This window comes from Anser cygnoides, chromosome 1 (assembly GCF_040182565.1).
Source record: "Anser cygnoides isolate HZ-2024a breed goose chromosome 1, Taihu_goose_T2T_genome, whole genome shotgun sequence".
NCBI lineage: Eukaryota > Metazoa > Chordata > Aves > Anseriformes > Anatidae > Anser > Anser cygnoides.
Window position 1 is genome coordinate 75,222,264 of NC_089873.1, and position 128,244 is coordinate 75,350,507.

At 42.5% G+C, this 128,244-nt stretch overlaps 2 protein-coding genes across 5 annotated transcripts; both read right to left on the reverse strand.

Annotated features, from left to right (window-relative positions):
* Positions 1-13,973: 13,973 nt before the first annotated feature.
* Positions 13,974-40,833, reverse strand: PARVG (parvin gamma). 2 transcript variants are annotated; one of them, XM_013184606.3, is made up of 13 exons: positions 38,852-40,833; positions 34,098-34,198; positions 33,535-33,599; positions 30,655-30,757; positions 29,446-29,586; positions 28,922-29,037; positions 26,677-26,732; positions 25,759-25,781; positions 24,229-24,290; positions 24,043-24,111; positions 22,834-22,935; positions 18,874-18,946; positions 13,974-17,731 (listed from the first exon to the last, which is right to left on the reverse strand). In XM_013184606.3, the coding sequence occupies exons 2-13, from the start codon at positions 34,174-34,176 to the stop codon at positions 17,652-17,654; spliced, it is 969 nt and encodes a 322-aa protein (XP_013040060.1). In that variant the 5' UTR covers positions 34,177-34,198; positions 38,852-40,833; the 3' UTR covers positions 13,974-17,651. The 2 variants fall into 2 exon arrangements, with proteins under 2 accessions (XP_013040060.1, XP_013040062.1); XM_013184608.3 differs by lacking the exon at positions 29,446-29,586.
* Positions 40,834-40,975: 142 nt separating this feature from the next.
* Positions 40,976-117,338, reverse strand: PARVB (parvin beta). 3 transcript variants are annotated; one of them, XR_007160082.2, is made up of 14 exons: positions 116,980-117,338; positions 90,471-90,560; positions 87,770-87,840; positions 76,301-76,403; positions 71,482-71,622; positions 70,490-70,605; positions 64,408-64,466; positions 62,714-62,733; positions 57,610-57,671; positions 56,292-56,360; positions 53,867-53,968; positions 50,512-50,584; positions 48,112-48,238; positions 40,976-46,552 (listed from the first exon to the last, which is right to left on the reverse strand). XR_007160082.2 is itself a non-coding variant. In XM_048054573.2 (13 exons), the coding sequence occupies exons 1-13, from the start codon at positions 117,092-117,094 to the stop codon at positions 46,476-46,478; spliced, it is 1,098 nt and encodes a 365-aa protein (XP_047910530.1). In that variant the 5' UTR covers positions 117,095-117,337; the 3' UTR covers positions 40,976-46,475. The 3 variants fall into 3 exon arrangements, 2 of the variants coding, with proteins under 2 accessions (XP_047910530.1, XP_013040145.1); XM_048054573.2 differs by lacking the exon at positions 48,112-48,238 and having other exon boundaries at positions 116,980-117,337; XM_013184691.3 differs by lacking the exons at positions 48,112-48,238; positions 116,980-117,338 and adding an exon at positions 99,768-99,897.
* Positions 117,339-128,244: the final 10,906 nt, after the last annotated feature.

A 128,244-nucleotide genomic window follows, 5' to 3' on the forward strand; every position in this document is an offset into this window, starting at 1 on the left:
AGCTCGTTTACAAGTCTGAATTAAAAATAAGCAAAACAAAAAGGTAGAAAACAAGAAGCAATAACTCTAAGAGCAGTTTCAGGAGAGCAGGAGGAGGGAGCTGCAGGGGTTTCATTCCAGGTCTCCAAGGTGGTGCAGCTGTTCCTCTGGCGTAGGCAGGTGTTGCAGTGTGGTTGGCTGAGTGAGGCGCTTTTCCTGCAAGCAGACCCAACAACATTAATCACATGCCTTCGTGAGCAGACGCTCCAAGTTAGAAACAAGTCTGCTAGTGTGAGGAAGGTGGCAACAGGTCTGCCTCCCCCATCATGGGTTTCAAGGTTTTGGGCATCACAGAGCCAAAGGGACGTGCTCCCCACATGCCCAAAAGCACACCTTCTTCCATGCGCTCATCTGCTAGAGACGCATCAAACCAGCTCAGCAGAGAGAAAAATCCCTTTTAATGGGTTTTCCCCACCACCACCAGCCTGGCAAGGGGCCAGGTGAGCTGCATCCAGCCTAGAGGAGGCTGTCTGAGGGCTGCTCACCACCTTCATGCCTCGTGCTCACCACCTTCAGAGACCTCGCCACCACCCCTGGAGTTGGGCAGGGGGACCACCTCATCCGGAGACATCAGGTGTCTTCTCCAGTATGTCACTCACTACAAAACAATCCAGCTTGCAAAGCACCTTCCTTAAAAAAAATAAAATTCCTCATTAGAGGGCAGCAACCACTAAAAGCATCCATTAAAATCCATCCTCACAGACAGACAGGTATGAAATTAGACTAGCAGCAGTTGGCTTACTAGAGCTGTCAAATCACAGAAAGAAAACTTTTGGAGAGGAACATACCTCCAGCTATTAGTTAATTTTCCAGTACACTAAGAAAGGCTATTTGCTGCAGGATTTTGCCATGTATGATTACCAATCAGTTAAAAACCCACCCCGCTTCCTTTGGAAGTGCTGGTTGTCTACAGCCATTTCTCCAAAGATAATGCAAACAGGATTTCTATAAACTGTTTGCTTCAGCTGCCTGATAGACAATTAATTCTTAAACCACTAATACTGGATTTGCTTCTGCACTCAGATGAGAGGAAATCTGAGATATCAGAAAGTAAGGAAATACCCTTGTTCATGCCCAAATACCCTTTGTTACATGCAAATGTAGCTAAGTATGTGAATAGGCTGCAGCAGAAAAGTCAGCACAAATGTCTGCAGTTAATCAAAACTAGCTTATGAGTAAAATTGAAGTGAACATTTCATGCTGCTACTAGTATTGCAAATGAGTGTTTCTTGATTTGACTGGCTCCAAGCCAGCAACAAATGGATTTTCTAGAGCCGCAAATTTTATAACATATTTTGTTCCAGAGGAAAGTTGCAAGTAGGAGGTGGAATCACCTTCAGCACCCATGCTAGTAGCTCCCCCCATAGCAGGTAAGCACCCAGGTTCCCCCACTCATCCTACGTTTGCTTCCATTTGTGTCTAACAGATGGTGTCTGTCACTCTCACAAGCACTCAGTGACAGTCCTGTTTGGCCTGGGAGCTGCTCTGGAAGCCATCCAGACAACATCCCTATGAATGGCAGACTGTATATTTCGAAAAGGATTTTCCAAAGTCTTCTAAATTTGGCTCTACTCCCACTGAACTTACAATTAAGTCAATGGTGGGTGTCTTGGAAAAAAGCATCCACAGGACCCAGAAAGTACAAGTTTTGGACAACGTCAATTCTTCCCCAGGGTAGAAGGAGGAGAACAGAAGGCATAGCATGCGCCAGTGTATACTCCATCTCTTCTTGCACATGGTCTCATCTGAGAGACTTTTTTCTCTTCTGCCTTGAATATTGCAAGGTCACTTATTCCTGTGCAAATCCTGTGAATTACTGCTCTTATGTGCTGGCACCATTTCATACCCAGTTTCTATAGGAATAAACTCACATGGAGCAAGATTGTGAGAAGTCAGAGAATAGAGAATTTCCTAGCACACTAAATAAATTCATTTGCTGATGGATTTTGCCATATGTGATTATAAATCAGGTAAAAACTTTCTTTGGAAGTACTGGTTGTCCGCAATCATTTCCCTAAACGACTTGGTCTCAACCACATTATGTAAAGTCAGCTTATATAAGGTAGGACCATGGCAAAGATTCAGACCTGAGACACCTTTCTCAGGCTCTGGCCAGCAGAAGCAGTACAAGATGAGGCCCTTAGTAGGAGGTGTAAGTTGACATTAAAGCAGACTCTGTTTGGCCTGCCGTTACTGTGACCTGGTCTTTGGGAATGTTCAATATATTAGCTCAGCTCCAGGACAAGCACGTAACTTGACAGCAGCTACATATTGTCACCCATCTGACAAAGCTAAAAGAAGATTACAAGAGCCAGAACAACTGAGCGTGCTTGCTGGATATATCAGACCAGTCCAGGTGACAGCCAGCTCAACTAAGTACTTTTGTTTGGATTACATTATGGTGTTTTCAAGAAACTCTTTCAGAGAAGAGAAAAATATGCAATGACACACACAGAAGGACCCGAAGAAACTAGTTTGTCCTAAGATCCCTTAGAAATGTGATCATTCATGCTCAGTATGATGAAGCTGTACACAAAGATTTCTTTAATATTGGTTTAAGATCCATGTGTGCTTAGCTCTTAACATGGTTTACTGAATGTTTCTGATCATACCTGGTACTAAATCTAATATACCATCCTGCACGGACATGAGGAGTTTGTAGAAACTGTATTTTTTGCAATAAATTCTGAGGTGTTTAATGTTGCTCTCATTCCAAAATAGAAGGGAGGAATTATTTCAAAAAGTATAAAAAAAGGTAACGAAAATACAATTTTGTACCAACTGGAAAGAGACTGAGGCTTCGGAACATGAATCATTTTCATGGATTTTGGATTGTTTTTTCTACTCACACACTCAAGACTCCTTCCCCTACCTCCATTCAAGAGCACAACTTCTAACATTTTTATTATTTAAGAAACTTTGAGTATAGCAGATGACATAAACTGTGTTAGCTGCCTACTTTTGCAGAGATGCAAAATGAACTTCAGTAACATACTATGAGCTGAATTAAACTGTCTGCCAAAAGCAAGCAAACTTTTTTAGACAATCTGTTATTTGACACACTGCAACCTGTAGAGCCTATTGTACCATCTGCTCTGTATAAAGTGCATGGTACATGTTTTACAGGGTTTCTAAACTTAGCAATGAGCCAGAGACAACACTTCCACAGTGGGGATCCCCTGTAAGAAATTTTATCAACAATTCTTGCCCTTTTGGCTTCATGTCCAAGATCCTAGAAAATCCCTTTCCATGTAGACTTTGTTGCCCTTCCTTACAGACTCTATACCCTCAGGGGGACCAAAATACGTTTCAAAGCGTATCTCCGCTGGTGATCTCATGAGTAACTCTAAGGGTTAAGAAAGCACTAAGATTAAACTTGTGGCTCTTCAAACTCTGTAAGGACACAAGCTTTACACGTGGTTGGGTATAGAAATTACATGCTTAGCTTTCTCTTACCTAAGACACTCTAACTGGGAGGAGTCTTAGTGTGAGAGCTGTATTCCCCTTGTCTGTGCTGTAGTTGTCCCAGTAACAACCTGAAAGCTTTGCCTTGGAGATACCCATCCTGATATCACTGTTTGATAAAGTTCCTTGTCATTAAAAGATTTCTTGCACAGTAAATATGCAAAAAATCTGCAGAATGTACAGTAAACAAGAGATGTCAGCTCTTGAGGTACATTCTATGCATACCTAACTCTACTTGCACACTGCAAACCTGACACTTACAGAAGTTACACTACTACACGTAACAATACAGCAGAAGGTACATTCCCATCAGCGGCAGACTAGCTGACTTGCAGAAAACAGACTCCACAACCTGTAAAGTTGTAAATAGGTATGTTTATTTGGCACACGCGCTGGGCGCAAGGGGGATAGCTCCACCTAACTTGCGCACCAACGGGTACGGGCAGTGTGCTTATATTAGTGGGACAAATGCATATTCATTTAATTTCCCATAAGTCTTTTATATTCATCAGGTCTCCGAAGAATCACTAACATAGGTTCCGTCTCTATTTGTATGCATACTTGCGTCCTTGGGTGGTCGGTCGTCTGGCATACTCTGGTGGTCTTTTGTTGAAGGCCAGAAGTCTTCCTCGCTGCTTATCTTCTGGCCTTTCCTGTCTTTGACAGACTTAGCAGTCAAGCCAATTCTTGCTGGTTCCATTACCTACTCATACAGTCTTTTGTTCCCTTATCTTTGGGTCGTTAACATATAATTGTGCTAGCTAAGACCTAGGAATCACCATCCTTTATCTTGTTCCCTGTGTCACAGCATCCATATATCCTACACACAAAAAGTCCTGGTGTACAACTGCATAAGAGAAGTCCAATCTGCTGGGGTTCTCAAACATTCAGAATTTTTCAAAACCTCCTTATTCAACATCTTCCTGCCACAAAGAGAGCACATCCAGGGAAAGTACACACATGCTCGCTGCCTTGAATCAGAAGGTAAAATGGGGATGGAAAATTAGATCATTAGTGTGATCTGGATATGTGATCTGCATCCCTAACATACTGGTTCAGTCAAAATGCTATGACATCCTTTTTTTTTTTTTTTTTTTTTTTTTTTCGGATGTTGGAAGAAGGACAAAGGAATTATTCTTTCATACCACTGAGAAACATTTTAAATTCTCATACACAACAGGTAGCTGGTGTTCCCAGAAATTTTCCACAGCTTTTTTGCATTGCAAATGTGACTTCTCTACCTTCTCAGTGACACGTCGAAAGCAATGAACATGGAGAGGCGAAGGAGTAAGCACTGCAAAAAGGCAGCTGCTTGACCACCCAGGCAAGCAGCACAAGGGGGCCACAAGATGGAAGAAAATTTGGGGGGCAAGGAGTCAGAATGCCCAAGTATTGAAATATGAAGGAGAAAGAACACACAGAGAAGTCAGATGCTAGACGGAGGCTGTGATTTGAGGTTTATTCATTTTTTGCATGACTTTAGTTGGTGTGTCTGCAGAATAACCTGACAAAATATATAGACCTAGTTTCACTAAGACTTCTTGATATTCCTATAACTGCATCATAACTTAACGTGGTCCAAATTATCTAAACTCTTTTCTATGACATAACAGAGGTGAAATTGCACTAGAAATACATTTCTTTAGATTTCTTTAGATTACTTTAGATTTTATTTAAGGTCATATAATATATTTGCAACACTATTTCTAGTAAAAACATCCATGCTAAGAACTTGTGGTCTTTTGACTCTACACATTTTATTTTTCCTGGCTTTTCTCTCTAAAAGCCAGGCTAGTGCTGTGCATACACTGGCTTGATAGCTGGGCCCAAAGAGTCATGGTGAATGGAGTCAAATCCAGTTGGAAGCTGGTCACTAGTGGAGTCCCCCAGGGCTCAGTACTAGGGCCAGTCCTCTTCAATATCTTTATCGATGATCTGGATGAGGGGATCGAGTGCACCCTCAATAAGTTTGCAGACGACACCAAGTTAAGTGCATGTGTCGATCTGCTCAAGGGTAGGAAGGCTCTGCAGGAGGATCTGGATAGGCTGGACCGATGGGCTGAGGCCCACTGTATGAAGTTCAACAAGGCCAAGTGCCAGGTCCTGCACCTGGGGCGTAACAACCCAAGCAGAGCTACAGGCTGGGAGATGAGTGGTTAGAAAGCTGCCTGGCAGAGAAGGACCTGGGAGTATTGGTTGATAGTCAGCTGAATATGAGCCAGCAGTGTGTTCAGGTGGCCAAGAAGGCCAAGAGCATCCTGGCTTGTGTAATAAACAGCGTGGCCAGCAGAGCTAGGGAAGTGATTGTCCCCCTCTACTCGGCTACAAGAAGGACATGGAGGTGCTCGAGAGAGTCCAGAGAAGGGCAACAAAGCTGGTGAGGGGTCTGGAGAACAAGTCTTATGAGGAGCGGCTGAGGGAGCTGGGCTTGTTCAGCCTGGAGAAGAGGAGGCTCAGGGGCAACCTTATCGCTCTCTATAGGTACCTTAAAAGAGGCTGTAGCGAGGTGGGGATTGGTCTGTTCTCCCACGTGCCTGGTGACAGGACGAGGGGGAATGGGCTAAAGTTGTGCCAGGGGATGTTTAGGTTGGATATTAGGAAGAACTTCTTTACTGAAAGGGTTGTTAGGCATTGGAATAGGCTGCCCAGGGAAGTGGTTGAGTCACCATCCCTGGAGGTCTTTAAGAGATGTTTAGATGTTGAGCTTAATGATCTGGTTTAGTGGAGGACTTGTTAGTATTAGGTAAGAGGTTGGACTGGGTGATCTTGGAGGTCTCTTCCAACCTAGACGATTCTGTGATTCTGTGATTCTGATACAGATTCTAAAATATTTATCATGTTCTCTAGCCTGGAGCTAGCAATTGGCTATGCAACAAGTCTTTCAGAAAGGTAACCACGCTCAGGGACAACCTTGCACCCATCAACGCCCTGGACTGTCCTGGAAGGAAAGGGACGATTGAATGTGATGGTTGATATTCATCATTAAAATAAAATACTTCCCCTATGGGAAAAATGGTGCTTGCATGGTTTGAAAGCCTAATTGCTGAGGAGACTTTTGGAAGCAACTGTGGGGATGTCTTCCTGAAAGAAACAACACAGTAGAAATCATAGGAATAGAACAAGAGAAGGAAAAAAAGAAGAAGGAAAGGACAGACACAAAGAACAGGCATCCCCTCCGAGGAGTACAGGTGCTTCTCCTTCTTGCCAAAAGCATTTAGGATCTGCCAGAGCTTGCCCTCCAAAATTCAGCTGGTCAGATCCCAGCGAGGCACGCCAGAGAGGCCCCCATGGGAGAGCTCTAGCCAGCCCAGTGAATTAAGAAATGGCCATGTCACCCTGCAGGAGGCAGCTCCCAAGGAGGAGGACAGGTCCTGATCTCAGACCTGTGGGAGCATTGCCATCCCTAAACTTACCCTGGTGTTCATGTGGTTATTTCACCACAAATGGTGCCTGAACAGGGACTCCCTAAATGAACAGAGACCAAAAAAAAAAAATGAACGAACAGGGACAAAACCAAAAATGAACTAACGGGGACAGGCTAACGGAACAGGAACAGGGACACTGATCACCTCACGAAGATAGGTTCGGTCGAACCCAGCAAGCTGAAAGGAATCGTACCCAACTGAAAGGAAGCTCAAGCTGAAAGAAGCGACTTCTGGTTGCCGCTGAGAGAAGCGGACTCCACGCTGAAAAGAAGCGCACTCAAGCTGAAAGAAGCATTGTTGAAAGAAGCATGCTGAGAGAAGCATACCCACACGCACAACTGCCTCTCACAGGCTGAAGATAAGCAGTTGCACACCATGGGGAATATGGCCTTAGTAACAAAGAATGTCCTGGGAACTTTCCAGCTTATTCTCAAAAAAAAACAGGGAAAAACTGTGCCCTCTGCAGCCTTGCAGCAAATGCTTGTATGGGCTACCACGAATGACCCCTTTATTACGAATCACACAGTTTACAATCCTGAAACATGGGACCAAATTGAGGTCAAGGTGTGGGACTCTGCTACTAAAAACAACAAGGTTGTGGCTGGATTGCTCGGCACCTGGCAAATAATCTCTGAGGCCTTAAAGAGCCATGTGTGACCACAATCAGAAACGTGTGGTTTGCCAGATACTGAGGGAGCTGTGGGCTCGTCCACTGATCCACCTGCTACACCATCGCCCCCCCCCGCCGCTACTGGCATCGCAGGCCTTTGCTGTTATGCCCCCTGGTGACCTGGGCGTTCCTTTTGATCCAAGCCCTATAGGCCCTGAAAAGGAGCCAGATCTTTCCCTTTGATCCAGGGGGAATAGCATACATAGGGCCCGAAGGCCGAGTTGTTTAACAACTTAAAGCGAGACATATTGTATCCACAACTAGCCCCTGAAACTTGCCGGTGTTTGTAATCAAGAAAAGGAATGGAAAATGGAGACTGTTACATGATTTGAGAAAAATTAATGAAGTAATGGAAGATATGGGAGCACTTCAACCAGGATTGCCATCTCCAACTATGCTCCCCCAGTCATGGACATGAATAGTGATAAACTTAAAGGATTGTTTTTTCAACATTACACATTTGCCAGAATTTGGAAAACTTCGCTATGTTTATGTTTCAATTGATACCTTTTCTGCCTGCATTTTTGCACCTGTCCATGCAGAAGAAAGGGCAAAGGATGTGTGTAAACATCTTCTGTCAGCTTTTGCGGCATTAGGAATCCCAAAAACAATTAAAACAGATAATGGGCCAGGATATTTGGCCCACGAAACCCACTTTTTTTCAAGAGTGGGGCATTCAACATCTGACGGGTATACCCCATTCTCCCACGGGTCAAGCAAAAAAAAAAAAAAAATGGGTCCACAGTACCCTAAAAGCTATTGTCCTGGTTTCAGCTAGGATAGAGTTAATTTTCCTCCTAGTAGCTGGTAGGGTGCTATGTTTTGGATTTAGGATGAGAATAATGTTGATGTTGATAACACACTGATGTTTTAATTGTTGCAGAGCAGTGCTTACACTAAGCCAAGGACTTTTCAGCTTCTTGCTCTGTCCTGCCAGCGAGCAGGCTAGGGGTGCAGCAGGAGCTGGGAGGGGATAGACCCAGGACAGCTGACCCAAACTGGCCAAAGGGGTATTCCATACCATCTGACGTCATGCTGAACGATATATAGGGGTGGCTAGCCGGGGTGGGGGGACCGGCTCAGGGATAGGCTGGGCATCGGTCAATGGGTGGTGAGCAATTGCATTGTGCATCACTTGTTTGTACACATTATTAGTAGTAGTACTATTATCATTATTATTTTTCCTTTCTTATCTGTCCTAATAAACTGTCTCTATCTCAGCCCACAGGCTTCATTTTCCTGATTCTCTCCCCCATCCCAGAGAGGGAGGGGGAGCGAATGACTGTGTGGTGCTTAGCTGCCGGCCAGGTTAAACCACAACAGCTATGCTTCAAAAACGAAAAAAGGGGTAGTATGGGTATGATCCCCCAGGAAAGGATAGCTAAAGCATTCTATGTTCTTAATTTTTTTAATCGATGGACAGAGGAAGGTCCTCCGATTCACAGACATTTTAATCATAATACCTTAAACTCAGTTAAAGAAAGGGCACAAGTCATGGTAAAAAATTTAAGCACCAGTCAATGGGAAGGGCCCTACTCTCTAATAACTTGGGGCCAAGGTTATGCTTCTGTTTCAACAGGAGCCAGTCCAAGATGGGTGTCGTCAGTCTCACCTGCCTTAACATGATCACAGCACTCTCCTCAGCGATTTGGACTCCAGCTCAGCCAAAAAACAACATATGGGAAGGTCCCGCTGGCACATGCAGGACTCGCAAACAGGGGCTCCAGGAGCTGAAGGGGCAGCCAGAGCCCCTCAGCTGGGCAGCACTCAGTGCCTGCCTCTCCCAGGGGTGTGGTTACAAAGCTTGTTAAAGATAGGATTAGTATGCCTGATAGTTTTTCTCTGTGTCTTAATTTGTGTTAATCGTGCTTTCTTTGTTAATAATGAAGGGGGAGATGTGGGAGTGTTGCCATGGGGGTTGACAAGCTCTGTGGTTGGTGATAACATCGGACTGGTGACAATGAGGCCAGGAGGAATGTAAATAAGTTAGAAGGAACAAAGAAGGGTGTTTCAGGAGACACCTTGCTATCTCAAACTCCATGTTCTCCGGCCGTTAAATCATAGAATATCTTGAGTTGGAAGGGACCCACAAGGATCACTGAATCCAAAACCTGGTTCCACACAGGACCACCCTAAAATAAAACCATGTCTGAGTGCATTGTCCAAACACTTCTTGAACTCCACCAGGCTTGGTGCTGTGACCACTTCCCTGGGGAGCCTGTTCCAGTGCCTGACAACCAATTGGTGAAGAACCTTCTCCTAATATCCACCCTGAACCTAATCTGTCACAGATTCATGCCATTTGCTTGGTCCCGGAATGGAGCCCTGTGGAACCCCACTAGTGGCCATCCACCAGCCTGATGTAACCCCATTTACTCTAACTCTTTGAGACTGACCCGTCAGCCAGTTGTTCACCACTCATACTATGTATTTACCTAGCTGTATGCTAGACATTTTGCCCGGAAGGATACTGTGAGAAGCTTTACTGAAATCCAAAAACATCAACTGCCTTCCATTGGTCAACTAGGTGGGTGACCTTGTCATAAAAGGAAATTAAGTTCATTAAGCAGAACCTTCCCCTCATGAACCCATGTTTTCTGTGACCAACAACTGTATTGTCTTTCAGGTGTTTTTCAGCAACTCCCAGAAAAATCTTTGCTATAATTTTACCAGGCACTGAAATGAGACTGTTATAAATGAAGATACAATTCAATCTGAATTTAGTAATATTTATAAAAGGCAAGTAAACAGCGCTGGGTGTGCAGGGAGTCTACGCTCTACCAACACGCACACACAACCGTTGAACTTTCTAAATATATAGAACATTACTTTTACATATTCATAAGAAACCCGAGTACACTTATACATATGTACAATCAGAAAAGGTATCAATTGAAACATTAACATGGCAAAGTTTTCTGAATTCTGGCAAGTGTTTAACAATCAATCCTTTAAGTCTATTACTATTGATGTCCATGACTAGGGAGCATAGTTGGAGTTGGTAATCCTGGTTGAAGTGCTCCCATATCTTCCATGACTTCATTAATTTTTCTCAGATCATATAACAGTCTCCATTTTCCATTCCTTTTCTTGATTGCAAACACCGGAGAATTCCAGGGCTAGTCATGGGTACAATATGTCTCGCTTTAAGTTGTTAAGCAACTCAGCCTTCGGGCCTTATGTATCCTATTCCTCCCGGATCTAAGGGAAACAGATCTGGCTCCTTTTCAGGGCCTATAGGGCTTGGATCAAAAGGAACGCCCAGGTCACCAGGGGGCATAACAGCAAAGGCCTGCGATGCCAGTAGCGGCGGGGGGGGGCGATGGTGTAGCAGGTGGATCAGTGGACGAGCCCACAGCTCCCTCACTATCTGGCAAACCACACGTTTCTGATTGTGGTCGCACATGGCTCTTTAAGGCCTCAGAGATTGCTCGCCAGGGGCCAAGAAATCCCACCGCAACCCCGTCGTCTCTAGTAGCAGAGTCCCACACCTTGACCTCAATTTGGTCCCATGTTTCAGGATCATAAACTGTCTGATTGTTAATAAAGGGAATAAGCTGTAAGGTTACCAGGACAGTCTTTGTTTCTAAGGACGTATGATTCCCCATAATGCGCAACTGCTTACCTTCAGCCAGCGAGGGGCAGTTGTGTGCACGGGTCCGCTTCTCTCAGCTGGAGCTTCCTTCCAGCTCCAGTACGCCTATTTCTAGCAACTTTCTATACGAGCTTCTTTGAGCGGTTTGCTGAGTTTGGCCGAACCTATCTTCATTAGGCGATCAATGTCCCTGTTCCTGTCCTGGTCCCTGTTCCTGTCTTGGTCCCTGTTCTGTTAGCCTGTCCCTGTTGCTGTTGTTCATGTCCCTGTTTGTTTTTTTCATGTCCCTGTTTGTTTTCTTCATGTCCCTGTTCAGGTGCCATTTGTGGCATAATGACCACGTGGACACCAGGGTTCTTTTAGGATCAGTACCTTTGTTGTGGTTTAACCCGGCTGGCAGCTAAACACCACACAGCCGTTCGCTCACCCTCCCCCCTCCCTCTCTGGGATGGGGGAGAGAAACGGGAAAGTGAAGCCTGTGAGTTGAGATAAAGACAGTTTATTAAGACAGGAAAATAATAATAACAATAATAATAATAATAGTGATAATGATAATAGTATTAACAATAATAATGTGTAAGAAAACAAGTGATGCACAATGCAATTGCTCACCACCCGCTGACCGATGCCCAGCCTATCCCCGAGCAGCCGGCCCCCCACCCCGGCCAGCCACCCCTATATATTGTTTAGCATGACGTCAGATGGTATGGAATACCCCTTTGGCCAGTTTGGGTCAGCTGTCCTGGGTCTGTCCCCTCCCAGCTCCTGCTGCACCCCCAGCCTGCTCGCTGGCAGGACAGAGCGAGAAGCCGAAAAGTCCTTGGCCTGGTGTAAACACTGCTCTGCAACAATTAAAACATCAGCATGTTATCAGCGCTCTTCTCATCCTAATCCAAACATAGCACCCTACCAGCTACTATAAGGAAAATTAACTCTGTCCTAACTGGAACCAGGACAACCTTCTACTACTTTATTGATGACAGAACTTCATCATATCGTGTTGCATCCCATATTGAGGACAGGCTCCCTTCTTATACTATTCGCCCCACAGCAGTCCTTTTCCACTAACTCTTCATTGGTCGAACAACTTTGCCCGGCAACCAGCAAACCCCCAGCAACTTCCATGCCTTAACGGCTGGAGAACAAGCAACCCGAGACGGCATGGCGTCTCCTGAATCACCCTTCTTTGTTCCCTCTAAACTCTTTACATTTCTGATGGCCTCATCGTTAAGAGTCCGATGTTATGACCAACCATGGGGCTTGTGGACCCCCCATGGCCACAATCCCACATCTCCCCTTTCTTTATTAACATCAACCATCTTCTTGACACAAATTATTACTCCATATATCACAAGACTGACAGGTCTGTAGTTACCAGGGTCTTCTTTCTATTCCAATTTTCAAAAAAGGCAAATGTCAGCTTCCAGTCAAGTGGGACCTCTCCAGTTTGCTTTGCCAAACAAGACCTGTAATTATTACATCAGTCATTTATGGATAACTTTACTATTCTCTTCTTAGGAAAAGACCCTTCCTAAGAATACAGCTGTGGGGGTTTTGTTTGTTTGTTTTTGTGTTCCTGCAATTTATTGCAGTGTTCCTGAACATTTGAAGTCAAAACCCTAAAAATAATAGGCCTTAAATATCTACTTAAAGACTACGTACATTTATTTAGGTTCATGTATTCTAGTATTCTTACCTTAACCAATGGAGACTAATAAAGAAAACAGATTGTCTAATCAACTGGGGCTGAGAGGAATGAACTTGCACTAATGTTAGGCTGTTTCTGTGAGGCACCCACATAAACACACAAAACAAGATTCTTAGCAGAAAGAAGTTGTGCTACTACAACTTTACAGAAAAGCAGTGTTGTTTCCTGTGGCTTCAGTTCTGTCAAAATTTAAAGTCTAATGTCTATGCAAGAAAATTTATTGGCATAAGGTCATAAAAAAAAAAAAGGTTCTAGAATTGGTATACAAACCTCAATCTTAGATTTCTTCTTTCTGCTGACTTTAATATTTCACAGCAGGTTGACCCAAGAGATTAGTGGATCCCTTCTCACTCTATTGCCTCTTTTCACCCTGCTCAACTAAAAATAAACACCTTCTCTCTTCTACATTAGCTGCCTGCATCCTCACATTTAACTTCAAGTGTTTTTTGCTATTCAAACGCCACAGACGTAATCCCCTTCCACAATCTCATCCCCAAACTTAACAGACACATTGTTCCTATTACGCTTACGTTGTTCCTATTATGCTTACGCTTGAGCCGTTCCTTGCCGGTGGCCGCCTTCGCATTGGCACGGCCACGGCACCGCAGCGCTCAGCAAAGCCACCGTGGGGAGGCGGCCCACGGAATGGCTGCGAGGCCACCCCTGCTGTGGCCCCTCCGGTTTCGCTCCCGGTGGCGCTGCCTCGGCATGGCCACGCCCCGCCAACCCCAATCCCTCACCCGCCGCTAGCCAAGCCCCGGCCCCCGGCGCTCTCCATCGCCAGCCCCGCCGTTGCCATGGGCCCCGCCAGACATGGAAGTTGCTAAGTGTTTGCTGTTGCTGGGCAAAGTTGTTAACCAATGAATAGTTAGTGGGAAAGTACCGCTTGTAGAGCTAATGGTATAAGAAGGGAGCCCGTCCTCAATAAAGTTGTAGTTGAAGTTATTGATCCTTAAACTTACTCTGGTGTACATGTGGTTATTATGCCACACAAGCCCAGTTTGCAGTCTCCAGTTTGCTTTCCCAGGTCTGCCACCAGTACCTGACTGTTATAAATGACTGAGTCCCAAATAGGATTACAATCAAAGTTCACAATTTATTAAATGAATAGAGGCAAGCAAACAGCGCTGGGTGCGCCGGGAGTCTCTGCTCCACCAGGATGCACACCTGTTACGTAAGGCGGCTGGTTTTTATGCTACTAGGCTAATACATATTCATTACTACTTCTATAAGAGGCAGGGTTATTATAATTGGTTTCCCGAATCTGAAACCCTCCCAGGGACGCCTGCGTATCGGTCTCTGGTGGTCTCTTGGGGTTGCTCGGGCTGAAGGCTGGTGGTTTTCCTCCCTCGCTTTTGTCCTTCAGTTGTCCTTCAGCTCCCCCTTCCTCTTATTTGGTAGCCTTTGGGCCGGATTTCAGAAACTCTCGCAACATCCCATGCAGTAGTCTGCAGTTTTCTCTAAAACCCCCTTTGTTTTCTTATTACCTAGACTCAGGCCTCAATGTTAACCCTTCAAATCCCTTAGTAACACAAATTGCTAGACCATTCCTTACACTGACCCTGTAATTAAAGCTGTTGTGCATCTTCCACCTCCCTTAAAGTCATCATGGTAACTCTGCCCCCTGCACCTGCTCTTCTTTCTACAGACCTTTGCCACCTCACCTCTGCAAAGACACCTTCATATTTAAAAGGCAGAGTGTTTTGGAAATACAGGACAACAGAAAAATGAAATTAAGCAGGAGTCAGAAACACTTCAGATCTCTTCCAAGTCATGGCCTTGCTACCCGGCCACAAGTCACTTCCATTTGAGAAAAGGACAACAGAAGCTGCTGTGGGGCTTTTCTCTGGCTCCAAAATTCCTGGACAACATACTGGCCATTTAAGAGAGAAACAGACTGTATTTTCTTTCTCAGAAAAACTTTGATACAGTAAGTCAATGACCCCACTGGAAAAATGAACAGCCAGTGCAGGTAAACTTGCTTACCTAGCTACAGACACAATAAATGAAAACCTCAACACCTTAATAGTCCACCATGCTTTTCCATCAGAAATGATTTACTGTCTGGCATTTAAACATGAATATTGCAAACTTAATTATATGTTAATGAAAAACTTGCTCAAAGCTTAGTTTATTCAAAATATAGTTAATTTGCAAGCTTAAACAGTAAGCAGCTTTGCTTTTCATTAACTTACACTTCAAACAGGAAAGGGAAACACGGTATCTTGATGTAAGGCAAAAGTAACATCTGAGAACAATAATATGTATTTCCATTTTCCCCAGTTTCATACTGTTGGAATATTCTTCTTAGCTCTGTTAGTTTATATTTACTATTCAAACCATGCCAAATCTGTGACTGTATCTCAAATGTAATGTGCTTGTATATTCTTCACTGGTTTATGGAGTGGGTGCCTATACGATGGATTAGTAAAATTCTGTAGCATGATTTAGGAATCAAACACAGGCTCTTTATCAAAGTGTTCAGAGACATCAAGCATGTTATAAATTGGCTCACAGAATAGAAAAACAGATTAAAACATTCTTATTTGGTCTTGCTGTACTTTTTATTCAAGCACATTAGCTGTTTTCTAAAGAATGACTTGTTTATAACAGGGTTAGACAAAATGATGTTGGGAAGGGAATACAACCCTTTCTTTTATTAAATATCAAGAACCAGATTTGGTTCCCCTGACAAGAATCTGCAGAAGTGCAAACACCAGATTTACTTACACCAGAGGAGTGGGCCACAAAACTCAGAGCACACAGAGAAAAATCAACGTTTCCTTGATGTGATAACCTCCCAACCAGGCAGCACCAGCTAATCCTCCCCCCATGCCACCTTTACCCAAGGCATAGTCCAGAGGCTATAAAAAAAGCCACACACTGGAAATGACTTCTGGTCACAAGCAACAGGGATGAAATTCAGGTTAACAGACTTGGTGGAAAAGGCTGCACTGCTACCATATCTCTGCCAATTGCTCTCCTGCTCCCTCACCCCTACCCTCCACCAGAGACAGCCCAATTTTACCTGCTCAATAATGACATATTGCACAACCTGCTTACGATATTAGAGCAATGGCAGCGGGGATCTGTGAAGCCAGAACAAACTTTAAAAGTCTCCCAGTAAACTGTTTGAGCCCATTAAGGAATAAAGCAAGATACGTATGGAGACTTGCACATGAAAGAACAAGTATTTCTGATTTAAGTCTTTCAAAATGTCACATACAACTAACTTGTGTTAGGGAAGCAATTTGATCTTGCAGTTCATTTGCATCACACATTTGGATTTTCTCTGCAAAAATATAACAAGGTAGTTATCGGTGCAAAAGGGATTATGCTCACAGCAGTCTGCAGAATGCTTTCCTTTAGCAGCTGTGCATTATTACCATTTTCAAAGGCAGGACTTGAGGACTTATCATCATTGCTATCTAAGGATCTTTCTTTGGCTGGGTGATCAAGAACTAGACAACAAATTCTCATCTGTTAATGTCATCACTTGCACTCAGCGTGCCTTGGTGTCCTGTTAATACACAGATAGAGGATCGGATCAGAGATCAAGTGTCAGAGCCACTGACTGCAGGAAATTAAATCAGTTTAGATGGAAGCCAAAATAATATCAAAACTTTTTGTTTTTTAATCACATCCCAAGCTTTATGTAACACAAACATGACATAATTTTAAGGTCAAGGGAGCAGATGAAGGTTTTGAAGGAGCTCAGATTTAAAACCTCAGAGAAAGAGCAAGGGTGACAATTGACATGAATTGTGTTTAGCTAGCTGCATCCAGGGGGGCCTGCTGGGTTGCGTCAGGATGTTTGCTGGACAAATGCAGCTAAGAAAGTCCCACAAGAGTTTGAGAGCCCCCGCATCACGACTATGCTGTCAGAAGTGGCAGAAACTGAGCTTTGTTACTTCCATCAATGCTTCCCTCTTCTACCAGCCGCAGAGTAAGCCAAGCCAGGGTCTGTCCACCTCTGTCTGGAGGGAAATGCAGTCATGTCAGTCTCTCCTGTAACATGCTTGACATCCACATTTTCGCTATCTGCATGTTACACTAGGGCTGCAGCAGCCTGAAGCTGGCCAGTTTGGCCTTAGCTTAGCAAGAAAATCAGGGCATCTTTCCATAGCTGTGCAGGTGACCCTTCTGTTACTACAGTCTCACATCGGCATGTGATCCTAGGTCCCTTTTCCAGATTCGAGTGAGCAAGTGATGGAACTTTTATCAAAGACTTCAATTATGTCATTAAAGGTAAGTTCCGATTTCATTTTGGCTACCTATTCATCTGGTGTCCAATCCGCAGTCTCCTGTCTGAGAACAGCTGGCCACCTGTGTAAATAAGTTTTTGAACCTGAACTTTCATAGTATCTGTAATCTTCCTGGAGATGCCATGGTTGGTTTTCCCCTTCTTGTGTTTCCAGAGCAAACCAGAAGCAGAAACACAAGGGGGGGGGGGTGTAATAACATCTTCCATATTCATTTCCAGAAGCAAAGAATCCAGAATCTTTTATAAGCATGTGTTACACTTTGCGGCATTATGGAGTCTTGAACGAACAAGAGAGAGAGATAAAGAGCTACAGACACAGAACTACACAATTCACTGGCCCTGAACATGCACTAACTTCCAGTTATTCAGGGTGTGTGAAACCTTGCAGAAACACATATTTGAATATACAATATTAATACAGCAAGTGTCAAACACAAGTGCATGCACAGCGGCAAACAGAGCATCCAAGTTCTTGGTCTTGCTCTTCATGTTTCTTTAGTCTTGTATTTGGAATACAAGCAATACAGAATCCTCATTGTAGACTTCATATCTCCTTTCACAATATCTGTGGATGCACAAGAAACAAACAAACAAACAAAAAAAAAAAACAGATGGGAAGTGTTAGCAATCCCTGGAAGAGGAGGAGGCTGCAACTGCCCAAGAATCTTCCACATTTGCCTAGTTATAACACGAACGTAGACGGTCTAATTGCAACATAAAGCAAAACAGGAACCACAGAGTTAGCAATTTATTTATGTATTACATGAACATAAGGAAAAGGGACCTTTTGCTGCACTATCTTGCTGGAAGACAGGATAAATAATGCATAGTGAGAAATAATTCTTACCTAGCTCAGAACAAGAGGACAGAGTAGATAATTTAATAGGACTTTACATCTTTTTTTTTTATGATTCTTCTGTGGCATGACTCATGTTGGGAATTACCTTACACTATTTTTTGCTTGTAATGTTTCTATCATGTTTTGCTGCTGTAGGTTTTTTTTTTTTTTTAGTTTTCAGCTTCCATGTTCTTGCTAGGCAACCTGCTCTTGTGTTTAATAATTACAAAGGAAGACGATAACTGCTTTAGAGAGCTTACTGTTCTTCTTACATTGTTGTAAATCACCAGAAGAAACACTAGCAATGAAACACCAGCAGATGAGATCCTTTAACAGTAAATAATGTAGCTGTAATAAGTACCTCTAAATCATATTAAATTCAGTCACTAGCTGAGGATTTTCCCCATGACCTACCAGCTATTCTAGCTTTAGGTAGAGCAGTCATTCTTTCTGATTCTCAGGACATCTTCTGAAATGTGTCTTCCCATATGAAACAAGTTTGTTTTTAAATCACTAAAACTTTTTTTGAGATAGGAAAATGGCTTTCCCTCCAGCTCAGCTGCTGCACTTTCACTAAGAACTGTCACTGTTCTAAATCTGTAAAAAATACTGACTTATTAAATGGTTTAAGTTTAGTGTAAAGTTACTAAAGTTATAACAATGCAACATTTTTAGCGTAGGAATAAAAATTGTTCAAAAACAATTTTCAGCTTTATTATTATTCATTCTGAATGAGGAGCTATTGGGCAGTCATATAATAAAATGCATGAGTGCCACACTGCAGAACCTACTTTCTTCAATTACTCTAACTTTTGCAAGCCAGGATGTTAGCAACTCTATTCCAGACAAGTCTGTGTGTCATGACTCACCTTCAGAGTTCACAGAAAAATTTAGAAGACCTCCATCTGTCAGCAAATCCAATGCAAGGTTAACGTTGTGAAGCTGTGGATGAGAAAGGGAGAGATCAATATAACAGAAAGTACTTTCCATCTAGCAACACAGTGCCCAGGATGTTTTCAAAAGCATTTCTCTAATAGCTGGAGTAAGATACTGATTCATAAATGCGTACTCACTTCTTTAGTTTTGATGGAGGTGCTCTTCAGGGTTTCTATCAATTATCACACAAAATCAGATGTAAAATCCATCTCCAACAAAATGTATCCCATGAGGTGGGAAGAACAATCCATTTATTTAAAAATAGACCTTGCATGTGAAAGCCTTGTGCTAACTGATGTTTCCATGGGGAAAAGAGGCTAGGTTCATAACTGGATCTAATAGATGCATGGAATTTATTTCTACTTATTTTTAAAAATTAAAATAATACAAAAAAATGTCCATATGCTTACTGCATTTGGAACTATATATATATTTATATATAAATGAAGTAAAAAGATGTCTATATTTCATTAAGAATTACAAAGATTAGAAATCTTCTGATCAGCTACATTTATGAGGTAGAAGTTTCTGCTTTAATGTATGAAGATGTATATGCATGATAACAGTAGTGATGATATCCTTAATATTACTCAAGAGAAATCAAGCATACCTCTATGAATAAAGGTTGGGGTTCTTTTCCTGATTATTTTTTTCTCTCTTGTTTTTCTTTCACGTCCCCACATAAGAGTAGCACCAAAGGCGTATACAGTAATTATGAATGATATTTTAAAATGATATAATATCCCATTTATATAATATCCCATTTACTAGCTTCTTACTAGCTTAAGGGCAGCTGTTTATTTGGATGATAATTAGCAGGCTCCCTTGCTCTAATGAAGTACGCGTAAGAACTTCAAATTGTTTCTTCATACATTCCTTAAGCTACCAAGCAATTTATCCTTCAGGAGGTACATCATAAAATGCTGCCATGCTGTTCCCTATTACCTTCTGACAACAAGCACTGGGGTCCCACGTGCATAAGCCAAGAAAAACTGTGTGCTTTGAAGTGAAGTAATAGATTTCTGTTTTACCAGGTTCTGTGATATACAAGTAACTGAGACTGACAGTTTGAACTCAAGCTTGTTTTCTTCCTTTCATAGTCAGCACACAGGAGAGCTTAGGCTCATACACATCTAAACAATTTTCTGATCAGAATGAATAAATAAAATGTTTTCTTATTTAATCGGCACAGGTGAAAGGGTCACATTTTTCCCCTTGTAAGCATATGAGATTTACAAGGAAAGATAACATGCAGATTTCAAAATAAACCTTCAGACAGAAATACTGATAACTACCTAAGAAAGGCAACCTAGAAAAATAAGCTGTTCCATCCAGCTGCATTTCCAGACTCAAAAGAGCTGGCAAATTCTCTAGGATTTACAATCTGACAGAGATTGGGACGTTCAGGGTACTTCAACTCCAGGACTCTTTAGACAAAATAAACCAAGTCCGCAGTTTTAATAAACACAGGGGCCCTCCCAGGTTTCATCTCCTTACCAATGTTCACCCCTGGTTCCAGCCTGACATATTTCATGATTATTTCCTTTGTCTCAGGACATATGCTTTTCTATCAACAAGAGAATACAGGTCTAGACATTATTTGCAATTTCTTATAATTCTCATTGTTTGTAACAAACACCCAGAAAACTTGCACCAAATCTACCCACTCACAACATGGACTTCTTGCACCTGCAGGCCAGTCACCTCCAGGATTTTGGCTCCTTCTTTCCTCAGCTCTCCAGTCCCTCTAATGTCCTCTTTGCCCTTTCCATTTTTTGTTTTTGTTTTCCTCTTCAGTACCATTGCTTTAATCCCAGTTCCCTCTCCTTGTGATTCACGAGGTGTACGTATCAGCTTCGAGCTTCAAGCTTCCAGCTTGAGTGAAAGTTGATGCACCACACTGATCTCAATGGCGTGCGTGGTTGTCACCATTTTTATAACACAAATAACATATTTTAAATCTTAGCAAAGGTTATATTTTCACATTTTACTGTACCAATTAACATCAAAAATGATAGGGAGGAAGATGCCACATGGGAATTGAAAGACATTTTATGTACAAATGACAGTTGAACCATGGTAGTACAATATTTTTAGCTATATTGTCATCCTGCCTTTTTTTTGTTTTGAACAAACGGGAGAAATAAATGGTAAATATCACTTCGGCAAAATGTTCAACTGCAAGTCCAATACTTTAAAGTAACATTGCTAGAATGTGTAGTATTGTATTGAACCAGTACACAATTCCATTGTATCCCCTTCTCTGGGGCCAGTGAACAGCACATGCAACAATGTAAGAACTAGAAGGTCTGAGCTCTGGTTTGTACCTAACATTTCAGGACATCTCATTTCTTGAAAGAGATCTGTACGGCCTGAATAGGGCTAATCCAAAAAGAAAAAGATTACCTACAAAATATTAAATGAAAAAACAATAATCAACTTCCTCTGAATGAAGTTACTAGAAACGTTAAAAGTTTACTTCTAATTCAATGAACCAGAGCACACAATTTTGAAAACAGGGCAGAGAAAGAGAAAGGGAAGGAAAACAAATGCAGGCAAGTGCTTTGATTTTATTTGACTCAATCCTTTGAAATATGTTTTCCTGTTCCGAATCATCTTAGATATAAAATCTAAATTTTCCTAATACCTTTAACAGTCATCAGCTTACAACAATGACTTTTTGACAAAATCTGAACCTAGGTCTCAGACAGTTGTGCTTTTAAATGTTTTAATAAAAAGCTCCACAGAAGTATTTATTATTTAGTAAGGGACCCCTGAGAATTTTCATCACAGATAAATAGTGCCCAGGGTGATTAATTGTGGTTAGACTGGGAATCAAGAGAAAGATTCATTTGTGTGGGAAACCCCAAATGCAAATCACATCAGAGGAGAGATTCCCATCTCAGCCAGCTCTCAAACAGAAAGGATTTGACACATTTCGCCTTCAGAGATCTAAATTCACACAATCCAGAAAAGCCAGCCAGGGTCTGATATTTTTCTGAGCTATCCAGTGACTCATGGGAAAAAAGTTCCGCAGTTTTCACTGATTTTATGGTGTGCAGGCATACAAAACCATCAACTAATGGTCATCATTGGTCAGCTTCCTAGAAGTGCCAGTGATCCAACATGGTCAGCAACTGAGTTTTTGTCTCCTCTGTGATCCTAGCCACACAACAGACAACTTGAAAAGATCTCAAATATCCCAAAATATTTCAATATCATGGATCTGTGGATGAGGCTTTCACAGCAGCATCCCAGCATCCACTACCTTCTGGTTGATCCCCTTTTTTCTTTGGAAGCACTGATAAAATATGCCTGTTGGAGGCTGAGAATGGAGCCAGGCAAAGCTGGCTGGGTAGATTATAGCTCCCAGCCTTGGGGGAGGAAAAGATTCTCAAGAGCTTCTGAAGCACAGAGGGGACTTTCAAAATGTCATGTCTCAATTAAGGTATATTTTTAGGATGGCGTAAGGAAAGCTATATGGATCCAGTTCTGTTTTGCACAATACGTCATCTGGTTAAAGATGTCAATTGTAGGACAGACTTGTAGGAGGATAGCACATCAGTTCCCTGCCACAGAGAGACTCTGGTTTTCACTGGAAGGCTTCAGAAGCATGTATCTACCTAAATAAATGCAAGTAACAATAGTTTGCCTCACATGAGACAATAATTAGTTTTTGAAGGAGAAAACAACCTGTCCCAAAGTACTTCAACAGCACCTAGTGCCTGCTTTTGGATTGTCCCAAAGAACTACCAGCAAATACCATGCACGCATATGACTTTATATGCAGCAGGAGTAACAGTAAGACATAGGGCCCTTCACTGGCATATGGAAGCAATAAATACACAAGATGTTTGAAGCTTCAAGCTCTAAGTGATTAAATAACAACTTACCATCTCTGTGGTGCTGGCTGGAGTCAGGAAGAAATCCCTTAAATTCAGAAAGTAACCCTCCAGTTGTCCAATTAACAGAAGTAAGATAACTCCATCTGCAAACTAGAAGAGGAACAATCTGAATATTATTTATTATGTGGGCTTTTAGTAAATTCCTCAGATAAATGCCATTCTAGTGATAAAGGAATTGCAATGGTACTCTGGCAACCAGACAGTCCAATGACTCAGCTTCCTTGACCTCTTAGACGGTGAGCTTCATATGTACTTACGTAATGCTGCTAAGCTCATATTAGTAAAAATACGACCTTGCAAAAGGACAGCTATTAAAACAAATTGTTCCAGATGTGAAAAGACTTCAGACGACCACAAGCAGCAAACACATGACTACACTTATGCCTAGGGGCTGAGATTTATGACAAAACCCTCTCAGAACTTCCTTCCTCACAGCTGCCCACCAGAAAAACCCAGAAGAGCAATGGAGCATGGCTCCACTCCTCATCTATGCAGTGTAAATCACAGGGACTGACACTGCATCCAGGGGCTGAGTGACTGGAGCAAAGCAGGACATGATGGCTGATTTCTTCTGCCATTACAGTGCATGTGTCTGCAGAAGCAGAGAAAGAAAATGCCACCGGGGATGTCCCCGAGTTCACGTTTGCTCGCTCCCCAATGACAGCATAGGTATGTTTATGGGACTTGGGAAGGTGATCCTCAGGTGCCCAACGAGCACTTCTGCAACTTCATGGACTCTAAAGAAGCTTTAAAGAAGCTTGATGTTCAGAAGATGGGGTTTTGAAATTTAATGAAAATCAGGCCTTCCTACCCTAAAGCAAATCCAGCATTAAGGATCACTAAACACCAGCAACCAACCTGGCTTTCAGTGTAATTGTCAGAACAAGCCTCATTTCCATCCTGACAGAAAGAGTATTCAGGAGTTCTCTGAAAAATGTACTCTGAAAAGCAGGACTCTGAAAATTACTCCCTGTAGCATTACAAGGACCATGCAGTATTCAATACAACATTATATTTTACCACTACTTATTAGCTTCAGAAACTTCAGAGACTGAAGCCTGACATGCTAACCCAAAGCTAGATATAATTGTGATGTCGCCAAGTTTAAAATTGCTACAACGAAAAGGAGGAAACATAATGGTAACAGGAAACACTCGAATGACAAAACATGTTGACATAAAGCTCAGAGCAGGCTACCTGAGATTCCATGTCTTTCACATTTAATCCTAATTTTCCAACATGCTGGTTGACGAATTGCAAAAATACCTAAAGAAAAAAATAAGGGGAGGAGAGAGGGGAAAGAAGGAGAATTTTATTCAGTGAAGTTATGAATTATGTTTTACCCTACAGATTTTAATGTCTATTAAAGAATAAATAAATTACCTTTTTTACATCATCCAGTCTATCTGGAGCACGGCTAAATATTTCATCAAAGGCATCATCCGCTGTATCAAAACAACATTAATTGGTATTATTTGGAACAACTGTCAGACCAGAGGTTTAAGAAGGCTTGACGAAAAAGGTGATCATGCCTTATAAGCCAGGGAAGAAAAAAAAATTGTAGGGAGAAGGGGAAAAATCCTGCTTTTGGATTTAACACAGGACAGTAGTAGAGGCTTCATTTTAGCCTGATTACATCAGTAAAAAACAATTTGCTTCATTCAGCTCTCCCATTTTCACCTGCAGAGATTCTCAAGATCTGTGCTGCACCAGTTCTAGCGGCAAAACTAATTGGGGAATGGGTTTCTACAGTGCAGGAAAGCAAGCACAGCTTTGCTTAAGGAAGATTCCTCCTAAAAGCCAGAAACAGAGAAACCCCTGCTGTGAAGGAGCTTCACTGGGTTTGCCCTCCCTCCCTGTTAGGGTGTTGCTGCAGGAGCGCTGTTAAGAAGCAGGTGGATCCATTGCAGCTCTGAGCCACAGTCTGCAGCTTGCAACAGTCTCGCCAACTAGAGAGCCCTCTTCTGGAGCCATGCTCTGGGACTTTGCTCTTTGTTAAGCAAGCTGCTTTAAAAATAGAGACAGCATTCTGAAGAGTGAATTTCAGATTTCTCTTTCCAGCAGAATCAGCCTACTGGAAGAAATACCTAATTATGCTTTTTTTCACTATTTCAGCCCACACTAGAGGCCACTTAGCAGAATAAGTGATAAATACATACTAAATGATACATTTTGCACCTCTGCAAAGGATTAAAATGTTAACATAAAGGGCACAGCAGAGAATTAAATGGTTGCACTGATTCATTGGGGATGAAATGTGCTCCTTTCCAGAAAGGAGGAGCAGCTCATGGAATACAAACCAAAAGCCTCACACCGAAGCTTAAGCAGTGCCCATACCTCCTACATGCTGTGGACATTTTTCACCTCAGGTGTTTCACGCCCCTCAAAAGCCCTAAGGGTAAAATCTCTGTGGAGGCTGCTTGTTCTACTGAGCTGCCTCCCACCAGCAAATTCCAGAATCTCATCTGCAAGCTGGAGAAAGGAAATGACATTGGAACTATTTACAGGCAATGAGAAGCACAATCCTCATGGCACTCTGCTCATAAGTAGTTCCAACAGAGACAATGTGATCAGTGCACACTGATTATTTCTTTTAATTCAAGGCATAATTTGTCCCTTACTCGGGGCTTCTCTGCTGGATCATCAACCCACTGTATCATTCCCTGTCTCACAACCCATGCATATTTTGCCTGCAACCCATGGGCAAAGCAACCACCCCATTTCCAAACTGTTGTGCTGATCTCAACAGACCTTAACAGGAGACAATTGGAAAAAAGTGCTAGGAGAAATCCATGAATCTTCACTAAATGTAGTGGGAAGACACTGATTTTTTCATGAGGTAAAAATGGATCAGAATCTCAGACATAATAAGCATAATAGAGCAACACTGAATTTGGCAATGCCAATACTTACTTGACTGCTCTTCTAAATTCTCTCTAGACGTGCAATAAAAAAAGAATTAGAAAAAGCATTCAGCAGAATTAATCTTATTCATAAAGAAAGCTTATCTGGACTATCAGGCGTCTTGTAAAACAGGAGATACAGTACAAAGTGCCATTAACTTTATGTTAGAGTAGCTTTCCAACAGACATTTTCAAACACACTATATATCTGTGTAGGCACCTGGAAGTGTATGAGTTTTTAACTGGCCTAATAAACATTTATTTTATAAGCACAATCTGTAATAACCTCTTTCAATAAGCTGCTCATGATGTTAGAATTTGAAGATGTTCTAACATATAAAAGATGATAGTAGAAAAATCTGTTTCTAGTTCTTGGAATGATCTCCATATTTTCTCAGTGTATAAACGGTATCCTACTACTCAACTCCTTTAATAATCACAGCACCTCACAAACTCAGCAAGTTCAAACCTTATTTCTTCAACAGTAAAATAAGGAAAAAACTGACTCATTTATCTTGAATTATGGACACAATAGCAATGAATTAATAGTAGATTTAAACTACTGTGGCTTTATAAAATTTCCTGTTTATTTGGGGACATAAAAATTTACAGTACTAGATGTGTATTACTATATGTTACTATAGTCCATGGCAATAACAACCTCAGAAATACTTATATACATTCTCTTACAGAAGTTTAAATAAAGAGTAGAAGAGGAGGGTATTATAACCTAATACCCAATCTGAAGAGAAAAAAAAAAAAAAAGAAAAAAAAAGAAAGAAACCAGAAAGTTCACATACATATATGCATGTCTGGTTTCATGATTTTTGTCATCATCGTGATCCCAGCTATTTTTTCTAAGGGGGAAAATACCCACAGTATTTCCTTTCCGATTGACAGTGTACAAACCAGATATATTCCTTCTTACTTGCTTCCTGTGATATATTCCACTGCACTTGTCATCTTTAATCCTTTGGAGGTGTTCTGTTAAACAAAAAATAAGTGTTTTTGGTTTAGTTACACAAAAAAAACTGAAAGCATTAAACACACTTCCACAAACTGTTTGCTGTCTTAAATGATTACCAGAGAGCATTTATTTAAAAAGTCCAGTACAATTAGTATAGGCACTTTCAGAGGTTGCTGCTCCCTTCTGCTCTCTTCACTCTTCAACCAGAAATGACCTGTTTCCCCAGCAGAGGAAGCCAAAGGAAAAGCATGAGGCCCCTCAGCTGGTGAAGTTGAGACTGACGCGTTCACTTGGAGCCTTGACGAATGTAATAAGCTGTTCAGGGCAGGCACTGATTTATTTTGCGAGCCTCCCTGCATTAAGTGTTCAGTTTTACAGCACCAGAGATGCTCACCTCTGTCTTGTGACGACCTTGCTCCATATCCTGCCACCCATCAACAAATCCTCTTGCAGAGGACTTAGGTTAGGTGGGTTGCTTAGATTTAAGATGGTGATTCTCACTATTTCTGGAGGTACTTTGGGCCTTTGTTTACAGAATCACAGAATCATAGTAGCATTCAGGTTGGAAAAGACCTCCAAGATCGTCTAGTGCAACCCTTAACCTAGTACTAAAGTCCACCACTAAACTATGCTACTAAGTTCTACATCTAAGCATTTCTTGTAGACCTCCAGGGATGGTGACTCAACCACTTCCCTATTCCAGTGCCACACAACCCTTTCAGTAAAGAAATTTCTCCTAATATCCAACTTAAACCACCCATGGTGCAACTTGAGACCATTTCCCCTCATCTTATCACTTGGTGCTTGAAAGAAGAGCCCGATCTCCCCCTTGCTACAACCTCCTTTAAGGTAATTGTAAAGTAGAATAAGGTCTCCCCGAGCCTTCTTTTCTCCAAACTAAACAACCCCAGCTCCCTCAGCCACTCCTCATAAGACTTGTTTTCTAGATCCTTCACCAGCTTCATTGCCTTTCTTTGGGCACAATGTGTTTATGACCTCGTACCTTTTTCCCTCTGTATATATCACCTTCAACAATTTTCCCTTCCTGCCCTAAGACATTCTCAATCCCCTCTTCCAAACCTATGCTTCATGAGCTTTCCTCACTTTTCACCTAACAATTACTGTTCCATTGGGTGCATTAATTTCTCCTATGAAGAACCAGCTCATAACCATAACCCCATCATTTCCGTAGCTACTCTTCTCTCTCTCTCTCTATCTCTCAGGTCTAATATCCATTGCCGACGCCGTGGTTTCATAGATAATCCCTCCTGATTTCTGCACAGCTGGGGCACTTGCAGCCACACAAGGCACTAGAGGGAGGGCTCCTTTACAAAGAGTCTGACTTTTCACTGATGGGATGGATCCACATGACAGGAGCATCTGACTGTGGCACAGCAGCAAGCAATTAGACTCCAATTAGAAATTAGAGGGTCTATTTGTGCCTAAGTGGTAGGCTGGGATGGGGTCCCAGAAGAGGCTGTCCTTGCTGGACACTTTGAAACCTCCTGAAGTGAAATACACAGCTTAAGTGCATACATGGTCCCAGTTCCAATTATGATCCTCTGAAGAGGCAAAGTGTTAGGTAATGCCATACAGTGTGCAGGGCTTCCAACATGACTGAATTGCAACTGTACTGTTAAAACTGTGACACAGCTGTGCTAATTTTTGCAATTGTATCCCAAATTGTGGTCTATCTGATGTTCTCTTGAAGTCCCAGAGCTGCCTTTAAGAAACACAATAGAGGAAGAAAGCATGTAGATCTCAGCTTGTAGAGAAAAACATCAAAATGCGACCCTAATGGACAGTAAAGACTCCCTTCCACTACAGAAATAAATCCTCGGCATTAAACCAATGTCATGATCAAAGAGTGCAGGCTTCTATTTTAAAACACTTAGAGATAAAACCAGCAAAATTTCCTCCTCTTTTTTTATTTTTTCTTTACAGAGATCAACAGCTGTTTTCAGTTTGAACTGTCCATTTTTGGATCAAGGAGAAAAAATGGCATAGTGTTTCCATCCTTTTAAAGTTACAGCATCTGAACTGAGCACAAAATGATGGTCTTGTCATTAAATTAAAAGGCATAGTTCACAGAAAATAAAAGTCTCTCTTTTACAGCTGCACACACATATCTCCCTAATTCTAAGCAAACTAAGTCTTGTGAATGGTCTCTAGGATCTTCAGTGACAAGTATTAAAACCATAATTACCTCAATGATGATTGTTTCCACTTGAACATTTGGAGGAATAGCCAGACTGGGTTGGAAGTGCTTTGCTATTGTGACCAGAAGATGCAGGGTGCTCAGTAAGTCCTTTGTTAAGATAGCTATTCCATGTAAAGAAAGGAAACAACAGTTAGTGTGCAAAACAATTAAACCTCATCATAATACCCTAAGTAATATCCCTGTGCAGAGCATCCCAGAGTCATCAAGGGCTATAGCACAGGCAGGACATCAAGTTGGGGTTTATATCATATGATGATTCAGCAATAACACAAATTAAAAGTCCTTTCTGTGAGACATACACAAGTATGTTGAGGGCTGTTAAGCCACAATCTCAGAGGATGGAGTTGCACCCAGTCAGCATCAGATATTCCTGTCTCACTTGTGATTCAAATAGTAATTGCAAACAGATCATTTAATTACCGCTCTGGCACCCCTTTGCCTCATAGCAGTTGTATAGCCAGGGAAGCCCTGGGATGAATAATTTTGTCCCATTTCACTTCGGAACCTACATTCCACACTCCATTTCAGCTGACTTTCATCCAGTTGCAAACACTTATCCATAGCTTCCAGAATCACAGAGAGTTTCTGCCGCTGTTTTTTTTCTGTTAATGCGATCTTGTCAACATCCAGCTTGAGAGATCCTAGTTTTTCTTTGACAGAGAGCCCATATGAATAAGGAAGCATTTAACACCACCACAGAGAAAAAAAAAAACCACAAATATATATATATATAAAGTCATAATAAAGCACACAAAGTCTTTTTTTAAATCCCAATACCATTTAATAGCTTCCATGTCACAGACCCATGACCCACAGGCATATGCCTTGTTAAACTCCTGAACTCTCTGAAAGCCTCAGTAAAATCAGTGAAGCTCTACTCATGGGGAAGCACTCAGCCCATTCCTTACAGCAGCATCCCCCATCCACACATCACACTCCACATTGCTCCTTTTCCTAGTGGAAGCTACAGGAATCTGACAAGTGAATCTTTCCTTGGGATACTGCACAAAGGCCATACCAACTCACATATATTGAAGAAATCCCAGCTCAGGCAAGAAAACTATGAAAATAAGCCAATCCAATTCACACTGCTCTCTTCAGCCTTGGGAAAAAGGAGATATGACTTGAAAGGCATCCCCAAAGAGAGTGAAAGTAGAAAGAAAAATAAAGCAGAAACAGGAGAGATGGAGAAACAGAAATGGTTCAAAAGGCCGTTCCAAGAGGGCACATATAAAAAGCACATATGAAAGCACATTGTAGTATACAGACAGAGCCTCTTAGATTTTCACCAGTTCCAGCTCAGTGTATTAAACCTGGAACCTTTTCCTTCCTTCCTTCTTTTTTTTTTTCTTTTCTTTTTTTTTTTCCAAGCTGGAAAACATATAAATTGTAGTGCTGATCCCATGATCCCATCCAATGTTTCTGGTAGCATCACAAGTCACCTTTGTACTCTCGGCTTATGAACTCCTCCCTCTCTTCAGAAGGACTGTAATTTCACACTTCCAAGTTAACTTTTTTATTATGTTAACTAGCAGCCAAAAAGACTTTCTGAGAAGAAAAATAATTGTATAAAACAATAGTGGATCATCAGGCATTTGTTCAGAATTACCATTATCACAACTTGTTCATAGCTTTTTCCATTCAAGAGGATGTTTATTCTTTCTTCAAAAAGTTCCTCCAAGATTGATTTGGAAGCTCAAGTCAAAGAGGCAGCTTACCCAAGAGATGATGAAGTACCAGCCCATCGTACAGATCTTCTTCCAGACTTTTAACTACTATGTGCTCCTGTTTCAGAGTTGTGTTAATCCAGTCAATCAATAACTGTGGAGGAAAACAAAGCAGCTGAGAATTAGGCTCTTGTTGTTTGGACAAGTCCTCAGTGCTATGCTGTGTTTCACCTCTTTCTTTCATCCCTTATCTCACATCTCATTTTGCCTTCAACCTCTACTTCCTTTGTGCTTCTTGGTTCTTTTATAAAGAAAAGGAAAGTTAAGTGGCAGTTAGTTCTCCCTAATAACACCAGGCTCGTTGGCCAATTTGAGGCAAATTTTTAAGCGCGGTATACACCTCAAGTTATATTCCTACGAATTTTGTAGAAATAGATACACAGATAGAGAAGCAGACCCTATTACCAATTCTATTAGGGAAAAGGCTTCAGAGTAGACTTTCCACCCTCTGCCTATATTAGACATGAGAGAATTCACATACAGAAAATGTTTGTAGGAAAAGAGGCTTCACTCATTCTGTGAGTTGTTTCCTGCAAGCAGGAGACCAAAAGAGCTTCTCAGTATTTCTCCAAGTACCTTCTTTACCCACACATGCTAATATAAAGGGAAGAGGATTTGCGGAAGCAGAACTGAAAAGCAGCAGCACCAGGCGGCTGTTAATAAGAACCTCTTTCAAAGGGACGGATATTGCTCCTATTGATATTGTTATCACTGCAAATGAATATTTGGAGTTTGTTGTACTGACAACACCCTCCTTACTTGCTGTAAGCAGAAGACAATTCATAGCAAATCCCTGTAAGTTAGCCAACAGTAACAAAAATATAAGAAATGGTTTGTAAAAATAAAATATAAATCTCTGAGATGCTTGAAACTGCTTGAGAAAAAAAAAAAAAAAAAGGCCTAGCTCAAGCACTTCCCTGAACCGAGGAGCTGACAAAGTATGTGAGCATGTGTAGCATACTTCCTCAACTAAGAAGTATACACCGTCTTCTAAAGCAGAAAGCTGTGCTCCTCAGCTTGCAGGTTAAGATCTGGTGATGCTGTAGATGTGCAAGGGATAAACCTGTACCCCAAGTGTCACAGTACAGGCAGGTGGAAGTCAGAAAAGCAGAAAGTACTGCTAGACATGGATGTCTGAGATTCCTTGTTGGCTATCTCAGCTCTTCACAGCCATGGCCACAGCCTACAGCTCAGACAATTCTTTCAAGCCCAGTTATTGGGGCTCTACTCAGCTGTAGAGCAGAGTTGTGTCTAAAAATGAGTAAATCAGAAAAGGAATATTTAAAGACATTTTCTACTGGCTTCTAAATGTAACCATATTCTCTTTTACATGCTGGTCAATATTTATAGTCACCACAGCGAGCCATTTCACATTTCCTAGTTCCCAAAAGCCCTTCAAAATAAAAATGCAATGCAAAATAGTTATTTTCCCAAGTGAGTTCCTTTGCTTCCCTTTTTCTTCCCTTGAAGGTAACTCCATGTCCCCCCCACTCCAACCTCTTCTCTGAAGGAGCCACAAACTCTTCAGATCAAGAAGGCTAGCAGTGGCACTGGTGGGCACCCAGAGGATTCCCTCCTTTGGGTCCCAATTTCTACCTCCCCATCTTTCACAGAGAGGAAGTTAGACAAGGAAAAACACTCTTTCAGGAGTCTCTGAGAGGAAATGGATTAAGCACTGAAGCTCACAGAAATCTTCATATAGTGAGGAAATATCTTCATTTTTGGCAATCTGAAAAGAACAAATTCAGTGTCTCTGTAGACAACATAATTGCATTTTGCAGCACTACCTTTCAGATTTTCTCTTTCATATAAAAACATTGTGAAAGCCTGACACAAAAATTAAATCTTTTTGATCAAATATGCATGAAGGTTTAAGAAAACATAATATAGAAGCATACATATTTATGGATTTATGAATGCCATATAACACACACATCAGCACAAAGCTTAAGCTTGTTTTTGCAATATTCATAACATTTTCAGTATCTCCATAAAGCAAGAAGTGTCGGTCTGAAAAGAGACGTGCCACTTTTCTTCCAGGAAATTTCAGTATGCTAGCCTTCCCCTGGGCTATAGCATTAGAAAAACACAGTGATTGAATGCACAGGGGGAATTTTCAAAATTGCTTGGAAATAAAGCACTTTCCTGTGAAACAGGATTCATCCTTCACAGCTACCTCAAGCAGACAATGAACTGCACAACTGCTTGAAGGCTTTACTCCTGAATTCCAGTGGTGATTTGCATACCCTCATCCCTTCTTTCTCTGCTCTGTCTTATCCCCTTCAGGCTGCACCACAGCTTGCCCCAAGCTGGCAGTCACTGGCAGCCAGCAGACAGGAGGCAGAGGACAAGAGAAAAGACTGCTGCCAAGCAGCACAGCAATCCCACAGCCTGTTATCATGGGATCAGGAGAGCCAACCTGCATGTATTCAAACATCTCCCATTAGTCACAGCAAGTGTTGACGTAGATTTGCTTTCAATCACAGCCAGCTGTCCCAGTTGGATTCCTGTTGCTATTACGCTACTGATACAGCGAAGTCGCAACCAGGTACTTCTGGTGCAACGCATCCATATGTCCCAGGTTACAAGAGAGATTATGCAAGGAACTCAGATTTTAAACCTACCCTCCATTTCACACACAGCAGTGACCACTCTGGTGCGATATCAGCACTCAAAATCTTGGCGTTGCACTTGGCAAAAGCCCTGGCTCCCTCGTGCACAGATCAAGTGCCAGCACCAGGACATGTCCACGTCCTCAGAGAGGGTGGGACCAGGGCCAAGGAGCCAGGTAATTTACATGGCTGACCAGCCATGCAGCAGATGATAGCAACCCAAACTGAGGGTTAAATGCTATAGCAAAAGAAACGGTACCAGTTTTAACTCCTCCAATTTGGGATTGTTGCTTGCAGTGGGTTTTATAAGTTTCTTCTTCTCTCCTATGAAAGGAAGCAAACAAGATCCATTACAATTATCAGACATGACTCAAGTTTTCTAGAAAATCTGCCATTGGTTTTACATTATCCAGTATCACTAACTGACATATGTAGAAACTGTCATTTTTTATTTTAACTGATTCTCTGTGAGGAAGAAAATGGCTTACCGGACTATTACGACTGCTGTCAGAAATTAAGTTTCAATATAATTCAAATCAATAAAATCTATAGGGACAATTCTGGAAACAAAGAAAAAAAACACTTGTGCATGTATAAAATTTAAATCTCAGTTAAAGGATCAGCTAGAAGTTGTGTCACTTCTTGATCTGCCTTGAGAGAGTCAGATGCTAAATTAACCACACACACGGAGTTTACTTGTTGCTGATAAAGCCATGGGAATGCTGCTGAAAAATAAACAATTCATTTGTACTGCAAGTTTTCTGCTTAGCAATTCAGGTCATTCCTTGGACCTTTTTCTGTCCTGGCTCACAAAATATGTACCTGGAGTGATGACATTCTCAACAAGGAACTGATTAAGGGCAGCAGGCTGTGTAAACACATTTAAGATGTCTGGATCCATTGTATTTTTCACTCCTGGTAAACTGTTAAAAGATAAAGGGGAAAGGAAACACGAGTAAAGAATACATGAAAAGATCAAAGTGAGTGCTAGGAAGAAAACAAACTGAAGGGTTGTTTTTTTTAATTACTATTTTTATGACCTATGGATTACTTCTAAAAACAATCTGAAAATACCTTCATTTTTTCTGCTAATAATCAGACTACAGGGGGAAAAAAGCCCTTTAGTACTAAAACTTGCCTTAATTCCAACAGTTTCATTTGAATTAGATTAGTAAAATCCTATTTAAACCGAAAAGAAAAAGCTATCAGTTTTCTTGGTGTCAATACACATATGCTATAAAAATGAACAATACTTAAGAATTATTAAATCAAGAATGTGGTAGTTAAATTAGAGACAAGCTTATAAATATAAACAGTTTCCCCTACTAGACCATCTGGCATATTTGTGGAAAAAGAATGGCATACTTCTGGGTATACAACCCCAACTTCATGTTAGAAGCACAAGCTGTTGCATAGTGTCTCCAGGATTTGTACTTCATACATAGCCAACAAACCCCAAACTGTGGGTGAGGTTTTCCAAGATGGCTAGGAGTCGTTCAGAAGGACAGCAGAAGCCAGAGAACGGAGCTGTGGGAGCAGGGCAGAGGCCATATAACCCTCCAAAGAAGTCCCATCAAACAGAAGTTCACAAATAAGAGGTTGGCAAGATTATCTCCTACTTTTCTCAAAGCCTCAAATCCAACCACAGTGCAAGCAATGACAAGTCTGAATTTTTAACCACATGTATAAATTTTCATGCATAAGGCTGTGCCATGCTGCCTACACAGCACAAAAGTTAAAGCCAGGCTCTACAGGCATCTTACAGTGTAAGAAATGTTCACTTTTAAGTGCTTGCTTTTGTAGTCTTCATGTTCATGTAAAGGTTATTTGTTCAAGCCTACAGGACTAAGAAAACTAGGATGCTTCAGCTTGGCAAAGTGTAAAAGTTAGGGACAGTAGTACCTGAGTGGTCTCTTTTAAAAACAGATGCAAAAACATAGGATGACTCCTCATTAAACCAAAGGTAAGTTAACTTCAGTGCAGAAGAAAGCAGAGTTATATACTGCAACTGTATGTATAAACGATGGCCTGCAGAGGTGAGAGGACTACAGACGGATTGTGTCTCTGAATCCTGGACTATCACGGCAGCATCTGCACTAGCACGGGCCAGAGGTCTCATCCCTCCTGATAGTCCTAATCTCCATGAAAACCAGAGCAGAGCAGACAGCAATATGAGCACCAGGAAAGCTTTTTACACTCCTCTGAACAATGCGTTCCCAGCTGCTGGTGGAAGTGGGGCTCCAAGGAAGATAGACTAACCAATAGTGCCACTAATCAATAGTGCCACCTCCTTGTGGAAGGGAAACACTCTCTGCTTGCTGAGGTTCAGTGCTGCAGGGCCACTGAAGGAGAGAGGAGGCAGGTTTAGTTCCTTTTTAAAAGAAAGCAAGGTGCCTCACGTGGCAGGGTCACACAGGAGAGGACTCCTACTGTCTACCTGAGACACCTAAATTAGGAGTTATGTCTCTCAAGGCTCCCTATGTAGTCAGTAGCTATGGACAGGCACCTTTAAAGAGCAATCCAGAGCATTTAAATGAGGGTCTAGCCCCAGCTTGCATTTTTCAGCTACTCCTTCATGCTGTTACCAAAAAGACAGTCTGAGCTGCTAAGGCAGGTGCTTGCAGTTAGATACAAGGACTACCCAGCCCTATAAGCACAGTGGAGCAAGAGAGTTTCTGCAATTGCTATTCACACTGCCCAGAGATGATCCCCAAAGTGGCATTTCTCTGATAGCTTTATACTCCAAAAAGCACAGTGCCACTCTGCAGGCTCAGTATTCATTAAAAGCTCCAGCCAAAGTGCATTATGAACATATTTTATCACAGATTTTGCCAAGTCGAAACTATTGGTAGAAAATGGCAATTAAATGCTTTTGCATATCAGTCTTGGAAAACAAACCGATATAAAACAAATACCCAGCAAACCATTAGGGAAGAAGGGTCACAAGAATCTTTCACTATAGTGGCTGCAAAACTGAATGCTGTGTCCAGAAACATGGTTGGTAATGTAAGATACTTAGGAGAAATTGAGTCATTTAGTGCCTGAGGAGCAACTGAACAATCTGAGACAAGACTGTCCAGATGGAATAAACTGGGAGGGAAAAAGTAATTAATACAGAGAAACTTAAGTCCAACTTACTTTTAAATTAGGTTTCTGACATCTGTTATGCCTTGGGAAGTCACACTGATAAGCCTTATGTAATAGTCCATGTAAACCACAGCTTATACCAACTCAGCTTTGCTGCAATACTTAGCTTGTGTCTCTCTTACACTTTCTTCGAATATTTACACATCAAAATAATGCATACTGCCTGCCACATCCTTGGTCTCTTTTGGCCAAGGAACCCAAACATCAGAAAGCTACTCTTTTAACACTTGGAAGCCTGTAAGAAAGGGTCTGAAATTGAGAATTTGCAACAACAAAAGCTAACGTACTCCACGGCCTCAGTCCTGTGTACCCTACTTGGTCAGAATGTTAAAATGGCCATACTGAGTGAGACAAAATATCTTACACCCAGACCCTTACAGCATCCAAAGTCAGATGCTTAGGTGAAAAACAAAAACAAAACACAAACAAAAAACAGAGCATACACAAGATACTTCCCTAAAACACTCTCATGAGCTTCAACAGCCTGCAGCTCGGCCTTCCTAAAGCAGCAGTGGGGTCCTAGTAGATGCTGCCAATAAAATTACTTCCCACGAACTTCCCAGCCAGCCCTTGAAGGTGTTTATCTCTCACCATTCAGCTGCAAGGAGTTGAAGAGTGTGGCTTCACCTGGCATGGGGAACCACCCGCTTCTGCTCGCTCTGAACCTGGGCTAGCTCCCCCTGAAGCTCCCCACTACACATGGTGAAAAGGAGACCCATTGATTCACCTTCTTCGCATCACTGTTACTGTACTACTACCCTACGCCCTCAACAGTCATCTCTTTCTAAAGCTGAGGAAGAAACACAGCCTAAGTCTTAGTCATCCTTTGCAGGGAAACCAGTCTGACCCATCGGTCATCCCAGGTGCCCTTTTTTGAACCCTCTCCAGTGCTACCACATGCTTTTTTTACTGCTGGGAAGGAGAACCATGCAGATTTAGGAAGGTGCCCTGTAATGTTCACTGTGCTATTCTGCACTCCTTTCCTCCTAATTCCTTATGTCATTTGCTGTTTTGATCACTGCTGAGCTGACACTTTAATGGAAGGCTCCATTATATCCCCAAGATCTTATTCCTAAATAGCAACACTCCGCTCTGAGCCCATCGTTTACCCGTGTAGAGCTTGTATTGTTACTTTCCCCCTCCTCACATTTATCCACACTGATTTCCAACAGCCATTTCAGGGCCTGAGAACTGCAGCTCCTTAGCATTTAATAGACTCATTACTTATTACTAATAATTAGTGTTCTCAAGCAGCCCCTCATGTGGCAAGGCTCATTGCTGTGAGGCTTGATCCAAGGCAGTAGCCTTTCAAAAGAAAACCTTCTCCAGAAAGAGCATGAAATGGAACATGACAGGGTTTGGACTCCTCCCTGAATTTAGCTGATTAATGAGAAATAGGAAGGGATGGGAGATTTGATTCTTAACCACAAGCCTCCATGTTTGCTGCAACTAACCTTTGCAGATCATCACTTAAATTTGCTGTCCATGCCTGTTACTGATGTGCTATTTTCTCCAGCCTCCTGCATGAATTATTTACCACTACTTGGAGAAGTGATCATTGTAGGAGACAACTGCTTGAATATAGATTGTAGTGGCATTTCACAATGGAATTTTAAAATAAAATTCAGCTTTAATTATTCAAATGAAAGTATTATTTAATTATTTAATTATTTAATTGTTCAAATGAAATGGCTTAATTTGGTCCTTCATTGTCTTTTACTGAGACATCACAGGTACATATACTTGTCCATTTTAAAGTCAACGGGTGTTGTCTTTCTCCTGTGCCACTTGCTGAGGTACAAACACGTGAATTTTAGTTCAGCCAAGAACTAGGCTATCGCATAATGTTGCAATGCAACAATGACAGATAAAACAATTAATTCTCTAGGTGGGCCAGATCAATTCACTTCTCCTTGAGCCTTCACACAGTCCGGTTCCCAGATATCCCTTACATATGATATAAAGCATTAACAAGTGAACAGCAGTCTCTGACATCCAAACTGACCATAGAATATATGCAAGGCACTTACTGACGTTACCAAGTTGTTTCAACTGTTGAATTCCCTGTTTGAAAAACACAAAAGCCCTACTCCGCATTAGCACAAACACATTTCCTAGGAACAGTTTTCTAAGTAGATCAGACAAAGCAGGGAATAAAAAACAATTCTGAATGCCAATGATAATATTTCTGCCTTCAGAAAACCTGAATTAAAAAATAAGAGAAAAAAAGGAGAACATGCGTTGTCCACCCAGTTTAAAACTTACTTTTACTTCCTCATTCAGTACCAGACTTTTCAAGAGCCATTTTTGCTCACTAGCATCAGAAGAGACACTGTCTCAGCAAAAACAATCCGCATGAATGCAGGAAGTCTTACAGATGAAAAAAATAATCAAAACTGCACCCATAAGAGTCCCTTTCCCAAACTTACTATTCTCTCCTTCAGTAATTTTCCGGCAGCTCTTGGCAGATCTCACGGCAAGTGGGATGCAATTTACCAGGAGCTGAGGCTGCCCCCAAGGCTCGGCTCTGTGCTGAAGCTGCAGCTCCCGTGCAGGGCAGCACGAAGCACACACACTGTGCGCGAGGGAAGTTGCACCACGCAGTACTGACTGCGCTCAAAAATGAAACCAGAGATGCATCCGGAACTTCATTGTCTGTGTGCTTGGTCCCTGCTGGAGACTGGAATAAACAGAAATACAAATGCAGGAAACATGCACCCCTGCAACTTCTGAGATGCCAAAAAATAATAGCAAGATACTGTCATTCTTCCACAGTACTGCACTGTTTACTAGTCCGCTTCTTGGGGGTGACTCACAGAGCAAGTTTTCTTCGCATTTAATAATAGAACAACCAACAGCAGATAAAATCATCATGCTACATTACAACTTTAACTCATGGTCCTTGGAGCACTTTCTAAGGCAGATCGTCATTTTTCTTTCTACCTGGCAGAGGGAACCAAGGCAGAAGGAAATGAACTCATTTGTCCTTGGACAGCTAGTTAGCCAGACCAGGGTCCAAAATGCTCATCTGTTACAAGAGTTACCTCCGCTAGGCAGTGCTGATGCTCTGCGCTCCCTGTTTTATCACAGATTAAAGAGGGAAAGCTCCCCACAGCTATCACTTTCCCTGGACATCTCCTTCAGGTATCACTTACAGTTGTTAACTCTTTCGGAAAGAAAACAGTGATTCTGCAGTCCTCCATGAAATCCCAGAATGAGACAGTAGACAGCCAAACTAATTAAGCTAGTCTGGTTTAATGCTATTAAGGGACTGACTGGTTTAATGCTATTAAGGGACTGATTCCTGTGTTTAGCTCCACACCATAGACGAGAACTGATAGTTCTGCATGAGCTAAATGGGATAAAGGAAAGTGGGCTGAAAACAGATTTCCAGCTGCCATGAATTCCTAGTGACTGAGAATTTAATCCCAAATCTTTCATCTAAAGGTCAAAGTGAAAACTTAACTGTATTTTCTAAGCAGATAAGCACAACATTACAGCAAATCAGAAAAGACCTAGAGTACCTTCTTATTTATGCAGGACTGCCTGCCACAGCCTAGAAATGTAGAGAGCAAAACCAAAAAGAAGGTACAGTTGGAGATGCTGTTGCAACCTTTAGACAAATCCAGTTTCATACCAGCAGGCAGAGGAAATACGAAGAATTAAAAATTGGGAAATTGATCTCTAATTACTAGGTCTCTCAGTGCTTCAATTAGCAATTCATCTTGTTTCTTTCCTCATTCACAATACAGTGTGACAACACTAAAAGAACAGCAGTCCCAAGCACACATGGTAGACAGGCACTTTTTTCCTCCGAAATGTTGTCAGAAGTCCATGAAGTAGCCAGTCTTCTGTAGTACAACACTAGTAAATTCTGTACCAGAGCTGCATTTGGTTTCATGCCCATCTCCCCCCACAAAACTCTGTACGTTCCCAAAGCACACCTCGTATGCACACACCCCCATACACCTGGCCCTCATATAGAAATAACAACTGAAGAACAATTCAAGGAATCAGCAGTACTCCCACTAATAACAAGTTCTGATAATGCATTTTCCTGTTCTCCCACATGGCCTTGCTTTATAAGGGAGCCACTGTTCCCATCGTACCAGAGCAAGAATACAGGCATTTCCTATGTCATGCCACTCTTGGTTGTGCTTCTGGTTTCGCAAGTGCTCTGCAGACACATACAGGACTTCAGCCTCTTTCCTGCGTGGCTGCAGAACTTGGCCCTGAGCCTTCTAAAGGTATTAGAGGGTGTAATTCATTTTTCTCCTGTGGAAGGGAGAAGGTGAACAACTTGATCATGTCCAGTGGCAGGGAAATACCAAAAAAAAACAGTTGATGAAACCTACATATGAGTCGGACACATTTGGTTTGCCTGCGCATCACCTGTACCAAAGCCAGAAACCTGAGAGCGCTGCTTTGCTAGGTCTACATGGATCACCATGTATCTAGGCCCCCCCTTGATGAAGAAGACAGCTGCAGCCCATCTTTCAAAAGTTCTTCCCGCTGACTTGTCCATTCAGACAAAAAAAAAAAGATGTAGAAAATCAAGTGATCATCATTTATTTATTTGAATAAATAGTACAATTGTCATAAACCATGCACAACACTCCTACTGTGATCTCTAGCAAACATAGCATTGCATTGTAACTTGCTTACAGTACACAACTCTTGTCACAAAGCTGGATGTGTCCAACATACGACAAGTCCAGAATTTTATCTGAAAGGCTAGTTTTTAGTATGAAATCCAGAGTAAACACTGTTAAAAACAGTAAAAAAGATTCTTAAAAAATACTTTAATACTGAAAGCACAAGGGTTGGGGGAAGAGGTTTTAAACCTCTTTAAGGTTTAAACTGATCAAAGAAAATCTGCCATTGCTGCTTTTTCAGCCTGAGAAACAGGATGCAGCTGAATAATATCTGGGCTTCTTCTGTGGTAATACAGCTTACTGGAACTGAGTATGTCAAGCAGATACACCTAACAGGCAAAGCTTATGGGTTTGAAAAGACAAACATTCATTAAGTACTCAGAAACATGGAAGCTTTAACACTGCAAAGCATTCAGCATTCCTGATGAACTCAACCAGATTCAGATCTACCCACTGGTACCTCGCGGAACATATCTAAAATTTCAGTAATGCAGAGTTCATGAATAACATTCTTACCATTCAGTTACCTTTTGAGAGTAAGTATCACGGCTATGTAACAAAGTCGTGCCAAAAACAGGTGTTCAGAGATGGCTTTACCTTTATTGCTTTTCCTGTAAACTGGACTGCCTGGGATGAAGCTCCAGTTCAGTTAAATCCATTCCCCTCCCAGCCCAGTTAGCAATAAAGACAGCATCTAAGAGTGACCTGGTTTGACAGCAAGGAGCTAGGGAATGAACAATGCATTTTCCACGTGCAACATTTACCAATAGACTTAAAAACATAACACAACCCACAAGATGACACCTGCCCCCAGCCTGTCCAATGCATCAAGCCTGCAGTCTCAACTGACTGGAATATTAATGTAAGGAATGCTAGCAGGGACCCATGCCTCAGGTTGCAGAGGAGGGATTTGGGTTTCTGCATAATGACCAGAAACACCTAATTGAACAAAATACAGACTCTTAAAATGCGTTATGTTCACATCTGCTCACAGGCAATTAAATATCAGCTATAAATTTCCATCTCAGAAATAGCCATTCCTTCTCCCAAACCCAAACTGCTCTAATCAATCTCCTCTTGTTACTTTCTGTTTGCTTTTGATATTAATACTGCCAGTAATTTTAAAAGTAGACTCTCTGGAGGTCTTTGCCAACGTCTCAGAGAATATAAATAGCACTGGCACTTCCACATCAGCTGAAGGGAGGTAGGTGGAATAAGAGCTCTTTAACAGACTTGTTTCCCACAAGTACTTTGCATTAAACAAAAAAGTTTGAGAGACCCTTTGGTTCAATCATTTCCCAGCCTCATGATACACCTATTTCACAGCACAAAAGTTAGACCAATCTCATTAACTAGCCAGCAGAGCTGACCCACCTGGCCTTAGTCCCTCTGCAAGTCTCCTCTGTAATAAATGCAAGCACCGTGGTAGAGTCTAAGGGCCTCATCTGAAATTCAAGTCCTGTTGTACTAGGCACTGTATAAACAGCAAGAGGTCAGCTTCCTCCTAAAGTACAAACAAGCAATGATTCCCACAGAGCCTCAGAGGAGCGATGGGCCTGAATTTTTTCAGGGAAAAAAAAAAAGGGAAACTTCCTTTCACCTTTGGGTTGGTTCCTTTCACCTTTGCTTTGGCCTTCAGGCTGCTCAGGGAACTAGTCAGCAAGGTCCCCTGAGAAACTGCTTTTGAAGGCACTGGAGTCCACCAGTGCTGGTCGATCTTTAAGCACTGCCTCCTAAAAGCACAAGATCAGGCAATCCCAAAACATCGGAAGTCAGGCAGGCGGGGCAGAAGGCCGGCCTGGCTGACCAGTGACCTTCTACTGGAGCTTAGGCGAAAAAAGAAAGTGTACGGCTGCTGGAAGGAGGGTCAGGCGACGAGGAGGGAATACAAGGATGCTGTTGGTGTTTATAGGGAGAAAATTCATGTGGCCAAAGCCCAACTAGAGTTGAAGCTGGCCATGTCTCCATGTCTGTGGGAGACAATAAAAAAAGTTTTTTTAGATATGTGAACAGAAAAAGGAGAACCAAAGAAAACATAGGTCCGCTACTAGATGGGGAAGGTCTCCTCACAGACAAAGACATAGGCAAAGCAGAGACATTTAACGCCTTCTTCGCCTCTGTCTTCAACCCTGATGATGGGCTTTGGGACCCAGGGTGCCCTGAGCTGGAGGACCATGACGGTGGGAATGACAAACGCCCAACCGACCCTGAACATGTGCAGGATTTGCTGCTCCACCTGGATCCATACAAGTCCATGGGTCCAGATGGGGTTCATTCCAGGGTGCTTAAAGAGCTGGCTGGCGTCATCACGGGACCTCTCTCAATTATTTTTCAATGATCTTGGGAAACTGGAGAGGTCCCAGTAGACTGGAAGCTGGCAAATGTTGTGCCAATTTTCAAGAAGGGTAAGAAAGAAGACCCTAGCAATTACAGGCCTGTCAGTCTCACGTCAGTGCCTGGTAAAATTATGGAGAAGATTATCCTTGAAGTTATTGAAGTGCACCTGGGGGAAAATGCAGTCATTGGTCCCAGCCAACATGGGTTCATGAGGGGTAGGTCCTGCCTAACAAATTTGATTTCCTTTTATGATAAGATCACCCATCTAATCAATCAAGGGAAACCAGCTGATGTGATCTTTTTGGACTTCAGCAAAGCTTTTGACACGGTTTCCCATACGATCCTACTGGACAAAATGTCCAGCATACAGCTAAACAAAAACATCATCCTATGGGTGAGCAATTGGCTGGCGGGCAGGGCTCAAAGGGTTGTGGTAAATGGGGCCACATCTGGCTGGCGGATGGTCACTAGTGGGGTCCCTCAAGGCTCCATTTTAGGGCCAGTCCTCTTCAATGTTTTTATAAATGATTTGGATGTAGGGCTAGAAGGAGTTTTGAGCAAATTTGCCAACAACACCAAAATTGTGCTGAGGAGTTGTGGACTCGGATGAGGGTGGAAAGGCCTTGCAGAGAGATCTGGACAGACTGGAGAGCTGGGCGATCACCAACCGCATGAAGTTTAACAAGAGCAAGTGCCAGGTCCTGCACCTGGGACAGGGCAACCCTGGCTATATGTACAGTCTGGGCGACCAGATGCTGGAGAGCAGCCCCGCAGAGAGGGATCTGGGGGTTGTGGTTGACAGCAAGTTGAGTATGAGCCAGCAGTGTGCCCTGGCAGCCAGGAGGGCCAACCGCATCCTGGGGTGCATCAAGCACGGCATTGCTAGTCGGTCGAGGGAAGGGATTGTCCTGCTCTACTCTGCCCTGGTGCGGCCTCACCTCGAGTACTGTGTGCAGTTCTGGGCACCACAGTACAAAAAGTACATAAAAAAAGGAAGAGTGTCCAGAGGAGGGCAACAAAGATGGTGAAGGGCCTAGAGGGGAAGACATATGAGGAGCAGCTGAGATCACTGGGCCTGTTCAGCCTGGAGAAGAGGAGGCTGAGGGGGGACCTCATCGCAGTCTACAACTTTCTTGCGAGGGGGAGTGGTGACCTATTCTCCGTTATCACCAGTGATAGGACTTGCGGGAACGGTGTTAAGCTGAGGCAGGGGAAGTTTAGGCTGGACATCAGGAAGAGGTTCTTCACCGAGAGGGTGGTCGCACACTGGAACAGGCTCCCCAGGGAAGTAGTCACTGCACCAAGCCTGTCTGAATTTAAGAAGCGTTTGGACTGTGCACTTAGTCACATGGTCTAAACTTTTGGGTAGACCTGTGTGGTGCCAGGAGTTGGACTTGATGATCCTTATGGGTCCCTTCCAACTGGGGATATTCTATGATTCTATGATTCTATGATCTGCTTCCTCTTTGGGGCACTCTGCCTCATGTTTCACACAAAATCATGGCTGCCCATAAAAGAAAAGTTGCTGCTGTGATTCTAATCATAGAATCTATGATTCTATGATGCATAAAGGCAGGAGTCAAATCCTTCCCCTAGACACTCAAAGGAAAGGAATGCTATTATATACATATTCCACAAATAATTTACTCTGGAAATTACAATTCCATTTCCTTGGCACAGCTCTTCTCCAAAATCTACTCAGACAGCTCATGTGCCAGCACAGCCTCCTTGCACACACAGCTGTAACGAGTACACCACCAGCCAGGAACAGCTCTGCAGATGAAACCTGTTAAGTACTATGAGGTAACTTGAGTCTACCAGATAAAACTAGCAATCCTTTTGTTTTTAAAAGGCATTCCCACTAAATCTGTAACAGCTTAGAGACTAGAGTGCTAGGCCAGAGTGTAGCAGTGTTTCTTGGGATGACACAGGGCAACTTAATGAAATTAGTTTAAAGCACAACTGAACATCACCAAAGAGCTTCAAATTTGAAGCACTAACCAGTGGCTTGCACTGTGTATACCTCATCTAGCATAACCCAGTGCAATCCTCAAGTAAAGGCAATCTCTTATTTATACAGGAATTGGTTTTCACTCTTTAGGAAAGAAAATACATAAAAACTGTTTATAAATTCCTGATCACAAAAATTGTACAGCTGCCAGTAACTTCAAGAGGAATCTGACCCGTCATCTTAGCTATACAAAATGAAGAGCCAGTCTTTAAACTGCCAAGCTCATTATTCTCCATGTACATTTCAGAAAGGGCTAGGGGCAAAATGCATTAATCCAACCTGGGCATATCTGACAAGCTCCTGACTGACTGACCTGACAGAAGCTGCATGCTTAAAGGATGGCAGTGGTTCTATCAACCAAATTTCTCCTAGAATGGAGAAGAAATAAAAATAGACATGAAAAGATTAGATGGTTATCCCATTGCAAGACTTATTCTGTGTAAACACTGAATGGAAATAACACTGGTTATTATGAGGTGAACACAAAAACTGAAGCTTTTGCCATGTAGCTTCAGATAGTGCCTGTAATTCCCCTTGACCCCACCCACCCAACAGAACATACAAAACCTTATTTAAAAGAAAAGGCTCAGCTTCTAAATAAATTTCAATGCTGACTTTCTATCGCTAATGCTTAAGCCTGGAAAATCTCCAAATGGTAATGGTAACCAAGAAGTTTGCTAAAGAAAGGTTATTATAAAATCAGAGTCTACAGACAGACATCAGTAAGTTCTCATGTTGTCCCTGCTTATTTAAGTAGTTAGTGGTATATTTCTTTTATCAAAAAAACATTTGTTGATCATAACAAATCAGACCCAACAGTATCTTCTGGTAAAAGTGTGAAATATCTACACATTTTCAAGTGACCTAGAGAGTACATGTGCATTATTTTTAGTGGGATTGCCATACAAACAGCTATAGAGAGACCACATCAACTGTAGAAAGAATGCATGAAGTATAGCATAAGGCACAAAGGGAGGGTGCAGAGGGTACTTTTATTGTATTTTTTGCCTAAGGAGGCTGGTATGATGAAGACCTCAGCAGATTCCAGGATCATTCCACATTCTTGTATTTTGTGAACAGATTGTATAGAACTCTGAGGGTAGACTTCAGATCCAAATTGACAACATCTGTGGAAGAAAAGGAGAAATTCTTAATTTGCTTTTTGTTCTCCACCATTTACCCTCAAAGGAACAAAAGTCCTCACATCTCTGAGCCTGTAGGAACAGCTACAAAAATGTTTTGATCTCCCTAAGCCAAGCTTTTTACATGTTATGCATGATGCACTTCAAAACACCCTCATGATATTACAGTCACAGCTAACTTCTCTGGGAAATGAAAAAGAAAGATAATTCCCTTCCTCATCTAATACTGGTTACAGAGAAGGCCTGCTTCTGCCTGAAACCTGGGATAAAGCCTCTGGGAAATGCTACCTTCTGGCAACATCATTGGTAGAGTATCTTCTGAGTTTTCGCCAATGACTTTGCTGGCCAGAGAAGAAGCAAAGTAGCCACACACATCATAGTAGATCCTGAATCTCATACACCCACAACTCTGCAGGGATACACTACACAAACAAAGCTTAAATTCTCTCTACAGACCAGAAGCTTTCTGTTATCTAATGTCTTTTCTTACTATGCTAGGCCAGAGAACAATTCTGGAACAGTTCTCAAGTAAAGTTTTTCTGCTAGCACCACCTATCCTATTACTCTAAAAAATGCCAGGAAATGCCACAAACATGTAATCCAGGGACATCGGGGTAGGGGTGGGCATAGCACAAAGAAGGCTGAAGAGGTGAAAAGAAAGTTGGGTGAAATACATAAAAAAAGGAAGCAGAAGAAGAAGAGAAGATACACAGGAAAAAATATCTATGGAACAGTCACACATGGAACGAGGAAGACAGCAAACAGTAAAGTTTAAACTGTTGGAGAGTGTCCAGAGGAGGGCAACAAAGATGGTGAAGGGCCTAGAGGGGAAGACATATGAGGAGCAGCTGAGATCACTGGGTCTGTTCAGCCTGGAGAAGAGGAGGCTGAGGAGGGACCTCATCGCAGTCTACAACTTCCTCGCAAGGGGGAGTGGAGAGGCAGGTGACCTATTCTCCGTTATCACCAGTGATAGGACTCGCGGGAACGGTGTTAAGCTGAGGCAGGGGAAGTTTAGGCAGGACATCAGGAAGAGGTTCTTCACCGAGAGACTGGTTGCACACTGGAACAGGCTCCCCAGGGAAGTAGTCACTGCACCAAGCCTGTCTGAATTTAAGAAGCGATTGGACTGTGCACTTAGTCACATGGTCTAAACTTTTGGGTAGACCTGTGCAGTGCCAGGAGTTGGACTTGATGATCCTTATGGGTCCCTTCCAACTCGGGATATTCTATGATTCTATGATTCTAACGACTAAGTGCAATTAATGCGAGGCCCAGGGGAAACACCTACTGCCTGTTTTGAAGAATCAATGCCGGGACCTCCCCACCCTTCCCCCCCACTCCATACTGGATAACAGTCTATAACCTCCACACTTCCATCTGGTATTTTCAGTAACCTCTCAAACTTTTTCCACGTATTGTTTCACCTAACTTATTTATGATTTTGTATTTTGCATTTGCAAAAGAATCTTCTGCTGTCCTAAAGAAATGTAAGATCCTAACTGCTGTGAAGTAATACATCCTGAAAAAAAGAGAGATCTTACCTGGATATATGAAATATGTTTCTAAGTTTTCCAGGTGTCACAGAAAGCTGCTTACTACCATAGCATTCCCAGTGAGACATGAGCCAGAATCAATCATTGCTTCCTCTGCATCAAAACCCAGTTCCCTCTGAATGGATTTAAAATGTATACATAAATTTAACCATTCCCAAATGAGAAACAACATCTTGCAACAGCCATGCACTTATAAAGCTGGCAAATCAAGGCAAGTATCTGCAGTCACTGCCCCGGGATTGTTTAAGGAAAGGCTGGATGTGGTACTTAGGAACATGGTTTATTGGGTGATAGTGGTGGTAGGGGAACAGCTCAGCCAGATGATCTTGGATGCCTTTTCCAACCTTAATGGTTCTATGATTCTAAGGGACATCTATCAGCAGATTTGACCAGGGATGCTGGCAGCCTCTTTTGTTTGCAAAACAATTAAATGAAACATTCCTGGCACTACAAAAAATGCAAAAAAAAAAAAAACAAAAACACCAAAAACAAATAAGGCCCCAATAGTCAGGCTTAAGTGAGAATGTAGTGGTCAGAGATTTTTAGGGAATCTGCCCCCCTCCTTCTAATTGTTTTTCTTCTCCCCATGCCACACATCTTCAGTCTTCCACTGAAAGGGTGGGTCTTTTCCCTCAGCCACTGTTAACCCCCATCTCAGCTGCCATGGCATGAAGAGGTGTGATCAAGCCTGGTGGGGTTCAGTTCTTGCCTCTGGCTGACATCCAGCTTCAGAGGCAGGAACTGCCTATGATATAAACCAAGATTAAGGTGCTAATGGTGAGAAATAGAAATCTAGAGGGTAGAACAGAAACATAGCTAGAAGCACAGAAACCAGGGCACATGCTAAAATGTGCTGGGATTAAGTGGCAGCAAAGAGCTGCTGCAAAAGCTAAGGGTTCGGCTGGGGCACAAGCAGGAGCTGGAAGGGGGCCCAGACCAGTGACACTGTGCTGGGCAGACACTGTCCGTCCACCCTCACAATGCTGCAGGAGGCATATACAGCTGACTCCTACTAATCTCCAGCAGTCATGTACTACATGACTGTACTATCAAGAACCTGATCCTACAGAGGATTTGATAAAAGTACAGTGACAAGCAGAGCCCAATACGTTATTGTCTCGCCCAGTGGAGGAGCTCTTCAAGAACAGTCAGTTTTACAGGAAATTCCGGCCACACACACAAGCATACTCACTAACAGCTGTGAACCACTGCTAATCAGAAGGGGTACACAGACAGATGAGAAAGGAATACACACAAATCCTGCAGCAGCAAAAAAGGAATGTTCATTGACCTAATTTGGCTCTGACTTCTATTAGTAATTAAATTTTCAGTCAGAAAAACACTTAAACATATTCTGCTGCCTACTGAATCTACACACCTTGTCTGGAGCAAACAAGAAGTCTGCTATGGTACAATACCAGTCATGATAGGGTAAGGATATAAGACAGACTTACAAGAAGGTAATTTCCTCTGTAGAACAACTGCTGAAAATATAATCCAAAAAAAAAGGGGGGGGGGGGGGGGGGGGCTAGCTTTCAATTAGACAAGTTATCTTCTAGGTTTTTAACAAAATCTTTCTCCGGAGACAGGCTTATCTAGCTTAGCTGGTTTCATTTTGTCATCTTTTTAACCCTTCCACTCAAAAACCTTACTTTCCCAATCCTGCATTCATATTTTTCCACTTTCCCTGTCTTTCTCACACAGCTATTGACTCAACTCCAAGTTAGTGTCTTGCTTCACTGAATTCTTTTTCAGGAGCACTTTTCATCCCCAAATTTAAAAGAACAGCACTCTGACAGGATACGTATTCACTTAATATTGTTTCTTGTCTTTTTTTAACCACTATGACCAGCTCCACTATTTGTTCATCTATTTGCTATCACCAATTTGTCTTATTTTAAGTCAGACTGAACATTTCTTGGGGTCTCCTCATTTTTCACTTTGTTCTATAGAAGCCTCTAATTCATATAATAGTTTGTAACTCTAGGAATAAAAATTATCAGTCAGAAAGTTTTAGTTCCTCTTTTTATCCCTAGCATAAGCAACAGTTTGAGAATCAGAGCAACAATTATGACAATTAGACCATGAAAAACTCCCTGCTTGGACTGTGATCGAGAATACCAGGTAAATGTATAATATAGCACTGAACAGTTTCTGAATCATTCACTAAAACTAGATGTGCACACCTCAGTAAACCTATTCCAGACAAGAAACAGAGGTAAATATATACCCCAGACGCAGACAATGAATCCTTTGGAAAACTGTCAAGGTGCACATTTACAGCTCCACCTTTTAATACTGCCCTGTTATCTTGAATGAAGTTGCACTTGAAATGCACCTGCTATTATGTATTTATATATGGTTTAAAGCCACGTGTCACAACCATACCTTCAGGACGAGCTTTTGGTTTTTTGAGTCCTCCATCTTGCATCAGCTCAAAAGCAAAGGAAACATTGTGGACCTGAAAAAGGAAAACTGTTTAGAACCCTGATGTTATACAGGCATTATAAAACCTTTTATGAAATTTAAAAAAATGCTTTGTTCTCTCTACACTGGAATATGAAATGACAATTCCATTTAAATCAATAAAAGACATCTACATGTTTGTGCATGACTGAAAGTACTTTTGAGGGACTAAGAAATTAAAGCTTGTATCATTATAGGGCAAATATTGATTTTTTGATACACAGGAAGTAATTTCAAATTTCCAAGTGTAAAAAAATACCAAAAAAAAAAGCCCAGTAAGCCTTGATCTCAGTCTCTACAGCACAGGCCTGAGAGCTCCCAGTAACAACTGGAACAGAGCTGCATTTTGCAGAGATCTTTCTGCTTATACCCAAAGCTCAGCATTTCCAACTACAAAGCAATAGATCTGTTGCAGTCCTGGCAACAAGCAATGTTAACAGAAGTGACACAACTGAACAGAGGTGACAAAATACACATGGGTGTGTCAGAAATAAGGACATTAAACTAAGTATTTTCAATTAATATTACTCTTTTCTGCATTATCAGCTGTATACTAAGCAACGTAAACATCACATCATCAGGGAGCGAGGCATCTTAGTACTTTAGCTTCCTCTGCTTGAAAAGAGATAAAATTCAAATCAGATTTCTCAAATGAAGGTAAGTGAAATGGTTCGTGGTAACAGTTGCTAGGCAGACTGTGCAGTGAACTTGCAAAGCAATCTAGGCACAACTGTGCAGAAAAGGAGACAGCTCCCTGAGCAAGCCTCCAAGGACCACACATGAACATAAAGTCAAAGAAAAGAAAACAGACAAAAAGGAAAAATGAAAAAAAGAGGTGAGACTAAAAGAAAATATTAATGAGGAGGAAACTGTATAGCTTAGAGAGATCTGCACAGAAGCCTTCTGAGTCATGCTTAATGAAATTTAAGCAAGGTAATTTGGATTATGAATTCTGTGCAGTTTTGTCTCTGCAAATGACAGTTCTGGAAATACACAGCAAGAGGAAGAGATTTAATTAAAGCTACTCATCTTGGAAATCAGGGACTTTAGCATACAAAGCTCCCTGCAACAAGGAAGGAAGGCCCCCTTCACTGGCACTTATTGCTCAGGACTTTATTAATCTCTTTTTACCTGCTTCAGTTTCCCCTCATTCACTGGGACAAAAACAATCATTCTCCAGATGAAGATATTTTTTCCCTTCCCAAAACACAGTGCCTAAACTCTTACTTTGATTTACAAATTCCCTTTCCTCAAGGCAAAGTCTCCACACAAAACCACATTACTTCAGGAATACTGGATAATTATTACGAATCTAAACTATTAACAACAAAATCTTGACTGAACCAGTACTGGCTATGACTCAGCATCCTGCATTTCTAAAAGGCAGAAAACTCAAGCTATTGGGATAAAAAAGCAAGAGAAAGCTATAAAGGCGAGCTTGTTTAGAAGATAATAGACAAACATGTTCCCACTGCTCTGTCAAGTTCATGTACAGTATACAACATTCTAAATGAACTAATCCCCATCCTGTCCACAATCTTAACACCTAATGAAGCTCTCTTGCCAGAGTCTGCCTTCAGGGAACCTCTTTAAGCTCCCAAATAGCAACTAGTCACCTACCGAGGAAGTCAACAAATGCTATATAACCCATAGAATCAGCAGGCTCAACGCATTAGGCTAGGTTTGTAACAGCTCTCATTTGGCACACCTCAATTTCCTCCTGCAACGCTGAGATGATCCACATAGGCAAAGCTGGGTTATTGTACCAATAGTAAATCCTGTCCCTCAGGGAGCATTACTGGCACTGAGGGGCACACTGAAGTTGTACAAAATACCCACCATTGTAAGCAGCCCTTACCATACAAAGCCTTTTCAATCTTCTCACTTTTTGCAATGCTTCCATTCCTGACCTAACCACCTCCTGGCTCCAGTTCAGCCAACACTAGACTTATATCATCCTCACTACAGAACCTAGCCGAATAAAAAGCAGGGGGCCAAAGCGTTGCTCCAGCACAACCAGGCTCAGACTATTCCAATATCAGGTACTGAATATACCCAGATATGTGTGCATGTCCAGGAACAACTGCAGAAAGAGGCAAACTTTTGCATATGATAATAAAGCACACATGCTGTGTTAAGACTCTCATCACTAATGCTAGGAATGACACAGGACAGTGCAATGAGTGCATGGCTAAAAGCAAGACACTTATTTTGTCCCCTTCCATTTCTAATACCCTGATTAAGACTAAGACCATCTAAGACTTCAAATAACCCATTCTTTTTCCACAAAGCTCATTATGTCTAAGGTACTGTTAGACAGAAAGTCATTCACTCCTGACCAAAGAGAAGTAAACAACAACAACAACAACAAAAAGACAAGCTAGTACATTCTGTCAAAAATTTAAGTCAGCAATGTTGGCAATGACCCTGCCAGGAACTGGACACAAAAACATGTCTGTGTTCACAGACTGACTTCAGACAGGCAACGTTTTGCATGCTCCCTCCCTGGCAGGATTAGGGCCTCCTTCTTGGCTTTACATCAGCTACAAAACACATGGGCACTTGACATACAATTTCTAATCCCAGTTCAACCAAAGATCATGGCCCATGTACCACTTCTTCTACTACCACATATCAAGCCTATCAAGTACATATCAACCAATGATATTCAGTTTCTAGGAACATTAAATAAACTATAGAAAAAGAACCATTGAGTGTTAGGCAACTGATACTAATGAGATCAGGGGTTAGTTTTTAGGGCTGGCACTTTGTGACCTTAGGAAGAAGCTCTATCTTTACATCAATCCCAGTGTACAAAATGCAGATGAAGTGGAGCTTCACAACTCTCATCTTTTGTCTTTCTTCCCTATTTATGTGGTAAACACTAGGCAATGCCAGGCATCATCTCTGCTGTCTAGCACAATAAAGCATCCCTGAGCACAGAAAGACTTCAGACAGTACTGCAATTTAATAAATCACTTTGATTATGAAAAGTACTATACAGTAAAAAGCACTTATTACTGATTTATTCCTTTTGGATGTTCATGAGTCTTGTGTGGCATATGATGTTTTCTTGCTTAACTATGGGGAATTTACCCATTTATTTCACAAGCAACTTTTTGTAGTATTAACTATCAAGTGTCACAGCCAGTGCACCTTTGCTACAGCTCCTGAAGAGAAGAGTGTATCTACTGGGCACAAAGAGAAAGCACACAATGATTGGAAAATATCATGTGGTAATAAAGCAAAAGGAATACAACCTGGAATTTCTACCCACCTTTTGATCAAAACTTTCAGGCGTTAAGTAGAAGTTGTGAAGTGGAACAAAATAGTCTTCAAGAAGACCCATGAGCAAAACCAAATAAACGCCATCTGCAAACTAAATAGAAATACTAGTGACATTTCTAGGTGGAAGCATCTGTTTTCAAATAAGCATTCATAAACATGCAGAACAATGAATACTTGGACCAAATTATGCACATTGATTTCTAGCACTGTTGTTTGCTAGCACAGAGGCGTAAGACAGTTCAGAAGTCACTGACTGCTCCTTTCAGGCATAGCAAGAAACTGACAGCAAGTGTAACAAGCATTTAGGGCTTTGTTTTGTCTGCTTCCTGGATTCACCAATACCCTTGCAATCATCAGTGCAGCTGAGGAAGCTGAATCAGACTTGTTTTAGGAGCCTGTTGCTATAGCTGCTTTCTTATCAGTTCTTAAACAACAATAACAAAACAGGATACAAGGCTTTCTCCCTACATATGGTAGCATTATTTCCTCTACCCTCAGTTCCTGAATAAAACAAGCCCACTAGCTATAACACTAACCCATTCAAGAGCATGTGCCAACAAATATTTTAATTACTTATACATAGCAAATAACTCCAGGCAGTAGAAATTAGAAGCAATTCACCTGGGAGTTATTTACAATTTGCACTTCGTAGGGGTGTTGAGTATTCAATCTGAAGAGGCATAGACCAAAACAAAAATGTTCTGTATCTCCAGCCAGTTCTCCATTTATTAGGTTACTGAATACTCTGGGGTGAGGTAAAAGTACATATACCTGTTCTTGCTTTTGCTCACTTTTTTAAAAAGTTCATTTTAAAAATGAGCTTTTGCTCATTTTATTTTTTTGAGGAATCTTGCCAACTTCACTGCAGTATTTAACAAAGTTTTTTTCAATAAAAAAAAAAGACTTCCGGGGAAACCCTGTCCCATATTATATATTTCCAGTCCTACTACTACAGTACATGACAGTTTCAATCACAATCTCTCTTCTCAAATTGTGAGTGTTGAGGATTCTGTACACTGCCCTTAATCTGAACTTGAAATTAAATCTCCCGTCACAGGTAAAAAGCTTAACTTCACAAAATAAATTGTTTCAAGTCAAAATAGAATGTTCACAGTTTCTGTAAATACTAAATACCATACTAAATACTCTCAGCAATACTGTTCAGTATCCCTACCAGACAGGAAGACTATTTACTGGCTGGAGGAGGGGACTGATGCTATGTATTCAAACAGAATTCTCACTTGTGATCCTGATATGGTGTATGTGACATTCTCTAACCTTTTCAAAAGTAAATTGCTGGGTACTTCCAAGGCATTAAGCAATAATTTCTTGTGACAAATCAGATCCAGTCACCCATTTATTTCAGCAAAGCTATAAAATAGCAGTGGATGACTGGTACTAAACCAAGTCAGACTCAAAATCAATTACCAATACTCCAGGAATAATTCTCTAGATGCTACTTTTTTTTTTTCTTTTTTTTTTCCAGGACAATAAGGTAACCTTCTCTCCACAGCTCACTGAACTCTGGAAGGAATATTTGTTTCTGTTTGTAAAACTCAGCCAAAGAATCAGTCTGAAAATTGCATAATTTGACCTGCAAAGTGAGAACTAAGCCCACTGACACTTCACTGAAGAACTAAACCCGCTTCACACTTGCTTAAGGTTTCTAAGCATATTCCATGCCTGGTTATGTGCTAGAGGGAGGGAACTCCTACAGAGCTGACTGTGGTGGTACACATTTACCTCAGCTAGCTTTAAATAAACTAACTTGGATACCAATGGCAGTCAAGCCACGGCAGTACATGAGCTCAGTTGCTAATCCACAGTGCTGAGAAGCAAGCAGAGTTCACATGCTCACAAGACAGCAGGATAAAGAGGAGGACACGAAGGCCTTTGCTGCAACATCAAAATTGCTTCCAGTCCCTCTTTGATGCGATCAAGGCTAGCACTGGTATTTCTATGATGAACTGCACAATCCAGTGCTGACTCCTCCTGAGAGCCCCAGGCAGCCAGCTATTTAAGAGCTCACACTGGTTCATTATGAACCCCCACTGCTAGAAAGACAAACCCACCATCCACCCATAACTACAGCAACTGCTTTACAGCACACCACTTTGATCCAGGAGACAAGCTGCCCAGAGACCCAGCCATATTCTACGGTCATTAATACAGACATAATGAATATCCAAGAATTTTACCTTACAATGCAAATTAACAACAGTATGAAGCATATGTAAACATGAGTAAGGGAAGCAAACATCAGTCAATGTCATTACTACTTAAAAGACAGAGCCCTGATCCTATAAATTAACATGCCTAAAGATAAATAATTCTATAACACAGTTTTATGGGGAGAGGACCTACATTTGTAATTTACACAGTTATATCACAAACAAAAAGACCAAGCCTCCTACCTGGGTTTCTAACTCAGTTACTTCCAAATTCAGTTTATTCAAGTGTTTGTTCACAAAGGTGATCAGAGACTACAAAAAGAGAACACCAGAAACAGCGATGTTAGAAATTACAGACGATGCTTATGTGAAAGGGTTAACATACTCTTATAAGGCATTTTTAAGCTTAATAAGTATGACTGTGTGCTATTTGCTTTGGCATAAATAAGTACTTAAAACTGAAAACAGCATAGTAGTAATTTTTCTTGCAACATAAGCCAGAAGCCACCAGGTGGTGCTACTACATACTTATAACTTTTTATTTTTATAGCACAGAAAGCATACTTCTGTCTTGTGGGGAAAAAAACTTGATGACATTGGTTCTTTTGCAAGTTCTTTGTGAAGATGCAGCCAGCAGTAGGTGCAGTTACTGTCCACACTGCTCTGTTCAGGTTGTTGTTGAAGATCCACTGCCTGGAAGCAAGGCATCAGCAGCACTGAGCTAAGACTCCCAACAGCGCACAGTTCTGCACTCACCTCTCTTCTTGGAGTGATGTGCGCTTATAAATTTCCAAATGGCAGTCGCAATATAACCCAAATCTGTACTACATATTTCTATTCCTGCAGGAAACAGACATGCAAGATCCTGCTTAGCCAGACAGGTGATAACATATCAAAGCAAAGATCTGGCAGCCTGCTTAAAACACTTCCAAGGGGACAGACACACAGTTGAAAGTTAACATTTCTATCACACGGATACAGTTAACTTAATTCTCTAACAGCTTTGGCAACACTATTCTAGAAGACTTTCTGACACCACCAGATATTTGTCACCCTGCAGCCCAGCTCCTCCTTGCTGGAGGACAGCACCTGGGATATAAAAGTCTGTAAAACTGTCCAGCCAGAATGATCTGGATAACTGTAAATACTGTGCAGAGTAGCTTTTCTAACCTGTACCATTTTGACTGAATCTGATAAAGGAGCAGTTGCTGAGGCAGTTATACAGTTACATGAAGCACTGATCTCTGGCAGGAGGGGGATAAAAGGACAAGCAGCTGGCTGGGGACAATAACGTTTTCATCCTGCTTAGGGGCAGCCAAAATAAGGTGTGGCTGCAACCTAAGAGTCAATGTATCTATCAGCACTGCACAGAAGAGCCTGTACCAATAAACAAGAGCAATCAAACAAGAGCCTGACTGAAGCCAATGAATCCAGGTATCACCCGGCTCTGAAACAGTGACCCTTTTTATTACTTTACAATCATTTTCTGCCATTTCCAGATCTTTCTGGATATCCTACTAAAAGAAAAAAAAATGTAGAAATCTTACTTTATTTTTCTTACCTTTTTGACTACGCTGAGTTTGTCTGGTGCATGATCAAAGAGTGTATCAAAGGCATCACGCTCTGGTTTTACAAAATTAAAAAAAAAAAAAAGAAAAAAAATCAATACACCTCTAATAGCCAAGTATGAGAAGCAGGTTACATGTCACAAGCTTAAGGGCCAGTTTCAGAAAGCCAGAGACTCAAGCTAAAAGTTGTCACCCCATTTTGGTGTCTAACCAAACACCAAAGCAAACTGCACTGGGAATTTTAGGAGTAATTGCAAATAAACATATAGTTCATTGACTGCCCTTTCCTGTTATTCATAATAGTTACACAAAATAATGTAGATGGAAGAAAACTTAAAATGAAACAAATTTTGACTCAATCATAACCTAATCACTGAGCCACTGAAACATCATCTGGTTTTGTTGCACTACAGAAACAATCATGGCTACATTTGTGCCCACTGGTCAGCATCAAAATCAGATGCTGCTATGATTAATTTTAAGCCTACCTTTAGTACCACTGACTTCATCAAAGCTTAAAACTTACCACATAAGTAAAACCTGATTCAGCACTCTCTGAAGAGCAAAGCTTACATACAGTATAAAGATTTAAATTACTGTAGAACAGTTAAGCCTTACCATTGCACAACATCTAATCCAATCATAAATCTACTAAAGTGAAAAGATTTCTGCAACGTGTCACATAGTGGCAATTCAAGGCTGACTGAAATTTTCCAAATACTGAGTTGTTTGGATGATATTTAAAATTGAACTGTTATCATCAGGTGAAACAAGAAAAAAGCTAAAAATATAACCAATTATAGCCAATTACATTTATGTTTAAAAAATGTATCAAAAACACTGTTGAAGTGTGCTGGTTTTAAGCTCTTATATTTTTCAACATAGCTTTAACAGTTTTTCTGCACTTAAATTATTTTTATTTACAGAACAGAACACATTTTACAGAATCATCTAGGTTGGAAGAGACCTCCAAGATCACCTAGTCCAACCTCTGACCTAACACTAACAAGTCCTCCACTAAACCAGATCACTAAGCTCTACCTCTAAATGTCTTTTAAAGACCTCCAGGGATGGTGACTCAACCACTTCCCTGGGCAGCCCATTCCAATGCCAAACAACCCTTTCAGTAAAGAAGTTCTTCCTATTACCCAACCTAAACATCCCCTGGCACAACTTTAGCCCATTCCCCCTCGTCCTGTCACAAGGCACGTGGGAGAATAGACCAACCCCCACCTCGCTACAGCCTCCTTTAAGGTATCTACAGAGTGCGATAAGGTCGCCCCTGAGCCTCCTCCAGACTGAACAATCCCAGCTCCCTCAGCCGCTCCTCATAAGACTTGTTCTCCAGACCCCTCACCAGCTTCGTTGCCCTTCTCTGGACTCGCTCGAGCACCTCGATGTCCTTCCTGTAGTGAAGGGCCCAAAACTGAACACGGTACTCGAGGTGCGGCCTCACCAGAGCCGAGTAGAGGGGGACAATCACTTCCCTAGCCCTGCTGGCCACACTGTTTCTTATACAAGCCAGGATGCTGTTGGCCTTCTTGGCCACCTGAGCACACTGCTGGCTCATATTCAGCTGACTATCAACCAGTACTCCCAAGTCCTTCTCTGCCAGGCAGCTTTCTAACCACTCATCTCCCAGCCTGTAGCACTGCTTTGGGTTGTTGTGCCCCAGGTGCAGGACCTGGCACTTGGCCTTACTGAACTTCATACAGTTGGCCTCAGCCCATCGGTCCAGCCTATCCAGATCCTCCTGCAGAGCCTTCCTACCCTCGAGCAGATCAACGCACGCACCTAACTTGGTGTCGTCTGCAAACTTATTGAGGGTGCACTCGATCCCCTCATCCAGATCATCGATAAAGATATTAAAGAGAACTGGCCCTAGTACTGAGCCCTGAGGGACTCCACTAATGACCGGCCTCCAACTGGATTTAACTCCATTCACCACGACTCTTTGGGCCTGGCTATCCAGCCAGTTTTTAACCCAACAAAGCATACACCAGTCCAAGCAGCCAGTTTCTTGAGGAGAATGTTGTGGGAAACGTTGTCCAAAGCCTTACTGAAGTCAAGGTAGACCACATCCACAGCCTTTCCCTCATCCACTAAGCGCGTCACTTTGTCATAGAAGGAGATCAGGTTCATCAAGCAGGACCTGCCTTTCATAAACCCATGCTGACTGGGCCTGATCGCCTGCTTGCCCTGCAAGTGCCGCGTGATGACGCTCAAGATAATCTGCTCCATGAGCTTCCCTGGCACTGAGGTCAAACTAACAGGCCTATAGTTTCCTGGGTCTACCTTCCGGCCCTTCTTGTAGATGGGTGTCACGTTTGCTAGCTGCCAGTCGACTGGGACCTCCCCTGATAGCCACGACTGCTGATAAATGATGGAAAGTGGCTTGGCCAGCTCTACCGGCAGTTCTCTCAGTACCCTCGGGTGGATCCCATCCGGCCCCATCAACTTGTGTACATCTATGTGTTGTAGCAGGTCACCAACCATTTCCTCGTGGATTGTGAGGGCCACATTCTGCTCCCCATCCCCTTCCACCAGCTCAGGGTACTGGGTATCTAGAGAACAACTGGTCTTGCCACTAAAGACTGAGGCAAAGAAGGCATTAAGCACCTCAGCCTTTTCCTCATCTCTCGTCACAAAGTTTCCCCCCGCATCCAGGAAAGGATGGAGATTCTCCTTAGTCCTCCTTTTTGTGTTGATGTATTTATAAAAACATTTTCTGTTGTCTTTAACAGCAGTAGCCAGATTGAGCTCCAGATGAGCTTTGGCCTTTCTAATTTTGTCCCTGCATATCCTTACAACATCCTTATAATTCTTCTGAGTGGCCTGCCCTCTTTTCCAAAGATCATAAACCCTCTTTTTTTTCCTAAGCTCTAGCCACAACTCTCTGTTCAGCCAGGCCGGTCTTCTTCCACGCCAGCTCATCTTTGGGCACATGGGGACAGACCGCTCCTGAGCCATTAAGATTTCCTTCTTGAGGAGTACCCAGCCTTCCTGGACTCCTCTGCCCTTCAGGACTGCCTCCCAAGGGGCTCTGCCAACCAGTGTCCTGAACAGCTCAAAGTCTACCCTCCGGAAGTCCAAGACAGCAGTTTTACTGGTCCCCCTCCTGACTTCACCAAGAATAGAGAACTCTACCATTTTGTGGTCACTCTGCCGACCACCACATCTCCCACCAGTCCCTCTCTGTTTGTGAACAGAAGGTCTACTGGGGCAGCTCCCCTGGTAGGCTCACTAACCAGCTGCATCAGGAAACTATCTTCCATGCTCTCCAGAAACCTCCTAGACTGCTTCCTCTGAGCTGTACTGCATTTCCAGGATATGTCTGGGAAGTTGAAGTCCCCCTTCATGGGGGAGCTTGTGAATGCACTTCAGCTGGGCCATTGCCAGCTCCTCAGACCCTGACATTGTTCCCCCTGGCACACCTCTAATGAGCCTTATTCCATCCCCATCCCAGTCCCCCTTCCTACCTAGTTTAAAGCCCTCTCAATGAGCCCTGCCAGCTCCTGGGCTAGGATCCGTTTTCCCCTTAGAGACAGGTGAGACCCATCTGCAGTTAGCAGGCTGAGTGCCGAGTAAACCACCCTGTGGTCAAAAAGAACAAAATTTCTGTGTTGGCACCAGCTTCTGAGCCACCTGTTTATCAGGTGGGCTTTCCATGTCCTCTCCATACCCCTCCCTGCCACTGTAGGGATGGAGGAAAGCGTGACCTGTACTCCCGCTCCATCTACTAATCATCCCAGTCCAGAAACCTCCTAGACTGCTTCCTCTGAGCTGTATTGCATTTCCAGGGAAGTTGAAGTCCCCCCCCGAGGACAAGAGGTGATGATTTCACAACTGTTGCCAGCTGTCTGTAGAATTCCTCGTCCGTCTCCTCATCCTAGTTTGGCAGTCTATAACAGACCCCCACCAGGATGCTTGCTTTGTTGGCCTTCCTGCCGATCCTAACCCATAGGGACTCAACCTTATCATTCCCAGACTCAGTCTCGAGTTCCACAACATCAAGACACTCTCTAATATAGAGAGCCACACCACCACCCCTTCTGTGCTGCCTGTCCTTTCTGAAGAGCCTATAGCCAGTCATTGCAGCACTCCAGTCATGAGAGTGGTCCCACCACGTTTCAGTGATGGTAACCAAGTCATAGCTAGCCTGCTGCACGATGGCTTCCACCTCCTCCTGTTTGTTGCCCATGCTGCGTGCATTAGTGTAGATTTTAATAGTTCTCTGCTGCTAAATAAACATATTTATTATCCAAGTTCCTTTGGTATCTAAAAATATGTTTTTTAGCCCCCTCACATTGCTTATTTTCCAGGTACCTAATTACATATTAATGTAGATATTCTACAAGGCAGGAAAATGGTAGTGTTCACAGATTTTGTCTGGGAAACTGAGAAAATAAAGACCTGTTCATCACCACATGCAGTCCCTCAGAGAAGTCCAGATTTCTCCAGTGAATAGTAAGTGATTTACTGCTGCTAAAAAAAAACTAAATGGAAAAAGAAAGAGAAGTCTCTCAGAAGCACTGCTAAACACTTAATTTTTGTTTAGAAGACCAGATCTATGGCGGGTAAAGTCTCTAAAATCTGGTGAACATGGAGGAGAGAAGACAGTACTCCTTGCAAAGCGATTAGGACTGGTCGCTGAAAGTAGACAGACAGATAAAAAGTGCTTTCTTAGACCTCATAGCATTTACCTTTGCTTAAGTAATTTTCACATGTTCACTTATATATAAATTAAATGGTCACATTCTGAAGCAGGTGTAACTTACTGCTGGGGATTGCAAAGATTTTTGCTTGAAAGCCAATAACAATGGTACTAGGAAATATTGCCCTGTGTAGCATTTTTGCTATTTGTTACATATGAATGAAAACAGACCAACAGAGATGAGTCTAAAGAGCAAAAGCAGCACACTGGATGATCTGGTTCTGCCCATTATGCTCCACGTTTGTGCCCCCCTGCCCCCACAATACATTCCAACCCTGTGCAATTGCTTAATCCATTGTCTTGATCTGCTGAAGGAAAGCAGACAAGATTTCTGTGCCCGACATAAATTTAAAAAAAAAAAAACAGTCAACTTTGTTACTTACCAAATCTTCCCATCATCATCCTGCAAGTCAGAGCATTCAAAGACATTGGGTTATTTCATGAATAATCACTTTCAAAAGACAAGACCATGGGCTTAATGGGCCTTTTCCTGCAAGATGCCAAGGGCTAACCACTCCTCCCATGTCAGGAGGCTGAGCATGTTGCAGACCAGACCCAACAGTGCTGCAGGAATGTCCTCAGCAGACCACCAGCGACGTCAGGGAGATGCATTTGAAATGAATGGAAATGCATACTTATGTTTATACAGAATTGTGATTTTTTTATGTTTAACTATTTTTATGATGAAGAGTGAATGAATACATATGTTTCTGTGGACAGTTTCCACATATAGGGTCAGCAGAAACCACACAGCTCAGAAAGAGCAAGGCTACCTATCTCATTTTAATCTGTTTTATCTGAAGAAATAAAACGTCTATCATATATGAATATAATGTAAACAACACCGCCACATATGAATTATATACACAGTCCAGTGACATCACCAGGCATATGCAGATGTTTACCAGCTAGGAATCAGGCCCCAATTTGCACAGAGGAATTTTAAAAGTATTCAATGAATGTTGCTTTCTGATTACTGAATTTTCTGTACCTATGCGGGTATGCAACACATTAAACAGTAACCTACGTTTCTATAATATTAAGTAACACATTCATAATAAAACACATGCATAAACACACAGGAGTATCTGTAAACATCTTTCTTCCTAAGAAATGTCCAAGCCCCACTCCACAGATCACATCTCACAAACCACATCAGAAAGAGAGGATGAGCTAACTATACTGTTCAAGAGCACAGGAGAGAAGGGAAGAATTTTGGTCCACAATACAGAGGCAGAATGTAGATCCTACAAAAAACACTATGGAACTTTAATGTCCACACACAGATATTATGATCTCATTTTTTAATGTTTCCATCTGAAAGATCTTCCCCACTGAGCAAGCCACATGGTACTTTATTAATCTTCAGAGAAAGCTGAGCCAACTCCACAGGGAGCCAATACACTGATACACTGAAGGAGGGCTCATGTAAGCCCCTGTGAGCTAAGTTGCCTTCAGGCCACGTGAAGGAGAACCTCAGCTTTTATTTGCAGCCGAAGTGTATGTCTTGCCTCTTCCTTATAAAAAGAATTGTAAACATATAAAGCAAAGTAAACCCATTGCAAAATCTGGAGAGTGAAGAGTTTTGTTTATTTATTTTTGTTGAACTCTAGTCCTCAGGTACTACATGAAAATAGCAATCTTGTCTCTCCTTATAACTTTATTAGAGTATCATTTCAGTTTTGAGAGTTACTGCCTTCTGTCAAACTAATCTGTCCTCAAATTATCTACAACAGCCCTTTATTTAAGAGAGGCAACAGCACCAGGCGGAAATGAGTTAAAAATGGTGACCTGCAGAAGGCAGGAAAAAAGGCCCACAAGGATCACTGTCAATGAAACATCCAGTTAAAAGCTTTTGTGACACAAGAACGTCAAGAAGATACTTCTGTCCTTTGGAACGTATTTCCAGAGACAAAGTTATTTTTATATAGTTAAAAAGCAACACATTAAGGGATTTTGTTAATTTAGTAGGAGCAGGGGGAGGTGATGCAGATTATGCCTCCATTTTGTTCTTGTGAGGAAATTCACAACATGCACCACAGAAACACGCTTTGAAACTAAAGCATTTTGTACTTACTCTGTCGTAGTCGTCAGCTCCTCTGTAACATGAGTTGTCTGAAGAAGGCCTTCGCGTTTCTGGAAATGATGATGGAGTTAGAAACAGAGACTGCATTAGTACAGGAGAAGATGAACAGGGGCTCTGCAGCATTCATCATCTTTCAGAATCCTGGGGGAGAAAACTGAGTAAAATATGTTTGCTAAGATGAAGTTTTGTATGGACAGAGGTGAAACAGCTGACATGGGAGGGTTCACTCCTACAACAGCGGCATTTATCAGGCTGACTGCCAAATGAATATTTGGAAAATGTGTATATATTTGCAGCCAATAAACTCATTAGCAATTTTCCTCCTGAGACCAGAGGCAACATCATGCCTGGAACACAAATTAGAGAGAGTATGTCAGCCCCATCTTAAAGTCCCCAAGGATACTTGTTTGTGTCAATGTCAACCAACAATTTGACACAACCAGCAGCCTGGCTCTCAGGAGAGGTCTGGGGCTGAAGTAACACAGTCTGCTGCCCCCGTGCCAGGGCCTTGATGTGCTGGCAAAGCTCTCAATGCACAAAGGGGGCTCTCCTAGAGCAGGCATGCTACTGAGGCCACTAGTCACACTCCTGTCAGGAGCCATCATGGAAACACAAGGAACATAAAAAGACTGACCTGACCAGTGATTTCACGATAGATAGCATCCCCCTGTTACTGGATTTTGTTTCCTTGGGATAGATTTCTGCATGAGCAAGAACTCTACAACCCAACAGAGTTAGCATGTGCTGAGACCCCGTTTCAAAGAAGCTTCCTCCATGGTAAGACACAGCCCCCTGATATGAGGGGACTCAAATGGTTTTGAGTCCCCCAGAGTTTTGGACACATGGCACACACCTCTTGGAGGCTGGAAGTGTTTTTACCTAACTCAAAAAACCTTCTCAGCACCTCTTTCCACTGAGTCTGTAGGACCCTTTTAAAATTATGGGACACAGCCTTATGCCTGAAAGGGGGAATTTCTTCCCTGCCTTCTTTACGATGAAAAAGCCGACAACAAGAGCTCAAATCTCAGCAGGCATCTAAGAACTGGGTCCTGTCAGAATAACTGACAAAACAGTTAATAAAGAAAGCTGCTAGCTCTGGTAAGCAGGGAAACGACCACCCTCAGGCACAAGCTCTTTACACATATGCCATCTCAATCATTTTCACCAGCTGAACCCCAAACAAGAACTTATTACAGAGAACAGCTTTGAAGAGAAGCACATCCTTCCCCACAAGCAATCTAAGAAATACAAATTGAAATCAAAAAAACAGTAACAAGAATTCCTTCCCTTCCACTCCCTATTCAACAGAAGAAGGCAGCACTGCTTTCTCAAGCCACCCAGGGAGCCTGGCTGAAAGCAGGGTGGGAGGCACTGTCTCCCACTGCTGTGCTGTGGCAGCTTCCCACTTGAGCCAGGCCCTGTGCTGAATCCAGCCCGCGGCTGTGTCTTCTCAATGCCTTATTTCCATATCACAAATACATCTAACTCTGCTCCCCTGAGGGAGCCAGGGGAACAGCACCAGAAAGTTTGGTAAAACAAGACAGGATGACAGCATGGATGGGAAAATGAGGAAGTGTCTGACAAGGCAATGTTTTCTTGCAAATGGAACAATGTTGTCTTTATTGCATCCCACCGAGTCTCTGCTGTACTTGCACCAGTTTCTGGACCTTCCAGTCACCCTGTACCTCAGGGAGAAGATGCTATGCCCTGTGAATAAAATCTCAGTGAGTGGTGACCAGTGAGTAAATGTCTCCAAGCAGCTGACAAGAAAGAGAAACGGATGCCCACTCTGATTCCCCAGTGGGTGGAAATGGCAGTACTTCTATGCACCTCTCTCAGAGGCAGCTGAGCTTGCTGCTCACATGAGCCTAGGTCCCCTGGCCTTGCAATCCAAAAACAAATGTCATCCTTCGATAAAAGTTGGATTCTTTGCATAAGCGCCACCAGACACATTTATTCTTCATGCTGCCTTGCCTCTGACCTTTCAGTCTGTAACTCAGACTACAAGGGAATTACTGCAAAAATACCTCAGATCTCCCAGCAGCACCAAGGTGGGAAATGCTGCAATTTTTAAAATGGGGAAGAGGAAAGCTAAGTGCGCAAGAAAGCAATTACTGAGCCTTGCAAAAATAACCAACAAGCAGAGAGCCTTACAAACAATTTTTACACTTATTCCTGAGAACATTTTTGCTTTCCTGAATTACAGTATTCCTTCATCATACAAGTTCATGTTTCAGTTAGCAGAAGGTAAAGTCAGCTGGAAGAAAAATCACAGGATTTTCAGTTCTCACCGGAGCCACACACAGAAATCACAAAGTTTCAACCCTTCCTGCCCTCACTGCGGAGAGCTAGAACAGGAAAATGCTCACTGATACTAGTATTAAAACATGTACCATCTTAGATTCATAACTAAGCACTTGAAGTAGCTGTCAACAGGATCTTAAGTAAAAGACCCACCTAAACCCTTGCTCTGCTAGGACACTTCAGATATAACTCGGACTTCTATTGCCATTCTCACATTTTCTATTTCACTCAAAAAACAACAACAGCCAACACCAAACAAAATAAAAATAAATAAAAATAAAAAATAAAAATAAAACACAAATCTGGGGGTTGATTTCAAAACAGGTTTGAAAGTAACTCGGTTTCAGGAGCTTCACTCTTGAGAGGGGCTACCTCATGGTGCCCATTATAAAACAATGTAGTATTTTTCTGCTGGGTTAGTCTTGTTACTGTTCTGGGTAATACAGTAGGTAGACAGATACATAGATAAAGGTTCTTCCTGCCAGGGAAAGTAAAACGGAAAGTCCTCTCCAAAACAATTGTGGATTTTCTAAGCAAACTACACAGCGCAGGACCAAAAGAAGACAGTGTATTATTTGACGGATAAAGATCCATCTACGTATCTTTCTCAGAACAGCAACTGAGGAAAGTCTCTGTCACCTCAAGACTCGAAAGGGTAGAATTCAAGGGAAGGCAGAATCACTACCAGTCTGTGGAGATCTTGATAAATACTTCTCATGTAGCACGGTGCTGTCATAATACTATTTCATTTTGTGGACCGGGTCACTAAAAATTAGAGAAGAGAAAGCCCACACTTCCACAAGCTAAAAAGGTGTTTGGCATTGCTCTTGGATGGGCTATGAAAATGTACACAGCTTCATTAAGCAGTAACTTGCTAAGCCAGTATGACAGTTATTTTCACAGTGTAAACACAGCCTTTCTGGGCAAGAAGCACTTCACAGATCTGTACAGTGTGCGAACAGCTCGACTAAACTGATAATGTTAATTCTAAGTGCCAAGGACACCCATGAAAGTGAGACTTATCTAGTTTTGAAAACTTCAGTATAAGTGCATTCTTGCACAATACTCCCATATCTTTCAAGGTTTTCTTGCTCCAGGGCCAATTCTGCAAAGAAAACAAAAAAGTCTCTCTACAAGCTATTGATTGATCCCCTTAAATGCATATGCAGGCAAGAAGAGGCATTTACCCAAAACCTCTCTGAACAGCTATCTTATATTAATTGTGATCTAGTTTGACAGAATCCTAATAATGATTGGGATCTGTAATAAGAGATCATTTAACAATTAAATTGATAATTACAATAATAACCTCCTTAATAATAGTTTTCTTACTTGGATTGGGAATACTGCTAACCTCATTATCATTTTTCTATTTGTCATTGTAAAAAAGGCTAAATAAAATCCATTTAAAGAGATTTGTGTTACTAAACCAGCATGCATTTTTAGACTAGATTATGGATGCTGAACTACAAAAATTCAATTTACCAAACTCTATGGCCAAAATAATTGCCTTCTGCAGGAACACTGCAGAAGAAACATGTTTCAGTTTATGCTGTGTTTTGCTTTCCACTTAAACAAATAAACTGAAGCCTAGCAATGAAACAAGTCTCCTCTTACACAGGCCCAGCTAAGGTAAGCTCAGAACCAGAAGTTCCCATAACTGTCTCCAGGACTCAAGGCTCTAGGTCCAAGGGCGAGAGTTTACAGCTCTCAAGCTTAAATTGACCCTCCTTGTAAATAACATGAGAGTTTCCTTCCTGCCTGCCTTCCTGCCTGCCTTCCTCCCTCTCTTTCCCTAGCTCCTGTCAGCATTCATTTCATTCCATCTTCATCTCAGCCCTGTCTAATCTTGAGACTCAGAGGCCCCGGAGAACAAGATCATCTCTGTAGGTGTCCTCTCTATATACCATATATATACATAACATATATACATAACATATACATATATAACATATATATACATATACAACATATATACATATATCCCATATATATACATAACATTATATATAAAAGGAAAGGATGTGAAAATACGTTCTCCACAGACTTGCCTACACTACAGAGATGGAGGGTCCTGAAGCTGTGAAATAAGGATGAGGAAAACGAAGCTTTCCCTCTTTACCTAAGTGGTTTTTTTCCTCACACATCACAGCTACAGAAGACACTTTACTGTACTGGGAAGAAGGAAATTTCAGGCATCAGGGTGACAGAAGACTGTAGACCACCTTACATTTGTATATCCTTACCTTTCTAAGGTAGTCAAGAGAAAAATAAAAATAAATTAGTCTTCTATTTACATTCATGTTACTTTATACCTAATTTACCTTTCCTAAAATGAGAGAACTACAGGAGCTTGAAAGCAGCTCAAAATCCTCTCTTAAAGAGAATGCATAACATTTACTGTGAGCTAGGGAATATCTGTCAATTACCCACTTACATCATACCCTGTACCTCTAGAGCATTCAGGCATGCAGCCTGGAAAACGCCATTATTTAAACTTAAAGCAAAATGGGGCTTGCCTAACCAACCACAATGCAATTGCATCTTGTAAGGGGATCTACATTTGCAAAATTGAGTCCAATATCACTTCATCTTCTTGATTTTTTAAAGGAATCCTACTACAGCTTGACAGCTCTAACAGCAACTGGCACGTACAGAAGGCATTTCCACAGCCTTCTGCCAGAAGCAGAGCCTGCCTCGCGACAACAGTGCTGAGCACCACAGCAAACAGTCATGGCATGATCAGGAAGAGTAGCCAGCTGCAACAGATCTGTCTGGTATTCCAACAGCTGTTCAGAAAAGCTGGGTTCACATGCTGCAGATGGTACCACCCAGCTTCAGCTGGGATAGAAGGCAAGATAAAAAGCAATAGTAAGTATACTCTGAAAGCAGAGTCTTTGTACACTGAAAGGAAATGGTCAACACCATGCAGGGAAAGGAAGAACTATAGCAATATCTAGAGCAGGAGGGAAGAAGTCAAGGTTCCTTAGGTCAGATCTATTCTCCATATTTAAGGAAAGCTAACAAAAACACAAGGCTGTGCAAAAAATGATGAAACTCCGTTAGTACGCCAAAGAAAACAACATGTCTAAGTCTGAATAATAAGTCACTGGGGAAAAACAACACCAGTAACAGGCTTCCCAGACTGAGGAGATTCTACGTGCTAAAAATCCTGTGTTATTTGAGTCAATGGTTTCTCTAAAAAACAAAAAAAAAAAAAAAACAAACATGGCAAAAACCATTTTCAAGTGCCAAAAGTTACAGACACAACTATTTTATACAAAGTCCCATCACATGATTTTGGCTTCATATTGCATTAGAAAATCACATAATCATTTAGGTTGGAAAAGACCTTCAAAATCAAGTCCAACCATCACCTAACACTACCAAGTCCATCTCTAAACCATTTCGCTAAGCACCACAATCACGTCTTTTAAATACCTCCAGGGATGGGGACTCCACCACTTCCCTGGGCAGCCTGTTCCAATGCCCTTTCCATGAAGAAATTCTTCCTGATATCCAGTCTAAACCTGCCCTGGCATAACCTGAGGCCATTTCTTCACGTCCTAAAAAGGCGGTCCTAAGCATAAGAGAGATATGATGTTCTTGGAATCTCACTTAAGTACACAAAATGCATCCTCAGGACTGGGACTCACAGAACAACTAGGACAATCATTTCCTAAATAAGTCAGGAGCAGATAGGAGCAGCCTGGTAGCGTAAAATTAGAGTGATTGTTTTGATCAAATTTTCATATGACTTTATACTCACCCGTACAACCACCACTTGTACAGACACATGTTCAGGCAGTCGAGTGGGAGCCCGGAAATGCATTGCCAAAGCTACCAGAAGGTGAAGAATGGAAATCAGATTCTTGCCATGGATTGCTGCAGGGAACAAGGAAAAGGAAGCAAATAAAAGAATACTGATGCCTTATTTTAAATGAACACCTCTGGGAAAAAGGTAAACTAAAAAAACTAAAGAACTAAAAAAATGTTTTTGGTGAAGACAATCTTCTTTTTTCTTTCTTCCTTTTCCTAAATTAGTGAAGTTTACAAAATAATCTTACAGGTAGCGGAGCCTAGATTTAATTCCCTTCAAACTACATAACAAATTTAGGATTTCAGACACTTCAGCTCCCTCCCTAGTCAGTGAAATAAAAACAAGTGGACTCAATCACTTTCCTTCCATTGTACTGGAGAATACTGGAGAATTCTGTTTTTAGAAGATGTTCAAAGTGTTAACAAAAGATTACCTGGCTGTAAGAGACAAACACCACCCACAACCTAGGTGAATCAACTTCCCAAACTTCATTCTCACTTTTGGATCATAACAGGCCAAGCTGTAACACAGGGCACTTTCTGCTTAGCCTGTCAGAAACAATATCCTTACACAGGATGCAGCATCTTTTTGACTCTCACTGTGGTGGCCTGAAGGCTTAAATCACCCTCTTGTAATTGAATGACTAAAAAAATTCTCATGTCTGTAGGATTCAAATTCAGGAAGCAAACAAAAAAATTTCTAATGAAAGCATATGCCTGAAGGAACAGCACTTCAATTATCCCACAGCCATGTATGTCTGTCCTTAAACAAAGATCACAGAAGAAGGTACCAGTTATAATCCACACATGGATTTGGTAACACCCTTTATGCAAATAAATAAAAAAAAACATAGTAAATCACAAAGAGTGTGATCAAGTTATTGATTATCACACCCTCCTCTGCCTGTGAAGCTGAGACAGAAAGCGTAGCTATGTCCTTACAGTCAACGTTCCACTTGATTGTCCAGCCGTGGGGTCGAAGTAAATCATGGACAGCTTCCAGAACAGTCTGCAACTTTTGTTTCTGACCAATTTCAGATTGCGTCACTTCTGCTACATTCAGTTTACGGTCAGCCAATTTTTCTGTATTTGAAGAAAGGAACAAAAAAAGAAACAGGCAATATCAGATTAAACAAGGAGCTGGGTGGGAATAACAACCACAGAGCGGTGGGGATCAGAGCTGTGCTCTGATAGAATTTTTTCAGCAGAGTAATTTTCCACTGAAAGCAAAACTTTCATCAAAGTGTGTCAATTCCAATAAACCCCGTGATAGAAAACTGGTAAGGTCTGGCAGAACATGCTCACCAATCAGGTGTCAAAATATATAAAAACTTTCAGATTGGCAACAAGTTCGTAATAATACTTACTGTGCCTCCTCTTTTTTTTTCCGTGCTGAAAAACATGTGGCACTACATAGCCTTCTCTACGCAAGGAATTTCCACTAGTTCAATGGACTTTTCTAATAATTGAAGTTAATTTAAGACAAAAAAAAAAAAAGAAAGGAAATGTTTGGGTGGACATTTACTTCAGCTTAGTGAGATCTAATTCAGGTTAGCTGAAGGTCTAAAGGAATCTAAAGGAAAGCGTGCCTCCTCAACCCATCAAGTCACAGATTTATAGTGACTTACTGGAACCAATTTAGAGAAATAAGTTGGTACAATATGGTCATGTTGTCATGACATTGTCACATCATAGTTGATTAACTGCACAAGTGAACTAAAGAAGCAAATTTTGTAAAACACCATTACTAAAATTTGAACTTTGTTTCTGTAATGTAATTATTTGTTGCCAAAATCATAGACAAGCCAATTCTTCTCTTCCTCTCCACTGTGGCCCTCATGCCAAAGACATAGGAGCTGAATGTCCCTCCCACAAAAAAGAAAGCTGAGGAAGGTGCGGAGAGTTCTTCAGCTGCCAGAGCAATGGAAACCACTCGTCTCTTTTCTCCTTCCACTCTAGAGAGTCAAACTCACTGTGCTGATGGGACTAGGAAATCAGGACTGGATCAATAAATTCCAACTATGTATTCCAGTATTTAAAACAAAAAAGAAAATAACATACTTAATCAAAGCAGTTTTCACAAAATGGGATGGGCTTCAGAAACATTCCTAAGTTGTCAAAACGTATTATTCCAATAACGAAAATATTTCTGGTCTCAAGTTCAAGAGTGTGTGTCTTCTGAACATTTTTCATAGCTGTGTATATTTTAAAATGACAGAAAAACAGAAGCATTTTAATAACCCAAACAGAAGAGATTTGTAAGTTATCAATTCATGAGTACTTTCAACATTTTGACTGTTTCTATCAATCTACATTAAGAAATTTTTATCATTATCTAAATAATCTTAATGGGAAAAAAAGTTCTTTAGCCAAGGTATCTCTGAGCCTTCCTTTTTTTTTTTTTTTTTTAAATAATCCATCCTAGAAGATTCATTTGTGGTCATGTGTTGTTGTTCCTATCTATTCTCAGCCCAGGTGAACTTCCAGTCAGCAGGGAGAAATTTATTTCTCTCTACCCTGACACCATGTACACCAAGCCACTCCAGCCTCTCTCAGTAGCACAACTTGCACCTTGACAAAATTAACTAAGCAAGGAGCCCCACCTGAATCGATCGAACAGCCACTTGCAAATCTCTTACTCCAAATAGCTTCAGAGTAAGCCCACTAACAAGCTGTTGTCTTTCATCTGCCCATCAAGACAGATCTTCTTGAAACATCTCTCACATACAAGAAGTAGTAAATATTACTTGAGGTTTAATGATCTTAGCTTGTCAGCCCTTCCTGTAGGTAAAAGGACTTGTTACAAAACAGTGGGGTGACTTAGTTGTGAGGCCTCAAGCACCAGCAGCACCATGCTTTGACTTGCTTTGCTGCCTCTTGCATCACTGAGAGAACACGAAGGTAGATAAATTCAGGAGGTCTTGCTGAAGATATCAAGGTACCACTGAAAAAATCATGTTGAGACAACACAAGACTGGGGCTGAGTTGTGATGGCTTCAGGCTGGGGGAGAATTATTTGGTCTCCTGTCAGATGCCCAACAGTAAGAAAGTAAGGAAAAGTCAGTCCAATCAAAAGTCTCAAGCCTGCAAGATGTACGTGATCACCTCTCCTCCTGTAAGATAAGCTAAGCCCAACTGTATGGCCATGTATGTATGGACAACTAAGCTCTTTCTACACATATGCAAGCCAGAGGGTGGAAACCAAGGCCTCCACAGACATGTTCCCAACAGCAAATGACTATTATGAAATAAATTACCACCTGCCCAAACACCGGCATGTAAGCATAGGAAGTACAATTCTGCCATCTTCTTATCCTCTAATGTTAGACTGATGTCACACGCCAGTGACTATCTTCAGCCCTGAGACCAATTTGCAAATCCATTTGCAATACTTCCCCCTGCATCCCAGAAAGGACTCAGAGCAATGCCAGCTCACCTCAAGTATTTCAAAGAGCTTACAGAGAAGCAGCAGTAAGAAGGCGCACACCTGTGGTGATTTTACTCCTGTGGGCGGCCGAGCTTCACCACAGCTGTTCTCTCACTTCCCCTCCTCAAAGGGAAAGGGGGAGAAAATACGGTGCAAAGGGCTCAAGGGTTGAGATAAGGACAGGGAAATCACTCAACAATTATCGTCATGGGCAAAACAGACTCAGCATAGGGAGATTAATAAAATTTATTGCCTATTACTAACAATCTAGAGAAGTGAGAAACAAAGAAAACAAACTAGAACACCTTCCCCCCATTCACCCTCTTCTACCTCTGCCCCCCAAAGTGGCGCAGGGGAATGGGGGCTGCAGTCAGTCCCCAATGCTTCATCTCTGCCGCTCCTTCACGGTCACTCTCTGCCCCTGCTCCATGTGGGGTCCCTCCCACAGGATGCTGTCCTTCCCGAACTGGTCCTGCGTGGGCTGCCCACAAGCAGCAGCTCTTCAAGAACTGCTCCCACATAGGTCTGTACCACTGGGTCTATCCATCAGGAGCATACTGCTCCAACCTGGGTCCCCCACGGGCGGCAGCTCCCCCCAGACACCCTGCTCCTTCGTGGGTTCCTCTACATGGGCTGCAGCTCCGGCGCGGGGCCTGCTCCTGCGGGGGCTCTCCATGGGCCACAGCCTCCTTCACTGCAGGTCCACCTTCTCCACGGGGGGCTCCTCCACGGGCTGCAGCATGGAGATCTGCTCCACCATGGGACCCATGGGCTGCAGGGGGACAGCCTGCTCCACCAGGGGCCTCTCCACAGGTGGCAGGGGAACAGCTGCTGCGTGCCTGGAGCACCTCCTGCACTCACCTTGGGGGCTGCAGGGCTGGTTCTCACTCCCTGCTCTCCCAGTTGCTGTTGTGTAGCAGTTTTGTGTTTTTCTTTTTTCCCTTCTTTCTTAAATCTGCTCTCACAGAGGCACAAACAACATCACGTATTGGCTTGGCTCTGGGCAGCAGTGGGTCCTTTTGGAGCTGGTTGAAACTGGCACTTATCTAACATGGGGCAGCTGCTGGATTCTCTTCACCGAAGCCATCCCTGCAGTCCCCCCACTACCAAAACCTTGTCACGTAAACCCACAACACCTTGGTGTTAAGACTGGCAAGGTAATTCACTGAGAGATTTAAGTAACAGTGTAAGACTTCAGCTCCTTTTTCTGAATGCCTTTATGTAAGAGTACCAGAGCAATGTTCAACTGGAAATTCTCTGTAAGAGACACAAACCACCAGATGCTATCCCAGACCTGGAATTAATTTGCATTCACACAAATACTCCTCAGCTAAACTAACAATACCCCATCTCACCACACTATGGCTGGAAGGTCCCAGTTACAGTCTAACCAAAAAGTATTAGAAGTACTGTCATTTTATTCCTCAAGCTACTTTTAATTGCATACAAATTGTTGTTAACCAATTGTAAAAGCTTATGTTCACCAAAACACCGCAAAACTTATTTAAGGAGCATATGCAGAAAATTCAGTAAGAAGTATCAGTTAGTGCCAATGGAATTAGCAACACTAAGTCCTCTTGCCCCACTCTGACACATATATCCATAACCCAGCCCACTCTTGAAAACATGCCATAGGCAGACAGCTCTCAGCTTACTTAGCTGTTTCCAAGAAATTGTGTGGATCTACATTGGCACTTCAAGCTTCAAGTCTCTTTGTTTGCTAAAAATACCCCTATAAATCAATGCAACTTCATTAAAGTTCTTCTCCATTGTGCTTCTTGCATAAGCACGCATACCGACTGCAGAGATGTAAGAGGGTTGCAAAATCACAGTTGCTTAACTGAGTATACCCCCTCATGTATTATTTGCATAGAAGAGCACATTGTAAGTATGTGTCTAGTGTCATGCGTTCTCTTTTATCCTTTTTTGTTGTTGTAGTTTTTTCTCCCTTAAAAGTAATTCAGTTATGGCCTCAAGAATAGCTTTCAGTCCAAAAAGCCTTCAGGATCAAACTGTGCAGAAAAAATTTTGGACCACATGTCTCCTGCTTGGTCTCCCACTGTAAACACAAATTTCTTCACCTTTTTTTCTGCCACATTTCAGCTCTCTAGATTATTTTTACTCCACAAATTTGCTACCTGAGGATCATCCCGATTTCCACCCCTTTCAGCAGACTGCCTGAGAAGAACAGATGGAGAAGCTGACACTGTAGCTATCACTGAAACAAACTGTATCCCTGGTGAGATGCTAAGTTACTGCTGTCTGCAGCTTTGGAAGGGATCAGTTTTGGACTCCTTCCAGTCTTTGGGGCCACCTTCTCTTGTGTGAACTCACCTAACAGCTTCTGCAGCACCTGCCCATCATAAAGGTCCTCTTCAAGCTGTTTGACAATGATTCTCTCCTCCACCAGCACATCATTAATCCAGTCAATTAGAACCTGGAAGTATAGAAAGAGGAGGCAAATGTGTAAAAAAATACTGAAATACGTTCCTTTGAGCAGTGGTCAGGAATAGAAATATATTCCATGCAATAATCAGGAATAGTAAACAGAAAGAGTAACCGTATATATGTATTTCCGAATTACAGAGAAAAATCAAAGAGATATTTTTGCTTTTTCTGTTTTTAATTCAGGTCTGGCAACATGGTAACTGTAGTGCCCTCTATTTTTCCTCTTTAAAACCTCTCCTCATTCCACCAATGCTAAAGCAAATAGCAACTAGCAGCTCTACAGCAATCACCTTTGCTAGTATCTAACAAACCTGCTTTCCAGGTCCAAAAACTCCTGTTATCTGTTTTACACAATCAGCACACCTGCCAGTAGAGAACAAGAGTCCCATGAACCTGAAGGCTCCCAGCACTCCCACTGTCATCTCTATCCTGAACAGACATGAGTAGTAGACCAGGAAGAAGAGCTTCAGAGAGGAAAGAGTGAATGCTCCCACTAATAGGAGCTAAACAGATCCACTAGATAGATCCTTGCCATTAGGCAAAAGGACTAAGCATTTTATCTTCAGCTATTACAGAAGACTGTAATTAAAACTTTGGTCAACTGGGTCTGATAACCGTTCAACAATATATGTAAGTAATAGTCCCTTATGCTGACCACCATAACTATAAAAGTCATTGTCACCTGCAAAACAGGAATGAATGTAAAGAACCTTTAAAAAGAAAAGGAACTGAGTTCAGTTTTCCAGGTGCCAAAGATAATAATTTCCAAACAGTTACAGGAAAAACCACATTGACTGTTTTAAGTTGGCAGGAGTGTTTTCCTCCAATTTATTATTTGGAAAATTAAATGACTTGCAAAATAATATAGTTCTGTGGGAAGAGATGTAAAGTTACTGCTAAATCCTTGATTCATAAGAGGAGAAGAGTATTGCCAACCACAAATGTGCAAAATACATTAAGGGGAGCTACCTAAAATAATGAACATCAATTAAAAAGTCTACAGTTTTTAATTTGCTTCACATACAACTTGTGGATGCTTTAAACTCACTTTCTGATTAGGCCCCATAATTCTGCCTCCTTTTGGCAGTCATGATAGCTAAGAACTTTTTGTTTTGTTTTGTTTAATATTCAAGACATTATGAAAAAAAGGTAAATAAAACATAGATAGGATTGCACTGAAACACATGCGTTGGCAATCCTACAAAACACAAATATTTGAGTATATTGGTCACATGGATATTTAAGTAATTCAGCTTACTTACTGAGGTTCATTGAGTCTGCCAACTTTAGGGAAGCTTTGTTAGGCTTAATGTTCAAAAGTAAGTTTACAATCCAAATACGAAATGCTTATGCTTCATCTCTAACCTGTATCTTCAGTACTTACAAAGTATGCTGAAAATGTGCAGGGTTGAAACTCATCTCTAAATAGCATAAGCAGCAAATTTTACCTGGGTAATACGGCAACGAGTCAATTCACAGAAAGCAAGGATCATCACCAATGCACACAGACGTAAATCAAATCCTTTTTGCCCCCTAAACTGCACAGGAGGAGGAAAACTTTCAATAATAAAAATAAAGTATCAAAAGTGGTTCTCTCTAGTGCAGGTAAAGGAAAGACAAAGCGACATCAAAAAATAGATGTGGATATAAAAGGATAAGCTTCACACCAGTTTAATTGCTCTACTGCTGCCCTGCAATGTTACAGGAGCCTTATCTATTACTTGGGTCATTCCCTCCATCAGATGGCATCCTCTGTGTGGTTATAACTACCAAAATTGTTTTGACGCATGCATCCAAGACCCATGCTCCCACACCCACATAATGCTATTTGTTGGGCAGGGGGATCATCCAATTTATACAGAATCACAGAATCATCTAGGTTGGAAGAGACCTCCAAGATCACCTAGTCCAACCTCTGACCTAACACTAACAAGTCCTCCACTAAACCAGATCACTAAGCTCTACATCTAAATGTCTTTTAAAGACCTCCAGGGATGGTGACTCAACCACTTCCCTGGGCAGCCCATTCCAATGCCAAACAACCCTTTCAGTAAAGAAGTTCTTCCTATTACCCAACCTAAACATCCCCTGGCACAACTTTAGCCCATTCCCCCTCGTCCTGTCACAAGGCACGTGGGAGAATAGACCAACCCCCACCTCGCTACAGCCTCCTTTAATGTATCTACAGAGTGCGATAAGGTCGCCCCTGAGCCTCCTCCAGACTGAACAATCCCAGCTCCCTCAGCCGCTCCTCATAAGACTTGTTCTCCAGACCCCTCACCAGCTTCGTTGCCCTTCTCTGGACTCGCTCGAGCACCTCGATGTCCTTCCTGTAGTGAAGGGCCCAAAACTGAACACGGTACTCGAGGTGCGGCCTCACCAGAGCCGAGTAGAGGGGGACAATCACTTCCCTAGCCCTGCTGGCCACACTGTTTCTTATACAAGCCAGGATGCTGTTGGCCTTCTTGGCCACCTGGGCACACTGCTGGCTCATATTCAGCCGACTATCAACCAATACTCCCAGGTCCTTCTCTGCCAGGCAGCTTTCCAACCACTCGTCTCCCATCCTGTAGCTCTGCTTGGGGTTGTTGTGCCCCAGGTGCAGGACCTGGCACTTGGCCTTACTGAACTTCATACAGTTGGCCTCAGCCCATCGGTCCAGCCTATCCAGATCCTCCTGCAGAGCCTTCCTACCCTCGAGCAGATCAACGCACGCACCTAACTTGGTGTCGTCTGCAAACTTATTGAGGGTGCACTCGATCCCCTCATCCAGATCATCGATAAAGATATTAAAGAGAACTGGCCCTAGTACTGAGCCCTGAGGGACTCCACTAATGACCGGCCTCCAACTGGATTTAACTCCATTCACCACGACTCTTTGGGCCTGGCTATCCAGCCAGTTTTTAACCCAACAAAGCATACACCAGTCCAAGCAGCCAGTTTCTTGAGGAGAATGTTGTGGGAAACGTTGTCCAAAGCCTTACTGAAGTCAAGGTAGACCACATCCACAGCCTTTCCCTCATCCACTAAGCGCGTCACTTTGTCATAGAAGGAGATCAGGTTCATCAAGCAGGACCTGCCTTTCATAAACCCATGCTGACTGGGCCTGATCGCCTGCTTGCCCTGCAAGTGCCGCGTGATGACGCTCAAGATAATCTGCTCCATGAGCTTCCCTGGCACTGAGGTCAAACTAACAGGCCTATAGTTCCCCGGGTCTACCCTCCGGCCCTTCTTGTAGATGGGTGTCACGTTTGCTAGCTGCCAGTCGACTGGGACCTCCCCTGATAGCCACGACTGCTGATAAATGATGGAAAGTGGCTTGGCCAGCTCTACCGGCAGTTCTCTCAGTACCCTCGGGTGGATCCCATCCGGCCCCATCAACTTGCGTACATCCAAGTGCTGTAGCAGGTCACCAACCATTTCCTCGTTGATTGTGAGGGCCACATTCTGCTCCCCATCCCCTTCCACCAGCTCAGAGTATTGGGTATCTTTTCTCTCTCTCCTTCTCCTGCCTCATGCTTCCCTGCTGCAGTACCTTTGTGGCTTCAGTGAATTGACAATGCACTTCTGCTTGAGCAGCCTGTGTCAGACACAGCCTGCTGGCACACCTGCTCCCCCGGCACCTGGAGTCCTGGGTTGAGCAGGGAACTGCAGCACTGTGCCATGGTAGCTACAGCCAAGCTCCCACTTTGACTACGGTCACAGGGGAAAGGCTGAGAAGCCCATCTCCCCAGCAGATGCTCCAACGTGTCCTGGAAACCATCTTGTTCTAGTGTCACATAGCCTGATATACACACACACACACATATATATTGCATACAGACAGAGAGAAAAATGTCAAGACAATTGCTCTTCCGGCATTTCATTCTCTACCATTCTCAGGATGCCTCTTCAGCAGTCTCTGGCTCAGGTAAACTCTCCCTGCTCAGTCCTTCTCTTCTAGGTTCAAAGGTAGGATTTTTGAAGAATCATGACATGTCATCTGCCACCAGGAACAGGGCATGAAACCTTTGTATTTCCTTTGAAAACCCCAAACAAAATTAGTTCATTGGAGATTATAGCCAGCAAAAGTTAAATGCAAGAAGATGCAGTCTAAATAAAGCAGCAGAGCTCTGCTCTGCAGGTGGGAAAACACGACTACATTTGGAGAGAAAACTCCAATTAGCTATTCTTGTCTCTTTCAATCTTTTTCAGAAGACAGCAGGACATTTATGGTAAATGGTTGGAGAGGGACATGAGACAAGTTAGTAAAGGACTGCCTTATCTGAAAGACAATGAGAAGAGGAATAGCCTTGAAAACTATTCACCAGTGATACAGAAAAGCAACTCCTAAGTAATGAGGTATTTTCTTGTCACAGATCATCTCAGAAGAGATTTTTGAAGTCTTTCAATAGTGACCACCCAATTCCAAAATGATGAAAGTTTGACATACATAGACACCAAAAGAAAACCACCTGAAGTCATAGAAGATTTGGGTCAATCCATGGGACTACAGAGATTTACAGAGCAGGCTTTCAAAAAATCACCTGAAATTAAGCTGAAACTATCATATGACAATCAAATCCCCTTACAGTCCTAATATGAAGATGCCTGATTTCCCTAAGCCCTCAAAAGCATTGTTAAATACGACTCAGGATGCTAAACTATTTGAAACCTGTACTTAACACGTTATTTTTTCCTGTGCTGAACAGTTATGAAGTCAAAATCCAGAAAATGCCAAGGAATTAAAAACAAAAGTCTGAAAGTATCTTCTAATATAGGAGCCAACATCTTATTTCCAAAAGTTTAGGCACAGAAGAATTATGAAGCAGCTTTGGAAATATTCTCATATGGGTGTAGATTGTTAAAAAAGGGAAATACTTACACTATGTAGTACTTAAATGTTTCAGAGAAATCTAGCACTGAAAAAATTTTGGGAAAGAAGTACATAAAAGAATACAAATGATACGAGGTCTAGCCATAGTTATTTTTTTTAATAGAGTAGCACCTGAATGAAAGAAAAATACCCTAAAGAATGTTCTAACTTCTTTAGTATTCAGACTACAACTCCAATTGGTGGGAAAACAAATTTGCAATTTATATTAAAAAAAAAAAAAGTTTTTATACAGTCCTTGAAGAGTGACAAGTGTTGCAATTTAAAACAAACAAACTCCACACATCCTCAATTTTCCTGTTGTAACTCTTAATTTCTTGAGTGTGTCTTAATTAGGAGCCTGGAAAATCTTTTTGCACTGATTTTTTTTTTTACTTTTTAATTTTTGCAAGGGATGTAAAGCACCATTTTTCTTATTGAAATGACTAACACACAGAAATACATTGTGACTCTTTTTTCATGGAGAGTCAATGCTCCAGCTCTTTAGAATTGCTCCTTCGTGCAAAGACAGAAGCAGAAAATATTCAATAACTTGAATTTCTAAAAATTTAAACCGTTTGATACAGGCACAGAGTGCCTTGTGGGAAGCAGACATAAGGTGAAGCCAGAGTTCTTCCTGTGTGTGAAAATACTCTTAACTTGGATCTCTCTGGCCTCAGACTCCTCTACCCATTCCTTCATGTCTGTGTGTCTGTACTTTATGTATCTTCACTTCAATGTTAATTTCTAAGGTAGGGCTACATTTGCTGCCTTTAAAATGTGTGTAAGAGATGCATTGCAGAAGTGAGGAATTGCTTGACTGCAAAGCCTGTTGTCCCAGTGTCAGCCGTAACACCATGCTTCTCCTTACATGCAATGGCTGGTGAAACCACCAGCAGATCCCACATACAGCTAATGATCTTGAATTCACCTCAACCTCACCTTGTTCAGTACTTGCAGGCTCACAAAGTAGCATGCTGGTACATGGAAATATTTGTTATGTCTCTTAACTAGAGCACACTTTTATGAAAAGCTGCTTTTCTATGAATTTTTCATAGAATGATAGAATGGCCTGTGTTGAAAAGGACCTTAAAAGATCATCTAGTTTCAACTCCCCTGCTCTGGGCAGGGTTGCCAACCACTAGAGCAGGCAGTATAGTATTTGGGATTAGAAGTGATTTTAAAACTTTTATATAATATCCCTGTGTCCTCAAAACCACGCCTGTCCTTTCACACATATTCACACTCATAGAAAACATCTCTGAATTGCGTTAAATGCTCAGACACATGTTTGTAGTTGTAAAATTTCCAGTGGTGCTGTAAATTCTGACACATCCACTTACTACATCATTTTTTGGCCAAATGTATATGTGTGATTTAATGAGCCATGCTGCATTACTAAACACTGGGTTGAAAACTGAAATTTGCCATGAGGCAGAGAGCTGAGAGAAAAGAGTGGTAGACATCCAGAAGGAAAAATAAGCCATCTGCCTGGCCTATTTAGTTTTTAATTTTCACGAAGTGGGTTTTTATATCAAACTTCACCAGCTTCGTGAAGTATTTTTGTCCTGCAGGTTTACTACTCCCATAGTGGCGAGGCACATTCAGAGTTAATCTGCAGAGTTCAAGGGTATAAGGGCCCCACGGCCACTCTACAGAATAATGAACAAAATGAAAAACAAGACAAACTCCGTGAATGCATCTGGCACAATGAGAAAATGGGAAACCCAGTCACAAAAACAGCAAAGAAAGGAAGCCCTGATTTTAATGACCCTTTTCACCCCTGACTACTGGGAGAATTAGGAAGCACAGATCAAAGGTATGAAGGTTTAACTGACTTCAGGGTTGAACATAGAAATTAATATTAGAAATTCTTACTCAGGTCTGGAAACTATTGACTAAGTACAAAGCACTGGCCAGCTGCAAACAGAGAGAAGGCTTCTTGTTTTTAAAAGCAGGCCTTTGAAAGAGCATACAGGAAACAAGGTTTCATTTGGTCACACATGAAACCTTATCAAAAGGAAACAGCTTCATTTTGGTTTTCTCTTCACCACAGTGAATTTTAAAAAGCCATAAGTGTTGACATTGAAAAGGTGGTAATTTATTGGAAAGTAAATTATTTACTACAAATTCAGAATCCTTACTCACCTCAGGTAGTACCTAGAGCAGCAGTGTTTGATCCATGCAAAGTTTAGACATTAAAGTTTAGCTTTAAGGGCCAAAGGTTGTTGCAGCGTCAGTTGATCTTATCAATTCTCTGATCTTACCAAGTCACCTTGCAACTCTTAACTTGCTGTCTTTGGTCAAGGCAAGGCATTTACTAACAGAACCCAATTTTTGCAGGCTCCTGTTGTATACTTTTGGATTCAAATGGTAGAAGCATATTTTATCTATCAAAATACATGAGAAAAGCCTAGGAAATCTGCCACTTATGTTGGTGGCATAAGTGTCAGATCAGAAATGTGTGACTATATTTCTAAGATTCTGATTCAATTCCTACAGCCTATTAAGTACAACGATGTTTCGGATCTTCTACCTCAGTCGCATCTGAACCAGAAGGGGGTAAAAAAAGATTCCTTCCACCTTTGCATCCCATACACAAAGAAAAATCCATGAACAACAAGGAAAGCGCACATAGATCAGCCTCCTAAGTTTTGAACACATTTAAAAAGAGAGCTAGAAGAGCCCACCAACACTCTTTAGAATTAGCAACATGGATCAGCTAAGGGGATTATAGGTATTAATGGAAACTGAACTGTAAACAGATTTGCAATAGCATAATAGCAAACTAGACTTGATTCTAAGTATCACAGACATTGTTTCTTCTTGTTTGCTCCAGATACATCACAGGATACACTTCAGGGTCCAGTCACAAAACAGCCCAAATGCAAAACTCAAACTCTTTAATTTAGTTGTTCTCTTGCCACTTGGCAAATATTGGATAATATGTAAAAGAAGCTCACATATTTCAGACACTAGAAACAGAGTATTTTGTGAGTAAATTATTTATACTATACATATAAATAACAACACATCTTTTCCTGATCTGAATTTTCAGCTTTGTGTCTGTCTAGCCATGTCCCAAACTGCATTTACACACAGGGCAAACAAGGCCATGCAGGGAACTTATCTGAACACATATGAACATATCACTTCATAGTGACAAATTGTGGCAAACTATTTTTAGAATATTGTCAATGCTGATAACAAACAACACTTTAAGGTGTAATTTTAGTTCCTAGTGATTTTAATATAAGCAATAGGATTTAAAGCGTGTATTTTTGCATCCCCAACTAAGCAGCCTTCAGTGAGGGGATTTACTCTATATTTGCTTTAATAAGAATGAGTTTGGTTTTTTTTTCCTTTTGGATTCTTCATCACCACAGTGTTACACAGTTTGAATCCCAGCAGCTCTGTCAAAATTGTTTCCAAATGCTCACAAAAGCTTGCACCAAACAATTCGCTATGCTTATAATTCCTATGGCACCAGGCTAGTACAAATTAAAACAACATTTTGCGGAGACAAAGAGGTATTAAATCAGTGTCAGCAACAGATATCTCTGCTTCCTTTCTGCACTGAGTTCTATCTACCCCAACTGCATGTGACTGACAGGGGAACAGAAACACTCAAAATCAGTGATGGCAAACCATCGGCATGTCTTACTCTGGTGTTGAAAGAGATTTGGGCTGGCACCAATGAAACTAAGTTATACTGCCAAATTTGAAGAGGCATCAGGCTCTGTTGCTGCTATTGACACATTCCTCTTTGAGGGAAAAAGAGAGAGAACTACTTTGAACTATAACAACCTCAATCTATTCAACTCCTTGCAAGACCATGGAGATCTTTGATTTCAAGCTCTGCAGGGCAGACAGTCTCTTCTCCTGGCTGCTGCTATATAGCATTATTAACATGGCTAATTCTTGTCCAGCACTGGGGCTGCCAGAAAACTTCATTAACCACTGAGGAACACAAAATGAGGAATAAATTGCTCATTTGATTGTATTACCCTCATTCTGTGGCATAAAACAGGTTTTGCCAACATGATTCAAACCTCTCCTTGCCTTATAGATTCATAACAACATAGTGTTCAATGTTTTTCTAACTACATCCTTGTAAAAACTCAACTGCAGAGAGGTATGCAAATGTTCAGCAATTACCTAAATTACATAATTTTTCAAGTAGGCACTCTGCAGGACACATCTCTCTCCTTGGAGGATTATCCCAAGGAAACAATGTGAAGTTACATGCTGTTCCCTGCACCAGCTGCTGCAGTTTAATTGGTAATAAGTTACCCTCACTTCATGCAAGTGCAAACTGGTGTACTGAACCACAGCCTAGTTCTGCAATGCACTTCAGGCACTCAGACACAATCTCTAGTCCTGCTCTAAGTCTGATTTTCATTCCTCCTGAAGGTTTTCAGCCTTTCAAAAAGAAAAATATAACCTTGCTAGACTGTGACATCCAGGAAAGACTCACCACCTTATATTAAATTCAAAAGCAAAATTTCCAATTTAAAAACAATTATGATTTCACTATCAAGTCTCCTGCATCACAGAGCACATTTGGTTTCTTCACTGCAGCAACTCTGGTTCAACTGAATTATTCATGGTAACATTACTGCTCCACTAGCAAAGAAACCACAGTGTACTTTGAAAGAGTGGTGCAAGACCACTGTACATTTTGAAAGAATTAATGGATCTGGGTATTAACAAAGAAAGAATGTGCAAATTCACCTAATTTAAAAACACACTGTATTCCAGGTGAATTAGAATAACAAAGAAATTTGAACACAGCTCCTTGCTAAACCCTATTTGATGTGGTTTTGTAATCCTAAACATGCTATTGCACTGTTAATAACAGATCATTGGGCTTGTTTTAAAGATGTACCAGGTGAACAGTTTGCTGAGGCATTCTGCGCAGCATATGCTTGCAGACAGAGGACATGACAGTATCCTGAAAGGAATGTGCCACAGCTCACTCCACTATCTGGCTGGAGTGGGTAAACACTAGCCAAAGTTTTCAGACCCACCTAGCCACAGCTGAACTACTGTTTCTAAAACATACATACATATATAATTTTAATTATTTAAAAAAAAAAATAAAGAGGAAGTGTACTGGGAATTATGACATAAGCACAAACACTTTTGGGGAAGAAATCATATCTGTTCAGAATTGCCAGCACTTCTGTTTCTGCTCAAGCTTTCACTATGCTAATTTCAACAACCTACCAGATAGAAACGGTTCTCCAAAATAGCAGTCCTTCAAGATCAAACCCTCCATCATAGCTGGCAGAAACTACAAGCACTGCCAGGAGGGAGGAAGCCGAACCTCATGTCAGCACAGCTGGGGACACATCACCAGCACCTTGGGCAAGTGTCTCCAGCAACAATACAGACTCAGGATGCTCTGGCCCTTGCCCAAGCCTACAAGTAAACCAGGGGCTTTCTACCTCCCTGCCACATAAAACAGATACAGTGATAACCAAGGAAAAAGAATCATGAGAGGCAGAACCACACAAAACAAAACAAAGTCACTTTGCAGTGCTGTTGCTCAGAATGTAAAGTAGATACATAGTAGATAATTCTCTGCTCCAAGAAGCCACTGAAGAAAACATAACTGAAGTTCTATAAGAGAGTAGGCTCTTTTTCACAAATGTTTAACACATTGTTAAAGTAAGAACAGTAGGAATTGCACAAAAGATAATTAGAACAAATTCATGTTTAATAATTTTTGAGAAACTGAATTATCAAATTGTGAGTTAGCAAGTTGTCATGAAATTGAAAATCATTGTTTCACTGAATGCCTTATTCTTCACATACACAATGGGCAGAAAGTAGACATTATTAGCTAAGGTGTCCATCAGTTCACTCACCTGTTGGTCTCCATCCATGCTCTGGAGATCAGTACGCTATTCAGTATGAAAGCTGAAAAATTCTAACGGCTTTAACTAATAATATATGGGAGCATCCTTCTTTACCCTTTTTCTACCTTTTTTTTAAAAAAAAAATAAATACAAAAACAACAACAACAACAGAGTATAAGGGAAGAAGAATCTCATTTCCAACCTTCCTATAACACCATAGGTCTCCTTGGTGTACCCTACCATGCGCTTGCTCACTTTGGTCCTACTCTTTCCTTCCCAGAAATCTCTCTACAGCTTTCCAAGACTCCTTTCATGTCTTTGTAGAGAGAAAGAACCTATGTTTATGTGCAATGACTGCAGTAGATCAAAGCTAAGCATTGATCCTCCCTTTAATAATCACAAGGATGTAAATGGATAGCGGAGCTTTCTTCCATGGGCGCTCTGACATTCAGGCTTTCTTGTTTCTCTCATTGTTGCTTTTAGCCTTACCAACAGCATCCTTGTTTGTCTCCTCAGTTTTCACAGATATACTTCAGTAATGAGTTGTTCCTCCTCAACTGTATCCATGGTAACCAGCTTGTAAATGACTCTAGCTCAGTAGTTAAAGATCTGAAAAAAGACCAACTACTGACATCCTACCTTGATCAGTTCTTTGAACTTGGGGTCTTCTTTGGAGTTAGGATCAATCATAGTGCGCTCCTCATTCTCCTCTGTCCGAGTGAAATGGGAAACAAGTTAGATCAAATATACATTGCTGAAATATTGCAACAATTACTATTCATGAAGTGACCTGTCAGCTGATTAAGAAATGACAGTGCCCAGTCATCACCCTGGCAAGCAAATATCTGATGATCAAAGTGTGAGGGATTTTTTTTAATAGTCATACAAAGATAATACAACTTCCTAAAATAAATTGTTTCCACTGACCTTCTCCAAACCAGATCCTGCCCTGTGTATGCAGAATACATCAGAAAAATCACCATCCTCTATACTGTCAGGCATACTAATACTAACAAACCAAAAAGGGCAGCCAATTACTTTCCTCTCTCTCCTCAATTTGTATGTCATTTGTATTTGAAAATATCCTTCCCAAACTACACTACCTTGAAAAGTAAAGCAAGCTTATGGTACTACACTTAATGCAGCTGCTGAGACCCAGGCTGACAGTTTGTGCTTCCCTAAAACTTGACACGTAGCAATGGCCATACACATGTGGCCCTGGGTGCAGGAACTGCTTAATCTCTGGTTAACCCAGAAAATGAAAATTACCCCAATTTACATCAGTTCTGCTTATGTGTGCCGGAAGGACATAAAATACATCTCTCAGGTATATAGTCTTCTATTTCTCCTGTTACTGTGGGATGGCAAGACGTGGGAAATGCTTTCCAATGGCCAACCATCCAACCATAAGAGGTAGGAATGTAAAGATTAACTTTTAGAATGGATGATTTTATACTAAAATATGGGTAGAAAAATCAGCTTTAAATCTGTAAAGCTAACAACCAAACAGCCTTTGGCAGAATTATTTTCCCAATAGCATGTGTGAATATATGCATCACATTTGTGTTTATATGCTCCTGTAGATATGTATATCAGTATTTAAGAAACAGTTGGAGCAAGTCTTGTATTTTAAATTCTGTTGCTTGCTTTCAAGTAGTAGACCTCTCTCCCTGCACCCTTCATTTTAGCTCCTTTAGTAGTCAAGTGACAGCTGTGATCAAGGTTAGATTTATTCAAGTGGAGAGCAAACCTTGGCTACTACACAACAGAACACAAGAACAGGTGGCAGTGTCACAACCGAATGAGGAGATCCACATGCCTTCAGCTAAAGTAATAATTTATAGACCCGGTAGATTTATCTTTAGCTGAGTCTAGAGAGGCAATATGAAATCCTGTATTCCATTTGATTTCCCAATTCCTTCCAACATGACAAGGGAGGGTCTTGGGTATGACCACAGATTGGGCCATTGCTACTTTGCATAGAGGAATTCTAAAATCTGACAATGACCAATCTACCATGACTTGCTAATACAGTGCTAGACCTCACTGCTCTCAAATGGGAAACATGACCCTCACAAATCAGCTACAAGGCAAACTATACTATCCTACTGGGTTACCTTAGGCTTTTCCCAGACGTTTGGGTTTGGTATTTTGCAGTGCCCTTAATATTAATAAAAAACAAGACCCTTTTATCTGAACACTCTTGACAAATTTCCACAAATCTAGGAAGAAACATGATTTCTTCAGCTGTTCTTTTTTTTTTTTTTTTCCTGCCCTGTTCCTTTACTTCCTCATTACCCCCTGGGATGAGTCAGGCACTCTAGCTGTAAGGAAGTGACACCCAGTGCACATCCAAAAAGCTGCAAACTGAAATCCTGAACAAGACCCATAAGGGTACACAATTCATCATGAAGTTTTGCTTAAGGATCATCAGTGGTCATGGAATTAATGATTAATTAATTAATTAATTCAATTAATTCTGTAGATTAAGAAAGTTATGTCCAGAAAAGAAAAAAAATACATTTTTTCCAACAAGTTTTAAACACTTACTGCTTTTACATTATGTTGCTGCTCTTTGAGGGACTTGGCAGGGAGGGGAACTGGAAATTGAATACTTGCCTTCCTTCTATAAAGCATTCCTCGTTTTACATATTCCCATACTAATCATATTGTTTTCAACAACATAAATGTTGATCTGTTTATTATCAGGTCCCATTTTGCTGCAACATCACTTGCAAAGTGCCAGCAATAACCAAAGTCAGAACCTGGCATCCAGCTGTTAACGAAACTGTAGCACATACATTGAGTTGAGGCAGTTTAATGGTTCCATAGGAACCACAACACACACTTCCGCCACAGACTTTCTGTGAGTTGATCCTTCAGTTTTGCATCTATATGTGGAAAGATACTACTTCCTTACCAAAGAAGGATGTCCATGAGGACAAATAAAGATTGAGATGCAACTAGACAATGGATTAATGACATTGAAACAACTCTTAAGCAGACAAACTCAGCAGTATTTTCCATCTAATTCTTTGCAAATCCCAATTTTCTACGTTTTCAGAATGGCCACAGAAAAACTCAAAGTCCTCTGCCAATTCCTTGAGCAAGACAATTTTCTTCTACTCTTACTTTAAGTGTAGCTGCCTAGCTGGCATTGCTCTTTAAATTCCATTTTAGCATCTCTATTTTCTAGTCTATGTCTGACATACAATAGTTCTCAATTCTCTCAGTTTCAACTTAGCCATCTATATTCAACAGAAAAGCAATGGATATGGAGTCACAGTGGCAGCCTTCATTAATAATAGCATAGTTGAGTTCTGTAGCATGAATACTATACCTAAGAAAGTATCTTCTGGATGCATGTCCACAGTGCTTGGGTTCATTGGAGCATTTATAGCATTTTTACCTTCTTCTTGCAGGTCACTCACTGAGGAGAAGGAAAAAACAGAAAGAAAGATTGTAATAAATGCAAAGTTTCTGGATATGTAGGGGTAGAAGAGACAGTAAGAACAAACATCTGATAGATCCATTTCAAAATGTGCCCATTGTTTATGGAATGAACTGCAGCTAGAGTAGAAAATAAAATTAACAGAACATCCTTCTATAGCTAATTAAACTGAGCCATCAGACTACCAGCTGAAAATATTTTGCAAGAAACTCAACTCTGTAGTAAAAACAACGTCAGAGCGCTTGTTTCTCCAGAAGGGAGGCACATAAGCTTTGTCTGCAGAATGGCCCAGATCTACAGCAGACAGCAAACTGTAAAACCAAACTCACTTTCTGATAGCACCACCATCACCCATTACCACCTTTTACAACTGCAGAACACCAAGAACTATTTGCCACTGGCCTCATTAAAAGCCTCAGAGAATCCCAGGGAGACCTACCAAATGATGAAAATGTATTTAATTTTAGCATTGCCACTGGCTAAAGATAGATATTGCATGGTCTGGTGAACACAAATTTGGAATCTTTCAAGTTCCCAAACGTACAACTCAGTAACAGTTGGGCAAGTCAGTAGAGTAGGCTGCATCAATGAAATGGATATTAAAATACTTCCCTACATGTTGCTACATGGGAGGAACTGAATTTGAGTAAAAAATTAAATAAATAATAATTGTTTAGTATTATAGAGCTCAACAGTAAGAAAATCAGTAACTGTACTAGAACACTTCTACACTCTCCATGGTCTATCTCCCCCTACATTCAGATAACAACTACTTATTATAAGGCAACCTATTAAAATACATGCATCTGAAGCAGGAGATAAAAGGAGACTGCAATAACCCCATCTATTCGGTCACAGGTCTGTGTTAGCATGGACTAAAATCACACGCGGCAGCATTGTTTTATTTCAGTCTCCTTTGGGAGAGGGGTCCAAGTCCCATATTCTTTCATGGGTAAAACAAGGATTTCCAGACATATAATTGTAAGATCTGCAAGGGAAGCTTCGGGGGTGGGGGGGGGGGTGGGGGAAGCAAAGGAGGACAATTAGCTAATACTCACAGTGTACTAATAAGCGCTTTTGTCAAGAATAGTCAGTATTCCCCTTTCCTGTTGGAAAATCAAATCACAGACTAATCATACGCATGCATTCTGCAAAGGTTACAAAATCCTGCATAAGTACTCACTTTTTTCCAGGTCAATAGAAGTGGAAAAGATAGCAATCCTACTGTCCCAGAAAAGCACAGGAACAACAGCACACTGCAATCCCCACTCCTCCTCTCACAGATAATTGAAATGAAGGCGCTTAAGACGACTTACCACATATCTTAACTGCAGTTCGAAGATATTAGCTAGCTCTGTTTCACAGCATGATATTGAGCATGACTAAAATCCTCAATTACAAAAAGCTGTTCCTATGCTCTGCAAGCTGCAAACACCAGTCTTGCATTTTGAGACCTTACAGCTTGCGAACTGTGCTGGAGAGGCCAGTCAGAGCTGAGGTGGCACAAAGCATGGGGGCAAGGGGCCTGCCAGCCACCAGCACGGCTTCTTTCTGTATTGTACACCTTTTGCAAAGGGAAGGGAGCAGAACAGCATCTGCAGGCTGAGATTTAGCCTCCTGAATAAACGTCATTATTAGCAAAGCTTTAATTGTCCCTTTTCTGCATTCGTTCGTATTTTTGGAAAGCTCTCCAACCAAAGGTCAGGGAGCTAAGAGACCTCACACATCAGACCAAACAGCTTTCACAGCATGCCTCACCCTGCCCTGCTTGCACATTGCCCAGCTAGAGCTTCTTCCCTCAAGCAGCTCCTGCACTGTGATGCCAATGGGAATACAGCCACAAGGAGGCATAAGGAAAGATGTGTGGGAAATAGACATTACAGGAGAAGATTTTTAAAGTCCTCTTAGGACTATAAATGCCCAAGTTCCACTTAAATTAAACTTCCTTATAGATGTAACTTCCTTTTCATTATTAAAGCACTTCTGTCATTCTGGGAATGCCAAGTGTTTGGTAAGGTCAGAGCATTAGTGTACCTAATGTTTTGCAAATGCAGAAGAGAGCTGCTGAGCTCCTCAGGGCAGTGAATGCATGGTATTGTCTTCAGTGTATGCTATATAAATAAAATACTGCATACATTTCAAGCCAGACTAATTTTAAATGCAGCTAAACTGTTTTTATTCCCAAATGTTCAATTAAGGTGATACATTTGCTTTTTTTTTTTTAATATTGAAATGATCTCCACACTCTTCCTAACACAAATACCTTGTTTCTGAGCAATTCACTAAACCAAAAGAAAACATCAATGTGGATGTGTGCCCTAAGCCCCCTCCCTCTAGTCCCTCATGACATGAAGAGCCATGTAAAACCCTTATACTTGCCTTCAGATCCAGCAAGACTTGGCCAGAACAAGAGCAGAGCATCCTGCCCTACTGCTAACAGCAAAGCAAAGTTGCTTCGGTAGAAAGCCTCCCAAGGCCTGCTGCCCAGAAAGCCCTAGCCACAGAGAGCCCATATGCCACGTCCTAAGCTTAGGAAGAGGTTCTTGCTGGAAACATGATCTGTCATACCTCCTTTTTTGCGCTGTTTACACAGGAGCCCTGCCATTTCAGCCCCCCAGCACCCGGAGGTCCATCACACACATCCATACATGAATTGCGTGGGCAGTCTTCATGCTGAAGGGAGCAACTGGATGAGGGGCTGATACCTCGATGCTGCCAGCCCCAGGTTAATTCGGGCAGCGTGACACTGACACGGGAGGTGGTGCTCAGATGGCCTCCGAGCTGTCAGGCTGGGGCAGGAGCAGCGGAGAACGGAGTGAGCAGAGCACTGCTGCCAGCCAGGATCCTCCCTATCCCCGTCACTTCTGCAGATGGTCATGTGCCTGGCTTGGCCTGCTGCTGCCTGCCTCAGGGCAAGGACTCTGAATGATTAGACTGATGCCAATATGCCTAGTTTGGCAAACACCAGCTTCTCCGACTTTGTAACAGCCACAGTGGTTTAGCTGTAAGGCTTACACTGGACTCTTACAGGGAAGGAGCCATCCATGCAAAAGGGCATGTTACTGCAAGATCAGAGCTCAGCTTGCATACCAGGTTGCAGCCACGTTAAGTCCCACATGACGCATTGCTGCTCCTTGCCTGCTCTCCACCTGCCTGTTTGCAGGAATTCTTCTTTTCCTCTGCCCTTTCCTGCAAGAAACATTTTCCTCTGTTGTTCTGGAGCAATTCTTTGTATGCTCTCTAAATGAGATCTGAGTAAAATATCTTTCCGTAACGCCCAATAATTCCATTTCATAGGTCAGTCAGGAAACCTGCAGCAGGGGAAGACAGCAGAGGTACGCTGAGCACAGCGTACCTCGTGACAGCGAGTACGATCGTGACAGCGATCACTTAGTCCAGATTAGTCCAGACCGATTCCAGCAGATGCAGATCTGTTGCTCCGGGCTGGTTTGATCACACCACCAGCAGACGTCTCAGTGCCAGCACATCTCCTGCAAGCAGCCCCAGCACCCAGGGAGAGCTCTCCTGCCCACAGATGGACCTCACCCCACCATGACCCACCACAAGGCTCTGCTGAATGGTCACAGCCTTAACGTAACACTTGCAGACAGTCTAACGACTGCCATGACCCTGCACAGGGCGGGCCAGGTGTAACCACAGGCACAAGAAGACAATGCCTTGGAAAGATCTCTGGCAGAAATAACTGCGATTTCTCCCAGACGTCTGTTACAGCCTGCTTCGCTTCTGGCTTGGGATCCCCTCTCTGAGCTGATCCTCAATTAGCAGGCAGTGCCAGTCCTCTGAACCACCTCAGGACCACTACAGCCAGCACTAGCAACATTCAAGTGCAAGGAGGGATGGGCGAGCAGCCAAGGTATTCAGCAACAGCCTCGATCATCTCCCTAAACCAGAATTTAAATTCACACCTAAAAGGTCACTTCTTGACCAGTCAGTCCCCTGGAAAGCAGCAAGGGTTCCTGGAAGCTCTCCAATGTTTTAACAGGCTCCTGGCAGTATCGGCAATCAACATGGTTTAATCACAGTGGAAGCTATTGTGGCCTTTCCAAAAAATTAATATAATGAGCAGATCGTAAACACACGTGCTACACAGCATGACATCTTTAAGCCAGGTAGGCCACCTCAGTGCATGGAGTACAGGCAAACTGCACAGAACAGGAGCAATTAGCTGCAGAAAGCTGGAAGCACCACCAAGGCTGTCAAGTATTTCTCACAAGTAGGGAAATAAATGACCTTTAAAGTCAGCAGGAGCACTGTAACAAGAAGTCCCTGCTTTCTCCTTTTTATAAGAAAGAGCAAGCCATTGTCAACTTATTTGATCCTTTCTACCTTCACTCTTAATAATATTAGTATGATTTAAAAAAAAAATCAAGTACATAGCGCAGCTCACCTCTTAAATCTTTACTATTCACTGCTTTGTTATTAAAAAGTTGACCACAAGCTTCTGCCTCTTACAAAAGCAAATGCTACTTAATTTTAGCTCTAGTTATTTCTGACTGCAGGGCTGAATCTCACCCCACAGAAAGCAGCAGCTGCCATAGTGCTCATCATGGGACTGTGGATACGGTGCTTTCCTTCAAACTCAAGCAGTGTTGAGCTGGCTCCTCAGCACTGCCTGAACCACAGCTTTTACATTACGTACTTTCATCTCATGATTAAACCCTAACTTTGGAAGCTATTAGACTGGTTTACTGTTGGCTCTGCTACTGATGACTTGTTCAAGTAACTTTGTCATCCTCTTTGGTACAAGCAACACACAATAAAGAAATGTACAACCAGAACTGCACAGGAAGCTCTTTTCCTGCTCCCAAAGTCTTACTGCTCTTCACAGAGACAAAACCACGGCCAGCTGCACTTTCTCAACCAGCAGCTCAAATCCTGTGAGTTCAGATAATCACATGCAAACTGGGAAGTCAATGTCAAACTCCGTTTCTACCCGACTCAGGTCAGTGGCATGACCCCCATCTGTTTGCACCTCAGGTGAGAGGCAGACACTGGCCGATTCCTCCTGAGGAAGCTGACCAGCCTCACACAAAAGATCAAACATCTCCTGGAGCTGCCACTTCCCATGGGAGGTCTGAGACCAGAGGGCAATAGTGCCCTGGGGAGCGAGGGCCTGCAGCGCCTGCCTGCTCCTCCCCTTGCTCATTGCACACCATCACATGCAGCCACGCGCACAAAATTCTACCTGACACCTGAATGCCCTTCTTAAAAAGAAGTATTCAAAACTATAAGCTTTCTAGGAATGCTTCAAAAAAAAAAAAAAAGTTTCACAAAAACTTTTCCATTTGCAAAAACATTTTCCAAGAAAAACTGTTGTACTGGCACCTGTCAAACCAGCCCCAAACATAGTGTGTGCTGACACACTTTAGACCATCTCTTTTCTAGGAGCAAACTGCACACACAATTCACCAGTCTGCTACTGCATTACTAATTGCTTAACATTTACAAAAGGCTCTGAGATCTTTTGGTGGAGAATGCAGGAGAAGGACAAAGCCTCCATTAATTACAATAGAGAATTAATAATCCCTGTGCAGATCAAATGCAAAGATTTGATCTCATTCACGTAAAGACACTGTATCAAGGGACTGCACTCAAAACAGAACAGTAATAAAGGAAATTATTTATATGCCTCAGCAAGCAAAGAAGGCACTCACAATGGCCAGGATCTGTCACTTAAAGAAATTTACAGCTAAAGACAGCTTTCAGAAAAGAGCTGTAGTAATCTTTTTGTTTTAGTTGCAAAGAGCAAGCCACACTTGCTTATATGGACATGTTTAACTTACAAAGATGAGAGGCCTATTTTGTGACTGACAGAACAAAGATCACCCTTGTATTTTTGTCAGTGGGAAAATATGTATCTACGGTGGCAGCAGCACATGTAACATTTGATCTAGCCAGAAACTTTTATGAAAAACTGGGCCTTTGTGTTGCTTTGGAGGATGAAATATTGTTTTCAGTTTTTTACCGTCAAAATCCTTACCTACTGAATGGTGCTGTTTTTAATTGTGGTGAAAAAAAGAAAACTTGCATTTTTGATTGGTGACACCTATGCTGAGTCAAATAATATTAACACTGCTGCAGCTGTCCTGGGCAAGCCCTTCATATGTATGAGCTCTCCTCAAAAGAGGAAGGGTGTGCTAAAGCAGAAGGGGGAAACGGGGAGAGAAGAAATAGCCTGGGAGAAAAGAGACCAAAGCAGACCGCAGCAACCACGAGCAGCTTTCAACCTCACCAGTGCTGGCAACTAAACACCAAACCAAACAAAATGAGAATTTTTTATTACTAAGTAGAAAGATTTTTAGCCATAATTGCACAGCACACTTCAACACAGCAGGAAAGCGGAATCCTACAAAAAGCGAGCTGCTGCCTTCTGAACCAACTCTCTGCTTCAGCTCGCTGCCCTGCCTGGCTGAGTGGAAGCTCCTGCCCTTCTCCAGCCAGCACCTGTGCTGGTAACCTCCTCTTTGCCCATCCGCTGTGGGCAACAACAGAAAAAGCAGAACTGGCCACCACTGCTACTGCTGCTGAGGTATCTGAGAAGAGCCCCCCGCCCCACTCTTAATCTGGCTCTGATAACAACTTACAAAGCTGGAGCCAGACCACAGCTGCATGGGCACAAATCAGCAGGACTATGAGCCAAGGTGAGCCCACAGCATCAGTACAGTGCTTGGGTCTTCAAAGCAGTCAAACCGATCCTCCCAAGCTTCACAGCTGCCACAGGACAAGGCCAGAGCTCATCTCATCTGTTTCAGTCCCCTTCTGCTCAGCTCATGCAACAGGTCTAACACCCACACAGTAAGCACTTAACCAGGAATCCTCAGAAATCAGTTCTGCAAGGCAGAAAAGCAAGACGCAGACTTTGACAGAAGCATATAGAAAGCTGTGGAGCTAAACCTAAAAGTCTAAGTCAGGACTCTCCATTTTGTGGTAAGCCCCTGCTTCCTGTTTCCTGAATTACTGCCCTGAGCCATAGCTATGCAACTGTTCTATTTGGTAGGCATCCACGCTATCAGCCAAGGGGCACTGCAGACTTCCCCTCCATCCCTAGCTGCCACTCACCCCTTCCTCTTTGTCTGCGGAAGCCATGCCATGACCAAGTGTGGGAGCACAGCATGGCTGAAAACCAACCAGCTAAGACAGAAAAAAATAGTAATTTAATTTTCACTGTGCAGACGCACAAACACTAGTGCTGGCTGAGAAAAAAAAAATATTGCAGAAGACTGTAGAAAGGAATGGTGTTTTAAAGTGTTTATAGAGTTACAGCTCCAGAGGTAGGGTTTTCAAGAATGGAAAAAGCCACCCAGTAGCACACTGAACAGATATGCCAACCTGGTCAGCTCTGCTTCACTCTTCCTGCATTGGCCGTACAGCAGCAATCCCAGAGCTTTGAAAATAGCACAAGACTTTAATACCTTTCTTTTTGCCAGATAGTAGTATATTTTCAAAGATAGTAGTGTATTTTCAAGTATATCTTCAAGCAGGTCATAGCAAACAGTTCTGACATTTTGTCTTCCCTGCCCAAAATGAAACAATGCTCCCCTTCACACAGTTGAGCAAGGAAAGGACAACAAACTGAATTTTTATCTGTAATATCTTTCAGTATTCTCAGGATGCATGTTGACTGCTACAATTCAATATTGTGATCACATGTGCACTTCTGAAGTCTGGAACTAACGTTTGGCTAGGAGCAGATCCCCTTAAGTTAAACATCATCTATCCACTCATTACATGTGATTTCCTTCCCTTTTCCTGCCTCTTGCACTAGTTTTTGCACAGTCTTGCTAACAAATGGAAATATCTTTCCAGTAAAGAGAGGGTCTCAAGCCCTCAAGTGTGTATTTTATTTCTAAAGCACTTGCCTGGCTCACTTAAGCACTAATATAACATAAACCAAAACTAGACAGCTTCTACACTCCAGGACATAAACTGGATGTACCTTTGGCATTTGTGTTGTGCTGAGATTGTAAAAAAATTGCTTTGATGACCAGAGTTCTTCGACATGGAAAAGACAAGTTGCATCCTCAAATATCACAGGTAGTAACTGCACCCTAAAAGTGGCTAGGGAAAGCTACACTCCCTTTGCACACAAATTCTACTTGAAAATGTAGAAAATGCACTTCCTCAGTCCCCCTAGTTAAAATTCCATCACAATGTACAGAAGGTCATTTCTTCCCAAGAAGCAATGGTGGAGGATTTTGTTCTCCCACACACACTGCACGAGCACCTGGACAACTTCCACCTGAAAGAAAGATGCAGAATCAAATCTGGCAGATGAGAATACAAGTAACGAAAAAGTCTGACGAGAAGAGGAAAGAACCAAAGGGGACTTCTGGCTTCAATATGCCCCCACTAGAAAACCTGCAAGGCATTTTAAATTTCGTGCTATCAATTCTCCATGAAATAGTGTATTCCACTATTCAGCACTTAGTACTTCAAGGCTTCCGTGTACTCCTATAACCAAAGATAACAGGCACAAGCAGGCAGGAAAACACACATTCTGTCTAGAACTTGGTCTGAGATCCCTACCTAAGCAGACTGATTTCAATGAGCACCAAGCATCAAAAAGACTTCCTTAACCAAAAGCAACTCGAAAAAAAACAGAATCAACTCATTACTTAAGGTATCCAAGTCTGATGCGTCCAGCCAAAGCCAATCAACAAGAGAGAGGCAGCAGCAGAGCTGAAAGCATTACTCTGGCATAGAGATGCCTAGTCCACTCATTCGGTTCTTGTTTTCTCTATCATGACAAGATCAGAGAGAAAACAGCAGTGAAGTCTACCACCACCCACAGTCTTTTCTCTGATCCCCCATACATATTCAAACAGTCCAAACTTTATGAAGCAGAACACTTGGTATCAAAAAAGTCACTACTACTGCACATGGTAATATGTTTTACACCTGAGCTCATTTCCATCCCTCCACTGCCTTCTTTCCACCTTCTCCTCACAACTTGAGGCTTCATTTGCAGGTACCTGAATGAAACCAATTCAGTCAACTAACATGCTTCAGCTTACTGCTTTCCCCACATCCTTCACCCTACTTTCCAAAGGCACCAAAAGATTGACAACCACCAAAAGCAGTCCACTGTACAAACACAACATTTGCTGTCGCCTTTTCTTCCGAACATGTCAAGAGCAGTAAAAAGGCAGTAAAAAGCAGACTCACTACTGAAGGCAGTGATGGCAGGTGAACACAAGAAGAAACAGAAAGGCAGTCTTCTCCAGCTGATGGTACAGAGCTCAACAAGCAGGCTTCTCACAAATGGAAAGGAGGCTACACCTATGACTTGCAATTCAAAAAAAAAGGCATTTTTTTTGCTTGTGCAACATGATTCTACAGGAAGAGTAAGCTGAGATAAATGCAAACCACAAAAAGCGCATGTGCCTAATTGCTGGAGTTGCCCAAATGTCACCCAGAAAGATAAGGAAACCCCTGAAAAAAACTCATATATTTGCAACACAAATATTTAGGATTTTCTAGTGAATATTAGGTTTCAGTTCAAGAGAACACACAGGACCGACGGAGGGATATGCAGTACTTGAGACTTGAAACTTTATCCTAAACTACCAATACAAACTTTTCAGAGTATTGTATACTAAGGTTACTCTTGCCCATGTCTACCTTTTGTTTCCTGTCTAAATCCAGGGCACCAAAGATGTGTACTGAAAAGGAACTGAAATATCTCACTAAACAAGCAGACTCTGCAAAATACAAGAAGTTTTCTCAGTGGTTTCCAGACCAGTCATATGTGGAAAATTATTTTACACATATGCTTACAGCACCAGTGGAGCCTGCCAAGACAAGCACTTCAGTGATAAGAGCTACAAACCTCAAAGTAAAAGAAAGTTTGCATCTCAGAGCCCAGTCAGATAAAAGCTAGTCCATGAGGGAAAAGTATAGTGGAAATAATGTCTCCCATGGAAGTATTCAGATGCTTAACTCTGCCTGGGTTAAGTAAGAAATAGACACTACCATGTTCTAACCAAGTTGCTGAAGACCACACAGAAAGAGGAGCCCAGGCCACTGACTGCTATTCCAGTCCAGTCTCCCAAACACAGCTCATAAGGAATAACAAAACGAAATTGTGAAAAAACAGCCAGCCCAAGAATCACATCAAAACAAGTCCAAGGCACAAGATAATGTCACATTTTGCCAAGTATCAAAGGACCTGTAGCTATATTATCTGTTTATTTAAACAGCACACAAACATTTCACATGGTCTGCAGTTCTAGCTTTCTGTGGTCTCATTTAAAGACTTTGCACAGCCAGTACCAGGTCCTATGAGCTAGAAAACATGGTCTGCCAGTGGGGCCAAACATCTTAGAGACCTTCAAGTTCAGCTACTTGTCAGTCCTAAAAGAGCTTTATAACTACACAGCCTCTCTAACTCACCTTCACATAAAGAAGCAGCCAGAGCAGCAGTCCAGTAGAACCCATGCTTTCCTTCCCACTAAAAGGGTAGGCAGTGAAAAAGAAAAAAAAAAATGTAGTCTTACTAGTATGCTAGTGCAAAAAGTCAACAGTCTCTGATGAGAAAGCAGGTCCTTGCACACCCCTGTATTCACCCGCTCAGAAATCACTGTGCCGCAGACTTTGCACTGTCATGCTGTTCAAGAAATGTACTTACTCCAGCCTTAGAAGGATCTAATTTCCCAGAGAGCCACATAAGTTCAAAGGGAAAAGTCAGGGTGGAAGGGACCTCAGGAGGTCTCAGTCGGACCCTACTCCTCAAAGCAGTCAGCTCTGAGATCAAACTCAGCTGCTCAGAGCTTTATTCTGTCACATCTTAAAACCTCCAAGAACAGAGACTGAACAAACTCTCTGAGCATCCTGTCCCATTGCTTCATAGCCCCCATCATGACAAAGTTTCTCCCTTTATCCAGTCTGAACCTCACTTGCTGTAGTTTATTCCTGTTGGCTCTTTCCTCCACTATGAACAACTGTGAAGCACCTGGCTTCATCTTCTCAGTGATCTCCTCAGAGGTACTAGCAGACTGCTTACAGAAGATCTCCCTAAACCCCTTCCTTTCCCAGGCTGAACAAGCCCAGCTCCCTCAGCCTCTCCTCACAGGAGGAGTGCTCCAGCTGCCATCCATCCTGGTGGCTCACTGATGAATGTGCTCCAGTTTAGTCGTGTCTTCCTGGCACTGAGGAGCCCAAAATTGGACACAGTACATCAACTTTGGCAGACGACACCAAGTTGGGGGGTAGTGTTGATCTGCCAGAGGGTAGGAAGGCCCTGCAGAGGGACCTGGACAGGTTGGATTGATGGGCAGAGGCCAATGGGATGAGGTTCAACATGGCTAAGTGCCGGGTCCTGCACTTTGGTCACAACAACCCCATGCAGCGCTACAGGCTTGGGGCAGAGCGACTCGAAAGCTGTACAAAGGAAAAGGATCTGCGGGTGTTGGTCGATGCTCGCCTGAACATGAGCCGGCAGTGTGCCCAGGTGGCCAAGAAGGCCAACAGCATCCTGGCTTGTATCAGGAATCATGTAGCCAGCAGGACCAGGGAGGTGATTGTCCCCCTGTGCTGTGCTCTGGTGAGGCTGCACCTCGAGTACTATGTTCAGCTTTGGGTCCCTCACTACAAGAAAGACATCGAGGCCCTGGAGTGTGTCCAGAGAAGGTCTACAAAGCTGGTGAAGGGCCTGGAACACAAGTCCTGTGAGAAGCAGCTGAGGGAACTGGGTTTGTTTAGTCTGGAGAAGAGGAGGCTCAGGGGAGACCTTATTGCGCTCTACAGCTGCCTGAAAGGAAGGTGTGGGGTGCTGGGGGTCAGCCTCTTCTCACAGGTAACTAGTGGAATTATTAGTGAACTAGAGGGAATGGCCTCAAGTTGTGCCAGGGGAGGTTTAGGTTGGAAATTAGAAGACATTACTTTTCAGAAAGAGTAGTCAGGCATTGGAACGGGTTGCCTAGGGAGGTGGTGGCATCACCATCCCTGGGGTTGTTTAAGGAAAGCTTGGACCTGGTGCTTAGGGACATGGTTTAGTGGGTGACATTGGTAGTAGGGGGATGGTTGGACCAGATGATCTTGGAGGTCTTTTCCAACCTTAATGATTCTGTGATTCTGTGAACTGGAATCTAATGAGTGCTGCGTAGAGGGAGGTGACCACCCTGCTCAACCTACTGGTTGTGCTTCTGTTAATACAGCCTAGGAATCTTTGTTGCAATGGCACGCTGCTGGCCCGTGGTCATCTTGCTGCCCACCAAGACCCCCAAGGCCTGTCAGCAGAGCTGCTCCCCAGGCAGGCACCTTTATGTCCATTCTCTTGCACAGCAATTGGTTGTTCTGCTTTTACTCTTCCAATATAACAGATATGAAATCTTTCACACTCCCAGTACCACTCCGTTTCGCTAGCTATGTTGTGACACAGCAAATTGGTCAGCCTCCCTGGGACAGCGATGCTCATCTCCTGTGCATTCAGCATAAAACTGGAATTCCTCAGCTCAGACAGTTTCACAGGAGTTGCGCTTTCATTCTCAGACAATCCTCTTACCAACCACTGGATCAACATCACCTTTGTTGAGCAAATAATGGAGACAAGCGAGGATGCTTCTGCCAGGATTCTGGCATGTGACACCATTAATGGGAAGAAAAGTCTCTCACTAAAAATTACAGTTACAGAAAAGAAACACATGCTCATTCCCCCTTGGTTAAAGAGCAGATGGATTAAGGTTCTTTGCCAGGTCCTGAAATGGATCAGCAAATGTTGGTGCCTGTGAGCTGTCTGGTAATGTGTAAATGACAGAAATTAAGGAAACAGAAATATACAATTGGAAAGAGAGTATAAAACAAACACCTTATATGTCAGAGTCATGGCTTGGTCAAACATCATTCCCTAACCTTCTTACCGCTCATAATACTAATGTCAGCAGAGAACAGCCGCCACAGGTAAATTTTTTATATTAAACAATACTAAGCTAAATGATACCTAGGATCCAAGGTGATGATTTAAACTTTGGCCCCTCACTATGTTAATACAACTACAGCTGCAGTACTGCAGTAAAAGTGGGCATTTTCAAGAGAGTGAAAATGCACAATTTTTTAAATGGTCAAGAGGGAAACTATTAATCTGAATCTGTGTGAGCAGTAACACATTTTTCTATTTAACGACAGTGAAAAAGACACCACGCTCCATGTAGCCATCAGAATCACTCTCCTCATCCAGCTCTCACTGACTGTGTATGCAACCACCTCAGCTAAAAGAAAAAAAAAAAAAAGTAGCAAGGCTACATGGCAGCTATAATAGAAAATATACTATTTCCTTGTTCAGTTTATTTCATTATGGTTAGTGTATATATATATAGCATAATCATATATTCTATGATTGTGGTTCAACTACTCAAGAGAAAGAAGGACTAAAGAAGGAACTGGAATTCCAGGAGCCAGAACAGTTTGCTTATTTTACAATCAAAATGCAAGCTATATCTGATCACCAGACAGGTCTCAGGGATTATAAAGAAGCCTTTTAACTTGGAGAAACAATCACTGAGAGGCAAACCTGAATTCCCAAAGATCCTGTTGATTGCCACTGGCAAAGCCACAAGCAGAATGACATTCTGCGGCCTCCCCTCTGAGCCTAAAGGCTCTGGAGAGAAATCCACAGCTGGTGTATAGAAACAAATTGCATGTCCAGCATTTATAATTAGAAGCTTCGTTGTGTGGATCTACGTTCCCCCACAAGGAAGTGACAGTGATTTAAGAGCCCAGAGCTCCAGGCCAGCACACTCTGCCAGGTGCGCATGTTCTCTCCACATCTGGTTTTCAGAGCAAGACTTAGATGGATTCAAACTACAAAACCCTAAAACCACATATATTAGCCACAATACTTCTCCAGTTAAACTATATCTATATACACATATATATACACGCACCTACAACAGAAATTACAAATTTTGGCTTGCAGCTTTCTACTCAGCCAACGAAAGAGTCCAAATCAAGAAGCTGACACCTGAGTAGGCTGAATACACTTCACCCCAGAGCAATCACTTGGCCACTGACCTACAAGTTCTGCAATACAGAGGTTCCTGTTCCCACTTCCCCTCCACTCTCAGCCTGCTCCCAAAGACAAACCGGGGTCACCATCACCCACAAGAGACATGCTGGTTTAGCTCCCCAGCCCACAGCCCTGCCTGCAATGGTGCAGTCAGTGTGCACTGTCACCAGGTGGCCTGTCCTGCAGCAGAGCTCCCAGGAAGCCAGCGCTCCTCCTGAGAGCGGCCCAGAAGGGCCCCTGGCAAGCAGAAGCACTACAGCACACACCGCACTTCCCTCCACCTCCCATCCCTCAGCCGAGGCTGAGAAGTGCTAACGTCACCTCTGGTCACTGCCTGAGGCAGGTACACCACAGCCACAAGAGCAGCACGTAAAGCAAGGGCCATTCCACATATGTGCCATACACTGAGGGGAACACCTGCCACCGAGATGCACACTTTACAAGATACATTCAACAGCTCTGATGACTGCATCAGTTGATTTTGCAGTGCCCTGAGGGTCAAACTAAGCTTCATCAGTGACAATGTGCATGTACAGCACATTTCACAGAGCAGACAGAGAATGTACAAGAGAGAGGATGAGCAACTACTGAAGCCACCACACCAAAGAGCTCACGTGGAGGGCAGTGCAGAGTAAGGCGTCTTTCAGTGGACACCATCACAGATGACCAGTACCATCAGCCACATCCAGGCACTGGCATGGGTTGACAGCAGGTCAGATCTTTCTCTGGAGCCATGTGGTTGACTTTTAAGTCACTGCCTTCTGCAGTAAAATACCAATTTGTTCAAGGAACATGCACATTTGCTATAATGAACAGAGGTCAGCATAACAAAAAGCCTTTGGGGAGACAAGCCTCCCCTTCCTTCCTTCTTGCTGGCCTTCAGGTCTCCAGAAATAACTGAATAGAGTTTGAGGGCTGGCCCTTGGCGTGCTGCTGCAGTGAAGACTTTGGCTCACTGGCATAAGAGCACAGAAAGGCTGAAAATGCTGGAAATGGAGCAAGACTACAGGGTTATAAGAAAAGCACAGAGGCTTCTGCATTACCAGCAGCAGCAAGGGCAACGACAAAACATTATGCTACACGAAAGGTGGAAAATTCACCCTCCTTATATGTTGGTGTCTTATGTCTGTATGTCAGTACTCTCTTACGTCCCCATTGAGACATCATGTCCCAGGAACCCTGACAGAAACCACACCTCAGAGGTACCTGTTGGCAGGCCAGGACTTCTAGTGGTGCCCAAGAGATCTGAACACAATTTCCTTTGAAAACTAAGCCACTTCGTGAGCAGCTTTGAAGTACCAGCAACAACTGGTGCTTTTGCAGCTACAAACTTGAGTCTCCTCAGCTCTGTTGGTGACACCTGTACCCATAAGGAACACACAAAAATTTCTCATCTCAGTTGAACAGCAAAGCTGTAACTGTTGAAACACCAATTCCTGTAAACAGAAGACTCTGCCTTACGCTGGCCTTACTGCAGACCACATAACCTTGGATCCCTTAGCAACAAGTTGTTCTGACATGCTTCTGCAATTGAAAGAGCTTGCCAGATAATCTCCCAAATCCTCTAACATCAAGGTGTGATCCAAAGCCCATGCACTGCACTGAAAAACTCCACCAGCTTCATCTGGTTTTTGGATTTGCTGACCTGTAGCAGATCTTAAAGTACACAAAAAGACATTTAGCACTGTTATGCCTAAGAATAGTAAGTCTTCTGGACTATTGCCAGCATGTAAATCAGTAGGATGCATTTGTATTTATACAGAGCTCTAAAGTATCACAACTATTAAAACCAAGCACTTAAGACAGTATGATGCCATGCACTGCAGCACACAGCCTAATCTCCCCACACAGATTCACCAGTGAGACCAGGAATGCCCCATTCCCATTGTCCAGCAAAGAGCATCTGCACGAACTTTGCATGAGGTCACAACTTTGCAGCTGCCTCGCTTCCTATCAGGTCTGCATGCAGCCCTCCACACATCAAAGTCTCACAAGACTCACACACATGCTCCTTGAAACAGAAACAGACAGATGTCTGCGTCTAGAAGCCTCTCCCAAGATATTAGCATTAACAAATCCTTTAGAAGAAATGAAAAGAAATAGATATCACTGGAACATTGCCTTTAAGTGTAGATTAGCTTTTAAGGAAAAGAGAACTACCTTTCCAGTTCCTTGAATTAGTACTTTTAAGAAATTCTGGAATCTGGCTTTGTAAAACTAGAAGTCTTTATAAGCACCTTGCTAAGGTTTTATGATAAAACATACCAATGTTCTTACAATTATGCTCATTTTAATGATTTCAACTTGGAAAATTAACAATTTTAGAATGTTTGGTTTTATTAAATAAAAGCAAGTCACTTTTTTCAATTGAGACTGAAGAGCTACAGAGATATTTTGCATACTCTTGCTGCATTCTGTCTGGAAGGAAAACTTTCAACTGTAATTAAAAACTCTATCGTCTCACTGAGAGACTATGCCTAGAGCTGTGTTGGGCAAATCAACCCAGCCTTGATGCAGTTTCAGGAGCAAAATATGTTTTTATGACACTGTAAAAAAGATTATTCTTGTGCACATTAAGCTTATTTTGGTGGAGACATTGACATAAACTATCTACAGTAAAACTTTTGCCAGAACAGAACTCAGTATCAGAGCACAATCTTGCACTGCTCCAGCAAGACAAGACTGAAGACAGACCTAGTCAGGGGAACAAATGAGCCCTTCAGGAAAAACTCAGCAATTGGGCTGCACAGGTTCTGACTGGAAATTTAAGTCTTTGTTTAAATTAATAGTAGAAAGGATAATAAGTTCAACTTGAATTTGCATATGTCTGCACACAGTCTTTCCATGGATATATCTAGAAAGGTATATAATATAATTTAATTAATATATATATTTATATATTAATATATACTTATTTAATATAATTATATGCTAATTCCTCCCTTAAAAAGCAGGTAGTTTTGCTTAGCCAGCATTCATCTCACCTTCTGCTCAAGTGCTTCAGCAGCAAGTGCATTATGATGCACAAATACACTCCCCCTGCCAAGTAACCTCTCTGGCAGCAGCCAAAGTACCTGTGTGAACCAGAACCACAGAACCAGACACCACATACTCTGTCTCTCCAGCCAACTTGGGATTCACTGCCCCATACTATGGACATTGAGAGTAACTTCAGATGGGGGCGAGCTCTAACACCAGTCTATTGAAGGGAACAGCCTGAACATACATTGAGTATCAGGTCAGGAGATAGTAGGAAGCAGTAGAAGCTTTTATTCATTGTACCCCAAGGATCTGCAAGAGGCTGATTTGCTCCCGAAGCTTCCTGGTAGGTGAGAAGCACCACAAGACTAGCCAACATCCTGCAAGTTACTTGGCACTTCACTGCTATTTAGAAATGTGGACATGCTTCATGACAAAAGCACAGGCACCACATCAGTAGCACACTCCCTCCTGAGCTTTCTGGGCACCAGATGAATGACAAAGTCCAATCAGAGTTTGGAGCAATTACTCCACCAGCACCCATTCATAAAGAAGGACACCTGGGCACAGCCAGCAAAAAATGCCATCTGCAATGGCAAAGAATACTTGTGACCAGGACAAATACCGGGCATAAATAATACAACCAACATGAGCACTGCCTGCAAGGTGAAAGAAGATAGTGTAAAGAGTGCCTTACAGCTTTGTATCTCTCTAAAATCTATTGTAAAGGCCTTTTTTGGAATCGCCTTCCCAGGTGCCCTTACACAACAGGTTTGAGGCCCTGGAGCTTGAGAGACCGGTGGGTGAGGATGAGGTGAAAAGTCTATCCAGAAGGATGCCTAGGGCGAGGAAGTCGACTCCACGCCTCAGGATTGCCTCCACTAAGAAAGAAAGAAGGGTAATTGTTGTAGGCGACTCCCTTCTCAGGGGAACAGAGGGACCTATTTGTCGACCTGACCCTACCCGTAGGGAAGTCTGCTACCTCCCTGGGGACAGGGTCAGGGATATTGCCAGAAAGCTTCCTAACCTGGTTTGCCCCTCTGACTACTACCCTCTTTTGACAGTCCAGGCTGGCAGAGATAATATTGAAGAGAGAAGCCTGAAGGCTATCAAACAGGACTTTAGGGGACTGGGATGATTAGTAGATGGAGCGGGAGTACAGGTCACGCTTTCCTCCATCCCTACAGTGGCAGGGAGGGGTATGGAGAGGACATGGAAAGCCCACCTGATAAACAGGTGGCTCAGAAGCTGGTGCCAACACAGAAATTTTGTTCTTTTTGACCACAGGGTGGTTTACTCGGCACTCAGCCTGCTAACTGCAGATGGGTCTCACCTGTCTCTAAGGGGAAAACGGATCCTAGCCCAGGAGCTGGCAGGGCTCATTGAGAGGGCTTTAAACTAGGTAGGAAGGGGGACTGGGATGGGGATGGAATAAGGCTCATTAGAGGTGTGCCAGGGGGAACAATGTCAGGGTCTGAGGAGCTGGCAATGGCCCAGCTGAAGTGCATTCACAAGCTCCCCCATGAAGGGGGACTTCAACTTCCCAGACATATCCTGGAAATGCAGTACAGCTCAGAGGAAGCAGTCTAGGAGGTTTCTGGAGAGCATGGAAGATAGTTTCCTGATGCAGCTGGTTAGTGAGCCTACCAGGGGAGCTGCCCCAGTAGACCTTCTGTTCACAAACAGAGAGGGACTGGTGGGAGATGTGGTGGTCGGCAGAGTGACCACAAAATGGTAGAGTTCTCTATTCTTGGTGAAGTCAGGAGGGGGACCAGTAAAACTGCTGTCTTGGACTTCCGGAGGGTAGACTTTGAGCTGTTCAGGACACTGGTTGGCAGAGCCCCTTGGGAGGCAGTCCTGAAGGGCAGAGGAGTCCAGGAAGGCTGGGAACTCCTCAAGAAGGAAATCTTAATGGCTCAGGAGCGGTCTGTCCCCATGTGCCCAAAGATGAGCTGGCGTGGAAGAAGACCGGCCTGGCTGAACAGAGAGTTGTGGCTAGAGCTTAGGAAAAAAAAGAGGGTTTATGATCTTTGGAAAAGAGGGCAGGCCACTCAGAAGAATTATAAGGATGTTGTAAGGATATGCAGGGACAAAATTAGAAAGGCCAAAGCTCATCTGGAGCTCAATCTGGCTACTGCTGTTAAAGACAACAGAAAATGTTTTTATAAATACATCAACACAAAAAGGAGGACTAAGGAGAATCTCCATCCTTTCCTGGATGCGGGGGGAAACTTTGTGACGAGAGATGAGGAAAAGGCTGAGGTGCTTAATGCCTTCTTTGCCTCAGTCTTTAGTGGCAAGACCAGTTGTTCTCTAGATACCCAGTACCCTGAGCTGGTGGAAGGGGATGGGGAGCAGAATGTGGCCCTCACAATCCACGAGGAAATGGTTGGTGACCTGCTACAACACATAGATGTACACAAGTTGATGGGGCCGGATGGGATCCACCCGAGGGTACTGAGAGAACTGCCGGTAGAGCTGGCCAAGCCACTTTCCATCATTTATCAGCAGTCGTGGCTATCAGGGGAGGTCCCAGTCGACTGGCAGCTAGCAAACGTGACACCCATCTACAAGAAGGGCCGGAAGGTAGACCCAGGAAACTATAGGCCTGTTAGTTTGACCTCAGTGCCAGGGAAGCTCATGGAGCAGATTATCTTGAGCGTCATCATGCGGCACTTGCAGGGCAAGCAGGCGATCAGGCCCAGTCAGCATGGGTTTATGAAAGGCAGGTCCTGCTTGATGAACCTGATCTCCTTCTATGACAAAGTGACGCGCTTAGTGGATGAGGGAAAGGCTGTGGATGTGGTCTACCTTGACTTCAGTAAGGCTTTGGACAACGTTTCCCACAACATTCTCCTCAAGAAACTGGCTGCTTGGACTGGTGTATGCTTTGTTGGGTTAAAAACTGGCTGGATAGCCAGGCCCAAAGAGTCGTGGTGAATGGAGTTAAATCCAGTTGGAGGCCGGTCATTAGTGGAGTCCCCCAGGGCTCAGTACTAGGGCCAGTTCTCTTTAATATCTTTATCGATGATCTGGATGAGGGGATCGAGTGCACCCTCAATAAGTTTGCAGACGACACCAAGTTAGGTGCGTGCGTTGATCTGCTCGAGGGTAGGAAGGCTCTGCAGGAGGATCTGGATAGGCTGGACCGATGGGCTGAGGCCAACTGTATGAAGTTCAGTAAGGCCAAGTGCCAGGTCCTGCACCTGGGGCACAACAACCCAAAGCAGTGCTACAGGATGGGAGATGAGTGGTTAGAAAGCTGCCTGGCAGAGAAGGACTTGGGAGTACTGGTTGATAGTCAGCTGAATATGAGCCAGCAGTGTGCTCAGGTGGCCAAGAAGGCCAACAGCATCCTGGCTTATATAAGAAACAGTGTGGCCAGCAGGGCTAGGGAAGTGATTGTCCCCCTCTACTCGGCTCTGGTGAGGCCGCACCTCGAGTACCGTGTTCAGTTTTGGGCCCTTCACTACAGGAAGGACATCGAGGTGCTCGAGCGAGTCCAGAGAAGGGCAACGAAGCTGGTGAGGGGTCTGGAGAACAAGTCTTATGAGGAGCGGCTGAGGGAGCTGGGATTGTTCAGTCTGGAGGAGGCTCAGGGGCGACCTTATCGCACTCTGTAGATACATTAAAGGAGGCTGTAGCGAGGTGGGGGTTGGTCTATTCTCCCACGTGCCTTGTGACAGGACGAGGGGGAATGGGCTAAAGTTGTGCCAGGGGATGTTTAGGTTGGGTAATAGGAAGAACTTCTTTACTGAAAGGGTTGTTTGGCATTGGAATGGGCTGCCCAGGGAAGTGGTTGAGTCACCATCCCTGGAGGTCTTTAAAAGACATTTAGATGTAGAGCTTAGTGATCTGGTTTAGTGGAGGACTTGTTAGTGTTAGGTCAGAGGTTGGACTAGGTGATCTTGGAGGTCTCTTCCAACCTAGATGATTCTGTGATTTTCGAGCAAAGTATTTCTGTGAGAAGTCTCAAGAAGACACTAATCAGTGGCTAAAGCGCAGCCGCAGCATGTTGAAACAGAGAAGTTTAATTTTTTGCAGGGTGTTCACACTGATGTACCTCTAGAGACTACACAACAGATAGCATTAAAAAGAGAGCTTTTAATGGTTTTCAGTATACCCTCTTCAAATGAAAGATGAGATCCGTTTTCCAAGCTAAGTCCAATTCTCCTATTCTGTTGTGTTCAAGGGGATGCCTTTGAGTTGTGATGCGCTTATCACATACAAAGGCAATGAAGTAGATCTGAGGAACCTGTTTCTGAACCTCTTTTCCGTTCAGAGAACAATTACGTGCAGAAGCAGCCCCATCAATTTTAAAGGAATGATAAAAAAAAAAACACAAAACAAACAAAAAACAACATTTGCTCCAATTTAATTCTGTTGTTGAGCCTATTTCCTCATCTTCTTCCCTCAAGAAAGCCAAAATGAAGTGGGCAACAGTTCCATCTGAACAATTTGAAGATGGGCTTTATCTTGTGTAGAGCTGTGGGAAGCACAGATGCAGATGATGCAGCACCTCTACCTAAGTACCACTGCACCAGAGAGGACTCATAAAGTTTCTTTCCCCAGCTTTGTCACTGGCTCAGCAGGTGACTATGAGCATATCAATTACTCACCCTCCAGCTTTTCTTGCTGCAAGGCAGAGGGAAGGACTGCTGCCTTTCTGTGGGAGAAAGGAACTTGCCCTCTAGTGAAACACCCACCAACCTATGTACCAAGCTGGCATGTCTGTAGGCAAACACAGGAGGAAACTTTGCAGGACCACACCATCTGGCTGTTATACTGAGGCACAGACCCTAACTACAGTGCTTTAACCTACTTTGGTATGCATAAAATCTGTATATCCTGCAGCTGCTGCCTTCTGTAGCGGTCAGTTTGGGCTCCTTTCCCTCCTTTCCCCCACCACCACTGATTTCATCAGGCAGCACAACAAATTGCTCTCTTCTGGAGCACTCTGAAAATCTCTGTGCTCATCCTCCATCTTGCCACTGGGAAACAACTGAGCAATTGAGTCTGTTGTATTTCTCTGGATGACTCCTCCATACAGACTATATATAAATATACACAGACACACATGAACAGATAATAATAGAAGGTTTATTTAGCCAAACACCTGCTACCCAAATCTTTCCGATGGTGTGTTATAAGAGAAAAAAAAAACACAGAGCACTGCAAGTAACCCAGAAGTGACATTTGCAGCAAAACACCTCCTTTATTTCAGTTCAAGGCCATCACTCTTTGACTGACAGGAAAGGGGAAGTTTTTTAAAGTTCCTTTTATAGGTCAAGATAAAATAGAGCATTATCCAAAACAGCATCTTGTACAGGGTCTGAAAAGAAGCTTAAAAACTGTACCTTGCTATGAGCCCTGCCAGCACCCCAATAGTTTCCTAAGGTATTTAAAGCAGATTTTGGAGCATCTGAACAGCTGTGCTGAAGTTTTATTAATCACAACGCAGATCTGGCATGTCTTAAAAGCCCAAGATATACCAAGACAGAACCATTTCACAGTAACACCAGGCAAACTTAAGACTTCATGTGTATTTCCATTTAACTTAATATGGGGGGGGGGAAATAAACCACATGGTCACATGAGCACTGGAACTAATGCATCCCGCTTTCCTCAGGATGTATGCCATGACTGATTGTAACATACAGAAATGCTCACTGTCGCAGTCTCCCCATAGACTGTTCATTTTTCTGATCACTTCGCTCCCCCATGGACTCTCATATCTTACACAGGTCAAGTTCATTTGCAGTTTTTCCTGCAATGGTGATCCACTAAGGTCTTCCTGTTCTAACCGGGTTGCTCATTTTGACAAAACCTGTAGTCATTTAATAATCCTGGTGGTAGTTTTCTCTCAGGGCCATTTTTAGCCAAATGATGGGTGAAAAACATTCCTGGGAAGGAAGAGGAAGGGAGGAGTCAGACAGTGAGATCACACATACTATGGCCATAGGAAAGACTAAAAATGTTTTTTCCCAACAAACATCTGTGGTTGTTTCTTTTAAGTCAGGGTTGAACGATAAGTCAGTTCAGCCATAAAAATTCAGAAACAGGAATATAACGTTCAACAGCATGAAGCAAAGGTTCAAGGTACAAATTCAAAGACTTCCTCGGACAGGTAAACGACGTATAGACTTTGACACTTAAAATGCTTTAGAATTTGAAATCTTAACCATACTTGATCTCCAGGCACCTGCTTACAAAACACCATACCATGCTATACTGCTAAAGCAGGAGTAACAGCAAAGTTGCTTACACGTCACAGTAAATACTTCAAATACCACCATAGTTACTATCACCACAATACCTAGGAATTGTATTTATTGTCCCATCATAAAGCAAGGTTATGAGCTTACAGTGGCAGTTTTGATAAGCCTAATGAACACTCCTCTCTGAATACCTCTCTAAAAATGGATCACAGCATGTAAGCTTGCCAAAAAATATTTACACTTAGTTGCTTATAGGTCTGCAGCCACATATTATGGTTATTTATGACATGGCTGCCACCTATGATTAAAAAAAAAAAAAAAAGATGCTCATAGAAGTAAAAAAAAAACAGTATTATTCTACGGATCTCTGAGCTATGTAGCTCACAGATGAGTTGTGCACAAGGACTAAAAGGATTAATTTAACTGCATTGCAACTGCTGCATGGACCAAGTTAAAGGTCTTGTATATATACACAGCCGAGATGGTGATAACAGGCTCGTATTTACACTACGATAAAAAAGACAGGCCAGCAAAAGCAAGAATTATTTATTAAGAGCTCTCTGGCTTGCTTATGCTTGCTTATGCTCTTGCTTCTCATGCTATTAGGGGAAGAGGAAGCAAGGATAGTTTGGTTGTGGCAAGTCAGCAAACAACATTTCAATTATTGTGGAGAGTAGCTGGTGTAAAAGGCAGTCTACAGTCTTGGAAGATCACTCTGACCTCTGCTGGTCCACTCAGAGAAGCTGAGCAGAAACTGCCTGAAGGGAGGCAGAAAAGTCCTCAAGGGTAAAGTGGTTCCCGAGCACATGACCATACTGTTCTTATGTGGTCTATCAATTCATTCAGTGTCACTTAGCTGAGCTTCCAATTTGCTTTTGTTTCACAGTCTCATACCAAGATTTAGCTTCTAGCCCTGCAGTTTGTTCTGGTGGCCGGCCAAGTCCTAGCACAAGGCTTGAAGAGCCTCTCTCCCTCAACACTGATCCCCACCCCAGCACCTCTTCGCAGCTTAGCCCTGGGTCCCCTCCAGTTTCAGGGCTGCGGTCTTAATGACCTGCATGAGAGCCACCCCAGCACAATGCACAAGACAGCTCAAAGCACGCCTTCCATGGGCCTTAAATCTTCCTAATGAGGAAAAAGCAGAAGGGTCGTAAGCCATTTTCCTCTAAAATGAAGTGCCTCAATGGCCTGCAGCACCATAGTACTGTGCATAAACACATCATGACCAAGAGGCAGCTCCAGGGGTGGGAAGCGTGTTTTCTCTGTTCCCCTTGTCAAACTGGAAGGAATACTCAGATTAAAAGCTGAGTCACACATTTCCATTTCCTTCACATCATACTGGCAAAAGCATGGCCATGCTTTCTGTATTACCACAGCATCAGTTCCCCAGCGAACACCAAAGCAGCAACTACAACAGGCCATCCTACAGCAAGGGGAGCTGTGGCCACAGGATCTGGCAAAAAATAACACAAACTCAGCAAAATGGCCCCAGCTGAGTGACTGCGGCACTCTGACCGAGTGACTGGTCTCCTTAAAAACACGGTCTCACAACACTGACACTTCTTGTTGAAGAAGAGGCACCTCCAACCTGTTTAGGTTTAAAAGTCACCTTTGAACGAACTACTCTTTCCAAGCGTGCAGTTGCCATCCCCTGCTGGAAATGGGTTTTCTCCGCCATCTTCCTTCAGAAGTAAATGACATCACGCTAAAGGCACGACTGCTTCTGCTGCTCCTCAGCAGAACCACAACAGAGAAACTTGATTTAAAATAGATAATGGAGGAAATACCAGTAAGCCACACCAGAACAGCCAGGAGAAGGAAAGGGAAGCATTTCCTTGAGATGGGTTTTGAGGCCAAATATTTTAAGTATTAAAATCTGCCTTCTAAATATCACAGGCAATTAATAGACTCAACATGGGCAAAGCACGCTCACTCAACAGCTAGTCAAAAGGAGACTGAAACTAGAATTGCTTCCTACCCTACACCCCTCTGGCACCACAACAGAGCCAAGGCCAATTTTAACCAGCCAGAAAGCCAAAGCTGCATCTCAACATAAGGAAACCATACTCAGATTTCCTGCGAGCAGAAGGCACCACTTCGTGCACAGTGGGATGAGTTTCTCCACAAAAAGCAGGTGTTTGGTCAGTCAGGGAATCGGAGGGCAACAGTATACACTGTCCTCAAGGAGGCGATGCTCAGGGGAAAGTTATAGTTTGTTCATACAGTGCTAGACCATCTTTATCAAGCCTGTTGGCTGGAAGACAACTTTTTTGTGTAGATAGGGAGACGTGTTGCTTCAGTGCAAGCAGTACTATCCCCGCACAGCCTTTGGTGTAAACAGACAGCTACAAAAACACGTTGTGGGAGTATCTAGATGAGAAGACCAGCTGTGGGCAGCTAGCAGCATGCACCCCATGAAGCTGCATGTCCCTAAGATGGGTGCAGCATCAGCTGGTGCTGTGGCTGACAGAGCTTCTTCCAGGTGCCCCATGCCAAAGGGGGAGGCCAACACCTTCATGCTCTCCTATGAGGGTGCCCATGCTAAATTCTGTCGTGTGGGGGGGGTGACACCTTTTTGCTTAAGTTAGTCAGTAACCGAAATCCCCTGGGCAAAATATCTGTGCCAATATAAAAGGCATGGATAAACCAGGCACAAAACACAGATGGATTTAATCATTCCCTCGCAGCTTTTACAATTCTCACGCTTCGACTAGATTAAAAAAAAAGGAAAAAAAAGACTCCCACGTTGTCACCAGCAGTTTATTTTACAGAAGCGGGTTCCCCTCCCAACAGCGAGTGGCCGAGTCGGGCAGCGGCCGAGGGCGCCCCTCTGACTGCCTGACCGGCGTTCGGCGACCAACCGCCCCCCACCAACCGACCGCGGCGGTTGGGGCCGCTCCTCCTCCGCGCCTCGCCGCCGACCCCGGCTCCAGCCCCGGTCCGGCCGAGGCTCCAAGCCCCGCCGGGGCAGGGCCCGCTCGCAGGCCTGAGGGCAGGCGGGCGGGCAGGCAGGCTGGCACGCCGCCGACCCAGCTGCTCCTTCGCCCTCTCCTCCACTGCCCCGGGCGGCGCTGCCCGGCTGGAGAACAAAGGGGGTTTCTGCCCTGCTCGGGGGCTGCTGCGGGGGGCGCCGGTGGGACGCACTTTTTGCCCCCCCACCCCCCCCGGTCGAACTCACCCTCCTTGGCTTTCTTTTTCCTCGCCAGGGTGCCGCCGAGCTTGCCCAGGAACGACTCGTCTTTTTTCATCCTGTGGGGCCGCAGCGTCGGCGAGCGGATGGGAGCAGAGGACATGGGTTTCGCCTTGGGGAGGGGGGTACCGGGGCAGCCGGCCCGAGCCCTGCCGTGCCCTGTGCGGGGGTCTGGAGCGTCCCGCGGAGCCGAACAAAGCCCTGCGAGAGGCGAGGAGGGGGAAAGCTCCCGGCCGGCCGCGGTGGGGAGCAGGGGGCGTGCAAGCCTCGGAGGCGCGGAGGGCAGGGGGCGGGCTGGGAGCCGCTGCCGCCGGCCACAGCGCCCTGCCACGGCGGGGAAGGCCGCGGGCGGCGGGGGCGGGACGACATGGCCACCCGACGCGGGTGGCGGCCGCCCCGGGGGGATGCACCGGGCACCCGGGGAGCTTCGGGGATACAAAATATATAAATAAAAGCATTTGAGATTTCAAATGTTCAAATTTGAGGAGGAGAGCTGTGCTGATAGGGGTTAGAAAAGGGGGTGAATGGACTGCAGCTGTGACTTCCCCTCCCGGCGCGGGGTGTGAGGGACTCCATGGGCACCTCGGAGAGGGAGCACCACCACCGTAAGCAAAGCGTTTAGTCAGAGAAACAGCCGAAACCAGTTAGTTGTGATCCCAAATAAGTTTTCATTATGGCACCAGGGAGCGTGATGAGGGCTCTGTGGAATACACGTTAGAAACATCCTGAAAGAGTTCCTAGTGTTAGGCTCTGATCCTGCAAAGTCTGATGCGCATACTTAACTTTAAGCTCCTGAAGGGATCCCATTGACTTTAATGAGACTACTGGGTACCTAAAGTTATGCACATGCCCTTGGCCATGATCCTGCCACAGCTCCCCATCAGCAGCCCTTACCCCAGCAGAGAACTTGTCAAGTCAAGGCGACTTGACAGAGGGTCCATGCACCCAACCTAGGGCAGCTTAGAGGACAGATTTTCCTGCCTGACCTGCCACAGGAGCAGCACTACACAACGCATCTTTGGCTTTGCCTTGTGTTTTCAAGAAAAGAGACAAAGTGTTTTGCATTTCTGTTGTAACTACTGTTACTTGGAGCAGTTGTCTAAACACAGAGACACCATTAATTACCTATGTTGCATCTGTATAAAAATATTTGTTGTTGTTTTTGTTTTTGTTTTGTGTGTGGAAAGTATTATTTAACATGGTAGCTAATGATATTGAAGAACACAATGCTTTCTCACGTCATTGTGTCTCTAATTGGTTTTCTATCTGCATTTGAACCATGGGTTCGCCTTAGGGTCTCCACTCCTGCTGTTGCATTTTGCAAATCAATGGGAGAGTGAAAAACAAAGACTGGCAAAACACAGAATCAAGGGGTAGTCACAGGTTTGGAGCAGGACCTGCAGCTGCTTTGAATATTAGCCTTTAATGGATTAGGTTTCCAGGCTATAATGTCCCTCTGCTCAAGCCACCCACTGCTCCAGCACATGAGGGACAAAGTCACCCACAGCACTGCTGCGCATTGCTGGCAAAAGCAACCGAGAGCTGGGAGCGCTGGCCGCGTGTCGCCGACGTCCTGTGTTGCAGAGAGCTTGGGCTAGGGCTTCTCATATTAATAAGGTTCTCTGAGCAATACTGCCACATCTCTAATTTTCCCACACTACCATTACGTTCTGTGTTTCCACACACTTTAAATATCTCACAAAATAATATGCTTTGCAGATTTTAACAGCAGTAGCTGTTCCTGCAAGCCATGCTTCTTGCATTCAGCTCCTCTGGCCAGGCTGCTGAGCTTCTCCATGCACGAGCCCTGGGAACTCTGAGCTTAAAAATGGGTTGGTGACAAAAAAAATTCTCAGGAAATCCTGAACAAAGTCTCTCTGAAGAAAGTATAACTTCTCCAAAAACAAATGAGGCAAAACGAAGCTGTTAACACCTAATGCTTGAGACCTTCAGGGAGCACAGCAAGTCCCAGTGTACGTTAGGGCAACCCCTCACCTCTGGCCCAAACGTGAGTACAGATCACAGACTCCATATCAAAAACAGTCATAAAACTTAACTGTTTTTGTTTGGGTAAAGAGAAGTGACAGTTGTTAGAAAGAGCACAGAAATGAGGCCTACTTGGCCTGTTGCGTTCAGCAGCCCTGCTCCCTCCCAGGCCCTCAGGCAGCATTGTGGGGTGTCCCCTGATGCACTGGTGCACCACCAGTATGCGCTGCACAATTTCCAGCTTCCAGCAGGTCTAGCCCCCAGGGCAGACCGGTGGTGCCCACCTCCTCTTCCCCAGGCTCTGCACACAGCAAAGGCCCAAGGCACCCAAGGAACTGACCATCACTGGCACAACTCACTCAGACTGTAGCCTGTGAGCTGCCTTGGAAAGGTACGAAGTGGTTTAACAGTTGTGAGGAGCCATGTGCAGCCCTGGGATATGAGTTGCACTGCCTGGATCAAAAAAAAAAAAAAAAAAAAAACAACTTTGCCAAATTGAAGAGCTGCACAAGCTGGGAACAGCAACCAGAAGGTGATTCTAGTGACATGATAAATTGGTGTCCAAATAGAATGCAAACACAGGGCATGTTTAAATTGTTTCTTTAAGCACTGGTCAGTCCTGAAGCTTACACAGAATTTGTTTTCTTATTCCTGTCCAAAGTTTTTTTTTTTTTTTTCCTCCTGATTTCAGAAATTAATTTCAATAAGCGGAAATCCTGCTTAAGACATTGGTTATAACCTCAGCTTCTCTTCCTGTTTCCTTGGCATGTCCCAGACCTGCCAGCAGCTTTCAATTCTGATTTTTTTTACTGCAAGATATGAGGAAGCATCCTGTGATCAATGTTGCATGGAGCATACAAAAGGGATTTTATAAGGATCTGCCCGCAGTCAATGTTTAATGAGTAGCTGATACAAATTTCAGTGACCACACGATCATGTCCACATCATCCTGGCTCCATGTACCTGTCTACCAAGCACTGCAATACTCCTCTCCCCTAACCTGCTCAGATATTCTTTAAAGGTTACTGCTTCACCAGGACACTCCTGTCATGCTTTGTTACAGAAGCGTTTGTCTTAATTCATAGGTAACCCTGCTGTTATAAATGAAGATACAACTCAATCTGAATTTAGTAATATTTATAAAAGGCAAGTAAACAGCGCTGGGTGCACGGGGAGTCTGTGTTCTACCAACACGCACACACAACCGTCGAACTTTCTAAATATATAGAACATTACTTTTACATATTCATAAGAAACCCAAGTACACTTATACATATGTACAATCAGAAAAGGTATCAATTGAAACATAAACATGGCAAAGTTTTCTGAATTCTGGCAAGTGTTTAACAAACAATCCTTTAAGTCTATTACTATTGATGTCCATGACTGGGGGAGCGTTGTTGGAGTTGGTAATCCTGGTTGAAGTGCTCCCATATCTTCCATGACTTCATTAATTTTTCTCAGATCATATAACAGCCTCCATTTTCCATTCCTTTTCTTGATTGCAAACACCGGAGAATTCCAGGGCTAGTCATGGGTACAATATGTCTCGCTTTAAGCTGTTAAGCAACTCAGCCTTCGAGCCTTATGTATCCTATTCCTCCCGGATCTAAGGGAAACAGATCTGGCTCCTTTTCAGGGCCTATAGGGCTTGGATCAAAAGGAACGCCCAGGTCACCAGGGGGCATAACAGCAAAGGCCTGCGATGCCAGTAGCGGCGGGGGGGGGCGATGGTGTAGCAGGTGGATCAGTGGACGAGCCCACAGCTCCCTCACCATCTGGCAAACCACACGTTTCTGATTGTGGTCGCACATGGCTCTTTAAGGCCTCAGAGATTGCTCGCCAGGGGCCAAGCAATCCCACCACAACCCCGTCGTCTCTAGTAGCAGAGTCCCACACCTTGACCTCAATTTGGTCCCATGTTTCAGGATCATAAACTGTCTGATTGTTAATAAAGGGAATAAGCTGTAAGGTTACCAGGACAGTCTTTGTTTCTAAGGACGTATGATTCCCCATAATGCGCGACTGCTTACCTTCAGCCAGCGAGGGGCAGTTGTGTGCGCGGGTCCGCTTCTCTCAGCTGGAGCTTCTTCCAGCTCCGGTGCGCCTATTTCCAGCAACCTTCTATACGAGCTTCTTTGAGTGGTTTGCTGAGTTTGGCCGAACCTATCTTCATTAGGCGATCAACGTCCCTGTTCCTGTCCTGGTCCCTGTTCTGTTAGCCTGTCCCTGTTCCTGTTGTTCATGTCCCTGTTTGTTTTCTTCAGGTCCCTATTCGGGTGCCATTTGTGGCATAATGACCACGCGGACACCAGGGTTCTTTTAGGATCAGTAACTGCTACTACTTTATTGATGACAGAACTTCATCATATCGTGTTGCATCCCACATTGAGGACAGGCTCCCTTCTTATACCATTCGCCCCACAGCAGTCCTTTTCCGCTAACTCTTCATTGGTCAAACAACTTTGCCCGGCAACCAGCAAACCCCCAGCAACTTCCATGCCTTAACGGCTGGAGAACAAGCAACCCGAGACGGCATGGCGTCTCCTGAATCACCCTTCTTTGTTCCCTCTAAACTCTTTACATTCCTGATGGCCTCATCTTTAAGAGTCTGATGGGGCTTGTGGACCTCCATGGCCACACTCCCACATCTCCCCCTTCTTTATTAACATCAACCATCTTCTTGACAGGAATTATTACTCCATATATCACATTGCCTTTAAAAATCTGTGAACTTTATGCTATGCTACTCTGATTTTGTAACGTATGGTAAATCTAAACTAAAAACTGAGGAAGTTTTTCTTGGTTAGACAGCCCATTGCCCCAGCCTTAATCAAACACCCTCCTTCCAGCAAATGCTTGATCTTTATACCTCACAGCAAGAAAAACCTGTCTTGTGTTTGCCTGTGAAGGATCTTTTGATGAATACTGTTTATTGATATGGCTTCTTGGGAAGGACAAATAAGTTTGGTTTTCTGAAACAACAGTGTATTGCCCATAGCAGAGGATTTTTACTCTGTTCATTTGAGGAAAAAAAGGATTAACATACCAAAAACTTCAGGTATTCTACTGTGTAGAATACTACAACTAATTCAACTAATACACATTTTTCCAGTGAATATTTCAACACTTAGAGTCATTAACGAGATGCATTTTTGCCAGTCGGACTCAGATACACTATGAATAGATGCATCTTTCACACAGTTCTGAGTGTACTTATCCAAAACCGCAGCTCCCTAAATCCCTCAGTACCAAGTTGGCCAGTCAAGTGTGTTTTTGCATCATTTAGCAGAGGTAGTGCCAGTACTGTGGGTGTTGAAGAGTTACATAATTTATTAAATAAGTCAGTTCAAACACAGCTCCTCCAGCTGTTTGGGGGAACGCTCTCAAAATCTTCACAGAATGAAAGATCTGTGATCTATAAGACTTGTGTTACAATACAAGCACTGGTGGTAAAATTAACTCCTGTGTAGTAGATGGCTCAGGACAAAGACCAGGCATACACTGCATCCACAGAATACAGTCCCTGCAGCTCTTTCCACTTCGTAAGTTAATGTTAAAATAAGCATTTTGAGTAAACAGAAGGGAAAACAAAACAAACAAAAAAAGACAGTGGTGGTAGGGAAATGGAGTGGTAGCCTTACTTACGCCGAAGAGGTACACAAAGTTATTCATTGATTAGGTTGCCCATTTCATTTAAGGTTATTCTATATTTTTGCAAAATTATATAATTAGCAAGGAATTTACCTGCATTCAACAGGCACAGGCCAAGTGAGATAGCTTACAAATGCAATTTTCAGTGCATACAAAATAACCTGAATCCATAAAAAAAATACTAGTATCACTGCAGCACATACAAATGTTAAATTAACAGCAGGACTACCACAGTGGTTGTTTCATTTCATAAAATTAACACTGAAGTCTTAGATTACACTTAGCTTTAAGGCATTGTGGAAAAAACTTTTTATCCAACCTTTAGAGAAAAAAAAAATCAGTCAGTTCACATACCAGAATGTTTTTATGAAATTGTAATCTAAAAATCTGTAAGTACAAACTCCAACCAAGAAAGCACACAAATTGGTTCACAAGCTATACACACAATCCAAACAGCATACAAATCTTAACCAACCTAAGTACAGCACTTGAAATTAAAAGACTTATGTGCAAATATCTTTCAATAATTTAAAAAAACACACAAATACATCCATTCGCCTCACACTTTGATACCCTACATGTTTATAACAGAAATGTTTAAATTTACAGCCTAAGTAGGAAAAGTATGTCAACCTATTGTAAAATAAAAGGAAACTGGACTGTTTGAAACAAGAAGAGAGTGTCTATGGCAAAAAAAAACAACATTACACTTCAAAAAAAAAGAAAACAAAACAAAGTTCAAACAAACAGTGCTCTTCCAAATACGAAATGAAGAGCTTATGTGAGGACTTTCATCAAGTGTTTGTTAGTCTTTAATAATTTAACTGGCTGATAGCCATTCAAAGTGACGCAGCTGCTGCCGCATGAGTTGAATGGCCTTCCATTTGAAGTGTGTGTTCTGTGTAAAGAGGAGTACCAAGGCAGCCAGTTACATTATTCATTGAAACCTTCCACACTGAATGAGATACCAGCAGTTTATGACCCAGAAAATTCTCTCTGGTACCCTCTTTTGTCAGGAGATTCCTGTGAGAGTATATTCATTAAGAAAACACGTCTTTCAAAAAAATTACACTGGAAAGACCAAATCTAGTTCAAAATCTATTTTAATTTCAGCCCAGAATTGTTAGGTTTAACGTTTTGCTGAACACTTAAAAGTCTGGATTGACATTTGCTCATTTTAACATTGAAAATCTTTTTTATAGGCTTTTGTTGTTGTTGTTGCTTCCTCTACTTCAGCATTTGATACTCCATTCAAAACGAGATTACTGTAATTAGGTGTGTCACATGTGAGAAACACTCTGTAGCCAACAACTTAGGCTCAGGCGAGGATCTCAGTGGAGTAGTAATTTATTCGCGATTGCAATGGCGGGCGCCCCACAAGCAGGAGAACACACCTACTAGTTCCATAACACAGTTTATATACTTTTTTTTTTTCCTCGAGGACCGGGACCCTCCCCTGTTTCCCCATTGACTGGGTAATCCAGATTCACAACCTATCCGGTGCTTTGCAGACAATACATGGCTTTCAGTTGTCGGCCTGTTATTAAGTCAAATTTCTTTTGACTTTTATACTCTTTGAGGTGGTAATGTTTCTTACACAGTGATTTCCGCCTAATTGCGCTAAAGATTCTGGTTGTCTGCATTTTACAAGGTTGTCTGTTAAGCTTTCTTATCACTGCAAGCCTATCACAATACCACATTCCTTACCTTTAAACAATGTAACTCTGCAAAAACAACATTTTTATTCCCACACACAAAGTAATGGTGACCTGGGATATGTGGGGCAATGACCTCTCATAGTTCTTCACATACTGAAGTAAAGCAGAACCACATGGCTTTTCAAAATAGAAAATCATTCCATACAGTCTTCCTCTATTATAATAATATGCATACTGATTTTTCTCAGATGATAGATAATTTAGACACGAGATGCTATTATTTTTTCTCTCTGGTCTACCAAATGATTTAAAATGCTTTTTTTTGTTGTTGTTATTTTGGTTTTATTTTTAAATAATGGTACTTGTTCACTACTGAGGTAGAAATGTGCCTCTTAACTGATGCTGCTGATTTGCTTCAGAATAATTTATATTATGTATTCTAGTTGAAAATTTTTTTACAAAGACCATTTATTCCATGCAGACATTAGCTCTACAGCTACAGACCAGTTTGTATTTTCTAACAATGGAAGGAAGCTGAGTGCTCTGACTTGCACAGACCACATTCTGCATAAAGTCTTGTCCCAATTAAGTTAGTATCACCAAGAGCACTGCAGTTGCTAACAGCAATTTAGCACTGATGACATAAATCATACAGTAAATTCCACAATTTCAAAAACCTTTCCATGGCAGAGTAATTGTGTAAAAATCCTCCTCAAATCTATCGCTAGCACTGGGGCTGCCAGGTGCTACGCCTTTTAAAGAGATGAGAATGGCAGAAAAATACTGCAATCCTGTGCATTGAAATTCTGTAATTTTAGATTATTTTCTTATGTTATCCCATACAAAATTCAAGATAATATGCCAGGCATATGACCAACTTCACTATTCCCATTAAGGCTTTTTTCCCCCTGCAACATCAGTACAAATTAGTATTTTCTCATTCAAGTAACTGCTCATGCACACCAGAGAAGGGAGACCCAGTCTGACCCATACTTGCTTTTCTGTCTGTATATTTTATTGTACATGGGAAAGTACGATTCTGCACATCCCCCTCCAAGGACATGACAGGAACAGCACTTTCTACAAAATTCAACAGGTATTTTGGCAAGGCACTGAGTATCAGACATTAGTTGCTACATCTCTGCTGAGATCTTCATTAACAACAGGTACAGACCTGTATTAAGAAAGGCACAGGGCAACAGCAAACATACTTTTGTTGAAGCACATTTCCATATTATAAGTTGGCATCCTGTTTTATTTTTAGAGCTTGTATTTTTGAAATCAAATGCAGTTTTGATCTCAATATCACAACAAACCTGCCACCTACACTCGAACGACCTCCCTGTTTCCTCATCCACCTTCCCCCAAAGTCTGCCTAACAGCTTACTTATTAGCATTGCCTCATGCCACCAGCTCTCCCAAACATAAAGAAAGTTCGCAACTTTGTTTTATGCAGGTGGAACAGCTCCAAGAAATCACTGCCTTAGAACTGGTGATAGAAACATTAGCCCTGTTATAGACACATTTCTCTGCTCTCACTGGCTCAGAGGTGCCCTCAATACAGCAGTAAGACTGCACAGTCCTTGTCCCCAAAAGCTCCTGCTACTTCTTGACTATAAGGAAGGTGCTCTTTTCCCCTCTCCAGGTCTTTTTTAGCCCGTAGAAAGAACTGTAGGCACTGAAGAAACACCACAGCCAAAGAAACTCTCCTTCAGATGGCATCTGCCATCTCAGTGCTGTTAACATAAAGCTAAAGGCTCCTCAGGCATGTGGTCCAGCTTCAGGTGCAGCACAGTAGGCTATAAAAGCAAGGGCATCTCAATTACTCAGTAAGTAAACCAATATCCAAGACTCCATTTAAGCAAATACCATCCTTTGGAATCACAGTTATTACTGCAGACCTTCCTTGTGCCTTTTATCCTTTTCCAGACTCTATGTCCAGAAATGCAAACAGCTAAGAAGAAAATTACTTCAGATTCATTCTGCCACTGATTTTGCTCAGTGCTAGAGCGGATTCTACTGGGATTCTACTTTATATCTTATCCATCCTAATTATAAGCATCTGCAACAAATTTCAAGTGGGAATATATTATTCATTTCAATATATTCTATACAAGTAACAGAGTGATTCAGACATTGCTTCCAGAGTCTGGAATGCATTCCCTTCCTTTTTGTGCACTTGTTATATGCTGTAAGAAAACATTATCTTTTAATGTACTGCAATACAGGTAGGGAAACAGTGACCCAGACAAAGACTCAGGATTTTCCTCCCTTTATTATTACTGGCAATTCTATGGTATTCAGTAAAGCATAGTCTGTCAGCAGATGTTCTTGAAAGGTTTGTTTGTTCAGCCCTCAACAAAATTTCCCCATTCATCCCTTATTTTATTGTATAGATCACAATTTTCTCAAAACTTAATTGTAGGGTAGATTCTTAGTGCACAGCTTAAGACTATTTCTACTCAGGAAGGATACCTTGCCCTCTAGAATGGACATCTGATACTAGTTTAGGACTCCCACGCAATATTAAAAGACTAAATGTGAGAAGATTTTAATAACAATGTGCACAAAACAGAGTTCCTAGGGTATCAGAATGCATCTAATTTTATCAACATGACCAAAATAAACTTGGAACTCCTGGGAGAAAATCCTAACAGTATTTTAGTATCTAAACATTCCCATTCTTCCCACCAAAAATATTTATGTATGTCAAAATGTAGATGGTGCTGGAGAAAAAACAGTTACACTTGTTGGCATTCTTAACATAGCGTCATATTTTATCTTGTAACAACAAAAAATCATCAGAAATGCTTTGTTAAATATATATTTGCTACATGAGCTGTTGTGGGAATAAAAATGTTTTTGCAGAGTAACATTGTTTAAAGGTAAGGAATGCAGTATTGAGATATGCTTGCAGTGATAAGAAAATTTAGCAGGCGACCTTGTAAAATGCAGACAACCAGACTCCTTAGAACAATTAGGTGAAAACCACGGTGTCAAGTCAGATAAATGAAGAAACATTGCCACTTCAAACAGTAAAAAAGTCAAAAGAAATTTGAAATTTAACAGGCCAGCAACTGAAGGCCATGTATTGTCTCTGAAGCATCGGATAGGTTGTGAACCTGGATTACCTAGTCAATGGGGAAACAAGGGAGGGTCCTGGCCATCGAGAAATAAATTATATAAACCATACTGTATGACTAGTAGGCACACTCCTGCTTGTGGGACGCCCGCCATTGCAATTGCGAATAAATTACTACTCCACTGAGATCCTCGCCTGAGCCTAAGTTGTTGGCTACAGAGTGTTTCTCACACTGTTAGATAAACGCACAAAAAAATCTTTATATTAAATGTTGGTATTTGAAGTAGATCTGATTTCTGTAATTCACACTTTCTGTTTTGAACATCTGTGATCCTGTTGATAAACTTTATAAAAAGGGGAAGGATGTTCAGTCAAGTGAAGCTCTGCAAAGCTACACAGACCAGTTTCTAGGCTTTGTATTTTATAAAGTGAGTTACCAACATGAACAGATTTAGTCACTGTATTAGTATAATAGCAATATATACCACTGCTAAAGCAATGCATAAAACTGTAGCCTCTTTAAAGAACGGAGTGCCTGCCAGCACTAACTTGACTGGGAACAAGATTTCATGAGTCCTGACATCATTCAGCAAAATCACACAGCTTCTCAGTATGTGCGAACCCATGCCTTTAGTTGGATAGAAGAAAGTGGGAGTATAATAGTTTGTATGCTTCTGCTCAAGAACCAGTGCTAGACAATTACATGAGGAGATTTAGAGTCAAGGACAGACCAGACAAAGCTGGGAAATTCTACTCTCCCAGAATATTATTTGTATTGTAATTTTATCTTTTCCAACGCCTAAAACAACAACAACAAAAAAGTAAATTTAGATGCAGCAAAAGTAGATTACAGATTCACTCTCTTATAACTAA

Coding starts and splice junctions, on each gene's coding strand:
- PARVG (XM_013184606.3), bottom strand. CDS start 34,176: ATGGATCCAGACATCTTAAATGTGTTTACACAGCCTGCTGCCCTTAAT. Junction 24,291..25,758: donor GAATTTAGAAGAGCAGTCAA/GTAAGTATTGGC, acceptor GTTTTGATACAG/CGGATGATGCCTTTGATGAA. Junction 18,947..22,833: donor CAGCCAGCACCACAGAGATG/GTAAGTTGTTAT, acceptor TCTCATCCACAG/CTTCACAACGTTAACCTTGC.
- PARVB (XM_048054573.2), bottom strand. CDS start 117,094: ATGTCCTCTGCTCCCATCCGCTCGCCGACGCTGCGGCCCCACAGGATG. Junction 76,404..87,769: donor AGTTCAAAGAACTGATCAAG/GTAGGATGTCAG, acceptor CTATACTTCCAG/GTTCTAATTGACTGGATTAA. Junction 71,623..76,300: donor GGTGCTGCAGAAGCTGTTAG/GTGAGTTCACAC, acceptor CTTCAAATACAG/AAAAATTGGCTGACCGTAAA.